At 51.0% G+C, this 143,775-nt stretch overlaps 1 protein-coding gene and 1 long non-coding RNA gene across 3 annotated transcripts in view; one reads left to right on the top strand and one right to left on the bottom strand.

The window, feature by feature from the left end:
• Nucleotides 1–13,470: 13,470 nt before the first annotated feature.
• On the bottom strand, nt 13,471–82,687 carry CHST8 (carbohydrate sulfotransferase 8). Its single transcript, XM_049621815.1, has 4 exons — nt 81,646–82,687; nt 77,407–77,622; nt 15,593–15,630; nt 13,471–15,037 (listed from the first exon to the last, which is right to left on the bottom strand). Exons 2-4 carry the CDS (start codon nt 77,534–77,536, stop codon nt 13,928–13,930), a joined length of 1,278 nt encoding a protein of 425 aa, XP_049477772.1. The 5' UTR covers nt 77,537–77,622; nt 81,646–82,687; the 3' UTR covers nt 13,471–13,927.
• A 58,889-nt stretch (nt 82,688–141,576) lies between these two features.
• The window catches only part of LOC125915318 (uncharacterized), a 14,348-nt gene continuing 12,149 nt past the window's right edge, over nt 141,577–143,775 (top strand). For both annotated transcript variants that reach the window (XR_007455633.1, XR_007455632.1), the window contains exons 1-2: nt 141,577–141,836; nt 142,618–142,716. This is a non-coding gene — a long non-coding RNA (uncharacterized LOC125915318). The remainder of the gene's footprint in view (nt 141,837–142,617; nt 142,717–143,775) is intronic.

The raw sequence follows: 143,775 nt of genomic DNA on the forward strand, positions 1-143,775 counted from the left end.
AACATGAATAGGAGAGGGGCAGAGAGAGAGAGAGAGAGAGAGAGGGAGACACAGAATCCGAAGCAGGCTCCAGGCTCTGAGCTGTCAGCACAGAGTACGACGCGGGGCTCGAACTCACAAACTGGGAGATCATGACCTGAGACGAAGACGGGCGCTTAACTGACTGAGCCACCCAGGCACCCCTCCCCCACCTCATATACTGATATCCTAACCCTCAAACATGGTACTGGGAGGTGGGGCCTTTAGGAAGTCCTTAAGTCCTCATTCAAGAGACCAGTGCTTTATAAAAGAGGCTCCAGAGAGATCCCTAGCTCCTTCCCCATGTGGGGACACAGTGAGAGGGTGTGAACTATAAACCAGAAAGAGGGCCCTCATCAACCTTGCTGGTGCCATGATCTTGAACTGGACTTCCCGGCCTCTAGAACCGTGAGAGAGATTTTTTTTGTTTCTAAACTACCCTGTTTATGCTATTTTGTTATAGCAGCTTGAATGGACCAAGACAGGTGATTACAGCTGCACAGCCACAGTGCCTCGTGGCCATTCAGGTACTCCGTCTATACCAAAGTCCACAGCATGCCAGGAAGTGGTTTTCAAAAGATGTGTAAATTTCCACATGGCACGGCCTGGGGACAGAACATTAAGTTCTGCATTAGAATTCTCTCCTTGGGGTTTGCCCACAACTCTACATGGTGTCTTTTTTCTACTACTGATACTCCATACTGATACTCCAGTACCATAGGGTCTCCTCTGTCAGAAAGCCCAAGCCAGCACCTCTTGTCACACAGCCTGCCCCTGCTGCAAAGCCCTTTCCTACTCTGGGCTAACGTAAAGCTGACAGCTTTTCATGTCTCCTGGTATGTGGTTTGGGGTATTCCTACATGTGAACTACGTTTTCAGAACCCAAAGAGACCCACCAAGCGTTGTGCTCCCTTCTTTGAGGTAAGGTACAAGATGCCGCTATTTGTGCTCTGCCCTGATTGTCCTGGAATGCCCCAGACCCCTGCAGCTCCTAAAATTGTTACTGATATGAGAGGCCCCGGAAACGCCATTGGGCTATCCTCTCACCCACCAGAGTGCATGGGTCTCACTAAGGCCACAGTGTACTAGGTGCTCCTTGCCCATTCATTCTGACTGGCGTGAGGTTATTGATATGGCAGACCGATGTGATATTCTGGACTGTCTAGCCAGTCCCGATCTTTTGGGCCTGCGCTTGGGCGGAGGGCTGGAGAGTCACATTTCTGGGGCAAGACTGTAAATGAATACTGTTACCCATTCCAACTGAAGGGATGCTGGTTTTGATCCTCTTTTCTGATAAGGATAGAAAATAATGCATTTTCCAGATCAATGGCCAAAGACCATGTACTGAGGTCATGATAATTTGCACGAGCGAAGACACCATACTTGGCATGGCAACTGTAATTTTGACCACTACTTGGCTGAGTTTGCAATAATCCCTTGTCTGTCCTCCAGGATCCCTCTTGTTTTTGCAGGGGCTAAACTGGTCAATTCCATGGAGCTATACTGAAGACCATTACCCTTGGATCCTTTAAGTTCTGAGGGGTAACTCCAATATCTGCCACCCCCTCAGATGCAATATGTTTTTTTAAATTTTTTAATGTTTATTTATTTTTGAGAGAGAGAGAGAAAGGCAGAGGGGCAGAGAGACAGGGAGTCACAGAATCTGAAGCAGGCTCCAGCTCTGAGCCCGACGTGGGGCTCGAACCCCCTGGCCGTGAGATCATGACCTGAGCCGAAGTTGGATGCTTAACCGACTGAGCCACCCAAGTGCCCCTGCAATGTGTTTTTTTTATTTACTATCTTGGGAGTGGGCAGAGGGCAGTTTCAGAGGCTTCCTCTTGGCCTGCCCCACTACGGGCCAAAGAGTCAATGAGGGAGTTGCGACAACAACTAAGTATGTCTATTCTAATTACACGTTTGGGGAGTAGGGAAATGACCACTGGGTGAATTCATGGATCTGTTGGGTCCACTGTAAGCCAGACCTGGGCCAGCATTCCATTTATGATCTGGCCCTATATGTCCCCGCTGTAAAGGAAGGTCACCATGACCTACCAGACCTCACCATATCAATATCAAGTCCTAGATTTGTTTGGGTGTCCTATTTCTCCAGTGTACGTTTTGGGGGAAGAAGTAGGACTATAATTACTAGATGTAGTGGCCCTGCTGTTATAGGCTTATCCTGGGGGCTCGACCTCTCTTTCAGTCGCCGGGTTCCTAGCCTGAAAACTGGCTTACATCCAGAACCGGGCAAAGAGTCATTGAGGTTTGTTGTTTTTTGTTTTTGTTTTTGTTTTTGTTTTTTATTGGGAAGATTACCCTCAGGCTCCTGATCATCCATTCTTGATTTCTTTGTACCGACCGAGTAGCACTGTTGTTGGCTTCCCATCTATTTTTGCCCCCAGGGAGCACCTTGTTCTACCGACTGGCTCCCTGTCTCTCCACAGGCCAGGCCACTTCAGCTGCCATGCTGACCTGACCATTCACTGCAATAACTGTAGCCACCGTGCTTGTGATGGGGAAGTACCACCACTAGCCCTCTGTGGTCGGGGTCCTCTTGTCCTCATTGCTGCTATGAGAGGCTCTCCTACCAGCAGCCCTGGCCTGCAGAGGCAAGCTGTCTCCTGCCCTTGGTGACCCTGGTGCTACTCTAGCCAGCCCATCCCCTGTTGCTTTGGCAAACGGTGTGTCCACCGGGCCCCCAAAGGGCATGGTCTTGACTGTTTTCTGGGTCTTCCATTCACTCCAGCATTAGCTGGACCCTCTGCCATCATCTAACACAGAAGTTCGGGCCTTTCTTTGTTCACGCTTCTGCCACAGTCTGCCCCATCTCCTATAGCCCTTGCTAGGAGACTGAATTCTGTATTGATAAGCTCAGCAACCCTATTTTGGTCTATGCCCCTGCCCTTCCACCCCTCCCTGCCATGTGATCTCGGCCCATGCTCCTTCAGAAACCAGTCCCCCCTGGGCTCTCTGGCTCCTGCCAGTACCCGTGGGCTACAGGCCCTGGAGCTCCTTTGGGCTGTAGTTATTTTCCTTCCTTATCAAACCCAGCACTTCTCTGGCTTAGTTATGTTGTGACTTGATCCCTGACTACAAGGCTAGCGGCCAGGAGGAGAGATGGGGCAGATCCTAGAGGAGCTGCACCCTGTCTTGCAGAGCAGAGGCCTCTGCTCTTCTTCAAAGAATAGGGGAGCATTAGTCCTTGACAGGGAAGACTGGCCCGTTTTCTGCAGGCTCAGAGGGCTCAAGGCAATCTTGAGATCTCAGATTTTGGGGTGCATCAGTTCAGATGTCCCATCTGACATGTCACCGTGTCATTCTGTCCCACCCAGAGCATGGCCTTGGCACAGCAGACCTGCTTAGGTCGCCCAATCTTCTTTGGAACTTGGCTGCTCTGCGGTCCCCCGCGTCCTCTGCCCTTTCGCTGCAGGGGGACAGAGGGCCCCCTTCTGGTCTACAGAGGTCTCCCGGCTGGCACACTTAGCTCTTAACGGTTCTCAGCCTTTTATCTCTTATCAAAGTGTTAGCCGAATTTAGCCATAGCCACTGAATTCCACTGATTTCACTTTTCCCTGATATTTCTCAAGTACCACTGCATTTCCTTCCAGGGGCAAAACAACCCCAATTCGCCAATGGTGAAAGTTTTGACAATTGCCTGGTCACCTTATGACAGCCTGCGCCCCACCTGCTCCTGTTGCTAGACAGTCAGGAGGGGCGAATCTGCTCTGAAATCCCACCCAACCTCAGCTTTCTCAGAACACTGGGTGCTCAGTGCCGTAGGGGGGGTTTCCCAGGAATCAGATCTCATTAGCATCCAAGAGACTGGTTAGGGAAGGTTCCCAGGATCAACCTGCGTGGAGTGGAGGGGAAGAAAGCGGGACTGGGCAGAGAGAAAAGTTGGAGAAGATGCTGTGTTAGTTTTCTCTAGCGGCTGTAACACTTTGTCACAGATTTAGTGGCTTGAAACAACACGTATTTAATATCTTACGCCTCTGGAGTTGAGAAGTCTGAAATGGGTCAGCGGGGCTGTCTTCCTTCTGGAGGCTCTGGAAAAATGTGTTTCCTTGCCTTTTCCAATTTCTAAACGCTTCCTGAATTCTTGGTTCACGGCTGCTTTTTGCCATCACTCTGACCTCAGCTTCGGTTGTCCCATCCCCTCCCTGACCCTGACCCTTACTGTTTCCTTTTTCTAAGGGAGTTACATTGTGCCCACCTGGGTAATCCAGGGTCATCTCTCCACGATCCTTAATCATAGGAAATGCTGTCGACACCTCCCACTGGCCAAAGTCCTCATAGGCCAAGCAGGTGCAATCAGTCACCCCAGCCCCGTGCCCACCCGGGGGGAAAGGCCTCGGTCACAAGAGAATTAATGACACGGGGACAAGGGCTCACCAGCATTTTTCAGGGGTTAGGCTCTCCTGGAATTGCAGCCAGCGTTGCTGGCCTAATGGGGTGCCCAGGGGTGAACTGAGGTGGGTGGGAACCAAGGGGCGGGGCTCAGGGTGGGGCTGAAGTCTGACAGGCTTTGAGAAGGGGAAGGGGTGGTCGCATTTGCATAGCAGGAAGGACCATTAATGAGGCCGGGAGGCCATCAGCAGGCATCCATGCATCCATCCATGTCAAAATTTCTTTTGATGTGCAAGCCAACACGTTCACCAGTTTTGGGGATTAAGACACGGACATCTTCGGGGGGCCATTGTTCTGTCTACACATGTGGAGCTTTGGAATTGGATAACTTTTCAGAATTGTTGTGAGGACACAGGGCCTTTCTATTCCCATATTGACTTGTCATTGGGCGTGATGTGACCTTAGGCAGACAGTTGTCTTTAGCCTGGGTGATCCCTTAAAAGACCTGGCAGTGGTGGACCGTCTGCCAGCAGCAATCTAGAGACTGGAAATCTTTTTTCCCTGAAGGGGACCTGGGTGGCACATCATGACATCTACCCCAGCCTCTCTGTCCCAGCCCCAGCCCCAGCCCCAGCAATCTCCTTCTGTCCCTCGCCCGGCCATAGAATCTTTCGCCGCGGGACATTTGCACATATTCTTCCCATCCTCTCCCACTTGTCCTCATCTTGGCTCCACTGCCACTTCCTCTGGGAAGCCTTCCCTGATTTCTCTGTTTGGGTTGTCTTCAGAGCTCTTTGAGGGTCCTGACGCTGCACCTTTGGGTGCTACTATTTCATTAGAGTCCGACTCCCCAGATAGACTGTGCTGGGTTTGTTCTCGCTCACTGTCGTGTCCCCTCCACTGAGCATGGTGGGTCTCTCACAACAGGTACTCAGAAGGTGTCTGCTGAATGAATGAGAAGGACTGCGGCGCTGACAGCTCAGAGCCTGGAGCCTGCTTCTGATTCTGTGTCTCCCTTGCTCTCTGCCCCTCCCCCCCCAAAGATAAATCAACATTGGGGCGCCTGGTGGCTCAGCTGGTTGAGCGTCCAACTTCCACCCAGGTCATGATCTCACGGTCATGAGTTCGAGCCCCGCGTCGGGCTCTGTGCTGACAGCTCAGAACCTGGAACCTGCTTTGGAGTCTGTGTCTCCCTCTCTTAAAAATAAATGAACATTAAAAATAAATAAACACTGAAACATTTTTTTTAATGGACACATTGTATCGGGTAGCCAGAGCCGGATCTCGCTTTGTCCATCCATTCCCCTGCTCATGGATATTTAGGCTGCTTGCAGAGCTTTGATAGTTCACATCATGCTTCAGTGAACATCGTCCACACACCTTCTTGTACCCCTGCCTGATATTTCTGCAGGACAGATTTCTGCGGGGCCGTCGGAGTCTCCTGGGGTCAGGACTGGGCATGGAGGGGCCACCCAGGCCAGCGGGGCCCACAGCGAGCTCTCCGCTGGTGTTTTTGCCGTGGGCATAGAAACAGCAGAGGAAGTGGGTCCTAATGGGACAGAGGAGCATGAAACATCCCGCAGAGGGAGGGGGGGAGGGTTGAGCCTGATATCGAAAGGCTTTGTGGCACTCAGGGTCCCAGGCTCTGAGGTCCTGCGGCTCAGCTGTGTGCCCACGCAGTATCGGAGCCTCAGAAGGGCCTCCTTCATCGGAAGCTGGAGCTACTGATTCGTTATACTTGCTACCAAAAGGGCCCGGCTGTTACAAGTTCCAGTCCTTGTCGCTGTTGTCTAAACATGTGGCTTTTTACATTCCCTCCTTGAAAACCGAGGTGTGTGTGTGTGTGTGTGTGTGTGCATATGGGTGTGATATAAGCTTTTGCATATATTCCACCCCCTGCGGGTTGCAAACTTATATTCATTCTAAATACATGCATTTTAGCACGAGCCCCTTGTTGGCCTTGGTGGGGGCCAGGCTGGGTCCCCAGGCCTGGCTCTGGGTCACAGGAGGGAGGACAGGAGGCAAAATGGATAAGCGTACGTAGCGGCTCAGTCCTGGTGCCAGACACTGCCCAGGAGTTGAGATGTCTGTGGACATAATGGGGTGGGTGCAGGGTGGGTGTCGCTGCACAAAGGAGTGAGGGACGGAGGGGGCACAACTTCAGAGTCCTGGCAGCATCTGTGGAAGGGGCTGGAGCAGGCTGGTCCAGGACGGTCCTTTGTGACCCCCTGCCTCTCCCAGTGTTCCTGGAGGGGCAATGGAGGCTCCAGTGACCTGAGTGGCCAAGGGCCATGTGGGGAAACCTCACCGGGCTCAGCCTCACCGTTATCCCCGATGCTGGGCCCTGGTTCTGGGCTGGGACAGTATGTGTGCCATCATCAGGTGGTCACAGTGCCTTGCACAGCACCTGACACGGGTGACCGCTCAGAAAATGTGGAATGGATGCCTGCTGATGGCCTCCCGGCCTCATTAATGGTCCTTCCTGCTATGCAAATGCGACCACACCTCTCCCCTTCTCAAAGCCTGTCAGACTTCAGCCCCACCCTGAGCCCCGCCCCTTGGTTCCCACCCACCTCAGTTCACCCCTGGGCACCCCATTAGGCCAGCAACACTGGCTGCAATTCTGGGAGAGCCTAACCCCTGAAAAATGCTGGTGAGCCCTTGTCCCCGTGTCATTAATTCTCTTGTGACCGAGGCCTTTCCCCCCGGGTGGGCACGGGGCTGGGGTGACTGATTGCACCTGCTTGGCCTATGAGGACTTTGGCCAGTGGGAGGTGTCGACAGCATTTCCCAAGTGAAATGCCACGTGGAGATTAATGACCCCTGAGCTTCGGGGTCTGGGTGCGCAAGGCTGAGAGCCCCCGGGAGGGGCCTGCTGGGCCTTGCGGACCCCCTGCTCCACCCAGCCCCTTGAAGGAGCGGGGCTGCGGGTTCTTCTCCTTCACCTCGGTGCCCAGGATCTCCCAGAAATGGTTGCCTCTGCCTCATGCCTGAAACCTCAAACACAAATAATTTTCAATTTGCCTGGGAGTTTCAATCGTACAATCCAATGTTAAATAATAGATTAGATGCCTCAGGGAGAGAAACAGGATTTAAGAAGAAGAAATAAATAAAAGGAAAAGTAAAATTCAGCACATGGGCTTGCAGAGTAAGAATGTAGCTTTCCCTGCTGGCCTGCGCTGGCCCTCCCTGCCTACCCTGCACCCCTGGGTTCTCTCCTTCCCCTGGGTCTGTGGGACCTGCCCTTTGTGCACTCAGGTCTCCCCGCGAACAACTTCCAGCGTCAGCAGCCCGGGTTTCCACCCCCTCATCCCCGGCTCCCAGGCTCTGTACCCCAAGGGGAGGCCTGACTTGTGGCCCTGGCATCACCACGTCCTCAGACAGATGGGCTGAGCCAGACAGTCAGGTAGATACAGACAGTCACGGAGCACAGTCGGGCAGACACAGGCTGCTCCAGGAGACAGGCGTGATCTGAGTGAGTTGGGTGGCAACACGGGTGTAGGACGATGGCATCTTCGGACCCCCGAGGAGAAGGGGGTATGTCTGTGGGACATGACTTGTCTGCCAGTTCTGGAACTGAGGTCATCTCTGTCCAGTAACCTTTCCCTCTGCCCGTCCTGGCCAGCCACCGACCCCCATCCCTGGCCACGGTCTGCCCTCGTTGCCACAGGAAGCCGCATCATCTCCAATTTCACAGACTCCCAACTCCCACCTTCCCTGTGCCCAGCAGCCCTTCCTCTTTGTCCAGTCTAGACCCCTTGGGTCACCATCTCTGTCCGCTTCCCTCCACCCACCACATAGTTCTAGGAGAGCCGAGCTCTGACCTCCACGCCGCACAAAAAGCAGGATGGCCCATTGGTGGACACCAGGGCCAAACTGCCAGGGTTCGAATCCTGGAACATCCTCTTAATAGCCGTGTGGGCTTGGGCAAGTGCCTCAACCTCTCTGTGTCTCAGTTTCCTCATCTGTAAAAATGGAGAAGGATAATGATTGCATCTACCTTACAGGGTTGTAGTAAGGATTAAATAAACTAATAGGTATATAATGCTTAGAGCAGTTTTGCTTCAGGAGCCTAGGAAGGAGATGTCAGTGGCTTGGGTTAAGATGACGGCACTGGAGGGGGAAGGCAACCCGTGGACTCAGGACTGGGGGGCAGAGAGAACGAGTGTGAAGGGGAGAGTCCAGGCTGATGGAGGGGTGGAGGCCTGAGACAGGAAGCCTGGGGATGGGGAGGCCTGCAGGGGAGAAATTCGGGGCTCGGAGGGATGTGCCCTTACACTTGCCAACAGAGGCGAGGGCCGGGCTGCTGACCATCGGGGTCTGGAGGTCAGGGATCATATGAATGTGAGACTGCTGAGCTCATCCAGGGCATGTGTAGACAGAATGTCGAATTCAGAAGGTGGGAGAATTGAAGACGCGGAAGTGGGCCGTTTCTTTCCACGGGTGGCGGGACCAGAAGGTAGACCACAGCAGGTTCAAGAGCAAAAGGCCAGTGGAGGCATGGGGCAGCCGGATACATTTTGCAGGGCAGGAGGTAACAGAAACAGGGCAAGAGCTGGAGGGGATGTAGGGCTGTGGCTTTTTCCTTTCTTTTTAAAATGTTTTTTTAAAGTTTATTTATTTATTTTGAGAGAGAGCACAAGTTGGGGAGGGGCAGAAAGAGAAGGAGAGCGAATCCCAAGCAGGCTCAGCACCATCAGCACAGAGGCTGATGTGGGGGCTTGAACTCACGAACCATGAGATCATGACATGAGCTGAAATCAAGAGTCTGATGCTTAACCCATGGAGCCACCCAGGCGCCCCTGGCTTTTTCTTTTTTAAAGATGGGTTGTTGATAGGGAAGGAGGGGTGAGTGTGTGAGCAACGTCTTTGAAGGAGAGACAAAGGGCTCGGATGCAAGAGTGAGTGGGGGCTCCGACAGGGCGGGAAGGAGAGCCGGACAGAGGGAGCAAAAATACAACAGAGGACAGTGAGGGCCTTTCTGGTCCCTCCTGTTCCTTTCAGGAACGAGAGGCACGCGAGAGGCACGCCATTAGCTGTGCACCTTTCTCTGTGTGTCTGTGTCAGTGTGTGGACGTGTGTCTGTGTCCACGTGCACCCGGGTCTGTGTGTGTGTGTAGGTGTGAGTTCACAAGCATGTGTGCATCTGCATGTGTGTGTGCATCCGTATCTCTGTGTGCATGTGTATTCACAAGGATGGGTATGTGTGTGTGCAGGGACGTGCCTGCATGAATGTGTCACATATGCGTGCTGAGGTCACCCTTGAGGAAAGGGGGAGAAAGAACACAGCAGGTTGCTAACGGGCCCGTGTCGTTTGTGCTCCTGACTGTTGTCATGTCCTCCTGCAGTGTGGTGGTCAGGCTGGAGGGGGGCGCTGGCTGGGGTGGGGTTTGCCGGGGGAGTGAGGCAGTGTTACAGGTCCTGAGGCAGGTCAGGATCCGCTCCCAGTCTAAGCCTGTCGCCAGAGACAAGAGTGGAGCCAGCAAGGGCAGTGGAAGCTCCCTCCTCACCCCTGGTGACACGTGGCCCTTCCATGCTCTGCGTCCTCCCTGTGTCTGCCTTTTCTAGAGAGTCCCGGGACCTTCCAGCCCCATTAGGCCCATGTGAGGTGGGCTGGGTGCGGGGTGGGGGGACTGGGGCTGTTTTCGGACTTGGAGTTAGGGCCGGTGGGTCCTCTGGAAGTGGCCTTTGGGGTCTGCCCAGAGATATCTGGGGAGGCAGGACCCCCATGACTCCATGGGAGGAGAAAGGGCAGAAGACGGGCCAATCGGGGCGGGGGGGTGGGGGGGTGCAGGTCGGGGACCGGGTCTCCGGCGGCGGTGAGGGATTCGCCACCGCGCCCAGAGCTGCGCGGTCGGAGCTTTGCTGCCACCTCGTGGGCGGGCTGGGGAAGCCCGGGCCGCTGCTCAAGAGCGAGGGCTTAGCGTCCCCTTGTGGCCGAGTGCTGCCTTGCCGGCGGAAACCGGCGACATCCCAGCGCCCAACCCGATACCGCACAGTCGTGGGAACTGGGGGCGCGGTGATGGCACAAGAGGGGTCCCAGCCCCACCGCGTGGGTGGGATCCCAGCTCCGGGTCCTGGCACTCTGCAGTTCTGACAACCTCTCTGTGCTTCAGCTCCTTATAAAGTAGGGCGAGGCGCGCATATTGTCAGGGGTGCTAGGAGGGGTATATCGGGCAGTTATGGGAGAGGCCAGCACAGCCTGGCCCACCATGGCGCTTGAGTCAGGCTGGCAGGCCCTAGGCGCCCCTGGGTTGGAACGACTCACTTCTGACCTGTGACCCTTGCCACTTGCCCTAGGTTTCATGTGCTTTGGAGAGCAGCCCTGCAGCCCACTGTCTCCGCCTTTGCTTCAGGAGGCAGGCCCACAGGCGAGGGCGAGGACAGAAGCATCTGTTCGCAAGCGGCCCCAGCCCAGCCAGACTCCTGGGTACCCTCTGCTGCCGCCTCACAGCGGGGACTCCGGTGCAAAAAGGCCCTTCTGGGCCCCGTGAAGTCGGCGCGCAGCAAGCAGGCCTCACTTCCAGGCCGGGCCAGGCCAACGGGATGGAGCAGAGCTCAGGACTCTCCATGCTCTCTTCCCCTCCCCCCACCTCTGCCTTCAACCGACCCCTCCCCCCCCCAAGCCTGAGCAGTGGATCCCTCCAGCCAGAGCAGCCAGACTAACACCTTTCATCCTCTCCCCACCCCTCCCCAGGCGAGGCTTCTGTGAGTCTGTCTACTCCAGGGTGTTTCATTCTTCAGCATCACTGTACCATCAACATGGGCCCCCAGAGATTACGGGGTCCATTCTGGGGCCCATGGTCTCCCTCAGCCCCTGGTGCCCAGTTCTGGGGTGGTGGGGAGACACCGGGAGGAAATCCCCGTGATTGGCCATGGGTGATCCCCAGAGAAAAAAGGCCGAGGAGGAGTTGGGGGAGTGAGGGCAGGCCACCTCCTGGCCCTGGGTTTCTCCTGGGGCTCCCAGCCCCACCAATGGGCTCAACCCAGAGGATGAAGTTGGCAAAGGCCTGGGAGGGGACGTGGGTGCTGGAAGACTCTCCATCTACGCCTGACCATGTCTGTCCCGGGCCCCTGTGTGTGTAGCCAAGCCTGTGGGGTTGTGGGCAGGGGGGAAGGTTTGGCCACATCGCAGAGGCCAGTGGTGCCCGAATCTCCCACCTGACCCCCTGGCTGGACATCACATCCCCCTTCCAGGGGACTCCAGGGTTTCTGCGGCTCACAGGCCCCAGGGGGGAAGCACTCTACCCCACTGCCCACCCACCCAAACACCCACACACACACCCACACTCATTCATGTGTTGTCCTCAAGTCCTCAGGCTACATGAGGCTTGAGTCTGGGGTTGGGGGCCGGAGGCGTTGAGGTTCAGCCCCACCTCGGTGGAGGTAGGGGAGGTCTCGGGGCTCAGGCCTCTGGCCTACAGTTGGAGGTCATGCTGGGGGCCATCAAGTGGTCATCATGATCACTGGCTGGATTCTTTGTCACCACCCAGAAGGAAAGCCCCTCTTGGATGGATATGTTGTGTGTGTACATCTGCCCAACTCAGGCCTGGTTGTCTCTGACTCTTCAGAAGTCAAGACGTCTTTTTTTGCTCCCATTTCCCACACACATTCCTCCCTCCTTCCCTCCCTCCCTCTCTTTCTCTCTCTCTCTCTCTCTCTCTCACACACACACACACACACACCATGGGGGGATGGTCCCATGACAACCCAAATTGTCTCCAAGCAACAGCCATGAGTGAAGTGTCCTTCAGGCTCCCAGAAGTTCCCTTTGCTGATCAGATGACATGGTGACACTGCCTCAGGCTTCACCAGATGCGTCCACGACCAGAGACACTAGCTTCGCGTGGTGACTTCCATCTCCCTTTTCCTTCCCTGCCTCCTCTCACACTGACCTGGCCTTGGCAGAGGTACAGGTTAGCCTCTCTGGCTCTCTGAGCCCCTAGGCATCCATCCGTCTCCCCACTTCCATACCCAAGAGCCCCTCGTGCCCTGACCACAGCCTCCTTCTCACCTCTGTGAGTTCCTCCCGCCAGATGGCCAGCCCCTCCTGCTGGAACCTGGTAGGGGGCGCTCACCCTGCTCAGGGTTCCTGGAGGCAGGTGACCCCAAGAAGGTGGGAGGCAGCCTCAGTTCCTTGTCCTACTTTTTTAAGTTTCCAGAGCCCATGGTGGAGACACAAAGGAGGGAGCAGCAGGCACCAGCATGTCCCCTCCTCCTGGGCCCCAGCAGCCTCTCCCCCAGCAAATGGGAACCGATTGAGAGCACTCTCCTGGGGAGATCCGCAAAGAGACCCACAGAGAGAGTCAGAAGGGCATGTGGCTGACAGAGAGATGGGACCTGGAAGCAGACAGACAGACCTTTACAAATAGGCAGCAGTTTCCATTACAGACGAGACCCCCAACAGGAACGGCCACAGCCGCGCTCAAAGCTCCAACACACTTTGAGACCTTTCAAGAATCACCCTGGCTTTTGACCATCTCAGAGCCACTTCTGTGTATGAAAATATATACTTTGGGAGACGTCCCCGGCTCCCCCGTGGGCTTCTCCTGCTCCTCCCCCAGAATGTGGTCCCTCAGGGGTGGGCAGTCCTGAAAGCTCTAAGGTGGCCTGGTCAGGTGAGTGGAGCCAGGGGCCAAGGCCAAGGTCATGGGGGTCTGCAGATGACAGAGATAAAGCCCTGCTTAGGGAGAGGGATAGCATCGATCCCCACCGGAAATGCCACACCCCCCGAGACCCCTGTGCAGCGCCCCGCTGACCCCAGTGGTTTGCCCAGAGAGCTCTGGCCGTCCTCAGGGGGCCCCCACAAAGTGACAAGAAGGGACCCCAGTGGGCCTCCACAGGGATAGGTCTATTTTCTCCTTTCAGGATGAATGTGCTGGTACTGATAACAGAGAACCCTGTTGATGGGGTCTTGGCCTCTGGAGCCTGAGTGGGAGGTGAGCGGGAGCTCCCCTCTCGCACAGGCCACTCCCACCCTGGGCTCCCCTGGGCGGGGCTTGCGGGTGCCCGGCTCAGGCTGTCCTGGGGAGGGAGACAGAGCCCCCACAGCTTGGGGAAGGGTCCGTGTGTTCCCCTACCAACACAAAGTGTAGACACCGCTACTCTGGAAACCATGTGCTTTATTTGGAACCTCATTCTGAGGGAACCTCCCCCCTGGGTCATAGAAAAGCTGCAAACCACGTGGTTTGGTACAAGGCAATGGCTAAGGGACTGCAGGAAATCCCTTACCGCTGGGGCCCTCGTCCTCAGGGCCTCAGAATTCCCTGGTCATCCTGACTCTTGGCCGAGCTAGGCCTATGCAGCTAGGACTCCTGGGGTCCTGCTCAGCCCCCAGCATCTTCCTCAGCGGAGGAGTGAGAAAGTGGGTATGGAACAAGGGCCAGAGTCCCCACCCGACGCCCGGGCCTCTGTCCTCCACCTCGGGCCAGCGGCACGGAGCAGCCACGGCTCCTCACGTCCGCAGAGCTCTGTTGCTCCGGGTACGTGTCAGCTCTCGGGTGAGGGACCACGGACAGTGGGATGCCCGCGCAGACAGGTGAGTGGCCGCGGGCCCCGCCCCTCAGTACAGGTCTGCAAAGGGCTTGGAGTAGTTGAACATCAGGTAGTCCATGTAGTAGAAGTCGTAGGTGCGCTGTCTCTGCAGGGCCGAGAGCTGGGTGAAGTACTGGTGGGTGATCTGTGCCGTGGTCCGGGCCTCCTGCGAGTGCCGGTCTTTGAACTGGGGGAAGGTCAGGTTCCGCGGCGCCCGGATGAGGCTCAGGAAGAAGTTGGCATCCTCCTCCATGCTCTCAAACTTGCCCACGAAGTCATAGTCGATGAGGCAGGGGCTGCAGAGCCGGCTGACGTGGTCCCAGTGGATGTCCATGCCCACGGGCCGGTGCACGTCCAGCAGGTACTGGACGAACTCGGGGAAGCGCACGCCGGAGCCCGTCCGCAGCGCCTCGCGAGAGGCGTTGGCCCGGTACCGGGCCAGGATGGCCTTGCCGAAGACAGGGTGGTAGTAGCTATTGGGATGCTCGAACTTGTCGCGGAAGGCGGAGACCAGCCTCTCGAAGGGCTCGCGGACAAAGAGCATCTTGGTGTAGGTGCTGAGGCGGTGCAGGATGCCCTGGCGGTCGAAGGTGTCCAGCCGCCGGAGGGCGCCGCCGTAGTGCACGGTGTTGTGCTGGATGTCCGCGGTGGACGAGGCCAGCCCGGCCATCACCATGAGCACCCGCTTCCAGTTGGAGCAGCCCGCCTTGGGCACCTCGCAGTACAGCACCCGGTGGCGGTCCTCCACGAAGAGGCGGGACACGTGACGGGGCGTGACCGCCCTGCGGCTGCTGCTCGCCCGGTACTTGGCGCACGCCTCGCGCATCACCCGCTTGCGCTCTTGCTGGCTCCGGTGCAGGGTGACCCAGTGGCCGTCCGCGGCCCAGGGCGCCGGCCGCACAAAGGGACCGGCCGAGCCGTTGGCCGGGACGGCTGCTGCAGCAGCGGGCGTCTTCTTGATGAGCAGCCGCCGGCGGCGCTGCCGGGGTCGCAGACGGGCCCCCATGTTTCGGGGGGCTCGAGGCCGGTCGGGTACCAGCAGGTTGAGGCCCCTTGGGGCCCGGCTGGACAAGTCTCGGGTGACCTTCTCCGTAGGGGCCTTCAAGTCACCATCCCGGGAACTGCCTGGTGGGAGATCCTGAGTCAAGAAGAGAAATGGTTATCAGGGTGGACACGGCAGCTGGGCGCTGAGGGTCTCACAGGTCAGATGCTCACAGTGGCCGGGGTCCCTGCCCCCTCTGTGGCCTGAGTTTATTCCGGGTGAAGGAAGAGACTAGCTGACCCTGTGGGATTTGACCCCTCTGGTCTGAGCCTAGGTCCGGTCCCCAAAGGCCCCCCACCCCTAGCGGGCCATGGTCTTGAGGCAGAGGTGCAGGTATCTTTTCAGCCACGAGATGGCGCAAGCCTCCCAGGAACCTGCACCCGGCGAGGCAAGCCGGCAGGAGCCGGCGGCCTGAGGAGGCTGGCGCAAATTTACTGCCTCTATTAGCACAAGTCCAAAGCTGCCATCCGACAGGAAAGGGAAATTCATGGGGCCAAAGCCGTGGGCTTTGTTCCCAAGGCCCCTGGGAAGGACTGGACGCATTTTTCTTTCCAAGAATGAATTCAACATGAGCTCCCAGTGTTCTCCCCTGCCCTCCCCAACTTTCCCCAGGCTGCCGGTGCTGAGATTTATCTGACTCTCAGAACTCACGTTGTAGGGCTGCTGTGGCCTGATGCTGAACTTTATTCCTGAAAAGCAGAGAGGACAGTATTAGCAGCAGAAGTACCATGTGGCTCCCAAGGACCCGCTCACGGGCTCTTGATGCTGGACACGCGGGCTGCAGGGCACTGGGGGCGGGCTCTGCGAAAAGGCAGTTCAGGGGGGCAGAGAGGAGCAGGCATGGCTCAATGTGAGTGTCCCTCAACTCCTCTACCCACATGGAAAATGAGGGTGCAGCAAGATGTGGTCCCACAGGCTCCCAAGCTGATGACTTCTCAGCATCTTACCTCCCAATGTGACCTGGAAGGTCTCAAAAGGTGCCCTGCCCAGGTGTGTCCACACATCTGCTCAGTGGAACAGCCAGGAATCTCATAGCACTGCCCCGCACCCCCACACAACCTCACGCTATCATTAAGCCATGGGGCAAGGACCCTTCAGAAAGCTCTGCCCATCCTCTCTATGCATTGGCCAGCCCTCGATCTAGTCCATGTGGAGCTTCTGTACTCGGAATCCCACAAACACCCACACCTTTGCACACACAGGCCTGGGAGTGGAACACATGCCTTCCCTTGGATGTGCCTCCCCACTGGCTCTGGGGAGTCCTCTAACCTAGGCATCTACTTCGAGATTTTGGCCAACTCGGCTGGCCCTGGGGCTCTGGCGTGAGCTGGCCACCTCCTGCTCACGCTGGTCTCCCCCAAAGGGCTGAGCAGAGCCCAGGCGTGGAGTGATTGTCCGGCAAGCACTTGGCACTGGAGGAAGATGAAGACAGATAGATCAGTGCATTGCTGACCACACTCCGCAATGTCCCCCCCCTTCCCTTGAGCTTCGCTGAGGCCAAAGTCACCGGGATAACAGGCTCTGGGGAAGTGAACCTTTGGTCAGAGAAGATGATTCTGCTTCACACTCTGGTTTGTTTTGAAGGAGGTCCTAGGGAAACAAGAGGATTTCCTTTGGGGGAACTTATTTTGGAGTCTCGGCCTCCTTCCCCCGTCCCTGCCTGGCCACCGAGGCATCAGGGCTTTTCCAGCTCTGGTGCCACGGAAGCGGCGGTTTCTACTCTGAGGCTTTGCCAAAGGCCACAGTCACAGTCGGAACCAGCCACCCTTTAAACAAGCGAAGACTTGAACTTCCAGTTGGCACGATGGGGCACACCTGACCGAGTTCTGGCTGCTGCTGGGCTGTGTGTGCGAGATGTCCTGGGCGCCCAGCATGGGGCCCCATGGGGGTCCTGCCGTCTCTGTATACATGGTATAGGTCCAGTGGCTGGAGCCCAGTTGCTGAGAGGACATCCAGGTCCTCTGTCCCTGACCCAGGGACTCTGCCGATTTCTCCACGAGGTCCAGTCTTACAGGTTCAGCCACTGCTATGACCCTGACCTCATACTGGTCAGTCTGAGGATGTGCCTACACATCTCCTTCATTTACCAGCTACCGAGGAGGTGGGGACGCGAGGTCACCCCTGGGCTGGAAAGCCGACATTCCTGGGGCCTACTGGGAACTTCCTCAAGTTCCAAACGTGGCACAAAGGTGGAATGTGGGCACGCTGCATGTTTCTTTTGTTGCAATACTTTTCTTTGATCCCTTTGGGCTGGGAACAGGGGTGTGCCCTTCCCTGGGCAGAGGACAGGGTGTCCGTACCTTCCTGGGCATCCCCTAGCTTATGGGCAATATGTGTGTACAGGTGGGGGAGCCCTGAAACAGGGCTTCCAGACTCTTCCACGGAGGCTGAGGGGGAGCTCCACATAGAACTGGCTGCACCCCTTGGGACATGGGATGCAAGCAGTGGGTACTTGACCCTGAGACAGGAGTCTTTTCACATTGAAAAGGGGTCCTCACCAGGGTCCCCTTCTCATCCCAGAGCCTGCCAGCCCCCCTCCCCCCGCCCCTACTCTGCTCTGCCTCATTCCAGCCTGAGCTTCTCCAGCTCCTTTCTTTCTGACACACGCGGGTTTCCTCCTGCAGCCAGTGATCACAGGTCTCTTCACCAAAAGGGACTCACTGCACGTTCAGTTTTCCTCCACACTGCTGGGTTTCCTTAATTATTTTCTTCTGGTGACGGCAGCTGGCTCTGCTAAATCACCTCTCCTCCTCAGAGTCTCAGATACGGGAATTTACTCTGCTTGTCAATCCTGTCAACTCGTCAAGGTATGGTGGTACTTATTTATATTCCTTTTCTAGAGCAAATGAGTCATGCCAGATTTGGCCAAGAGTGGGACTCAAAAGCTGCTCTCAAAAGGCACCCTGCCAGCCGGTGGAGCTGGACAAGGATGTCCTTATGGAGATGTCAGCCCTCACAGCTGTGATCTCCCGCTGGCCCTGTCCTCACAGCCTGGAGGGCGGTGGGCTGTGGGACCTGTCCCATTTTATCTGTGCAGACTGGACAGAAGGGTGCTGAGCCTCAAGGGGGTTTTCGAGGTTGGCCCACTTGAAGGCTGGAGAGAACATTCCTGCTGGACAGAGCCCCAGTCTGGGGGAGTCCCTGACCTCTTGGCCACTTTTACCCAATAAAGTCAACTCGGCTGCAACTACCCCCTTTGAAAAGAATAACTGTCTTGTGGAAAACCCAACAACAGATCTTATGTGGAGCCCGAGTTTGCCACAAGCTGTATGTTCTCAACCTTTCAACTTACCGCAGCTCACTTGGCAAAGACTGACCCTCTCCCATATGCCATTTTGGAAGAAAGACAGGAAGTTAATGAAGGAAATGTAACAGGCTCTCCCCCCTGCCAGGGGCCCACTGGCCCTACTTTTCCTGTGGAAGAAGCCACTCTTCCATGCACTGCTTGGATAAAAGCCAAAACAAAGATCACCCCTAGCTCTGAGCAAGTGAAGGCTTTGGGTGCCTTGAGGCTGGGGTCTGCATACCCCACAGTGGGCTGCATTCAGGACACTGGACAGCTCTGTGGAGTGACCAGGAAGGGGAGCTAAGGGTCCTACGTCTGCTGCACCCATGAAGAAGGTATTGCCACCAGGAGCCACCAGACTCAGTGCCATAGGGGGACTTATGCCCGGGGGGGGCGGCGGCGCTTGGCTTCAATATAACCACCACCAGCCCCTCCCAAGCCCTCGAATGGACATGCAATCAAATAAAAACAGTGGGCTTGCTGAGCAACACAAGCCACAACCCCTAGCCTCCTTTTCCATTTGATGTCACCAATGTTGCCACATACCTCCGCGGTCTCCCTCACCCCCACCCTGCGGCAGAGGAATCCCAAGGCCGGTCATGTACATGCTCCACGTTCAGCGTCTGAGTTACCTGTCTTCTCCTTTCAACATAATGTTAACAATCTGTAAGGGAGCTTCATCCCCTGCACGGTGAGAAAAAAACAACCACTTTCTCTTTCTGGACAGATGACATTTGCAGAGCGGTTGAAACACAGGCTGTACGGTAAGAGTGAGCATTGGTGAGAATAAACAAGGCGTGAGTTATTGAGACTGCCAAGTGGGCTCCACACTGTGAACTCTTCATTGGCTGAGGGTTTTCCTCTGAGTGTTTGGCTGAAAGCTTGCTGGTTACCTGCCAAGGGGAGGCAGAGGCTGATGATGGTGTATGTGCCCAGTTTCTTATAATTAGGCTGTGAAGCCTGGGTCTGGGGCAGAGCTGCGGAGGGGGCTTCATGGTCACATGGGCTGCTGCCTCCTTTTGTCCGAGTCACAGGAGAGAGACCTGCTGGGTTCAATTCTAAAGCCCTAATCTCTGATGCCCAGGACCCACAGAGGGTCAGGCTGTGTAGACCGGCGACACTGACATGAGTTAAAACAGGATCCGAGTCCCTGGAAAGGGCTGGAAGTGCCACACGAACCCTTAGTTGACCACGTCTGAGGACAGCGACTGCTATTCTGGCTGCTCAAATCTCAGTCCCAGGTCCTGATAGTGGAGAGAGGGTCCTGCTACCCTGAACGCTGCGGCCTGGGGGCAGACAGGGCTGCCCCAAAGGAGTCAGACCTGCAAAGGGAAACAGATGGGAGAACGGAAGGGGCCAGTAGGGCCCTGGGGCATGGGTGTGAGTCCACAGTCCCTGCTCTGTGCAGTCTCAGACCTGTGGTCCTTGGATCCTCAGAGCTACATCGAACTGTGTACCCTGGATCTTCCGGTGGCTGTGCCTGCGTGGCCACCATCATCCGCTTTGTCCACCCACAGGTCCACTTCTGCTGCCCAACAGGCCAGGAAACTCCCAAGGCTTTCAGGCTGGCCTGAGCCAGGGAAGACACTGGAAACGAGGCCCCCACTGCATCTTGCTTTCCCCCATGTATGAGATACAGAGTCCAAGCTTCGGTCCCACCCCAGACTCCTGGCAGGCGTGTCTGCCGGATGAACAGTGTTGCCCTGCTCTGCTGTTCACAGAAGCTCCTGCACTGAACACATGTGCCGTGAGAAAGGTCTCTGTGCCGTGGGGCAGGCGGCAGGGCCCGGCAGAGTTCGGGTCCTCACGCAGTGGTGATGAGCCACAAGGAGTGAGGCAGGGATGCTGGCAGGAGAAACTGAGCCAGGAGGGTGTGCTGCTCATTGGGATCAGGGGAGAAAGCCCTGAGGGAACTGCCAGGCCCCGCTCCGCAGGAAGTACAGAAGGGCTCTGAATGAGGGGCTCAATTCGTCCTCCGTGACCAGGCCATATATATGCGGGGGGTTTATTTTAAGGAATTGGCTCATGCAATTGTGGGGGCTGGCAAGACCAAAATCTGCAGGCTGGAGAGGCAGGGAAGATTCAATATTGTAGGGTCCCCTGGAGGCAGAATTCTCTCCTCCTTGGAGGCCCTCAGTCTTTTCTCTTAAGGCCTTCAACTGATTAGACGAGGCCCACCCACATTATGGGTAACCTGCTTTACTCTAAGTCTATCGACTTAAATATCCACTACTTCTAAAAACATAGCTTCACAGTAACATCTAGACTGGTGTTTGACCAAACATCGGGGCACGGCAGCCTGGTCAAGTTGACACAAAATTAACTGTCACAAGGGGTATAATAATTTCTTAGGGCTTGCGGTAACAAAGCACCACCAAACTGGGTGGCTTAAAATAACAAACACAATTCTCTCGCAGTTCTGGAGGCTATATGTCTGAAATGGAAGTGTCAGCAGGGCCGTGTTCCCTCCACAGCCTCTTCCAGCTCTTGGCAGCCCCAGATGCTCCCTGGCTTGTGGCCGCTGAAAACCAGCCTCTGCCCCCATCTTCCGTTGTGTGTGCCTGTCACTTTTCTTCTTCTTCAAAGGACACCAGTCATTTTGAATTAGAACCCACCCTAATGGCCTCATCTTAACTTGATCACATCTGCAAGGGCTCTATAAGGTCATATTCACTGGTCCCAGGGTTTGGGACTTCAACATAATTTGGGGGAGGCGACACAGTTCAACCCCTAGCAGGGGGTAATGTGACCTCAGGGGGCTTTAAGAGCACTCTAGAGGCAGGGCAGGAAGAGTCTGGAGGAGGTGAGAAAACATGTCCCCAGCTGATCAGTAGATTGTGTTAGTTCTCCATGTTCTTGGGCAAGGACCATGTCTTTTCTGGGTCGGACAGTCTGGCAAAATGCCTAGCACACAGCAGGAGCTCAATAAATGCTCGTGGAAAGGCTGGTGCTGCTTGGACTGAGAGCTGCCCCTGGAGGATCTTCTCCAGCTCGGTCTAGCAGCCTGTCCATGCCACCCAGGAGGGGTGGTTAGATCTACGACGCACCCAATTGGCGGCCTCCCCTTGCCATCTGTGGGGCACCAGGCCAGGCCACACCTCCTCTGGCTCTTCTCCCACCAGCTCAGGCTCTGCCCTTTTGAGGGGCCAACCCCTCATCAGCCTCTGATGCCTCATTGTGAGCCGCTCCCTTCCTCTGGGCAGGTTGTTAATTTATGCAGATGAGATGCAAAACTGAAGTTTAAACACACTCAGCAATTAGAGGGCAGCCTGGACTCAAGGCACAGAATTCAGATGGAAGAAGCCTCACAGAAGGGTCTTAAATTCTCACTTGTGATCACAGAAAAATCCGACTCATTAAATTCTCTGCTCGGGCTCCATGCACAGCCGTGCCCGCCTCTGCTGCCCCAGGCCCAGGGCAGGGAGACAGGGTTCCCGGCTGCTCTGCGGTCAGAGTGTGGACCTCAGGGAGAGCCAGGAGCCAGGCCAGGAGCGCCCCACCTCCCACCCCGGCAGGGGGGTGGGTGGTGCCGCAGGACCCTCTCCTCTTGCCTCAGCCTCTGTGGGTGGGCTTCTTCCAGTTGTTCGAAGACCACCAACCTCATGGTGAGGCGACACAGTAACCCCTGACCCTTGGCCCAGACCAGAGGAGGGGCTTCCCCTCCCTTCTCCTGGAGACTCCACTCGGAGTCATAGCTTTCAACAAGGGGTCGTGTATTTTAAAAGAGAGCAAGAGCACAGCTGTGTGACCTTGGACAGATCCCTCGACCTCACCGAACCTTAGCTTCCTCATCTGTAAGATGGGATAAAAACACCCATCTTGCAGGTCCATAAATGTGCAAATGAAACATGCACGGTGCCTGGCACAGAGAGCCCATGGGAGGGAGGCCGCCAGAGCCTGGGGTTCCTATCGCCGGGTCACCTTCACAGCAGCTGAGTTCCTCTGAGCCCAGCTCCTGCACCAGCGCGGGGACTCTGGGACCTGTCTGCAGAGGAGGGAAGCAGGAATCTTCCCGTCTCGGGCTGATGGGCACCTGACGGCTCTGACCACTACTTGTTTTGTTTAGCGATTCCATTCCCTCGCCTCCGTGATTAGGATCCACGATTCAACCGGGTGGTTCTCTGTCAGCTCAGCCTGGGCGGTGAATTCCCGTACGGCTGTCAGAGTGGGGCACTGGAGCTGCCTGTCAGTCAACCAGCCAGCCAGTTAGCCGGTCTGCAAACCCAACAGCTGTTCTGCTTTTCCACAGTCACCCATCTGCCCATCACTTGAAGGGATGTCCCTGAGCATCTCCCCCCACTCCAGTATGCCTGCCTATCCACAAGGAAGGGGTCCCCAGCTCCTGCTCCAAAGCTCTCCTCTGTCAGAGCCTGGGGGCAATTCCTACCATGTTGGGGGGGGGGTCGTGCACCCCCCCACACAGGGGCCACGCACTGCACTGTACCTCCACGTGTGCATGTCACATGGAACCAACGAGGGACAGCATGCACACTGAGGGGGTGCATCACACTGCTTTTCCGTGCATGCATCCTGCCGTGTGACGCAGCGTGCTCTGGGTGGGGAGCATGTGTGTTCACGTCCGTGTACAGCTTCAGAGAGTACGTGGCGCATGGCTTAGAACAGGTCATGCCTTTCCTGCCTTCGTGTGTTCTTTCAACACATGAGCCTGGAAGGATTAGCAGGAGCCTGTGAATGCTGCTGCAGGGGAGAGAGAATGAAGTTCCTGACACTGGCCGGCTAAGCCCCAGTGCCCCCTGGCGGCCCGTCTCTGCCTCCCCTGCAGGCGACAGAACACAGCATGCTGGCCAGCACCGTTTGTCCATTCTCTACACACGGACTGAGCACCTGCACGTGCCAGGCAGAGTCTTACACACCGGTGACTGTGTCCTGGCCATGAATGGGACAGTCATGGCCCTTGCCCTTGTGGAGTTTACGGTCTAGCCAAGAAATGAGGCACTGAGCAGTTCACGTGTGATGGTTGCAGGGGTGTGTCAGCAGGTGGCATGTGACAGGGGAGGGGTATCGGTGAGGTCTCCCTAAGGTAGTGACAAGTCATCGGCGCCTGGGGGTAACGAGGGCCTTTCTGTAGGAGATCACCTTGCACCATGAGACCAGGGCTTACGGGATGAAGGGACAGAGAGACCGAAGGGTGTCGAGAAATGATAGCACGCTGGTGGCTGGCGGGGGGGGGGGGGCAGCAAGTTGGGGGCCCTATCGTCCTGGCAAAGACCCCTCATCTTATCTCCTGAGGCCCAAGGGGAGTCTACAAAGGCTTTAAGCTGGCAGCTATTTGGAACTTAAGGACCATTCTGAGATGAAGAGCGGAAGACAGAAGCAGAAAGGGTGGTCCACGGTTGTTGCCACCGTCCAGGGAGGACACGTGTGAGGCCTGAATGCCGGCGCTCATGGCAGAAGGCGGAGGAAGACGTGGCGAGTATTTCGGGAAGAATGAGCAGGGCGGTGCACGGTGAATGTTTAACCCTGGCTCCCTGCGTGGTGGGGAGGAGCAACTCTGTAGTGATGCTGATTCCTGTGGTGTCAACACTTCTCCATGACCGATTTCAAGCTAGTGATGTGAACGGGGGGGTTGGGCCCTTGTGGGCTGCTGGTGCAAGCCAGCTCCGGGTCAGTACCACCTGGGGACTGACTGGGAGCAGAATAAGGGAGATTCTGGTTTCTGGCTTGAGCAGTGGGACGCTGATGCCATTTCCTGGGGAGGGGGTGCAGATCCACATTGAGTTTGAGAGGTCTACGGGGTCTCCCAAGTGTAGACGTCCAGAGGGCAGACGGAGGATGCCGGAGAAGGGGATGAGCTGGGCGGACGTACGTGTGCAGGAGCACGTCCCGGCCTGGGGTTGTCGGGGGCCTGGTGAGGGTGCGTGAGAGGAGGGGCAAGCCGGGCTGCGGCAGCCAATCAGAGTCTGCCTTTTGTCCAGAGCCCACAGGGAGCCACAGACTCAGGTTCTGGGCGACTGTGGCCAGGTCAAATGGCACTCCTCCTGCTTGGCTGTCAGGGGCCTAATCTGGTGTAAGTATTGGTGAATTCCCACCAGAGGTTTCCAAGAAATAAAAATGAGTGAGTCATGCTGGAGCCTGAGGCTGCCTGTTTGCAGGGGAAGTGCCCGCGACACCAACTGGCCCAGCCCCGTGACGGGCGCTTCTTCACTGGAACCCAGTTGGGCCATCAGAGGCCGCCAGCGGGGCAGCCTCATTCCTGTGGTGGCCCCGTCACAAGATAATGATCGGTCCAGCTCTGGCTGGCTTCAGGATGTGTCGTTCCGGCTGCGGCGTCAATTACTGAGCTGGCCTGTGGCTGTCAGACCCGTCACAGCCGCTGCCTGCGATATACCCTGAGAGCCGCAAAAGTAAATCCGTTCTAGCCGATGCTTCCTTGGAGCTCCCCACTCCCCAGCCACCCTGGGCCTTCTGCAAGAGCCGCTCTGTCCTGAGGGACGCACTCCAGGCCCCCCAGGGGTGGGGGTGGGGGGGTCAGGCTCCTGGAGGCGGGCCCACAAAGGGGCTACCTAGGGGGCTCAGGGACGGAGGCGCCCCAGAGGCCATGCACACGTGGTCACCCCTACTGCCCACCGATTGCACCCAGAGGGGCCCCGAGCCTGGGCAGCAAGCCCTCCCTCCCAGCCTGACTCGGCTGCTGCAGCTTTAGGCTCTCCAGTACCACAGAGACCGTGGAACGGCAGCTGCATTTCAGGGATCGTCCCGTGTGCCCCTGAGCAGAACAGAGCCTCTGGCGACTCACAGGTCACCAGGGTAAGCCTGGAGTTGTTTGGAGCACTTGCGGGCAGGAGCTGGCTGGCAGTCAGTCCAGCTGATCCCTGCCATGCGCCTGGATAGCTGCAGTCCATATCTGAGAGGAGATGTGACTCCCGAGGCGCGGCCTTGAATGTCAAGTCACATCCAACCAAGGACTGGGCCCCCAGCAGCTCAGGGAGCCTCTGGCCAGCTTCTCTGAGGGGCAAGGACTGGAGTATAGCAGTAATCTTGGCCTTGGTGGATGCTGACTGTAGGGGACACCACCGTCGCTGGACATCCAGCCAAGACCCACCTCCTTTCCCTTCTGGCGGGCCAGCCCTTGCTTCTGCCCAGCCCGGTGCCCTGGGGTCCGGCCAGCCGAGGGCCACACTGGGCTGGCTGTGGCCTGAGCGCAGCAACCCCAGGCCATCCTATCCTCTCACCACTGTGTGGTGGGCTGGGCTCCACACCCACATCACACACTCACACAAAGACTCACAGCCCCCGGCTCAGGGAAGGTGACCAGTTCTGGGGCACTGACAGCATGGCTGAGATAAGACGGAGGGCCCTGCCAGCTGCATATTCAAAGGTCTTTCTAGAGGCAACCGGGGAACGGCCCAGAGAAGAGTAAGGCCTAAAGGAAGGGCAAAACTGGTTAGGATTCTTACATCCTAACACAGGTGAGAAATGGGGTGCCTGAGCTCAGGCAGTGTGGGGAGATGGGAAGAGGAGGGAGGGCTGCAGGGCTCGGTGAGCCGGTGTGTGAGGGGGAGGGTAGGAAAATGTCTGTCCCCCCCCACACACTGTCACAGGGAGGTCCAGGGGGACAGAGGGCCGATAGGGGAGAAGACCCGACCCCGAGGTAGGCCATATCGACGCAGAGACACGAGATTGAGTAAGGCTCGCAGACAGAAGCTCTCAGCTGGCAACAGTGCAGAGTGTGGGTAAAAACTGTCCGGACACAAACCATGCAGCCCAGCCCTGCGCCTTCCAGCATCCTTGAGAGCACAGCCAACATAACGCCGCATAACAACACCCTCGTTAGCTCTGAGCACAGGAATATTAAGTAGAACCAAACCCTGCAAATGTCATCCAGAATTTTCACAACTGTGATGTGCACTGAGAACTTGCCGAAGTCTTTAAGGCAACCTCTTGGCCGAGACCCTGGGTCCCCTCCCGTCTCCAGCGTTTTGGGGGGACGCCTCCTTAACTATGAGAGGCCCCATCTGCTGGGAGCCCAATGCCCTTTGCCAGGGTGGGGCAGGGCTGCCGGGCTTCTGGAAGGCACTGTCTGAGGTCTCTGAACCTTCCCTTCAAGCTCAGCAGGTGTCTTCAGGAAATGAGAGCCGCCGGCCTTGCAGATGGAGCCTGGTCCCGTGTAATGGCTGCTCGAAGGTGGTGGGGGTCTCTGTGAAAGAAGGAGCTGGCGACGGTCCTGAGCTGTTTTCCGGCTTCCTTTGAAGTCCGACCGGCGGCAGCTCTCAGGACGACGTGAGCCATCGCAGGCACAGAGACGGCCCCACCCGGCTGCGTGTTTTTCCTGCGGAATTAAGACTCTCCCGTCTTCCAGGCGACCTGGCGTGTGTTTTGGGCACCTCTTTGCAGTTGTGAATATGCTATTCCAAGAAACAAAAGGAGCCCGGCTTGTGCCTTCGGCTTTCCACGCCTGTGTGTGGTGCGTATGAGGCGCTGCTGGTGGAGGTGTGTGTATGGGCCGTCCACTCTAGAATTAATGATTCGCGAGCTGGGCGAGAGCTGTGCAGCCCACCGAGGCGTCTTCTGCAGGATTAAACGTCATTCCTTCTAATGACTTGATTTATGTCTGGAGGTTTACAGCTCCAAACAAAATATTGTGATGATGGCAATAAATCACGCTGGGGCTGCTTACAAACGGCAACGAGCATGTTTTCTGTTTGTTCGGGAGGTGGTTACAGAGCGAGGGGGTGCTGTGTAGGAGCACAGGGAGAGCACAGGACACATGGGGTGTGGGGGCAGTGGGCAGCATGAACAGGGTGCAGCAGGCTTTGAATACCCGAGGCTTTGTGAGAATTTGCGATTGGAGACGGCGGGGATTTTGGAAGAGCGGGACGTGTACAGGAAGGGCACTACCCTGGGTGCTGGGGGCAGTCATGGGTGGCGGACCTCCTGAGAATGTCATTTCCAGCTTTCAACCTGCATCACTAGCGAAGAGCATGAGCTAGCTGAGGTCAGGGCAACGGATCCTCCCAAGGATGACACCTTTCCTCTGCGCTCAGGACAGCTTCTGGAATCCACCGGGGCCATCTTCTAGTCTGCAGCCCTGTCTTGGGTGGGGAGAGAGCAGGATGGGTCAGGCTAGAGCCGCTCTGTAGGGCTGAGCTCCTCAGGAGAGTGAGGACCAATCTGGCTGCAGACAGGCGCCCCTGGGCTGGCATCTCTCACTCAGACAATCAGTAGAGAGTGATCGCTTCCCACTGAGACCTCACCCTGCCAAGAAGAGCTCAGAGGAACACTGACGTCAGCCTCAAGGTTCAGGAAGAAACTGGCAGCTCCCATCCTTGGCTGAAGTATTCTGTCAGAGACGCTGTCACCCATGCCCCCAACATCTGGGACAGGCTGACCTTGTGAGGCAGGGCAGGGGCTGGGGAAGGCGCGGGGGGGGGGGGCAGGGGACAGGGCACAGTGCAGCAGGACCATTCCCGCCAACCAGCTACCGCTCTGTTCTGGCCAGAAGTCTGTGAGAGCAGGAGCCTCCTCCTTGGTGAAATTAATCCTGTCCCTGGCATCTAAGCCCTGGGAAAGAGGATGGGAGGAGGTAGAACTGGGATGAAGTGTCAGGGAGGGTCTATTCACCCCAGGGGAACACAGCACATCTCTTCAAGGCAGAGATGTGTCCTCAGAAGAGCCCACGGCCTAAAATGCCACATCAGAGACACTGCCTATAAGAAGTCGTGTTCCAGGGTGACTCAGGAATGCTGGGCACTGGGAGAAAGTGATCCACTACCAGGTGTGTGGCCCCAGCCCCTGCTCACGGCACATTTAACTGGCAAGTGGGGGTGGGGGGAGTCTCGTGTGTTGTCCAAGGGGTGTCTTCCACGTCAGATGTGATGGAGCACAGGTGATGGGAAGACGGCACGTGGGTGGCACACTGGCGGCAGCTGGGCTGGTGGGTGGGTGGATGGTGGGCGGTGGGTAGATGGTTCGAGGTCCAGAGGAAAGGATTTGAGACAGAGGCCAGGCAAGCGCTAGGGCTGGACAGGTGGGTAGCTGGAGAGGAGACAGGGATGGGGAAGCCACAGGGCCACAGACAGGCTCCAGTCCAGCCCCGCTGGCTAAAGGCACAGCCTCTGGTTGTGCCTTCCCTGTAGGCAAGAGGGACAGCTCCAAATAGAAGGTAAGCCAGGGTCCCCAGTGACCCCCTTGAGCCCTGAGGGTATGTGTCTCGCTGTTGCGAAAAATGACCCTTCCCTTTTCACCAAACACCAGAAGCCATCTCCAACGGCAGAAGACAAAGCTCTGTCCATCTTTGATTAAAACGAGGGCAAAAATAAAATGCTGTTTGTTTTCTGAAGTCTGGCAAATTTTGATAATGAAACCCTTAGAACATATAATACCGAAACCTTTCTAATTCCAGGCAGATAAGAAATAATGGTAACGTTATTTCAACTTCAGAAGCAAGAAATAACCTTTTATCACCTAATTTAACAATGTTACTGGGAAAATATGTTAGGAGAATGTAAAATGCTATTTAAATGATAAAATATGCTGTCTCGGATGGCAAGGGTTTTAATTGCCACGATCAGAGTTCACACACACTTCCACGCCAGCTCTGACAGACACTGCTAATGACAGTGTCCATAACGAGGCACGGTGGATGGGGTCACCACTGATTCTGCCATCTCCCCTGGGAACTGCCAAACCCGACAGCTGCCCGGGCTTCTCGGTGCTCATCAACATCACTGCCTTGTGAAGTATGAATCGGTTCCGATATTAATATTAATCGGCCAACACATTAATATTAATCAGCTCATATATACTTCCCATGACAACGAGAGATAAAGGAATCTTATTATGTGGTGGATCAGGGAACACGGAATATCTAAGCGTATTTCCTTGGGATGCACAGCATAAAGGAGCCTAAGCCTCTTAGGCATGTCGTCTCCGCAGAGAATGGACCTGGGGTGCACGCATGGGCAAAGTCACAAGCAGGGAAAGTGAATTCCTCTCCGAGGGGCAGGGAGGTGTTTCTCCCCAGTGGGTGAGCAGATTGGGGGGACGGTGGCGGGTGTGGGAGGCTCCCACAGCCCTTCCGCTTGGGGCGCGATCTGCAGGACCCTCCCCGGGGACCAGCAGGCTGCACAGAAGTGGCCCCCGGACTATCCACAACAGGACAACTCTGCCCTGACCCCCAACCCACCTGGCCCTGGTGGAGGGGAAGTGTTGCTTTTGTATTTGTTCATTTGGGGCCTGGTGGTGCTTGAGGACAGAAGGGCGGCTAAAGGAATGCTCTGTGCTCTTAGGCATTTCAGCAGGCTTGGTTTTACTATCCCTGTTCTGCATGAGGGCAATGAGTCTCAGGGAGGTTGGGTGTCCCGCCCTTGTCCACACCGCTGGTTGGCTGGGTGGGTGGCAGAGCTGGGGTCGGGGCCATACCTGACTCTGTGCCCTCGTTCTAACCATCAGGTAGCTCGGGGGACAGTGGGCTGGCCAGGGAGGAGGTCACAGAGGTCTCAACACAGCCATCACAGGTCCGAACGGGCACCGGGGGTTCCTCCAGGGGTTCCTCAGGAGGCCAGCCTGGCGGGCGGTGGCGGGTGGGGGGGAGGCGGAGGTGCAAAGGCAGCGTCCTCTCCGCAGAGCTTGCTTCCCGGCACCCTCACTTGCAGACAGCCTCCACAGGCAAAGGCACATCTGAGCACGATTAACATTTTAAGCACTAATTATTTTACTTGGGTGTCTAAGTCTGAGGATCCTTCAATTTCAGTATAATTGGAGAAAAATGGTCATCAGTTATTGAACAGCAGGGGGGCGGCTCCATGCTTCCCCAACACCAAGCCGAGCCGAGAATCATCCGAACATATGGGTCCCCGAAGCAGCCGCCGGGCGGCCGTGCCAGGCGAGGGTGCGGTGGGCGGGCCTTGGGCACCCTGCCCCACTGTCCCTGACATCTGGTGGGAAGGCTTTCGGGCCGAGTTAATGACTCGCCTTTTTATCTTTTCCATTTTGTTCCATTTTCTGCAACAGCATCTGTTGCAAGAAAACCAAATGCAAGAGGAAATGGGATTCATTATTAAAAGGAGAGCTTATAACGTCCCCTTCACTCCCCCTTGTACTTGATAATAATCTGAGCTCATAATGAAATCCTCGGGCCCTCCCTGGCATGGCTAGAAGGGTTGCAGGGGTTGGTGGGGGTGCACTTGCCTGCTGAGGGACGGGTGCTATTCTGGAAGGGAGGCTCAGTGCGAGGGGCTTCGGCCCACCGCCCACTACTGCCTCTCCTCTCCCTGGGGGGTGGGTGCCTGGTGTCCAGCGTCTCATGGGAGAACCATGAGGCTTTGGTGTCCAGACTTGTGGAAGACTACAAAGGAGGTTTTATTTTGCTTCGCCTATTTTTTTCCTTTGGTCTCCTCTGAGCAACCAATTAAGAGGATGAATAGCTCTGGACCCCTGACAGGGAGACTGAGAAGGTGGGCCTCCCGGAGCCTGGCTGCTGGTGCGGGGGGTGGAGGGGGTGCGGCTCTCTCTCTCTCTGGGTAGCCTCTGTGGACTGCCTGGGGGTGGGGGCCCAGAAGGAGGAGTGGTCTAAGACACAGGCGGCCGGTAACTCTGGCCTCTCCTCAGGAACAGGCCCTCAGGCCCAGGTAATCCCAGAGGGCAATGAGCAACAGACTCCGAGGAGGCAGCGGTCTGTCCCCCTTGGTGACTTTGCTGGGGCCAGAGCCCCCGACGAAGGCATCTAGTTTTGCATCCTCCCAGCCCTCACTGTGACCCCTATGATCCCAATTACTGACTCCTAGAGGGTCTCCTAAGTGACCCATGCTGTCACCATCCCCCTCAGCACACCCTGCTTGGGTCCCATTTCTCTCTCAGGTTCCAGACCTGTTTGCCTCTCCTTCTCGGGGAGGGTCCCCATTTCTTGGGCAGGCCTGATGCAGAGCCCCCTGACGCAGGGGCTGGGTCCTTCCAGGACTCACCCCACTGGCGTGTCTCTGAGCAATGTGGTCCCTCAGTGACATCAGGGAACCTGGGACCTGGGGTCACCATGAGCACCGGCTCCAGGCTTCACGGAGGCGCTCAGGCCCTACGGGACTCATGCGATGCAGCTCGTGAACAGATAGAGGGCAAGAACCACTCAGAGATCCAGAGTGCCTGCCACGGCGCCTTGCCTGACCTGTGCAATGACCCCGGCCCTTTCGTGACCCTGGCACTGTGTGAGCCCAGGCACAGTGCCCTCCACAAAGGCTCCTGCCTCCCTTCCCAGGAGTGTAAGCCTGGCCTAGAAGGCTGGTCTCCTGTCTCCGCAGCCCGGGGCCTCCGGGAGGTGCACCCACTCACCACACCCACGGTGCCTCAGGACACCAGCCTGCTTGTCCACGGAGGAGGGGCTGCAGCACCTGCCCGAGTGACCAGCCCCACCGCTCTCTGCTCTCACGCCCACCCAGCCGTCCTGGTCAGCGTGGAGGGCTTTGATTCCAAGCCCCAGTAGCCGAAAAGATCCTGGTAGCCCTGGGCTGTTACAGAAGCTCATGAGGTCAGTGTGATTTTGACCCAATGGGACACATGAAGAAACCGAGATGCACACATGTTAAGCCACCCAAGGGTGCACAGCTGGTAGATGGCTGAGCCCGGATTTGAACCCAGTTCTCTTTGGCCCCAGGGTCTGTGCTCGCCACCTGCTGCTTTCTCATGGCGCTGGGCTGGTGGCGGCAAGGTGGGGCCCTGTTGAGCGTGGGACGCGGGCTGCCCTGGCCTCCTCGCCTCAGTGCTCAGCACCCCTCCTCCCCACAGGGGCCTCTCGAGTGCTCCCCTCGGGGTGGGATTCTCCTTGTGGCTCTCCCTCCAGTTTCAGCCCAGGCCTTAACAGAAACAGCTTCCGGAACTTCTCTGATCAGGTGTCTGTCTGTGCGTACCTGTGGGACCTGAGCTTCCCAGCCCGACTTCTTTCTTTAGACTCTCTTTGTTCTCTGCTTTTGGTCCTGGCTGCCTTCTGACTGCGGCCCCTCCTCCCTCCCTGCACCGGCCCCCAGTTAATGAAGGTGACCTGAGCACCGAGCATCCTCATAGAGCCGGTGGCCAGCAGCAAGTTTTCTGTCTGCGGCCTCAGTCTCACCATCTCTATAATGGGGAATCAGTGGCTTTGTTCCCAAAGACAAATGTGTCTCCCAGAGGATAGGACGATGTGAACCACCTGGCCCACGCACGGGCTTGGTGAAGGAACACACAGGAACCCCCCGGTGTGTTCACACAGTAAGAGCCCCTGGGTGTCCCAATGTGGGCCAGACGCTCTATCTCCCCCCTCCTCAGCTGGGACCCCAGCCCAGGCTGCCAGCAGAAGTGGAACCTTGAGGAAGGAACGTTCTGCTGAAGGGGCACCGGGGCTGCTGGTAGGGACAGAGCCGCAAGCCGTCCTGCCCCAAGCTGTGGATCCGCTTCCCGCTGGCTGTGGGGCCACACCCAACGTGCATGTGGAAGGCAGACTGATGGCAACGAAGACCGGAGAGAGCTTCTCCTCACCCACAGCAGGTGGGAAGCAGAGTGCCTGGGGCAATTGAGACTGCGGATTTTGCAAGGTCCAAATGTATCGATGGCCTGGGTTTAACAGCCCCACCAGGTCCAAAGAAGAATTGCATGGATGTGGGGGCCAGGGGGGTGGGAGGGGAGGCCTGGGCTCAGGCCAGAGGGCAGCTCTCCCCTTTGCCGGGGTGGGAGGGGACACCAGACAATCCACAGCCCCTCGTTCACTTCTCCCTGCTGCCCACCCTGAGGAAAAATGGCGGGCTCCATCCACGGCCACACCGCTCCCCCAGCCCAGAGCTCGTCAGGAGCATGAACTTGGAAGTGCGGCCAGCCCAGCCCAGGCTTCACTGGCCTCTGCGTCTCCACCAAAGAGCCATGCCCCATAGATGTGTAGGGGAAATCAAGTTCAAGGCTTAAAGGGTTTCCTTAGAATTGTTTTTTCACGAAACATTTCATTCATGCAAAAAAGATACATAGTGTACAAAATATACACATAAAGGAATACACATATAAAGTAAAAAGAATAAGAACAGAAACACCCAGGTCTTAGTCACCCAGTTTAAGAAACAGAGCTTTATCATACCACGGAGGACCCCTCTGTGCCCCTCTCAGACATCCCATCCCTCTCCAAACGGGGGTACTCACTGAATTCTGTGTTAATCATTCTCTTGACTTATTAAACAGTATTATTTGCATGTGCTTGTACCCCTAAGCAACTTATCATTTACTTATTTATTACATTTTTTAAATGTTTATTTTTGAGAGAGCGAGAACGAGAGAGAGAGAGAGAGAGAGAGAGAGATAAAGAGAGGGAGAGAAAACGAATGGGGGAGAGGTGGAGAGGGGGAGACAGATGATCCGAAGTGGGCTTTGAGCTGACAGCAGTGAGCCCGATGTGGGGCTTGAACTCACGAACCGTCGAGATCATGACCTGAGCCGCAGTCAGATGCTTAACCAACTGAGCCGCCCAGGTGCCCCTATCATTTATTTTTGCAACATAGCTTAGAACTGGTTACAGTGGGAGTATTTACACCACAGAAATGAGCAAACGCCATCATGTGCTTGTCCCTTGCCTCCAAAGCACATTAACCACCACATGGCTGGTTGTAGACCACCTCCAGGAGGAAGGCATCGCCTTCCAGAAGTAGCTCCTGTCGGCGGAGGTCAAGTCTCTGATTAAGGGCACAGCTGTGAGCCATTAGCAGCCTGCACAGCAGCGGGGGACAGGCACACCCACCAGGAAAGCAGATCCGGGCAGGGAACCCACAGCATCTATTATGAGTGATACCAAGGTCCAAACTTGAAGTGACCCCACAAATCAGTCCACTCATTTTTTATTCTGGGGCTCAGTATTTACAGGCCACTCCCTGGAGTCAATCACATGCTTTTACCAGAGGTATTCCCAACCTGAAATTATTTATGACTCGGCATTCAGGGAGGAAAAGCAATTTTCTCAAAATGTCTGATGTCATGATATATTGTCCCTTTGATGTGCATGTGCCAAAAACGATGGCTCTGTAGGTCTGCCCCTCAATTACAAATTACCCCGAATTAAAAAGGAGAATTAATACTGCGTGGCAGGATGCTAGCTCAAGTAGCATCCAAAGAAAATGCCTAGAGCATCTTCTGGAAAAATACATGGCTTGGAAGAAATTACGAAATGCACCAGGGCTTTGGTCAGATCGCTGCTGTCTAGGGTTCCTTCGTAAAGTGATGCTTGAGTGCAGGGTAGCTGTTGGCCTCCTGGCTCTTGGGGTCCTGGCCACGCCTGGCCACATACCTGTGTGCAGGTCCCAGCACCACTTCAATAAGGACAGCGATGCCTGTGTCCAGATGTGCTGTGACAGTAAACTCTAAGAACATGCCCACCAGCAGGGGAATGGATAAAAAGTATGGCGTTTCCGTTCAATGGAATGCTCCTGTCCATAAAGAAGAAACAGACTACCAATATACACATGTGACAATGAGGACGATGCTCACAAACATGCGGAACAAAAGAAGCCACACTGTCCACACTGTAGGGTCTCACCCACAAAGTTCTACAACAAGCGAAACTGATCCCTAGAGAGAGAATAAGACAGGTGGCGCATCGGTGCCGCGGGGGACGGGGACAGAAAGGGGTGAGCAGGAGCACGAGGGAAGGTTCTGGGGTGAGGGAAATGTTGTATATCTTGAGTGGGGTGATGGTATACATTTGTCAAAGCTCACAATGAAGGTGTTTCCCTGTATATAAATTATACCTCAATTAAATTGCTAAAAAATTGTATGAGCGGATTTTAGAACTCTAAAGTGCCATGTGAAAAAAAAAAAAAAAGCTATTTCAGTTTTGCAGACGTCGTGCTTGTATCTCAGAAACCAAACGGCAATACCTGGAAGGAAAAAGCTTTTATAGAACTGAAAAAAGAACCGAATTCAATAACATCAGCTGCAGTTAACTTTCAATGATCCTTGAGTAAGCAAAGCAATGTGGAAAAAATACCCCCCCCCTCCCCCTCTGCAACCAAAGCCTTGGGCAATCCTTGCCAAAGGTGGGACAGAGCGGCCAGATGAGTGGGGGCTGGGAGCCGGAGGTGAAGGTTGCAGTCATGAAACTGGGGGGGATGATGGGGTGCACAGCCACGTTTCCCTCCAGAGGTCAGTCACCTCAACTGAGGGTGTATTTTTATCCTGGGGGCTGCCTGTAACCAACAATGGGTTGATGTGGAGTAAAAAGGCTCAGACCTCTTGTATCAATTCAGGACATCTCTCCTGCCCACCCAGCTCCAGAGCTCCCTGTAGGACTGGCTGGCTACGTCACAGTCCAGCTTCTTCTCCTGCCCGATTGCTTCCTTCTCTCCCCCCACAGGTGTCAATTCCATCGGAAACCCCCTCCTATACACTCCCTGCACCTCCTCTGAGTCTTCCTCCCCAGGAATGTGGCACTCGGTGCCAGTGGTCTGAAAACGCAGATGCTAAGATTTAAGGTTAGACTAGAATCGCCTGGCAACCAGCCACCAATGAGGACCCCAGACCTGACTGTAGGTGGAGCACAGGCAGCCCCTGGCAAGACGCAGGAATGTGACTGTCAAAATTTTTCCTGCGGGTGATCTAGAACGGCATGCCAGTGGAAGTGCACTGGTGTGTCCCAAAATGTATCAAAATGTTGAGAAATATGGGGCAAATGGTAATTGAGGGACAATGGTATTGGTTGGCTATTGCCTCTTTGGCACGCTATCGAGAGACTTGTCCTCTGCAGCAAGAGGACAGTTGCGGGGCTTAATGGTAAGAGTGGCTGAGCTGCAGAGAAGGTGAATTCTCAGAAGTGTCAGGTGCCTGATTAAGAAGGACTGGGACCCTGAGAAATGGGGTGGAGACACCTAGATTGTTGTATGTGAAGAGGAACGGGACCACACCCAGAAAGAGGTGAAGGACCTGGAAAACAGGTGCTGGCAGGAGCCAGGAGTGTTCACCAAACTTGATTCTGAGGGTGTCAGATAAGCAAGCAGAACATAAAGTTGGATAAGGAGGAATACTTCATAGGGGAGCATTCTCCTGGCATACAGGATTTAACAGCATGGCAAGGACCCCAGATGATGTTGGTAACACACTGCTAGGATGCTCTTGGAAACACAGAGAAGACCATGGCGCACACTGAATGAAGCAGAAATGACAGAGCTACAGTGGCAGACACTGGATGAGGAGATCAAAGCACTCTCAGAGGTGATCCATGAAATGCTGGTCAACCCACCACGTGATGATGTTCTGTGGGAGGTCCTGGAGGCTACCCCCTTGGCTAAAGCAATAGAGAATTCACTGGTGAGAGTGACACCAGCATCGATGAGAAGCTCAGAGGCGGCTCTCCTCTGTAGGACGGGGTTGAATGTGGGAGATGCCATCGCAGACCTGGATTCCCAGATAACAAGGGGTGACGATAGGATCTTGAAATGATAGAAGCCACGTGGCAGTACTTGGCCAACATAAATGAATCTTAGTGAGCAGCACTGTCGGTGTGGCAGCCAAGAGGAACTGACCTGCAGTGAGCTATGAAGATAGTTACTAAAACATGACCACCCTAAGGGCAGGAAAGATGCGTGGCCAACAAAGGAATTTATTATTATTATTATTATTATTATTGAGAGAGAGAGGTAGGGAGAGGGAGAGAGGAAGAGAGAATCTTAAGCAGGTTCCACACTCAGCATAGAGCCCGATGCAGGGCTCAATCCCACAACCTTGGGATCATGACCTGAGTCGAAGTCAAGAGTCAGTTGCTCAACTGACAGAGCCACCCAGATGCCCTTAAAGGTATTGATCCACACATAAAACCAAAAGAAGTCAGGGATGAAGAATCAGGAGGCTAAGGGCAGCTGTCCTAATAAAAGGGTATGTATGATCCCTTGGTCACTTTTCAGATCCAGAACCAAATGACTGAAGGAGAGGTTAGGTCCCCAAGAAGAAGTCTATAACATCATGGCAAGTGTAAAAAGTAAAGTTTCCCCAGTCCTTCCCCAAAGTGACATGTAGCCATTTATTTGGTTAAGTATATACTGTGGGGGAAGGGGTACACCCAAACATTTCTAGAATTGACATTTACACATGGGGATTTGATCCTTGGGAATCTGTAGGGTCACTGTAGCCTCCTGGTAGAGTGAGAGCATACAGAGGTCAGGTAAAAAATGGCCCAAGTTGGGTTCACAAACTTCCCTACTGAGTGATCATTTTCCCCCAGTCCCTGGATGTATAATTGGCAGAACGCCCATGTCCGTGACCCCTGGGACAAGAGTTATCATGGTCAGGAATGCCTAGTGGAAGCCTTGGAAATTTACTCATCCCCTGAACCAGGATATTGAATCAAAGGTAGTATTACTAGAGGAATGGCAGAGATTAGTACTACCTCTAAAGACCTAAAAGTTCAGGGGCACCTGCGTGGCTCAGTTGGTTAAGCACCGACTCTTGATTTTGGCTCAGGTCATGATCTCACGGTTGTGAGATTAAGCCCCGAGTTGGGCTCCACACTGGGCATGGAGCCTACTTAAGATTCTCTCTCTTTCTCTCTCTTTGCCCCTCCCCTGCTTGTGCGCTCTCTCTCTCTCTCTCTCAATAAAATAAAATAAAATAAAATAAAATAAAATAAAATAAAATAAAATTCACCAGTCTTGTCCCTACATAAGATGAATGGGTTCTGGAAGAAGACAGATGACCATGAACTCTATCAAGCTTTAGCTCTAATCGTAACCACCGTGGCAGGTGTGGTATCTTAGCTAGAGAAGATTATGTGGCCTCAGGTATGCGACCACTGCTCTAACAAATAGGTTCTTTTCCATCCCTGTCAAAAAGGAGTATCAGAAACAGTTCACACTGACTTGGAATGGACAACAGTAAGACATTTATAATTTGCTCCGAGGCTAATTTAACTCTCCTCTGCTATAATATTGTCCCAATAGACTTCCTGCACACAAATCTCTGTCTCAGAGACTGCTTTCCCAAGGAACCCAACAGGCGACAGGCTAAAAAAGAAATATAGCTTTGCGGTCTGAGGCCAACCCTAGTTCAGGGGCCGGCAGCACTGAGGTCACAGGCAGAGCTGACTTAGGCAGGACCACGTCAGACTGAGGAGCTCAAAAGACCATATTCTGGCTGGGATCTAAGCCGGACCAAGAAACAGAGCAATTAGCGATTAAGTGATCAAAACCAGACTGAGTCCTGGCACACAGAATTCTCTGAGAATGGGACCCTGTGGAGGCAGCTCGGCCAGCTGAAAGAAGCAAGGCTGCTTTCAGGACAATGGGCAGCACCTAACGTTTAGGTGGGGGTTTAACCCCACGCTCTGTTCCCCGGTTCCCAGGGGCCCTTGTAAATGGAAGATGTGAAGTCTGTCGATACCCTGGAGAGCCTATGTGAGGTTGTGGCCATCATGATTCACCGAAATGGTCACAAGCGAGTTTTAACATTACAGACAGTTCCTCAAGGTCCAAATCTAAGCTCAGAAGCCAAGATGTGCACATGCAGAAGATACCAGGTCTGGGAGCTGATACCAAAATAAATAATTTATCTCCAGAGGGGCTCACTGTGCAAGGAGGTGAACATGTAATGGCCTTTAGGGGTCCTGGACTCTCTTCAAATGGTGAACAAAGTGTGTGTGTGTGTGTGTGTGTGTGTGTGTGTGTGTAAGAGAGAGGTGTGGGGAGGAGAAAGAGGGGTCCCCCAAAATGCTAAGATCCACTGGTCTGGACCTTTGGCTGAAGCTCCACGCTGTGGCTTAACCACAGGAGTCTAAGGATATGCCTTAACCAGCCAGTCTTGATCAGTTTCAGTGTGATTTTCTGCTCCCTGGGAAGACTGTTCCACCAATTCTCTGAAGTGACTCAGTCCAGCAGCTTGTCTTTGTCCCAGACCCAACTTCCCATGGCCCATGGCCACATAGGCTGAAAGTCCACAGGGAAACCCGAGTCTTCCTACCCTGGCAGGTGCTCAGACTTTGAACTTAGTATGGCATCGGGTTTCTGTGAGACAGTTCCACAAATATACAAGAGCCTTGAGGAAGCGGGTCATTGGAGGGGTTCCCCTTGGCCTCAGGGATTGGGGATATCTACCAAGGAATCCCACCACCTATTGTGAGGCAACTCTTGGAGGGAGCTGCTCCTATGAGCCAGTTTGAGTTTCTCCACTCAGGGGTTCTCTGGCTTGCTGGATGGTTCGAGCACAGCCTCCTACTGGCATCGAATTCCAGGACAAGTTACAGGAATCGATCACAAATTGACTTAGAAAACATATTAGAACACATACTTTCTTTTCAAAAGCAGTGTGTAAGGACTTATACAGAAAATAACAGGGTCTCCATCATCACCCCTGCTTCTGAGGATTGACTTCTAACCAGACGACACCAGACCAAAGCCTTGAGTGTGAGGTGCCACTTGCCAGAATGTGGGCTTGTCTGTCAGCCAAGACCTCATCAGATCCTTTGACCGTCTCTTTCTGAGAGATGCCTAGCACCTGGATGTCAGAGAAGAGAGATCTCATTTTCAACTCTTACCTAGGCAATATTACAAGAGACAAAAACGTGCTTTTGTAAGAATCCATAAACACATGTGAACCCTTGGGAATAGGTGTTTTAGGGCTGATGGAGTGAGTCTTGAATTCCATTTAGCACACAAGCAGATGAACAGTATCACACCCATGCATTTACAAACGTAAGTGCCACTCGAGTCTCACACTGTGATTTGCAGCAAAAAGTAAATGAAGGACTTAATTTCTATTTAGGAACCAGTGCTGAGCACAGAGCCCACCACAACCGTGTTGATTTGGGACTCAGCTGTGTGGGGTGTCTGAGGATGATCTACTCCTCTGGGGAAGAAAGAGCTGGTCACCCAGCCCTGATGGGAGGGGAGGGAGGGAAGGTTTTCTGCTTGGATGACTTCTGGGGGATGGGTGAAGTCAGGTGGGGTAACCTTTCTCTGCTTGATGGTCCCTCTGCCTCGTGTGGGTGGAGACAAGCGTCAGCTCTGGCTGCTGAGTCAAGACTGGGGAAGAGATCAGGTGGTTGGAACCAAGTTGAAATGAGTCTGTCTGTCTGTCTCTCGGAGATGGAAATGGAGTGAGCGAGGAGAGTCAAGGCAAACCCTGTAACTTTAGCTGTAAATGGATTTCTGCAGGGGGGCAGGGTTGGGGTGGAGAGCTTTGCCTGGTCTCCTCAGACACAGCCCATATCAGGGAGCCCTTCTGGAAGGCAGAGGAGGTGGGATTCTTGCAGCCTTAATTAATCCTGGCAATTTCCTCTCCTCCTGCTGTCTCTCTCCAGCCAGGGACGGGTCTGTGCACTTGGTAAGGAGCTTTGCCTCCCCTCTCTCCGGATGTCAAAGAGAACCAGTATTTACATCCGAATAATAGCACAAGGGCTCCTTACTGGCTTCCTGATTCATCTGGAGTCAATTACTCTTTGCTTCTGAGACAACTCAAGCTCTGAAGAAATATGGGAATGTGTTTAATTAATCCCACCGACTGGTTGGTGGCGTTTTGCTGAAAGCCCAGGGATGGGGAGCTCGGAATGACCACGGGCTCTTTACAAAGGCTGCCGGGAGTCCTGCTCCTGCCGTTCCATTTCCCCAATTAATGGCTCAGGGAAGGGCAGGGGTCAAATGAGCCCAAATTTTTCAAACATTTCCATGGCCAAGGCTCTTCACTTGGCCGGTCCATGACCTTGGCCTCTCCCACAGGCTGATGGTGACCGGGGAGGGGGGGGAACACACAGTCCCCACATCAGTCCTGGGAAGTTTTAAGCAATCAGAGAATATGATGTATTTATCTAGCACACTGTTCTCTAGCTACATGTCATATCCTCATCAAGAATGGGAAAAGGGTAATTGGATTTAAATGTCAAGATGTTCCCAGTGTAGGGTAGAAGGCACATATCTATTTTCTCAGCTACATTTTTTTTTTTTTGGTGTTATGATAATGAAAACTGCACCTACTTGTTGCTGAGGATGACAGGAGAAAATTCTCCAGAACTTGGAGTTAAGCACCGAGTCACAGCCCAGGGCCAGGTAGATGGCTATCAAACGCAGAAGCAACATAACGAGCGGTCACGGGGACAGTGAGATGCTCGGATCAGGCAAGGGGACTCAGCTGGGCAGGGAGCAAACTGCAGAAGGCCCAGGGGACACCCAAGTGAAGGGTCCACTAAGGTGTCCATCCTGGGAGAACGGCCAGCCTTCAGAGGAGAGTGTGACAAGCCCAAGCCCTCGCTCCCCAGAGTTTTGTCCTAAGGCTATTTCCTGGGTTTTGAAAAGCTGACCATGAAGCCTGATAGCATGGGGAGGCAAACTGTCTCCTCCATTCGTCTCAGCTCTAATCGTGGCCACGACGAATCCTACCCCGGCCAATCCCCACTTCTGGGGACAGCTCTGAACGCACGTCCCACTGGCCCTGCAGTTGGGTGTGGAATGATAATGACACAGCACACGTTCTTTCTTTCACGTGTGTTGGGGACAGCGTTGTGGGTTGTATCCTGCGTGGCCACAGACCCATAACTTCCATGGTATGGGGTTGGGAGCATGGGGTGGAGGCCGATGTGTCTGCTGGCACTCGTCAATCTCTTAAAGAACAGGAAGGAAGTCTGGATAGGACGTTCCCACAGCCCCAAGGGCATGGGATGCCCTGTAGTGCATCATGTCCCCAAAGCTGCCCCCACACACTCATCTGCCAGGTAAGTGGTCACCCCAGCTGGCCTGGGAGGCGCTGGACTGTGTATGCAGTCTGAACTCAAGCAGACATCCCACAGTGCCCCAGAAGGGCCCTCAGAGGGACCTTCTTTGTAAAGGTGAGGTCTCACTCTCTGGAGATGGCAGTCCCAGACTAAAGAAGCAGCCAGGTGCAAATCACAGGCAGGGCAGGGGGAAGCAGGCCGGGGAGCACTGAGATCAGTACCAGCTAGGAATCGCCACCCAGCCCCAGCACTCCGTTCTGATCGGCAGGATCTGGGAGAGTCCCGTGTGAGTTTGGTGTGGCCCCTCCCCCACTCCATCCATGCTCACACTTGTGAATAAATACGGGGCCCTCAGGAGTTGGCGTGGGGTGGGGAAGACAGGGAGGGGGTCCCAGAGGGCACCGGGGAAGGCACGCCGGACCCCAGGTCAGTGCTGAGTTCCTGGCTAATTCTTCACTGCCGACTTCCAAAGCACACCTGGACTTTGAAGCAACTCCCTAGCCATCCTCCAGCCTTCTTTCTGGCCTCCCAGGGGCCCAGGCTCAGTTTAGTGAGCACCATTGAGAGTGACAAGAACGAATGCAAATCATACAGCCCAAGAGCAGAGCTTGGGGTGCTGCTAGACTCCCCAAACTCAGTGGAGCACAGGCTCAGGCAAGAATTTTAGAGACAGCCTCCAAGAAGGTCCCAGAGGAGGGTCCATGCAGGGGAGTGCGGCAAGAGGCTCTCCCAAGAGACAGCTGGGCCCACAATCCTAGCAGGCGTGCCCCCCTCCCCCACCTCCCCATGTCTGTCTTGGTCACAAGTTCTTGGCTTTGTTGGGCTGAGGCCTCTCAGCACGGAGCAGTCCTCCTTGTAGGAGGTGGGATGGTACTTGAGAAAACACTATCCTCAATTAGAAACAGAGAGGGGACACTCTATTCCATTTACAGGCATGAGCAATCCTTCTGGCCGCAGGGAGAGAGGATGGTTTCCTATGGCTGCTGTAGAAAGCAAAGCAAAGTGTGTGTGTGTGTGTGTGCAAGCTCGAGTGCATGGGGGGTGGGGCAGGAGAGAATGCACTAGAGCAAATCCTCAGGCTGCTCACAGGCTGGGGAGTCAGAAGGGGAAGCACTAGGCTGGAGGCAGGCATCACCCCCTCTCAGGTCCACGTCCTCCTGCTGCTGTGGGCCTTTCCCCATCAATCTGTGAGTTCTCTTCTCCGGCTCAATTGCTTGCTCTGTGTCTGAGGCACTTTAAGCCTCTCCTGGATGTGCCCCTCACTCCCCGCTGAGAGGCAAGGCGGCCATGGTGGCCACCATGGCGGGAGGCTGTGTGCCAGCGGGGGAGGGGGCCTGGAGTTCTCCCCGCCCCTCTCTTCTTCCATCTTTCCCCAGCCAGGCTGTTTCCAGGGATTGTCTGGCTTCTGCCAACAGCTGGGATTTTCTGATCCAAAGCCAGGCTTAGCACTGCTGGCTGCCAGCAAGCTCATGCCTTTAAAGGATGCCTCCTTCTCCCCTGGGCCCAGGATTTCCCTGCCTTGATGTTTGCTACAGTCTCTGGCCTTGCCTGGGACAGCATCGAGGACCCTGGGACAGAGACAGAGACCACCCACTCACCGGCTGCTCAGCTTGATGCTGGGGGCGGGGGATGTTTGGGGAACCTACCTCCGATCCTTCATGGTTGTCGTTGTGACCTCACCCCAACTCACCCTACAGGGTCTTCACCCACTCCCGTGCCCTACCAGGCAGGGAAGGTGTTCTAGGTAAGCCTGAGCTCCCAGGGTGGTGCTCTGGGCATGGCAGAAGGGGGCAGGAGAGGCCCAGCTAGGGGCAGCTCTGGGTGAGGAATGTGGGTCCCCACTCCCAGCGGACTCCACAGCTGGTGCCTTCCTGGCCTGAGCTCTGAGTAAGTGCTCTACCTCTCCCTTGTCCCCTCACAGAGCTCCTGCAGCTGGGGGGGACAAGGGAAGGGCATTCTCTTGATAGTTCGGAACCCGGGGTCTGGCCCAGCTAGCCACCACGCAGTCCCTTCATCTCTACCCCTGTGCCCAGTGGGTCCCTGCTGCTGTCTGCTCCCAGAGAGAGGAGGCTTGACTTGGAAAATGCACAAGCTCAGGGACGAAAGTGTCTGCTGCAGATGTGGAGGGGGGCCCTCGAGCACAGTGCTCCTACATGTTAAATGTGACACACAGAGGAAGTCTCTGCTCTTAGGCTACATGTCCTTTTGGAGCTGAAGCTAGAACCAGTAATAATTTACCTGTTCCACTCCATCTTGGCATACAAGAAATGATAGCATAAATTAAAAGCGGGACTGATGGGAGAGGGAAAAACAAGGGGATTATAAATGGATCCGGAAAGAAGGCTAACGTTGCATTTCACAACGACGCGTTCACTTGGGAACGGGCTGTGGTATAATAAAGAATATAACCCGTCTTTGTCTCCAGACTCCTGACGCGGAGCTTCCAAACCCTTGGAATTTCTTGAGTGACACTGTCTTTGTTATGCTAATGAGGTGACTGGGGGTGGGGGCGCCCAGACAGTTTCAGGGTGGGGGCTGGTTACCAGAAAGGTCAACCACTTGATTAGAGGCTTGGAACTTTCAGCGCCTGACTGAGGAGGGGTGAGGAGCTGGAGACTGAGTTCCATTATGCGGTCAATGATTCATCAATCATGCCTACCTACTGAAACCTCCATAGAAACTCCTGACAGCGAGGCTCCCCTGAGTTGAGCACGCTGACGTGCTGGGAGAGGGATGTGCCCCGACTCCATGGAGGCAGGGCACGGAAAGTCTGCGTTCAGGACCCTCCCAAAGACCTTGCCCTATGTGTATCCTTCATAAGAAGACTAATTTGTAAACAGAGCACTTCACAGGGTCTGTGAGCCATTGTAGGGAATTATCCAACCGGAGGAGGTCACGGAAACCCCTCCATTTGTGGCCTGTTGGTCAGCAGTGCGGGTGGCCTGGAGACCCCACTGTGGCTGGTGTCCACAGTAAGGTGTGTGGGGTGTGATGCTAACTCTGGGCGTTAGCAGCAGAACTGTATTGCAGTAACACCCCAGCTCGGGGAGAAATAGAACAAGGGTTCACACGTCGAGCGGGAGCTTCCCAAGAGCCCATGCAGAACGAGGATTCTTGGCTTGAGGACCAGAGGACGGGTGGATGTGCTTGACCTCGTCCCTAAAGGGCAATCAGGAGCCCGGGGGGGCTGGTGTTCAGAGGCGCTCAAGAAAGAGGCAGCAACACAACAGAACACATTCGGCTCTCAGCCGAACTCACACGGCCTCGGCCCTCCCTCCGTGTGGTGGAAGCCCTGCCGTCCCAGCACGTGGATAAGGGACCCCCTCCGCCTGTGTCCCAATCTCTGCTCATACAGTGGAGGTGCTGAGATGGCCCTCCTGTTTCCCTGAAGCTGTGAGTTGCTTCAGGTGGAAATGGGGTGTTAGGCAGCTCTCGAGGAGAATAGCAGGGCTTCAAACCTCTCCTCTGCCCAAGTCGGGCAAACCAGAGAACCTGGCTACCACCCCCCACCCCCCCGACCCACCCACAGGGCCTGGAGTGCTCCAGAATGAACCTGAACCCCAGGGTGCCTGGGTGACTCAGTCAGCTAAGCATCCGACTTCGGCTCAGGTCATGATCTCACGGTCCGTGAGTTTGAGCCCCGTGTCGGGCTCTGTGCTGACAGCTCGGAGCCTGGAGCCTGATTTGGATTCTGTCTCCCTCTCTCTCTGCCCCTCCCCTGCTCACACTCTGTCTCTCTCTCAAAAATAAATAAACATTAAAAAAATTAAAAAAAAAAAGAAGAAAAAGAAAGCAGTCTCCAGTCATTGTTCGCACTCCTAAAGACACGTAAAGACACCTCCAGTGGCCTGAAGGGGGCAGTGGCAAATGCCAGACCCTAGGGGAGACAACACCACGTCCAAGCGTCTGCCCAGCCCCCTGTTGGGCACGGTCCCTTATTGTCTCACTGGTTCTCACGCTGCTCTCTGAGGAAGGCGCTATTACTAGCCTTACACCCACCTTACACATGGGGAGACTCCCAGTGAAGTTTTTCCAAAATGGTCCCCTGGCTTCAGCTCTCTCCACACAGCAGCCAGAGTGGTCCTTCTGCACTGTAAACCAGAACACGCCATTTCCCCCCCCCCGAAAGCCCCTCAATCACATCCCCCCAGCTCACTGCCTGGTAACTTGCCCTTGTTACCCCCTCCCCGTGAGTGTGGGCCGGCCACAGCTAACATGACGGCATGTCGCTTCTGAGAGCGACTTACAAAGACGCCCAGCCTTCTGTTTTGTTTGCCCTCTCTTGCTAACTCACTACGAAAGAAGCCAGCTCCTGTGTTGCGAGCTGTTCTAGGGAGAGGCTCGCACGGCAAGGAACTGAGTGAGGGAGTTCTCAGGCCAATAGCCTGACAGGAATGAATCCTGCCAGCAGACGTTTGGCTGAACTTAAAAACAGATGCACCCTCAGCTGGACCTTCAGATGAGATTGCTGCCCCAGAGGCACCTTGATTGAAGCCTGTCGCCCTCTGGGCCTCCACTGGCTTTCCCTCTAAGTTCCCCTGGAGCTCTGGGGATGTCCAAATGGCAGGGCCTTCTGGTACAGCACAGAAGTGAGCCCATCTCCCCTCCCTCCCACTCCCGAGGCTCCCTGTGCCAGAAGGCTTTGTTGGCATTTGGTGAGACGCCTTCTTGTCTGTTCCCAGCCCCTCCCACAGGACTAGGATGTGGTCCACTGAGGGCAAGCCCAGAAGTTGAACTGGTGCAGCCAATAGCATGTGGTCTGTGAGCTGGCCTCTGCCCAGAGGCCCAAGGCTCCCTCAATGGGGCAAGCCTGCCTCACGGTGCATTCTCTTCCCAAATCCGCTTGCCTCCAGCTCACAGCCACTCGGGGAGCTGTCAGGGGTGGGGTCTGCCTCCCTCCCCCGCTCTGAGCTCTCCCACACCTCTCTCCCCAGTGGGCTGTGAGCCTGTTGAGGGCAGGTGCACATCTGGATGCCTACAGTCGGCCCAAGGATGGTCAGAAGGGCATCTGGGCAAGGAGCTCCCTCCTGGGACTGCATGAGGCCCGTGGGATGTCTTTATGGGAGGTTTGGCCTGAACTTGCCCCCTTCTTTGCCTGGCACCAGGCACCTGTCCCCCCAGCCATTTTGGGAGCTGGCAGCTACCCTTCAGGGATCCATTGTTGAGGGGGTGTGACATGGAGTCCTGGGAAAAGCCAAGGGGCGAAGCAGCTGCCACCCAGAAAGCATAAGGGACCCACCTCTGCCAACAGAGCCACCCCAAAAGCAGCATCTACCTATACCCAGATGGAGGACACGGACCCCCACCTACCCCCACCCAGCCCTGTGCCCAGAGCGATTTCTGAAGTGGATGGCACTTCATTATCCTGAATTTGCCCAAGAAATCGTGGGTTGGACTGAATTTACCTGACAGAATAGCCAGGAAGTCCGACACAAGCCCGGCTGGGGGTCTGGAGCTGAACGATGAAAATCTATTCTGGAAATAAAGGCAGTTCTGCCTGTCATGGTCAGGTGCAGCTGTGAACCTGCTATGGGGCATAAAGGGCTTGCCGGCCCCCCAGACCCTGCTCACGGCACCCCCACCCTGGTGGTCCGGCGGCCCACAGCCCTGCCCTTGGCCCTCTGGCGAGAGCACCCACCGTGGGGCGTCCATTGTGCCCCACCCACAGGTGGTCAGCCTGGCTGGGTTCAGGGCTCAGGTGAGGCGGTGGGGTCCGGAAGGGAAGGCAGAGGGGCCTTCGGAAGGGAAGGCGCACAGGTTTGCGGGAACAGCACACAGAGGCTGGCCTGGCGAACAGCCACCAGCCCGCTCTGGCAGGAGCCTTCCCCAGGGAGCAGATCCACTTGGCACCTGGTCACGGTAATTACTGCTGAACTTTAAAACCTAACGCAGCAAAACCGAAAATATTTAACATGTGTTCCTCCTCCCGGGGGGCACAGACGAAACGGGAGCAAATGGCCAGATTCACAACATGAACTCCTGAGTCTGCTCACAAAAGGGATTAATAAAGAAGTCGGCCGAGACAAGATGCACAAGCCCCAGCCGGCAGCAGCCCCGCCCCTCGGGTGGGAAGCAGGAGCCTGACCAGCCACAGACTCTGGGCCCTGCTGTGGCCCCCTCCGGGACTGTGTGGCACACACATGTGCACAGACACTAATGGGCGTGGATGCGCATGCCCACAGGCTTGCAGAAGCCCAGGCACACACAGTGTACACACAGATGCACGCACGCCACCCCCCACTCCTGTCCCCAGGTCCCACATGGCGGGGACCTCTTGGATGGTGCTGAGAGCTTCCATGGGAACCGGTCCAGCCTCCCGGAGGCTGTGCACCCCAAGCTCTACAGATGAACGGCTTCCTGGGGAGGGGGGCATGCCCAAGATACCCGGTGTTCCCCCTGCAGGGAACACAGCCTCGGAGTAAGGAAACACGGGGTGGTGGGGGATCATGATTTGTGAGATACATCTGGGAGCCAGACGCGCGGCCATCAATGGTCCCCAGGTGATTCTGGACAAAGTGCATCATCTCAGCATGTGCTGGAAGGGGACCTCAGGTCAGGAGCAACTGGGAATCATGGACAGGCTAGAGTGCGTAGGGTGGGAGCCGCGGCCCCGAGGCTGGGCAGGTGGGGGGGCCCGAAGGCCAGGCCTGCTGTCACATTTTCCTCCCACTGGCTTTGCTCACAGCGTTCAGTCTCCCTCGCTGCTTACCAGGCAGCTCCCTCCTTTGTGACAGTTGGGATGAAGAAGCAAACCCAGTCCTTCTGCTGCCAAGTCTGGAGCTCGTCACTGTTGTCGAGAGGCACATAGTTGGTGGCTCTCTCTGCTCCAGGGAAGGGGACCCAGATGTTTCCTGTTTAAGGGGCTCAGTGCCCCTACCCAGCACGGCCAGGTCTGTGTGACCTGCTGTGCAACTCGCCTCGTCTCCTGCCCTACCCGACACCCCATCTTCCACTCCCAGTGGGCAGCACGGTCGCCTCAAGAGATCAGTGGTCCCAGGGCCCTCTGCCCCATCCACCAAGGGGTCACGGTAGAGCTGAGCTACTCTACCCCCAGCTGATCACCCTCTCCACGTCCGAAGAGGAAGAGGGCAGAGAGTGCAGAACACCTATATTTGTGCCGATCCGGTGGCTGCTTTGTGGGCTCACAGGGACAGGATCAGGAGAGAGCCTAGGCCACTCTGGCCTGAGCCTCCCCAAAGCATCTAGCATTACTGGATGATGGCACGCAAGGGGACACCGGGGACAGGGAAGGTCGGGGCCAGAGGTGGGGGTGACCTGCAGCGGACTGCCCAGCCAGGTTCTCCTGGCTCCCCTCATACCGTGACCCCTTCCCTCTGCACGCCCTCTACTGAGACCCCGGAGTCCCAGGTAAGGACAGGGGAGAGCTGGGGGCGGGGGCGAAATCCTGTCTCCTGCTCCTGTGGCATTTGGAACAGATGAGGAAGAGTCACCCCTGTCTACTAATGAGGAAGGAGGAACAGTCAGGAGAAGGGCTGTGTGTGGCCCCCGAGACTCCACACAGGGCCCAGCAGAGAGCCGGGCAGGCCCAGTGCCCCAAGGATGTGGCAGCTGGTTTTCAATTTTCACCTTCCATAAATGTCATTACCAGGAATCCCAGGTTGGAGGGCTTAGGACTCCAGGGCTGGGAGGAGCCACTGGGAGCAGCAGGGGAGAGAGCTCAGGTGCAGGATGCCCTGGAGCTGTCGGGGGTCAGCCTGGAGCCAGAGGGAGACGCCTTTCTGGGGCCTCTTAGTCCTGATCGGACCTCGGACATGCAAAGCCACAGACGTGCAGACTCAGGTGTGTTCCTTCAACCCCACGCCCAGCCACACCATGTGACACACTTGCACACACACACACGTTCATGGCCCTCATGACATCTGCCCCCCTCAATGTGTACACACACACACACACACACACACACACACACACACACAGTTCCCTGGAGCTCAGGGCAATCACTACCTACCTGCCCCCTCTGCCCGTCACCTGCCAGGTCCCTCCTCCAGAGATAAGCCTTAGAACAGCTGCAGGCTGGCTATGCTCTAGCCAGGCCCCTGGCTGGGGTCTGCCCAGGTGTGGCACCTCCGTCTGGGGTTCCTAGAGCAGCTGCCAGAGAAGGGGCTGCCCGGGGATGGCCCCGTGGCAGTCCTCCCGGAGTCCTCCTCTCCAGTCCCACCCTCCACCCGCACCCCAGAGCAGGCCTCTAGGTGCACCCTGAGCCCCCAGGTAGGCTCCCCAGGCCTGCCTTCAGCAGCAAGCCCTCCCAGCTGACCCTTTCCTGCCCTGGGGGCGTGGAGGGGAGGGAAATAGGGAAGGAGAGAGGGCACTCCCTGTCCCGAACTCCAGCGCCATCCCAGGCAGATGGGGCCCACCCGGCAGCACTGGCTGGGCTTGCTCCTACACACAGTGGGGGAGGGGGCGTCCTCCATGCTGCAGGCGCACATTTAAGGTGTTTTTAATTATTCATGGAGACTTGGAAGAGCTGCCTGCCTGCTGTGAGCAACCCTGCAGTCGCACTTTGCAGAACGGCTGTGACCCAGAGGAGCCATGGTGTCCTCGTCTAGGATGCGGGAACCCCTCCCACACGGTACCTGGCCCCAGGGGTGGGGACCTGGCCCAGCCCCTTGCCCTTCTTCTGAGAAGCTGCTTAGGGCAGATATTGACTGCGGGTTAGGGTCAGTCGGGAAGGTAGGGCAGCAGTGGAGCAGGTGGATGGGGCCCGCCAGGGTTTGGGTTTCAGGGGCAGGAGCCAGCTCGGGGCCTGGGTGGCTGGAAACCACTGGAGCCTGGTCAAGGGCATGTGGTCAGAGGCCAGGGTCATTGAAAGCCTAAAGCCAGAATGGCTGGCCTCCCCCAGGGCCTGTGTAATAGCTGCTGTGAGCCCCCAGGTGGGGCTGGGGGCACCAAGGAGGCAGGCCCAGTGCCCTTTGGGATGCACTGTTAATGCCTGGGACATGAGATCAACGGCAGGGAGCAAAGTGCCCCTCCACAGCTTCTGCCCACCAAATCTCCCATTCCTGGCCCACCGTCCCTGCTTTCCCCTCCCTGTTCTCGGACCCTGTGGTTTAGACAGGGTGACACCACACACGCCACGAGGGGCATGTGATCCAGATGGACCAGTGGCTTAGTCCATCCCCCAGCCATAGGAATTGTCTCATGGAGCATCAGATGACAAAAGTTAGGGTGACAATGGAGGCTGGGAGATGCAAGGGCCACCTCTAGGCGCAAGGTTGTCTGGGAGTGAAGCCCATAGCGGAAAGCAGAGGGGAGGAATGGAGAAGCTGAGTTCTGATGACACCAAGACAGCACCTGAATACAGCTTGACCTGATGCCATCCCTTTCAATTGTTCCTGTCAACCCAGGACCCTCCTCCCTTCCAGCTGCCCTCCTCTCTCTGGCACCTGCTTTCTCCAGCAGGAAAGGGACAATGAGTGAGCATAGGGCTCTGGCCACCACTCCTCCCTTCCAGGCACCAGCTAGGGTGGGAGTGACATTGAGACGGTACAAGGAGGGCATCCTGCAGGAGAGGACTCAGGAGTACCCAAGGGGGCTGTAGCCTCTGGCACCCTGATGACAGCAGCACCCTGATGACAAACACAGGCACCTAGCACACCCCTTTATGTAGACAGTGACACATGCTCACATAGACATGTGTTCCTATATGCCTGTGCATGCACACACTCACACAGATACTCAGATGTGCATGGATGTGCACACAGACACGCACACACATAGGGACGGGCACATTCTCAAACAAATACAGCCATATGCACACAATGGCGGATGGGCCCTCAGGCATGTCATGTCCCAAGGGCCGGGTGTTCACCCTCCAGATATGCTCACACATGCAGATCTGTGCACACTCACAGGCACATGTGTGCTCACAGGCCCTGGGTGGGCACAGATTCCCACTAAGCCTTACACTCACGCGTGATCACATGCTGGGGCTGGAAATGCAGCCGGGAGAGTGCCCTCAGACTGCAGGGGAGTGGGGCAGAGTCTGACAGCCTCCTGGTCTCCAGCAGGTCTGGGAGCAGAGCCCTCGGATCTTTGCAAGGGTGAACACCAGGTGGAAAATGATTAGCTGTCACTCAGCACTTGATTGATGCGGCTCGCTGTTGGCAAAGGGCTGACACGCGATTGATCCACTTAGTGTACTCATACCAGAACCCCTGCTAAAGACCACAGGAAGCAGGGGAAGGAAGGGCCGTGTCCGGGTAAGGGGCAGGGTGTGCTGCCAGCAAAGGCTGGGCCGGCGGTTACACTCGGGTGGGAAACAGTAGTTTCTCCCCAGAAACCTCATCTCTGCAGTCACGCCCCTTCCGGTTTCCAGTCCTGAATGCCCCGTCCACGGTGGAGGGGGGGAAGGGTTGTACCCAGGAAACAGGGAGGACAGAGCAAGAACCTGATGACAAGAACACAGGAATATCGGGCATGAGACCTGCAAGAAAATATCACCATCTGGGTCCTTTTTCTGGAGGTATTATTAAGTGTTCTCTGTTTCCTAAGAGAGTTTCATCCATAGCTGGGGCCATGGCTTCAGTCCAGCAATAAACCTTTACTGACCTTTTGGTTCCTTCTTAGAATGCATTAACCTATACATCTGTCCACCCAGCTATCTGTCCACCCATCCACGTTCTCACTGATCCATCCACCCAGACATCCGTCCATCCTCTGTCCATCTACCCAACCACCCGGCCATCTGTCCATACTCTGTCCATCTGTCCAACCACCCCACCATCCATCTGTCCATCTACTCACCCACCCATCCGTCTGTTTATCCATCCATATATCCATTCATGCAGACATCCATCCATTTGTCCTTTCCACCCTCCCTCTTTCTTCCTTTCCTTTTCATCGACCTGTCCATCCATCCATCCTCGCAACCACTCAACAGATATTTATTAAGCACCAAGCATGTGCTAGTCCTGCATCCATTACGGTGATGGGAGGTGGGTAGGTGGCTGGAGGTGGGCAGAGACAGGAACAGACCCGAGTCCTGTCCTCGGGGTGCCCAGTCTCAGAGGACTGAGGGCAGACTAGAATGTCGTGAGCTGGCTCAGGGCACCCTCTGCTGGTGGCACACCAAGTGCACACCTCTAATGCCGACAGAACTCTAGGGACCTTTGAAGTGAGTTTCTAAGGAGTGGCCACGGGGACCCCAGGAAAGGTCTCCAGAGACCGCAGCCTTCTTGTCAGGCCCTATCACTTCCCACAGGGGTTTCATTCGTGAATGTGTGGACTCTGGGTTTCCTGTTGCCACAGAGCAGGCATATCTGGACCAAATGGCCTTGAGCCTGGAAATGGCCATAGTATAGGCCAAGGACAGGCAGAGAGCATCTCGGATCAGACCAAGCTTCGGCTGCCCTGGCTTGGGTCTGCTGGGGTCCGAGTACCATTCCTCCCTGTGTCCAGGTTAGGCCAGAGCACAGGGCCGGCTGCCTCTGCTTTCCGCGACAATGGCCATGGTCATCCTTGATGGGGGCTCTCCCACTTGTGGCCCCAGCTCCCGGGCTAGGCCGACCACTGCAGGGGGAGAGGAATGAAGGGGTAGCATTCAGGGTAAGTGAGCAGGGTCCTGCCCTTGGAAGCTCCTAGGCTGCACACCCTTGCTGCTCCCCACCTCCTGCCTCCCCATGGCTTTGGGATGGAGAAGCTACCCGGTTCTTATCAGCACGAGGTGCTTCTGTCCTGCGGGAGCCCCTGAGGGGGTAAGGTGGGGAAAGGGCTGCCCCCTCTTCAGTGAGCACACGCCAGGCTTGGAGGAGGAGAGTCAGCTGGGCATGACTTTGGCTGGGGAACAGACGCCCACGGGATGGTGGTGTGGTGGGTGGTGTGTGGTGTGCATGGCACGGGGCCCAGACAGTCCGTCCCTGCCACTCCCCAACATACCAGAAACCTCTGGGTCTTCTCCCTCCCCTGACTGGAGGGCTCTCTGGTTGGCCAGGCCTGGCTCATGGGGGTAAATTCCCAGCCTCTGCAGGAGTGAGCCACTGAGGCAGACAGCAGGATTGCCCTCCTACCAAAGTGCTGCCCATGGAGAAAATAGTGCTGAAGCTCTCAGAAAGGGAAGTGTCCCCTTTGCGGCCCTAAGCCTTCCTGCAGTCATCCAGCAGCGACACATATGAGTGTGCGTGGGGCTGCATCAGTGGCGCTGTCACAACACAGGTCAGCCAGCCTCCCTGGCACACAGTGTCACCTCCCTGGCTGGCTGGAGTGCTGCCTGCAGGAGGAGGTCACACACCATGTAAAGCCCAGGCCTGTTGTGAACCGTTTGGGTCCCACTGCACAAGTTTCTTTATCTCTTGCAACTCAAAATATATCGCTCCAGGCCCCATCCTGCTAAGGGCAGCTTAGCCCCAGGCTCAGCCATGCATGGCCCCTCCCCCTCTCTGGGGTCCCGTGAAGTAACCCCACCCCCACCCCCGCTGGGCCACTGGGCCTAGACAGTCCAGGGTGTCCAGGGAGGGCCCTCTGCTGCTTTGGTCCCCCTGATCACTATAAGCAGGTGCATGGTGTAACCCTCCGGCATTGTCAAGTCTCCCCAGGTCCACCTCCCTGGGCCTGTCACCCACTACCCAGGGAGCCCCAAACACCATTCACCTCCTAGCCTTGGGCAAATTCCATTGCTCTCAGCTTTGGTCACTGAATCTGCCTCATGTCTTTCAAAGATATCCCCTCTGTCCCTTTTCCTTAGAACAACGCCTCGATGAGCTCAGACCTTCCAAAACAGAAGCCAGAAGTGGGGGGTGTACCCTCAGATACAAACCTGCTCCCCTGCAAGGGCACAGAGAGGCCTTGGAAGGGAAAACTTCATCAGGACCAAACACAGATCACTGCCACCATGGATTACCCTGTAACTGCCGTGTGGCCCCTTCTGCCCACTCTGCAGGCCCCCTCCCTCACAGACACAGGGAGGACACCTCCCCCCTCCCCAGGCCTGGGTCTCCCCCATATCCACCCTTATGCCCCAGGGAGCACTGAGGCCCAGGGCTGCTCTGATCTGGCTTCTCCAGTCTTACGCGCCCCCTCCCGACCCGTGCCCGGCTGACAGAAGGTATTTGCTTCATACCAAGGGAAGTGTAAATGGTTTTAAAAAACATTTTAGCAGCTTCAGCAACAGTTTGGAAAACACGTATTATTTTGGAGGTGTCAGACACCCACCTTGTCTCTGGTTCGAGAGTGTCACACCTATGACATCACCGATGGTGGGGAGAGAAGGCTGGCAGGAAGGCAGGTGCCAGGCCCTGGGAACCCGAGCCTCCCAGGGAGGCTCCTTCCCTCTCTGAGTAGCAACAGGGATTCAGGATTCAAAGGGCAGCTCCATAGGCACACCAAGCTCCAGGCAACTGCAAGCCCTCCCCACTGGATCCTGCTTCAGAGCCCCCCACTGCAGGCTGCGGCTTATCCCTCTTCTTGGGGAGAAGCCAGGAGGCTTGCGGGGGGACAGAGTGGACCGAATGCGTACATCTGTCTCATCTTCCTCCTAAATCCCAGTGTAATGACAGCAAAGGAATAAAACAGATGCCCATGGGAACAAAGAGAACTGGAAGGAGGATGGCACAGATTCCAATACATTTTTGGAAGTCAGAAAGTGGTTGGAGGGTCGTAACAGAATCCACGGGCTCAAGGGGACAGATAGTTGAATGCAACTGAAGACAGGGTCTTTAAAGAGGAAATGAAGTTAAAATGAGGTCACTAGTGTGGGTCCTAATCCAAAGGAACTGATATCCTCACAAGAGGAAATTCAGACACAGACAGGGACAGACCACGTAAAGACACAGAGAGAAGACACCATCTATAAGCCAAGGAGAGAGGCCTCAGAAGAAAGCAATCTTGTCGATACTCTGAACGTGGATTCCTAGCCTCCAGGACTGATAGAATAACGTCTCCTGTTTGAGCCCTCTGGTCTATGGTGGTTTGTGGTGGTGAGAGGGAACTAACATTCTCACCCTTGGAAATCTCCAGCAAGATGGCTGACTTCTCACCACACACTACGAAGGAAGCCCTGCCGTCCACACCACATCAATCAGGTGCTTGTTGCCCCGCTCTCAACTATGAATAGATATCTACGGGCCACCAAGCATGTGAGGACAGCCTCCAACATGAGAGAGACCAAGAGAAGCAAACAGAAAAAGATGACAACAGAGGAAATAGAAATGATTCATGAACTAGCCCCAAACTGCAAACAGCCTAAGCATAAATCAATCAGTAGGGAGCTGGTTAAACAAACCAATGATATACCATCAAGCTGCTAAAAGGCGTAAAAAAAAAATCTACATGGATCTATGTGAAAAATGGGCTACCGTGTAGCGATAGGCGAGAGAAAACAGATTACAGTATGTGGACTGTGATTGTGTTTATGCAAATTACATGTACATAAGAAGGGTCTGGCAGAAGGTGGTAGGCAGGCTTGCAGTGCACATTATCTTCTAAATGGGCTCCCATATGTGCTGGTAAAAAGTCCCCATGGACTTCCTGACCTCCAAGCTTGCCCAGGTACCTCTGGACCCACGGAGACATTCCTGTTTGACCTGGAGGGCCAGGAACTCATAGGCTTGCCTGAGGAAGCCAACATGAGGCCAGGCACATAGCAGGTGTTCAACAACTACCTTCTGGATAGACAGATGAATGGATGGATAGGTAGTTGGGCAGGATCATACGATCGTGCAGGTAGCTAGGAGACAACCAAGGCCAGATAATGCAGCAGGAAGGTGAAGGTCATCCTGAGTGCCAAGTTGTCTGCCATCTGAAGATCTGTACACCTCCAGGGGTCCTGTCACCTCCTGTCTGAGCAGACACTGATGCTCAAAAAAGAAGTTGAACCTGTTGAGTTGCCAAGGCAACCAGAAGTGAGCTGGGATGCAGAGCTGACAGTCCCAGAAAGTACTATATTCTGTTTACTAAATCACAGACCTACTAGTGCTCCCTCAAGGCCTATCCCCATCAGTTCAGAAACTGGCCCTCTGGATCTACTTTCCCTTCCTGACCCCAGGTCCGGGGGAAGCTGCAACACACCAGCCAAGATCCCCATGTTATCCACCCCAGGGAATAGAGGCCTGGGTCTGGGCTCTTGTGGGACTCAGACCACATCAGGGACAAGGCAGTGGATCAGGGACAAGTGCTGGACAGTGGATCAGGAGCTTCAGGCCATTCACAGCACACCCCTGGCCTTGATCAAACAGCAGCCCTGGGTGAGTGGGGAAGGGAAGGACTGGGGTGCAAGGAGAGGGAGTGACTTTGTTCAAGAGCAAGGCTGGAGCTTTTTACTGGTTGGAGAAGGGGGTTACAGCTCAGATGGCAGCTGGGCAAACATGAAAACAGAGCAAGCATCCTGGATGAGTCATCTAGAGAGAAGTGGGTGTGTGGGAAAAGGTGACTGTGGCCTTGATGTTGGGGTCAGGTGTCTGCCAGGGTGGACTGGGGGTGGTAAGCTGTGTTGGAAAGGGTTCTATGTGCTCAGTAGGCTGCACAGTCCTTCCCATGGGCTGGGCTGATTCACAAAGCTGAGCCAAGTTCAGAGGCTTAGGGCAAGCCCAGAGTCAGGATCTCATACCAGGGTGGGATAGAGAAGGAAGAGGCTGGAGCAGGGGGCTTGGGGAGGACAAAGGGACAGCCACATTCAGCTGGGTCCTAATTCCTGAAAAGAGTTGCCAGCAGCTGAAAGGACCCGAGGCTTTGTCATCTGGTAACGAAGACATGTTTGCCTTTGATCCCTGATGAAGCTGAAAGCATTCTCACTCTCTTAGGCTTGCTGGGCCATTAAAGTCTAAACCAGCATTTCTCAGCCTTCAAGTGCATTCAGACCACTGGGAATCTTGTTCAAATGCAGATTGTAATTCAGCAGATCTAGGGTCAGGCCTTGAAAGCCTGCATTTTTAGGAAGCTCTCAGTATATATGCTTGCTGCTATATATACCAGCATTATAGGCACTTGCTGATAGAAATGCAGGATCTTGGGCCCCACCCAGATCTACAGAATCAGAATCTGCAATTTCACAGGTTATGCAAGTGATTTGTAGTTACATTAAAGTCAAGAAACGCTCTTCGGAATCCAATGGCTTTCCAACTTGCTTGCACAATGGAATTGACTGAGGGACTCTCTCAGAGATTCAGATTTTCTGGGTCTAGGGGGCGGCTGGGGCATCAGGTTTTTAACACCTCCACAGGCCTGATTGAGAACAGTTATCTACGTAGTAGCTGCCCCTCCTGGTTCTAGGTAGATGGAAGCCAAATGTTCTCATCCAGCCCTGCACTCCCCAGCCAGGCTCTGTGGGGAATCTGTGGCTCAAAATAACCGGCAGGTTCAAAACCCCCAGTCCCAGCCTGTGCAGCAGTAATAACCCAAAATGTCTGGGTTTTGCCTTGGGTAGCCTTGGGTAGTTTTGTCTGGGTAGCCACATGCCTTGAGGAATAGAGACCCCAGGAAGTTGGGAGTGGGGAGTGGGGAGTGGGGAGGAATGTGTTGCCCACACATCTGCTCCTACCTGCACGGCGCATCTGAGACAGTGCCTCAGAGATGCCTGAGGTGGGAATCTGTTTCTCCTTTCCTGTTGACCAGTATGCCAGGGCTGGTCCCAAGCAGCAGTGCCTGCCAGGGGTGACCAGTCATCACTCCTACACTGGGGGAGCAGACACTAGCTATGGACCTCCGCACAGCCCTTCACCCACCCACTGGACTATACTGGTTCTGGAAATGGCAGCAAGCACTGCCAGGCTACAGACTCCCTGTGTGGGTCAGGGATGGTGGGCTTGTGCCAGGTGCACTGGGGTTACCTAGGGCAGGTAGGGGATATCAGTGCCAGAAACATCAATGCTGGGCTCAGGGCCTCATGGCTGACACTTGGTGGCTGTCCATGGGGTGAGGTCACATGGTTGGCCAGTCTCCAGCTATGCTGGTTTTGAAGGAGGCACAAGGTAGACCCTGGGACTATGTCCCTGTAAACAAAGATAGACAGATGGTGGCAATAGGGATGGACATGCAGACAGGCAGAGTGGAGAGGCAGAGGATGACCAGGGTCCCGGCACCCTAGCTGGGGTTGGGGAAGTCCTGTGACTGGGGCAGGAGACTCCTCTCCAGCTCACTTTGACTCAAGGCAGCCCCACTCGGGATGACATGTTTCTTCTACTCGGTTCTGTGGGACACTGCCACCACGGCGTAAGGCCTACAAGTAAGGCTCAATGTCATGTGCTGCCTTGATACCTGGTAAAATATGGGAGGCATCATTGCAAGTTCCCTCTCCACTCTGCTCCTGCAGATGAGGTCCCCCAGCCAAACAACCATCCTCATCAAGGGGACCAGACACAGCTCCTGCTTACCTGAGGACAGGTATCAATGCCCTACCAGCTCATGGAATTATTCAAATAGCTAGTGGCATCTTCCTGCGAGAACCAGGGAGCACCCCGCCCTCCTGACACTACTGGTCTGCCTCCCAAAGCTGATTCCTGCTGTTCAGTCTCCCTGTGACCCTGCATGGCATGCAGTGGCCTCCTCAGGCTGTGAGCACACGTGACTCATCAACTGCTGTTGAGCTCATCTGTCCAGTACTGAGTGTTGGCCATCCTCATAACCACTGGCTGGGAATCCACCCCTTCTGGTGAGGCAAACAGGAGGTGATTAAAGTACTTATTTATTCTGAGGGATAGAGGGAGACAGAGCATGCGTGCATGCAAGCAGGGGAGGGGCAGAAAGGGAGAATCCTAAGCAGGCTCCATGCTGTCAGTTTGGAGCCCGACATGGGGCTCGATCTCAGGAACCGTAAGATCATGACCTGAGCTGAAATCAAGAATCGGATGCTTAAACCAACTGAGCTACTCAGGCGCCCCTAGCCATATTTTAAAATAAAGTCCAAAGTTTATTAGGATCCCAGTGTTCCTCCCTAACAGACTTAGACTCCCTTAGATTTTTAACTCCAATTACTGTCCCCCATCTGAACTTCCACATCATTGCAGTTCCTAACCCCTCCCCCCCAAAATGAGTGCTTATTATTATTTTTATCTACATACTGACAACTTATTTTCTTAGCATTATTTCTTGCATCCCATGCTTTCTGGCTACATTTTCGTCTTACAGAATGACATCTATGCCATGATCTGTCATCAAAATTAAGTCACCTCTAAGTGTGGGAGAGACACTGCTAATAATTACACCAGGCCACAGGTATAAACTGGGGCTGTCTTAAGCAAACTGAGCCAGTGGGCAGGGATCCCGATGCCTTCTGAGGGTGCTATTTACAGAGCAGTTGCACTCCAGTGTAGCACCTTGGTCAGGCCGTAGACCTCATCTCCTGTCTGTGTAGACATCATGATCCCAGTCCTGAAGGTACTGCTTCTGGAAAGACTGAGTGAGGAGGTTGGCAAATTCTTTTCCCCAAAAGAAATGACAGAGCAGGAAAAAAATTAAAACATAAAAAACCTAACCATTTAATACTTCTAGAAATGAACCAAAGATAAAACATAAGAAGAAGCATTTATTCAAGAAATTCTACTGAACCTCAGGAAGAAGACTGTGAGTCTATGGCATTTTAGCCTGGGTCTGTTTCCATCACCCCCACCCAGTTCCCTAGTGACTGAAGTTTTCCCAAGGTAGAGTAGGCCATGAAGTCTGAAACATCCCATGTCTGGGAATGTTGTTGAAAATAGTAATTCCAAAATCTCAGCTAGCCTGAGGTTGTGATACAAGTTGCGGGGGGGTGGGTGGGGAGCAACAGACCTACAGATCAGACAGATATTGCAAGAGAGCTCTGGCTCAGGACATCATGAGAGTGGATAAAGCAGTGCTTGAGGGAAATTTATAGCTACAATGACTATTAGAAAATAAGGATCTCAAATCAATTACTTAAGCTTCCACTTTAAGAAACTAGAAAAAGAAGAACAAACTAAACTCAAAGTAAGCAAAAAGACGAAAATAATAAATATTAGAATAGAAATCCATGAAACAGAAAACAGAAAAAAAGACAAAAGCAATGATATTAAGAGTTGGTTCTTTGAAAAGATTGACAAAATTGATAAACTTTTAGCTTGACTTGCAAACAAAAAAGAATACACAAATTACTAAACTCAAGAACAAAAGAGGGGATGTCACTAACGAATACAGGGAAATACTATCAACATCTTTATGCTAATGAATGAGACAACTTGAATGAAATGAATAAAGCCTTAGATAGACATAAATTACTAAAGCTGACATAAGAAGAAGTAGAAAGTTTGAATAGATCTATAGTAAAGAAATTGAATTAGTAATTTAAAAATCTTCTCACAAAGAAAAGTCCAGTTCTGGATGGCTTTAATGGCAAATTCTTTCCAACATTTAAAGAGTAATGTCAACCCTACACAAACTCTTGCAGAAAAATAGAAAAGGGGGAGGAAATACCTCCCAAATCATGCTGAAACCTACATTAATCTGATACCAAAGCCAGACAAAGCCATCACAAGAAAACTACAGACAACTATTCCTCAAAAATTTACGCAAACGATCCTAGTAAACTGAGTCTGGCAACATATAAAAAGGATTATACACCATTAGCATGCGGGATTTATATCAAGAATGCAAGGTTGATGTATTACTGTAATATGCCATATTTACAGAATAAAGGATGAAACCACATAAATATCTCAATAGATATAGAATAGGCATTTGACAAAACCTGACATTCATGGTAAAAAAATGTTTTTTCAACAAACTAGCAGTAGAAAAAAGCTTTCTCACATTAGTAAAGGTCATTTACAAAAAGTCTATAGCTACCATTATCCATAATGGTGAAAACTTGAAAGCTCTCCTCCTAAGATTGGAAACAAAGCAAGGAAGTCCACTCTCACCATTTTTTTTTTTTAACATTTATTCATTTTTGAGAGACACAGAGAGAGCGTGAATGCGGGAAGGGCAGAGAAAGAGGAAGACACAGAATCTGAAGCAGGATCCAAGCTCTGAGCTGTCAGCACAGAGCCTGACGCGGGGCTCAAACTCACCAACTGTGAGATCATGACCCGAGCCGATGTCGGACACTTAACCGACTGAGCCACCCAGGCGCCCCAACTCTCACCACTTCTATTTCATGTTGTACTAGAGGTTCTAGCCAGTGCAGTCAGGTAAGAGAAAAAAAAAGGCATTCAGATTGAAAATGAAGTAAAACTATTTGCAGACAACATGACCCTGTATTTAAGACTCCTGGGGAATTCACATACAATAAAACTACTAGACTTAACAGGTTGCAGGGTATAAGACTAATACAGAAAATTCTATTGTATTTCCAGCAATGAACAACGCAGAAATAAGATTAAGGTAACTATTTCATTCACTATGGCATCAAAAAGAATAAAATACTTAGGAATAAATTTAACAAAAGAAGGGTGAGACTTGTATACTGAAAGCTATAAAATATTGCTAATAGGAACTAAAGAGGACCTAAATAAATGGAGAGGCATTCCATGTTCATGGATTGGAAGACTCAATATTGTTGCTTGTTGGATTCGATGCAACACCTATCAAAATCACAGTAGGCTTTTTCTTGGCAGAAATGGGCAAATCGTAAAATTCACATAAAAATTTACATGGTCTTTACAAAGACCCAGAATAACCAAAATGACCTTGAGAAAGAAGAACAAAGCAGGAGGCCTTATATTTTCTGATTTCGAAACTTACAAAGTTACAGTAATCAAGACATTGTCCTATTGGTGTAAGGTTGGACATACAGCTCCACAGAATGGAATTGAGACTCCAGAGAGAAACTCTTATATTTGTGGGCAATTTATTTTTGACCAAAGGTAATACAATGGGAAAAAGACAGTCTTCAATAAGTTGTGCTGGCACAAGTGGATATCCACAGACAAAAATGATAGACCATTATCTCACACAAAACACAAAAATTAACTCAAAATGGATCATGGGCATAGATGTAAGAGATAAAACTATATATTATATATACTATATAGAGTTATATAAGTGGTATGTAACTATATACTATACAACTTTTAGAGGAAATCATAGGAGAAAGTCTTTATTGACCTTAGGGTTAAGCAAAGATTCTTAGATACAGCACCAAAATCATGATCCAAAAAAGAAAACAAATTGATGGAATGAACTTCTCCAAATTTAAAAACTTTTGCACTTCAAAAGACACCATTAAGAAACTGAAAAGACAAACCACAGATGGGAGAAATCACTTGCAAATTTAGTAAGTACTTGGATCTGTAAAATAAAGAATAACAACTCAGTAAAAAGACAAATAACTCAATTTAAAATATAGGCAAAGATTCAAATAGATATTTCACTGAAGAAGATATTCAAATGGCTAATAAGCACATGAAAATATGCCCAATATCATTAGTCTTTAGAGAAGGCAAATTAAAACCACAATGAGATATCCCTTCACACCCACTAGAATGACTATAATTAAAAAGACAGGTAATAACAAGTGTTGATGAAGATGTGAAGAAATCAGAGCCCTTGTGCATTGCTGGGGGGAAAGGAGATGGTGGAGACATTTTGGCAACAGTTTGGCAGTTTCTTCAACAACATAAATTTGGGGTGCCTGGGTGGCTCAGTCGGTTAAGCATCTGACTCTTGGTTTTGGCTCAGGTCATGATCTCACAGTTTGTGGGATCAGGCCCCGTGTCAGGCTCTGTGCTGACAGCACAGAACCTGTTTGCGATTCTCTTTCTCCCTCTCTCTCTACTCTCCCCTGCTCATGCTCTCTCTCTCTCTCAAAATAAGTTAAAATAAACAAAAAATTCATCATAAATTTACTACACAGACTAGCAATTCTACTCCTATGTATCCACCCAAGAGAATAAAGACATAGGTCTGCATGAAGACATGTAAATGTTCACAGCAGCATTATTCATTATAGCCAAAAACATACAAACAATTCAAATGTCCATCAACTGCTGAATAGCCAAACCACAATGCCATGCAATGGAATATTACTCACGGATAAAAAGGAACAGACTACTGATAGATGCTGCCACATGATGAATCTCACAAACATGCTAAGTGAAAGAAGTCGGACGTGAAAGACTACATATCGTATGATCACATTGACGTGAGACATTCACGTAAGGCAAGCGTATAAAGACAGAAGGCAGATTTGTGGTTGCGTGGGGCAACAGCGGGTGACTATAAATGGGCATGAGAGATTTCTGGGGGGGGGCAACGGAAATTCCGTAAAATTGAATTGTGGTGATGGTTGCACGGCTAAGTTTATTAAAAATCCCTGAAGTGTACAACTTGAATAGGTGAATGTTACAGCATGTGAATTATACCTGAACGAAGCTGGGTTTTTTTGTTTTGTTTTGTTTTGTTTTTAAAGCCCTAGCCCCGGGCACCGGTGGCAGGCATCCCCTAGAGCTCACTGCTTCTCATGAATCCCTCTCATTTTCTGGCTCCTGGGATTTCTCTTTCTTTCTTGGATTTTAAAGAGGTTTTAGGTCCTTTTTTATCTAGGATGGGTGGGCACATCGGCTCAGTCAGCCATACTGCCGAGGCTGACCACACTGTTGGTATTTGCTTTCATGGGATTCTGGCACTTTCTGCTCCCTAAGGAGGGGGCTGTGTATTCCCCTCAGTGAAGCAAATGGAAGAAATAAAAAACTGGCTGGGTGGAGGGATGTTCTGGCCTTGGGTGTGACTTCTGCCATGGGGCCCAGCTCCCATGACCCTCCTCTAGGACACAGGATGCGTTAGGTGGGGGCCAAGCCACACAAATGCCCGTCCTGCTCTTTCTCTGATTACCAGGAAGTCCTAGCTGGGTCCCAGGCTCAGAACTTAACTTGCAAGCCCTGAAGTGGAAGGAGGATCAGACATCACAGCACTCCCGGGACACTGCTGAAAGGCCAGCTGGGGAAGGAGTCAGGGTGGACACTGAGAATTCCCCACCACCTACTCCCTGTGAGTTCCATTAGAGCAGGGTACCCGTGGTCCTCCTCTCTGCAGAATCACAGTGCCCAGCCAGGCTGCAGTTCAGTAAATATTTCTGAAATAAATGGATGAAAGTGGAAAAGTGCCCCCAGCAGTGAGAACCCACCTCCTTCTGGCGTGTGGGCTTCTTGTTCTCACTGACTGTCCTTCCCACTCCCCAGGGGGATGCAAGGCCCACACAGATCTTCCAAGCTCCGTATATTGTACATGCCCGACGAGCAGACTTGGTTTAAGTCCACAAATCCTTTAATTACCACTGCTACTTCTGGCTTGGTTCTGGGAAGGAACTAATTCGAACAGCGATCGTTCGACCTGAAATATTATGAATGTAATTTCATTATTTGGTCTACCCAGGTCTCAGGCAAGGGGGTTACAAGAACTGGTTTCATCGAGTTCCTACTGGAATGGTGATTTCTCACCCACTTCTGTGACTGACAACCCACAGGCCACTCGCCCTGTGATGCCAAAGTCACCTGCCCCCGCCTGGGCCCTGACCGAGCGTCCCACACCTGCTCATGGCAGGTGTGAGCATCAGCGTGCACTCAAAGCAGCCAGCCCCAACCTTTCCCACATGAAAGTGTTTCCCATGAGAGCTGACAGCCCAAAGCACACACACCTGTACCCCATGGTTGTGTGCACACGGTTATTCACACAATTGTAGACGAGAGCCAGACACCCACACAACATTCACAGAGGTCCCATCCCTCCACCCACACACGCGTATGCACAGACCAGAACAAGTCTGCAGCACACAGGAATGGTGCACACCCCAAACATGGCAGTGTGGTGCGGGCCCCCAGCCTGGCCTCCAACACTGTGTCTCAGCTGAGTGGCTGTCAGAGTCACTAATAAGACCCTGCATCTTTGGGATCTAGTTTAAGGCACTGCCATTTCCTGGCTGTGTAACCTTGGGCCAATGACTCCACCTCTCTGTGCCTCGGTTTCCCTATCTGTTAAAATAGAGACCTGGTGCTATGAGGCTTCGGTGAAAGGGTATTGGCAAAGCACATAGAGTGCAGTGCCTGGTAGACAGCAGGCGCTCAGCACTCATATACCGTCATCACTGCTCAGACCACACTCCCTGGATGCTATCAGGATTCTCCCGAACTCTCTGGTCCCACTCACAGCCCTGGTGGCATCATCCCTGACATGGGTGGAGGCAGCAGGGAAGGGAAGTGCAAAGTGTCCCATGCTGGGCTAGCCTTGGTCCCTCCCACAGGAGACCCTTGACAGATTGTGACTACTGCAGACAGTATCCCCGGTGGGAAACAAAGAAGGCCAGTGTGGCCATCCCTGGCATCACTGTGAGAAACAGGATATCCCTTTTAACCCAAACCCACCCCAGTGGGTGCCCACAGCCCACTCCCAGCCCTTTGGTAGGCCCACCCTTGCAAGAAGATTTGTCCAGAAATGATCCTTTACTCACAGCAATTTGCTGGTGTTAGTGGTAAAAATATCTGCATATGAGTAATTGTGTGCGAATGAAGGAAGGTTTTTAGTGTGTGCCTCCCCAGGCCCCTACTCCTGGCCCTTGTCTCCCCCACACCTCTGCCGACTCATCCCCCAGTCCCTGTGCTGAAGTCATGAACAGTTATCTGGCAGGGCTCCTGGCCCCTGAACCAGACAAGGGCCCTTGGACGTACCCAGACAAACTATCCATGACTTGCTTAGGGTTTGGCTTCATGTAAGTCTCCCAGGGCAGGAAATAGTTAACCAATTCCCTCCCCACCGGGAAGACCCACCGCCTCTCTGTCCTGGGGGGCGGGGGTTGCACAGGGAGGGCAAGAGGGGGCAGTTCTCATCCCGAGGGAGGTATGGGATATGGGACAGACCCTCTCCTTCCCATCCATCCAGCCGACAGGAGGTACCAAGCATGAACTATTATCCGACCCTGAAACAGTCTTCTAAACTTCAAAACTTTGAGCTGCCACTTAAAAATCAGGAGAATTCACAGAGATATGGTACAGGCTCCTAGTTTCTTTGGAAAAAATAAAATAAGAGGGTCTGGGCACTCTGGGCTCACACTGCCCAGAACTCAGCTGGAGCTGAGTGGTGGCCCAGTTCCCTAGTCTCCCCTCCCTGGATGCATTTTCTGATGGACCTAGTGACCCCACACAGTTTTCAGTGACATCCCACCTCATCCTTTCTCTCCCCATCTCCCTCTCTCGGGAGGCAGGCCAGACCCTGAGGGCAAAGGTCGAATGCATTCACAAATGTCTGTAGGTTTCTCTTTCCCAGGATGAGCCACCCACACGTGGACATGCGACCAAAATGTGGTGAAAGGTACACTGACCACTCCCTCGGTCCAACCCAGGTTGAGAACCACCTGGGCTGAGAACCACTGTCCAGGGACTGGACGCTTGACCTGCTCTGGGTACAACCAAGCTGAGGGCAGCGGGGCTTGCATGGGGGCCCGTCTACTCTACAGATGGTCTTCAGAACGTCTGTGGAGGGCTGGAAAATGCCATGGCCAGGACCGAGGGCTTGGTGAGAAGCAGCCCTCAGTGTCCCGTCTGGACCCCAGACCATGAGAATGGGAAGACCGCCCCAGGTGCTTCTCACCCCTCCGTTAGGAGCCATTGGCTGTGCAGGGGCTCCAGGACCTCAGCTATCGGGGGCAACAGAACCCATTAAGCTAGTTTTCCCATCTAAACAAAACATTTTATTTTATTTTATTTTATTTTATTAATGATTGTATAGTATTTCATGTAATTAATTAATTATTTTAATATGAAACTTATTGTCAAATTGGTTTCCATACAACACCCAGTGCTCATCCCAAAAGGTGCCCTCCTCAATAGAATTGTCCATTGAGCTCCACCATGATTCAAGTCAAAACTTCAGAGCCACAAATCCCCGAAATAAGCTTTATCATGAAAACATCAGCAGAGAGGTAACAGTGAGCTTGTGGCTTAAATGGGGTCTGCCTGAGCTCCTGACTTCCTGCAAATACTTCAGGAGGGAAAAGACACACGTTGACCCTCAGGCCACCAGGAAGGTGTCACCATAAGCAGGAGGGGTCAGCAGGCGGGGTCCCGGTGAGAGCCCCACCGAGGCCCGACCCAAGGCATGCGGGGCCCCAGCCCACACCCACAGTGTCCCTGACGGGCTCACTTCACTGTGGACCCGCATCGGCCTTCAGAAGCAACTCCCCGGTGGTTCTGTTGTCATAACTACCACCATGACCTTTTCAGGGTTTAAAAAGCCAAGAACCACCCAGTGGCCATGGAGAAGGACAGCAACCATAGCAACAGCCCTGTCCTTGCACCCTTCTCTGGCACAGAATCACTTCTCTGCTGCCCACACTAGCAAGGCAGGACTTCAGAAAGGTGAGAGGGACTCCATAAGCACACATTAGGACCCCACTGGACCCTTCCCCACATTGGCAGGGAGTGCAATGTTCAGATTCACTGAATCTGAATCTGAGGGGGTCCTGAGCACCCCCTCTCCCACCACAGCCCCAAGCCCCCAGGCCAAATGTGGTTGAGAGGGAAGCAAGCCAGGCAGAGGGGGCCACCCCTCGGGATTGGAGTTCTGCTCTCCTGGCAGAACCCCTGAGTTGAGTGGGGGGTTTGGCTCTGATGTCAGGCGGCCCCCACTAAAGATGCCTGGTTGGTGAATGGGGTCAGGGGTGGGGGGGTGATGGGGCACACAAGGAGGGAGAGGAAGTTCAGTCCTGGGAGTAACCCCCCGCTGACACCCTGGGTTAATCTTCCTGGGGCTCAACGTTGGCCCAGGTGCAGTCACAGCGTCCCAGACCAAATGTGATGCTGGGGCATATCACATACAGATCTTGACCCCCTCCTCCCGTCCCCGCTGGGTCCCTCCAATTCATTCTGGGCCGGGCAGAGTGGGAAAAGGGTCACCCCACACCTGAGCCCCGCTCTGGGCCCGCCAAGCCATGACTCACGTCGCAGGTGAACAGAGCCTGATTCACCCCTCCAAGTAGGGGGCCTAGGGGAACAATCCGGTGCTGTGAACACGCAACCTGAAACCGGGGCTTCCGGGAGCCGGCTTGAGCATCGGAACTGGCGGCCCCGCGTGGCCCCCGCCCAGGCCCAGACACAATAGGAGACCCAGTTTCCCAGCTGGACTGTAATTTCAGAAGGTGGCTTTGTGTGGGCTTTGTTACCCAAGCCACCAGAGGAGCCCTGGGGCTGGGGCTGCCGCTGGGTGTTAGCAAGAAATGCACTTTGAAGAAATGGCAGAAAAACATCAGAAGATACAAGAAATGCAGACCACGACACCAACTAGTAGCAACGGGCAAGGAAGGCAGAGTGAGCTGGGGAGGGGCTTTGCAACCAGCTAAATCTGGGTTTGAATCCTGGCTCGGGCCACTCTGGCCACAGGACTCTGGGCAACCACCTTACCCTCTGTTGAGTCTGAGCTGAGGACAATCATGCCTGCCTCACAGGCGGAGGAACAAGCAAAGGCACTGGGGACAGTGCCAGGTGCCAATAAACGGTAACTATCACCACGTTTCATGCACACTGAAGCTTAATTACATTGTCTCATTTAAAAAATTATCATCATACACGCACGTGGAGCTCTGTAGCTTTCAAAGCCATGTTTGTCCATTACTTCATTAGATCCACACAATGATCCTGTCTTCTATTTTTAGCGTTTTCCTTTAGTTCCTATAAAACCTAAGTCTTGCTCTTATTGGATACAATTGTCCCAATTTTCCGTTGAGCTCTCCTTTTTAATTTCCCCACCCCTAGGAACCTTTAGCATAACAATTCTGGGACCACTTTCTATTAATATCAATTTTCAGATTACGGCGATAGGATGTCTGTTTCCTAATTTAATTAGGTGATTCCTGTTATTAGTTCCTACAGGCTCATTATTTTTCATTTAGCATATTTTAACGCACCAAAGGAAAGTGAGGTTCTGGCTGGAGACCCCCAGGGTGTCTTCTGCAGGGAGGGGAGGAAATGTTTGAGGCCCAGTCAGAGAAGCAGATGCTGGGGAGCTGTGGGCCGGGGGGTGCCACTGGGGATGCCCCAGCCTCAGTGTGAGAGGGTGGGGACAGAGAAGGTCTCCCTGTAGAGACTGGGCCTACATGGCCTCCCAGGGAGGGCAGGAGGGAGGGTCTGTCATGAAGCCCCACCTCCAAAAGCAGATTCCGGACTCAGCTCCAAAGCCAGCACCCCGGGGCCCACCAAATCAGTGGGCTCCAGGTGGCCACACTCGAGGGCTGTGTGTCCTAATACCATACCCCCTTTTCCAGCAGGACCTATGTCTGTCCCTCCATCAGTATTGCCCTCTGCACATCCACAAGGCACCCTTCACCCCGGAGTCTAAGTCAGCACTACCCCAGAATTAGCACAGAACAAAGTGTGAGTAGTAACCCCGAAATATGCAGACTCTGCCTCAGTGCACCCGCCCCATCAAGGTGGGCTCAGCCATCACGTCCTTGGGCTTCTTGCCACTTGGGTCTCCAATCCTGCAATTGTTGAGCCCACGGGTTTCCTTCCCCTGCCGACACAGCGATGACTGGGCTGCCCGGCTCACTGCCCACCCCACGGCACCAGAAGGAACCCCACAGAGCTGCCCTGGAGCTTACAAGGAAAAGGGGGGGCCCAAAAAGTCCAAGGGTGATGCTTGTAAGGAGCACTGTTACCAGGATCCTGACCCCCAGCCTTGACTTTGACCCCAATGCATTCTGTGCCGAGGAGAGGGAACTCCGAAGAATGGGAAACTCAGAGGGTGGTTTTACCTAGAGTAAAATTTTCTTTGCTGTGGTCACAGAAAAGCAAGGTGAGGGAGGGCGAGGCGGCCCTCATGAGCCTTCGGCGGTGTTTGGTAAGAGAGTTTGAACATGCTGCAGGTGCATTGTTCAGAAACACCGGGTTCTGAGAGTCCCAGCCCTGCTGATTTTGCAATGATATATTGCCAGCTACTTAACAGGATGGATCACTGCAATTACATGTCACTTCTGATATTCACAGTCACAACAAGGATGTGTCAGCCTCGCAAGGTTTGTGGAAAATATATATGATGTTCCGCAATGCCGTTAGAAAATGGTTTCAGGAAACAGACTCGAGAGGATTCCAATAAAACCCACCTGCCCGGGGAAAGCAGATGGTTCCAGGAAGCTGGAGGGGCTGCCGGCTCCCATGGCCCAGAAGGAGCATAGCTCAGACACCCTGGCTCCAGCAGGCTGCCCCTCCCCCGAGACCAGCCTGGCCCAGGTGCCAGGGCAGAGGCGGGGCAGCCGCCATACCTCTGCTTGCCCCATCAGCCTCACAGTGGGGAGTTTCTGAGAGCCCCTCAGCAGTTACTCCTGTGGCCTTGACCCACCCGGGGTGTTCTCAGGGCTCCGAGGGGACATACCTGGACAAAGAGTTGCTGTAGAAACAAGACAAACAAGACAAGTATCTGGCACAGGCAGGGCTGTGCGTCCCTGGTAACCATGGGACCAAGAGTGAAGGCCACACTCTCTCCAGCCAACACAGCCCCGCCTCCAGGGAACAAAAACAGGAGCCCTGGAGTCGGTCGGGCCCATGGGCGTGGGAATTCTGGCGCTGCTGATTTCTAGCGGTAAGAGACTAGGCAAGATGGCTCAGCACCGTGTGCTCTGGAGAGAGACCCCGGCTCCAGGACAGTCTCACTACTCTCTGCTTGTAGGTCAGCACGTGGTCACCTCTTAACAACCACAGTTCCCCTCCTCCAGGCAGCCCTCCTGGCTCTTCCAGCCATTACTGCCCTCAGGTGTCTGAGACCAAAGGAGCGAAGTGTGCGTTCTGAGAGCAGAGATGCAGGTGGAGGAGGGATGGGGTTGGCGGGGGGGGGGGGGAAGGGAAGGGGGATGGATTGCTGGTTCTCGTCCCCTGCGGCCTGTGTGTCTGGAATCCAGAGCAACTCCACCCAGCAACTCAGATGCCCCTGCCCAAGACAAAACGTGTGGTCTCTGGCCCCCTCCCCCAAACTGCTCCCCATCTGGCGTGTCCTGCCTCGGTAAGTGGTACCCCCGTCTCGATCTGCCAGAGCCAGAGGCATCTTGAACTGAGACAACAGCCCCCCTCACCCTCATCACCATCCCCCCTGTGTACTTGCCCCAACACCCCGAATCTACCCTCTCCAGTCCCTGCCCTCTCTCCCACACCACTCTGTGGTTCCTCGAACTCTCTTCCCCTCCCCTGCTCCTGCCCACAGCTCCAAACACGCAGCCATTAAAGTGAGCCTTCTAACAGCCGCCCCCACTTCAGGATCCCCGGGGCTCCCCGCAGCCTGCAGCAAAGGCTCGCTCCTCTGAGATGCTCCAAAAAAGGGCTTACGGGCCCCGGGACTGGCCATGTCTGCAGTACTAGTCTAGATCCCCGGGTCACACTCCTGCCCCTAATCCACCAGGAGTTCCTCCCATGCCAAATTCCCTCATGCCTCCAAATCTTCATCCAGGTTCTCTCTCCGCCCAGGCTCTGCTCTGGGCCCAGAGCAGACAATATGGAGCATCACAGCTGTTAGGATGGCAGCAGGTGCAGTGGCGACAGCCTGCTGTCTAAGGACAAATCCTGGCTCTGAACCCCAAGGCTGTGTGGCCTCAGGCATGGCTCTCAACCTCTCTTATCTCAGTAGTCTCATCTGTCAGATGGTGTAATAGTACTTAACTCCTGGGGTTTTGAAAGTATTCCGTGAGTACTAAACACACGTAAGGTGCCTGAGAGTGGCACTGAGAGTGGCAGCAGTGCCGTTGTGTGTCCACACAAGCGGCCGCTCGGCACTGCGCCTGTAAATGGGAATAATCAGTCATTATGAGAATTATACGTATTAATACCTGTAAAGTGCTTGACACAAGCTCTGGCACATGGTAAAAGCCTGGTCAATGTTTGTTATTATTACCATCCTTGGATGCCCTTGTGCTGTGGAAGGAATGCCCCGGGGGCAGGTTATTGTAGACCAGGAAGTCACCAGGGGCTGTCCAGTCCCTTTGTCTGCACTCGGGGCCCCTGAGCAGGAAGGGACCCCTGCTGTCACTGTAGCTGCCTCCCCCTTTGACACCCCAGCATCAGCCCAGTCCCCAGCTCCACCACCCACACCTCCACGGCTTCAGGAAAGCAAAGAGCTACTTCCCTGAAACATGGGGTGGCCCTGCCTTAAGAAAACTCACTCTAGAAACCAAACATCAAAAAATGAAAGAACTCGTAGTGTGTTAACAACAGAATCTGTATCAGAAGGTCAAGTTTTAAATTTTTTTTATTTACCAATGAATAAACCAATCAATCCACCGTCACCCTGGCTTCCTGGGTCACTACCAACGACTCCCCTCGTCCCATTAAAACAAAATCCATCCCACTTAAAAGAATGAAGAAGGCATGATGAACTCAGAGCACTGCATTGTGTAGCCCCGGAAGAATGGATACATCTAGGTGCATCATCAGTGGCTAGTTGACATTGCAAAAGAGAGCCAGGCAGATATGCGCCTCCTGATGAAAGCACATATGACCACGTGGACATTCTTGCCGAAAAGAAAAGAAAGAATAGAAAAGAAAAGAAAAGAAAAGAAAAGAAAAGAAGCCTCTATCTGTTCAAGCTGCTAGGTTTACTTAATTTACAGGAAATGCAAACAACAGAAGACAACGACACCAAATGAGTAAAACCAACAAAAATCCCAACGGTGGGGGGCGCCTGGGTGGCTCAGTCGGTGGAGCGGCCGACTTCGGCTCAGGTCATGATCTCGCGGTCCGTGAGTTTGAGCCCCGCGTGGGGCTCTGTGCTGACAGCTCAGAGCCTGGAGCCTGTTTCGGATTCTGTGTCTCCCTCTCTCTGACCCTCCCCCGTTCATGCTCTGTCTCTCTCTGTCTCAAAAATAAATAAGCGTTAAAAAAAAAATTAAAAAAAAAATCCCAACGGTGGGAAACTCTGTAGGACCTGTGACCCAGTTTCCTCCAATAAATAGCAAGAGAAAAATCAAGATGAGGAGAGAATATTACAGATTGAAAGAGACTTGAAAGACTCATCCTCTGAGCTGCAGCATGCGGGCTGTATCCGGATACTGGATAAAACAAAGTGGAAATAAAAGTATTTATAAGAGTTGGGATTCAACTTAGGAATTTGAATGCTGGATAGTAAAGAATTATTGAAAGTTTTAAAACAGAGTTCTTATCTCTTAAAGTGAGAAATATATCGTAACATTTCTGGCTGAATTGATACGGTACCGGCACAGGCTTCAAAAATCAGTCAGTTAAGCCTCTGACTTTGGCTCAGGTCATGATCTCGCGGTTTGTGAGTTCGAGCCCCCCATGTCGCGTCGGGCTCTGTGCTGACAGCTCAGAACCTGGAGCCTGCTTTGGATTCTGTGTCTCCCTCCCTCCCTCTCTCCCTCCCTCTTTCTCTCCCTCTCTCTCTCATTCTTTCTGTCCCTCCCCCACTTGTGCTCTGTCTCTCTCTCTCTCTCTCTCAAAAATAAATAAAGTGTAAAAAAAAAATTAAAAAAAAAATCAGGACAGATGAGGATGTGGCCGTAGGTGCGGCAGCCTGACTGCATTTGGAGCATGCTGGTCCTGGGTGCGTGGAGCCATCGTACTATTCTCACCGACTCTGGGCGGTTCTAAACCCTCTGTAAGAAAAAGCTCATAAAGAAAGGCCCCTCATAAAATTTCAGTCTGCCCAGCCACACACGTGGAGTCTGTCTTCTGCCTCTCCAGGGCCAGCAGGCTGGGATGTGTTATTCCAGGTTCTGGCCTATTCTCTGAGTCTTCCGCCTACAGAAGGGGCAATTCTAGTCTCTTGAGTCAAGAAGCGAGTTTCCTGAGGCCTTGTGGCCTGGCAATGTTGGAGACTGGAAAATCATTTGGATAGGTGAATTCTCTGATGCACACCAAAATCTAATCTTACCCAACAGGTTAACCAGCAGCGATTCACGTTTCAAGAGGTTTGATCGATTTAAAATATAGCAAACATTTTGGAAAAATGGCTTGATTTACAAAAGTTGGCAAGCCCATATGATTCCATCGAGTGCACGAGTCAGGCGAGGTTTGCTGTCTGGTCCCTGAGAGCTTCAGATGCTATTAATACCTAATAACTCTGCAGGAGAAATCTGAACAACACCCGACTCCGAGGGGCCACAAGCAACTAAAGGCTCCTTTTCCCACTCTCAAGCTTATTTCTGGATCTTCACCTGCCGCCCCAACCCCTCTGCCCTCTGCCGTGGTCAACGCCACCAACAGTGGCTCCCGGACACTGCGTTCCCAGGGAAGTTTCTGCCACTGTGACAGCCAGTGTAGCCTGTGTGGAATTTCTTCTGTAGATGGCATTCCCAATGGCCTTACCAATCTGGATGGCAGGGCAGCCTCCTGACTTTGTACCTCCCACAGGCAGAAATCCACAGGGAGAAGGCTTGTCCAGGCTCTGGGGGCCACCCACCCATGCAACTGGATACATACACTTTGTAAGCACTGGTTTCCAACAGATAAATGTAATCAAGGTTTATATGCTCAGAGAAGCCAACAGGATGGGATTGTTTCACTTGAAAGATCAGAAGAAAATTGTAACTAATGTTGTGGAAAATTACTTTGATATTGCTTTCTTGGTACCGAATCACAATTAGGCTGCTGTGAGAAGTACAGGGAAAGAATAAATGAATAGTAACAAATCAACACAAACAGCCTGTGTCAGGAACACTTTGCTCAGGGAAAGTAACATAAGCATTACTTAAAGTTTTATGACTGCGTTTGATGTGATTTACGTAGAACATCAAGGTTGCCTCTCACCCACCACGTGGCGAAAGTGGTCCAGCTCCATTTACAGCCAGAAGAACACGGCTTGAGCCCCAAGTGTGCTCTGTGCGCGGTCTGCCAGGCCCACGCTATCCCCACTGTAGGGGGACACTCCTCTGAGCTTCGTGTCATCCCACACACCCTGCCAGCCCGAGGCTCTCGGTTTCTCTACTGGCTCGTCACTCCACCCTGGATCCTAGCCGTCCTGTGGGCCCTGGCCCCACTGGTGATGGAAAAGATCCACATGCTCAGGGACAGCTGTGCAGGGCAAGGCCAGCTGGTGTGAGGGGCAAGAATCTGCCACTCACAGGACACACAAAGATCAAGCACTCCGATCTGACGGCCGGCTGCAACATGGCAGGACACACATCCCGGCCACCAGATCCCAACTCTACCCAGGAATACAGCATTTGTCCCAGCAGTGTACCATGGACGGGGGCATGGCCCTGCCCCAAAGGCACGCTCACGCCTTCCCTCCCGGGCTTGTCCCACAGAGCACAGACCCCGAACACAAAGACCCTCTGCCCATGTGTGTGCCCCAACCACACACGCACCAAGACAGGCACCAAAGATCCATGGGTCACCCCCAAGGATACACCATTTACCCCAAGCCATACTTGAGGACCCTTGTTCAGGACCTCATTTCTGCACAGATAACATACAACTGGGGATGCCAATCTCAGCTTGCTTGACCCATGGGGCCAGGTTCTGCCAACATAGGGCTTTCAGCCACTCTAAGGCTCAGGTGAGGCTGTGAGGTCCCCACAGAGGAGCCAGCTTGGTCACATGTCCTTGCTGCTTCAGAAGCCGGGGAGGAGCCAGAACCACTTCTGACAGCCACTCCCTCACCCTCTGTGAGGCCCCAGCCCAGGTGTGAGTCAGTGAGTTGCCTGCTGTCTCCTGGGGTCCCACTGCCCTGGCTGCCTCTAGTTGATGAAAGAATGAACTCATTGGCCTCCCCGACCGGGGCCTCTGGTAGCAGCTGCCAGGCCCAGGGCCCCTGCTCTAGTCTCCTTGTGCCCCTTCTGATTTTCTACCTGATGCCTATGGGCCTTCAATCTGTGCTTGGGAGGGGTGAGGCAGCCAGGGCTGAGGGTGGGGCTGGGGAAGGGCTGGGCACTGCTCTCCTATAGGGTGAGCCCTGCAGGCAAGAGTGGTGCAGGAATCTCTCTGCCTAAATCCACGGCCTCTACTCTTCCATACTGTCCTCGTCCTGGAGCACATGGGTGTCTTCACAGACCTCCCTGCTAAAGGCCCCCAGGCCCACAGCTGAGAGACGAGTAAGGGCTGTGTCTGAGCAGCAGGCACCCTCCTAAGCTCCCCTCTCCACATTCTGCCTGCCTGAGGCTCCAGAAACATCCTTCCCCTTGTCTCCTCGCTGCACCCCACCTGTCCTCAGCAGACCTCTGTAAGTCATGAAGGGTGCTCCCCTCAGTGGCTCACGAGGGACGTGTGGGATGCAGGTGGGAGGTGGGGTAATCTCAGCTTCACAAAGGCAGGAGGGGCCCAGGCCAAGGGGCTGGATTCGAGGGGTTCCAGGGCTGGCAGAGAAACAGAGTCCCATGGGGGCCACAGGCTCAAGGAGAAGCCATTCACCCTCTGATGTCCCAGACAGTGTGGGAGAGGCCCCAAGAGATGGCAGAATCCTTTTTAAGCCTCAGCTTCACCCAAAGCAACAACTGGCTGAGAGACAGGCAGCCTGGCCCTCACTTCAAGAGGAGTGACCACAGGCTAGAGGCCAGAGGCCAGAGGCTGATTCCTGCCAGTAGAAGGCCAGGACCCCTCCTTTGCCTGCCGGGGACCTTCAGCACAGACTGGGCACCAGGGCAGCCGTGGAGGCCTGCACTGTGGACAGGAAAGCTGGGGCAAGTGGGCGGCGGGGCCGAGCGCAAGGGCTCACCTGGCACCTGCCGAGGGGAGAGCTCCGTGGGGTCCTGCAGGCTGATGAAGAGGAGGAGGCCTGCGGCTCCAAACAGCAGGATGGATGAGAACATGCAGGCCAGCCGCATCGTTCCGGCTCGTGGGGTCATCCGGGGCTTGCTTCGGGCTCACCTCTCGGGTGTGGGAGGTGCGTTCTTCCCTCATCATCCACACCAAGCGTCCATCAGGCCACAGTCTACAGGGCAGATGGGGAGAAAGATGGTCCATCACTGAGGCACAGGGCATCCTACGTGGGCTGAGGCCCCAGTCACTGCCTATGACCAAGCATGATCCCTGGATCCCTCCATCCCTTAGAATGTACTCAGGTATGTCCCTTGCATCCTTCAAGCCCAAAGAGGTTGAGGGAAGTCCAGTCACTACCTGTTGCTGGGACACCAGCTTGCCAGCAGGGTCTCCTGTATCTGCACCCCCAGAAAAATCATGGAGAGAGACACTCCCCGGCCTCTGCCTGGGGAAGCCCAGGCTGGAGCCCTGAGGCCCAGAGCCTGTAATGGGCCCTGCACTGTCCAGGCTCTCTGAGCTTCCAACAGAGCAGGTGTGCTCCCTAGAAAGGGTCTACGCCCCTAGAAGAGGCAGCAATCTGGGCCTTTGTCCCTTATAACTGTCCAGGTGGACAGAGGAGCTCTTGGATCTCTCTGCCCTGGCTGCTCCCTGCAGGATGCTGGGGACAAGTGTCTCCACAGAGTGAGATACTTTGAGAAGGAGCCTCCCAGGCCCAGAGGCTACCAGGGACAGAGACTCCCCTTCCTGGTTGCTCCCCTCACCAGCCAGAGCTGTGCCGCCCTGACCCACGGATGGGCTGGTAGGATGGAGACCCCACCGGATACTCCGTCACATCAGTGGGAACTGAAGCTTTGGCCCGATCACAGTTACTCCCACTATGAGGCCCTCTGGCCTGGAGCTGAGGCAGCCTGACTTGCATTTGACAGATCCCAGGCTCAGAGACCGGTGACAACATTCCTGTGACACCTGTTGCTCTGGCCACTGCAGACCCAGAGCATGCCCGGGTGACTTGCCCCTCCCCCTGGTTCCTCCTGAAGGGCACAGAAATACCAACCAGTGACTCCAAATGGGCCAAGCTTGTGGGTCAAGAGGGGGGCACCCCAAGGCCATTTGCTCATAGGAAGGATGTAAGTTCCTGCAGCAGGGGGAGGCATGGGTGGAGCAGGATAGGGGCCGGAGAGGGATCTGCACAGGAGGCCATGCTACATGGCATTCCAGAACTTCCCCTGTTGGTGGTGGAAGGTTGCTCTGTGCCCTCGTCTTTGCCCCTTCCTAAGTTCGGGCTTAGAGATACCACCCTCTTTCTACAAAAACAGGCTTGTAGGAAGCTTCCCCAGCCCTGGCACAGGGCAGTGCTCAGGGAGGTAGAGGCCAGGGGGACAGCTTCCAGCAGCCTCTGAGATCATAGTTGGGTGGTGGGGACCCCAGGCCAGATGTGCTGCTTGGCACAGGGTCATTTCCCTCCCGGGGGTCTTCTCAGGCACAGTAATTTGGTCAGGGAGCCCATTCTTGACCAGGCACCCAGGCGTTGGGGGAGGAAGCCCCAGCTATGGTCCCTCTGTGTCCTCATGCTCCTGGGGGGCAGGAGGCAGGAAGTGGTAAGAGGAGCCCTTCCCTCCCAGGCCCAGACAAAGATTCCCAAGGACTAGACTGTCCTCAGCAAAGCTCTGGTGCTGAAGAGTGTTAAATTGCAGGTTTGGGTTTCTCCCCTCTGCAGTCACTGTAATTATGTTTTCACTCAGTTAACTTTAATTAACCTGCCCCAGGCCTCTATGCATGGGGAACGCGCCTGAACGCCGGGCTCTCTGGGCTGTGCTGAGCAGGTGGTTCCCACGACCTCCCAGCTTTGATGTTTGGGAGGCAGCGCTGAGCAGGGCTCAGTTTTGTCTCTGGAGCTGGCTCCAGGTTTGAAGTTGGCCCTGACTTCCCTTCCAATGCCCCGCCCCCCCGCCCCACCCCAAGAAAGACTGCTGCTTCCTGCCATTGCCAGGGACACCCACGGGGCTTACACAGGGTAAAAACAGGCAGCCACCTGTCCCCAAAGGTTCAGACCCTGGAGTCCCTTGTGGGGGCCTGTGGTTTCTCCCTCTACGGCTGCCCGGGATGGGTCCTGGGGACCTGGCCCATTGTCCTGCAGAGACACAGGTGCAGCCATGCAGGCCCAGGCCCCACTGAAGGGCAAGGTCACTCTCAACACTGCCCATAGGATGCCCTGTGTCCCAAGGTCTCCCAAGCCCTTCCCTTCGTAATGATAGGCACTGTGTGCCGGGACCACCCTGGCCAGCCCCAAGGTGTGGGAGAGGATGGGGGGAGACGGAGCTGCTCTCTCTGGCCCTCACTCTGGGCCCTCCTGCCCCAGAGAAGTTGGCTTAACCCCTGGGGGGGGCCCATGCAGTCACAGAAAGGAGTCAGAAGAGTGGGAACAATGTCACACACACTGGTTCATCAAGGACAAGACCCTCAGATAGGGAGCAAGGGGAGCAGCTCAAGACCTTTCTGGAGCAGAGGCACACATATTAACACACACACACACACATATGCCACGGCACACACACTCCATCAACAGGCCCCAGCAAGGCCCCGGCTGTAAAGAAACTGCTGCAAAACCCTGATTATCCTGGCCGTGGTGGTGACACACTGCCTGCAGCCACACCAGCCTCCTGAGTCAGACAGACGTGGTCAGGAGACCAATCTGACCTAGGGTGAGGGAAAGAGAGGAAGGAGGGGAAAAAGAACGGCAAGTTTACGGCTAGGGCACAGGGCTACCTGGCAAAACTGTTAATAAAATGCCACCCAATCTCAACCCAAAGGCTCTATTTGATGGAAAAAAAAAGGGGGGGGGGACTCAGAAGCACATGCGATCATCATTGCATTATTTATGGTCAATAGCACTGCACAAGTGACTACAAAAGAACTGGCCAGCCCCCTCTTCTCCCTAATTGTCACACTGTCACCATACAAGCCAGTACTGACTACCCCTGTCCCGCAGCAACGACCTGTCCTCATTTGTTCCTGAACCTACCCAAACCAAACCCACCACGTGGAACCAGGCCCCAGCAGCCCATGTGCGTGGAACCAGGATGAGGACCACATCTCTGCCCCCAAATCTGGGGAGAGGGGAAGAAAACCAGCCCCAGGACCTGCACCTTCACCATAGCCAGAGCATCAGGGACTCAAGTGTCTGATTTCAGAGACCCTCCCTTTTGTTGACCCCTCTACACCCGCCCCCCTCCAAGAGAACACAGCACCCTCTCTGTGAAGGGAGGGAAGCTGGTATCAGAGCCATGCATGGCTTTCCCTGGCCAGCCCTAAGCATCAGACCTCAGCCTTCCCCTTTGAGACCTTCCTCTCGGTGTTTGTTCTCACTGGAGACCACCTACCCAGCTAACTCCTTGCTCTGTGCAAATGGGAATCAAAAGGTTAGCATGCCTCCCTTCCTGGGTCGCTGGTTTGCAGTCTGGCTGGGTCTTCAATGCCCCAGGAGGGGGCCAACATCACAGAATCTGTAGGAACCTCCTTCCTTTACAGGTGGAGGGGAGCTAGGAGATCACCAGACACTTCAGAGAGTGTGCACATCTGATCCCCTACTGTTCCTGTGAGGGTCCTTGTCTTCAAAGTCACACGTTATTTTCAAGGCAATGGGAAGATGCTGGTCCAAAGGCTGCTCACCTCCCTCTCCTGGGAGTCCAGCTGCTGCCTGGGAAGTGGACCCTATGATCCGTCACAGGCTGGGGCCAGGCTGCCCAGGGCCCCGTAAACACATTCACAGGCCTCTGCTCGCATCTGGGACACACTGCATCGCACTCGGCTCCAATGACAAGTGGAAGACCCTCCCCTTCCTCCCTGCCTCTCTGCCAAGACCAACAGACAATAAGACAATTCAAATAACTGGGGGTGGAGTAGGGAGGAGTGAGGCAAGAAAAATAAACAGCCCACTCAGTTTCCAGAAGGTCCTGTGCTCACAATCCCTCGTTTTCCCGGTGGCTTTCTCTCCCTGAGGCCTGAATGGCATTGCCAATTTTTTACTGTAAGAAAAAAAAAAATCCAATTAATCTTGTAAACACCTCCTGGGACACAGGTCAAGGCCAAGGATTCCTCCCATTTCCTTATTTATCTGATTTAAAAATTTGTCTCTTGGGAAAATTCACTTTAGGGCACAAGCAAGGACTTGGGAATTCAGCCAAAACACACGCACCTCCAGTGGCGACAGGCCGGCAGGCGGATGGACGGATGGCTCCAAGGACACGCTTGGCTGCGGCTGCTCCAAGGCCTGGAGGCCAGTCACCCAGAGGACCCCCTCTGGCTGTGAGGACCCGCTCCCGTGCCCCACTGGAGACAGCCGGAGGCATCCGGCCATGTGCCCATGGGAGCACCCACTTGGTGTGTGGACCCCGGGCCCCAGAAAGTTCTCTGTCCAGTCAGTCTCCTCCTTGCACGGGCAGGAGCGAACAATGACGTCCCTCCCGGCTGAGGGCTCCAGGAGGAGCTGCTCATCGGGAGAGAGGCTGCTATGGCAACTTGAGGAGAATGGAGCCAGGCACTGCCGTCACCTTGAATCCGGCACCAAGCATTCCACCGGAGCGGCAGAGGGGGCTGTGCCTCCGCTCTGCCCCTGCCGAGGCTCCTGCGCTGGGGCTGACCTCCCGCCTCTCCTCCGCAGCCTCCTGGCCTCAGTAACTCATTTGCTCCTCACCGAAACGGAGCACACAGCCCAGTCCCCTGAGAACACCACCTCCATCTGTTTTGTCAGACGAGTTCTTCCGTGTGTGCGGCTCCTGCTTGCTTCTGAGATGGGGTTCTTCTTGATTTCAGCTCATTAAAATCCTGCAGCTAATTAAAACTGTTCTAACAGCAGCGGCGGCAGCGGCGGCAGCAAACTCTGGGATGAGTCCCTCCAGTTTTCATGCGTAGGCATAAAGTTGCAATGCTCTGTGAGGGTGACGAATGGCTGCAAGTGCTCAGACTCTGGGGCGGGGCTGCAGACTCCAGCCCTGCTGGACACGGGAGAGCGCTGACCTAGGTCCTGAAATGCCCTAGGCCCAGCCTCAGCACACCCCAGCGCACAGGGCTGTACCCCACTCCTCGGGGAGGTAATTCACCCGCCAGAATCCTCCTCACTACAAGGCAGGGATTCTCTCCAATCCCCCATGATTTCTTCTGGGGGTAGGGGGAGAGGAAAGGGAGCCCTAAGGCGGAGGCCAAGGCATAAGTCGGGCTCAAACAGCCCCGAAGCCTTGTCCCCACAGACCCACTAGGAATGCTACCGCATGGCTTCCCACCACTGCTTACACAAAGAGCCTGAAGGGAAGCCTGCAAACACGCAGCTGCAGCGAGGGGGTCCTGAGAGCCCAGCCAAGGTGCCATAAGCTACAATGCCCTTGATTACTTTCAGGGGTAGGACCACACCATGGATGCAGTCTCTTGCCCAGGACTTCGGGGAATTTTATGAAGCAGGGTAGGGGATAGTAATTCAGTAGGTAGAGAAACTGAGTCCTACCCTGGCAGAATCTGGGATGGGGATTCAGCACCCCCAATCCTGTGAGCATGTGTACCTCAATTACAGCCCTTCTCCTACCACGTGGAGAGTGTTCACACACCTATCTCAGACCCTCAGAGCCCTGAGAGCAGCATCGAGGTCTCTCATCTTTGTATTCCCTGCACAGTGCCTGGCACAGGGAATGGGACCAACATAACCTGTGCCTTGTGTGACATGAGCATGGATTAACAGATGGAGGTGTCTGGGCCATCTGAAGAGAGGCACTCCATGAACCTGGAATTTCTAAAATGTCATGCATGTTTTAGGGAGCTGTGGGTTTGTTTTGATCAGGTCTGGGTTAGAATTACGTCCAAAGAGTAGCCCAATCCTGTGAGAAAAGAGGCAAGGAAGTGAGCTCCGTTAGAGAGCCTGATGGAGCCTGGAAGCTCCCACATACCCAGCACACACTCAACACCAGGATGCCACTTCTGTATCCTCAGTTTGGTAGGGCAGATTTCAAATCACAGGGCTTGAAGACTAATACATTCGTGGAGGTAAATGTGGACTCTATCGCTATACACGCCCATGTATTAATGCATATTATATATGTACAAACAAATACACAAGTCATTTAGATGCCATAAAATGGATTACACTAGGAAACTCCCTACACAAAATTAAAGTTTGAATGTGTTGATCAAAAGTCAGTGAAGAGAGTGGGGGAAGATAGTGGAGAAGGAGGATCCTGAGTTCACCTCCACCTGTGGACACACCAAGGCAACACCTACATGTGTGACAGCTCACTCTGGAAACCTGAAGACTGGCCAAACAGATCTTCCTGAGCTAAAGACATAAAAAGAAGGCCAAAGAGATGAAGTTGGGAATGCAGCCCTCCATGTGGCAACCCATGAACAGGAGGGACAACACAGGCACAGAGTGAGAGGACCCAGCCCCACACCAGGCACCCCTGGCCCTGAGGACCTCCACAGGGAAGATGAGCCCCCACGATGTCTGGCTTTGAAAATCAGCAGGGCCTGCCTTCAGAAGAGCTGGAGGGTTATAGGAAACTGAGTCTCTAGTCTTAAAGGGCCAATGCACTATATCATTGGGCCCAAGACCCAGCACAGAAGTAGCAGTTTATTTTTTTTTAACGTTTATTTATTTTTGGGACAGAGAGAGACAGAGCATGAACAGGGGAGGGGCAGAGAGAGAGGGAGACACAGAATCCGAAGCAGGCTCCAGGCTCTGAGCCATCAGCCCAGAGCCCGACGCGGGGCTCGAACTCACGAACCGCGAGATCGTGACCTGAGCCAAAGTCAGACACTCAACTGACTGAGCCACCCAGGCTCCCCCAGAAGTAGCAGTTTAAAAAGTGCCTGGGGTGTTCATGAAGGGGACTTATTGACTAATTTTAGGATGTATATTGGAGGGTTCAGGATATGTAGGAGTTTCCTCCAGGAATGGAAGTGCTGGCAGGTACTCTTTCTCTTGTCCTCCTTCTGCTTTGGCAGACTCTGGTGGGAGCCAGTTCTGACATTCTCCCTCTACCTTGCTAGCATCTTGCCCTGCCCCCAAATTTCCCTGCAGACTAGCCCCACTCAACCCAACCCACCAGCAGGTGCCCCTCCAAAGCGGCTCTCACACTGGGCAGCCCCAGCCAGGATCTGTGCCCTTCCAGAGTGACTATCACCTGCCACACCCAGCAGGCAGCTCTGGTCAGAACTGGCACACCTCCAGAGCAAATCCTGACCCAGGGAGTGGGGAATGAGCCCTACCAACCAGTGTGCACAGTAGCTCAGTTGGCTCTTTCAGCCCACTGCATGTGAGGCAAGCCCAGCCCACCAGTGTGCCTGCAGACAGTCAGACTGAAAACTGGCTCCACCCACCATTGCACCCTCAGCAGTCAGCCCAGTCACAACAGGAGGGTGCTCGCAGCCCACTTAGGGGAGCACCACATATATCCATATGTAACGAACAGAGAGTCAGACAAAGTGAGGAGACAGAGGTATATGATCCAAACATGGAACAAGACAAAACCCTAGAAAACAAGCTAAACAGAACAGAGATAAGGAATCTATCTGATAAAGAATTCAAATTAATGGCTATAAGTACTCCCCAGACTTAAGAGAGGAGTGGAAGAACTCAGTAAGAGCTTTAACAAAGAGATAGAAAATATAAAAAAGAACCTGTCGGAGCTGAAGAATACAAGTGAAATGAAAAATTAACTAGAAGATTCAACAGCAGAACAGAGGATGCAGAAGAGCAGATCAGTGACCTAGAATTCAGGGTAGTAAAAAAACAACTAAACTGAACAGTACAAAGAAAAAAAATTTTTTAAAAATTAAAATAGGGTAAGGTACTTTTGTGACAACATCAAGCATAATAACATTCACATGACAGGGGTCCCAGATGAAGAAGAGAAAGAAAAAGAGGCACAAAACTTATTCAAAGAAATAATAACTGAAAACTTCCTTAAGCTGGGGAAGGAAACACACATCCAGGTCCAGGAATCACAGAAATCCCCAAACAAGATGAACCCAAGGAAGTCCACATCAAGATACATAATAATTAAAATGGCAAAAATTAAAGATAAAGAGAGAATCTTAAAAGCAGCAAAAGAAAACAAGATACCTACAAGGGAAGCCCCATAAGGCTATCAGCTGAATTTTCAGCAGAAACTTTGCAGGCCAGAAGCGAATGGCATGATACATTCCAAGTGTTGGAAGGAAGAGACCTATACCAAGGATATTCTACCCAGCAATGTTATCATTCAGAATGGAAAGAGAGATCATGTGTTTCCCAGCAAACAAAAGTTTGCTCACCTGGCCTATAAGAAATGCTAAAGGGAATTCTTCAGAAAGAAGAAAGAAAAGACCATAACTAGAAGCAAGAAAATTATGAAAGAAAAAAATTCACTGGTAAAAACAAACATATAGCAAAGGTAATAGATCAATCACTTATAAAGCTAATATAAAGGTTAAAACACAAAAGTAGTAAAATCAATTATATATCTACAAAAATTAGTCAAGGGATACATAAAAGATGCAAAATATGACATCATATACATAAAATGTGGAGGGGAGAGTAAAAAAAATAGTGCTTTTATAATGTGTTTAAACTTAAATGACCATCAATTTAATATAAACTGCTATATACATAGGATGTTATAGATGAACCTCATAGTAACCACAAATCAAAAACCTATAATAGAGAAAGGGATTCAGGTATAACACTAAAAGTCATCAAACACAAGGGAAGACAGCAAGAGAACAAGAAAGGAACGGAGAACTACAAAAACAATCACAAAAATAATTAACAAATGACAACAAGTACCTACTATTAATAATTACTTTAAATGTAACGGGATTAAATGCTGCAATCAAAAGTCACAGGGTGATTGAATGTATAGAAAAGCAAACTCATCTATATGTTGCCTACAAGAGACTCATTTCAGACCTAAGACACATAGGGGATGAAAACTGAGGGGATTGAAACAGATATTCCATGAAAATGGAAGGAAGGAAGGAAGGAAGGAAGGAAGGAAGGAAGGAAGGAAGTCAGGAAGGAAGGAAGGAAGGAAGGAAGAAAGAAAGAAAGAAACAAGGAGGACGGGAGGAAGGAAGGAGAAGGAAGGAAGGAAGGAAGGAAGGAAGGAAGAAAGGAAGGAAGGAAGGAAGGAGAGGAAAAAAAGCTAGGTTAGCAATACTTAAGCAAAATAGACTTTAAAACAAAGACTGTAGCAAGAGACAAAGAAGGGCATTATATAATGGTAAAAGAATCAATCCAACAAGAGGATAAAACAATTGAAAATATCTATGTACCTAACACAGGAGCACCTAAATACATAAAGCAAATACTAACAGACATAAAGAGAGAAATTGACAGTAATACAATAATAGTAGGGGACTTTAACATCCCACTTACATCAATGGCTAGATCATCTAGACAGAAAATCAATAAGGAAACAGCAGTTTTGAATGACACATTAGACCAGATGGGCTTAACAGATATATACAGAATATTGCATCTAAAAACAGCAGAATACACATTCCTTTCAAGTGCACATAAAACATTTTTCCAGGATAGATCATATGTTAGGTCACAAAATAATTCTCAATAAATTTAAGATTGAAATCATATCAAGCATCTTTTCCAACCACAATGGTGTAAAACCAGAAATCAATTACAAAAAAAAAATTGGGAAAAACACAAACATGTGGAGGCTAAACAATGTGCTACCAAACAACCAATGGATCAAAGAGGAGGTCAAAGAAATCAAAGAGAAGACAAAAAAAAAATGCATGGAGACAAATGAAAATGAAAACACAATGGTTAAAAAATCATTGGGACACAGCAAAACAGTTCTAAGAGGAAAGTTTATAGTGATACAGGCCTACTTCAAGAAGCAAGAGGAATCTCTAATAATCTACCCTTACACCTAAAGGAACTAGAAAAAGAACAAACAAAGCCCAAAGTCAGCAGAAGGAAGGAAATAATAAAAATCAATCAGAGCAGTAATAAATGAAATAGAGACTAGAAAAAAAATTAGAAAAGATCAATGAAACTATTAGCTGTTTCTTTGAAAAGATAAACAAAATTGATAAACCTTTAGCCAGACTCATCAAGAAAAAGAGAGTACCAACATAAATAAAATTGGAAATAAGAGAAGTTACAACTGGTAGCATAGGAATACAGAGGATTATAAGAGACTACTAAAAAAATGACAACAATTGGACAACCTAGAAGAGATGCGTAAATTGCTAGACACGTATAATCTTCTACAACTGAATCGGGGAGAAATAGCAAATTTGAACAGAATAATTACTAGTAATGAAATTAAATGAGTAACCAAAAAACTCCCAACAAGCAAAAGTCCAGAGCCAGATGGCTTCACAGGTGAATTTGGCAATACCAAATAATTAAGGAAGAGTTAACATCTATCCTTCAGAAACTATTCCCAGAAATAGAAGAGGAAAAAATGCTTCCAAATTAATTGTATTAGGTCAGCATTATCCTGATACCCAGGCCAGATAAAGATACTACAACAAACAAAAATTATAGACCAATATCCCTAATGAACACAGATTCAAAAATCCTCAGTCAATTATCAGCAAACTGAATTCAAAAATACATTAAAAGGATAATTCAACATGATCAAGTGGGATTTATTCCATGGAAGCAAGTATAGTTCAACACTCACAAATCAATCAACATGATACAAAACATTAACAAAATGAAGGATAAAGTTATATGATCAACTCAATAGATGCAGAAAAAACATTTGACAAACAAGAAAAAGGAATAAAAAGCATTCAAATTGGTGAGGAAGAAGCATGCCACTTTTGCAGATGACATGCAGATGATACTGTATATAGACTCCACCAAAAAACTATTAGATCTAATAAAGTAATTCAGTAAAGTTGTAGGATATGGAATCAATATACAGAAATCTGTTGTGTTTCTATACATCAATAACAAACTAACAGAAAGAGAAATCAAGAAAACAATCCCATCTATAATTGCATCAAAAGGAATAGAATACCTAGGAATAGATTTAACTAAGAAGGTGAAAAACCTATATTCTGAAAACTATAAGACATTGATGAAAGAAACTGAAAGTGGCACAAATAAATAGGAAGATATCCCATGATTATGGATTGGAAGAATTAATATTGTTAAAATGTCCATACTACTCAAAGCAATCTACAGATACAATGTAATCCCTATCAAAATACCAATATTATTTTTTATATATAACCAGAACAAATAATCCTAAAATTTATATGGAACCACAAAAGAGCACAAAGAGACAAAGCCATCTTGAGAAAGAACAAAGCTGGAGGTATCACAAGCCCAGATTTCAAACTAAACTACAAAGCTATAGTAATCAAAACAGTATGGGACTGGCACATAAATAGACACATAGATAAACAGAACAAAATAAAGAGCCCAAAAATAAACCTGCAATTATATAATAAATTAATCTTCAACAAAAGAGGCAAAAATAAACAACAGGGAATAGTCTTTTCAATAAATGGTGCTAGGGAAACTGGACAGCTACATGCAGAAGAATGAAACTGGACCACTTTCTTTCACTATACCAACCATAAACTCAAAATGGCTTAAAGACTTAAACATAAGACCTGAAACCCTAAAACTCCTAAAAGAAAACGCAGGCAGTAAATTCTTGGACATTGGCTTTAGCATTATTTTCCTGGATATGCTTCCCCAGGCAAATTAAAAGCAAAAACAAACAGCTGGGACTACATCAAACAAAAAAGCTTTTGCACAGTGAAGGAAACCATCAACAAAATGAAAAGGCAACCTACTGAATGGCAGAGGATATTTGTAAATGATGTATCTGATAAGGGGTTAATATCCAAAATATGTAAAGCTCTCATACAACTCAATACAAAAACCCACAAATAATCCAATTAAAAAATGGGCAAAGGACCTGCATAGACATTTTTCCAAAGAAAGACATACAGATGGCTAAAAAACACAGGAAAAGGTGCTCACCATCACTAATCAGCAGGGAAATGAATATCAAAACCACAATGAGCTATCACCTCACATAAGCCAGAAGGGCTAGCATCAAGAAGACAAAGATACAACAAGGAGAGGATATGGGGGGGATATGGACAAACAGATCCCTCTTGCACTGTTGGTAGGAATGCAGATGGTGCAGCCACTGTGGAAACCAGTACGGAGGTGCCTCAAAAAATTAAAAATAGAACTACCATATATGATCCAGCAATTCCATTTCTGGGCATTTGCCTGAAGAAAACAAAAACAGTAATTCGAAAAGGTAATATACAGTCACTACAGCATTTTTGTAATAGCCAAGACATAGAAGTAACCCAAGTGTCCATCTATAGGTGAATGGATAACAGATGTTGTGCGCATATATATATATATATATATATATATGTGTGTGTGTGTGTGTGTGTGTGTGTGTATGTATATATATATATGTATGTGTGTGTGTGTGTGTGTATACACACATACAGACAAGCACATGATGGAACGTTATTCATCTATAAAAAAGAATAAGATCTTGCCATTTGCAACAACAGGGATGGAACAAGAGGATATTATGTTAAGTGAAATAATTCAGACTGAGAAAGACAAATACCATATGATCTCATTTATATATGGATCTAAAGACAAAACAAACACATGACAAGTCAATGAACACAACATGCTACAACATGGATGAACGTTGAGGACATTATGTTGTGTGAAACTAGCCATTTGCAGTAGGACAAACACTGTATGATTCCATGCAGTCAAATTCAGAAGCAGAAAGCAGAATAGTGGTTACCAGGGGCCGTGAGGGAGAGAGGAACAGGGAGTTGTTAATTAATAGGCCGAGTTTCAGTTGGGGAAGTTGAAAGAGATTCTGGAGACGGGTGGTGGTGATGGCTGTACAACAATTTGAATGTATCTGATGCTTCTGGACTTAAAAATGATTAAAATAGTAAATTTTATATCATGTGTACCTTACCACAATAAAAAAAAATCAACAAAAGCAAACTAAAACTTGATACTGAGCCAAAATCACCTCTTCCTGTTAAGTTTCACTCATGCCACAGATGACTGCATGTGGGCCCAGGAGCTGAGGACCAGAGAATGGTCAAGTTCATGGTCATGTGAAACATGACCAGGAAGGACATGGGGGAGCTGGGGTTGTGGCTCGGGCAGCCTGAACAAAGCAGCTAGATATCATGAGATGGACAGCAGGTTCAGAGTGGGAGCCCACGCCAGGTTCTAGGTCTGGCTGCCCTTTCCCCCCCATCAGCTGTGGGACCCTCATGACTTAATTCACTAATCTCAGAGTCAGTCTGCATCCAAAATATCCATTGTAGATGAGTTCTCAAGTTCCTTGCAGCTCTGGTATGAGACAAATGTCAAAACAGAAAGGCGTTTCTGTGAATTTCATTCACACGAGGCCTCTTTCAGGCAGAGCAGGAGATCCTTTGGCTAGGACATCCCTTATCCACACTTGCCACCTGTCTCTTGCCACAAATCTGGATAGCTGCTGGGCTCCAATGGACCAAAGCTGCCAAGCTGTTTCCCTTTAAGACCACTTTGACCTTTTGGAGGGAGCAAAGGGCTCCGATGCAAGTGTTAATCTGGAAATTGTGTTCTCAGGTTCTTTCTAAGCCACAAAGTCTTGCTCCCCTGAGGCCTGCCTGGCTGAGGTGATTCCCAGCTGAGGCCACTCCCTCCCTAGATGACCACTGCTCTCCATGTTTCAACATCTACACTGAGCCCAGCTGAGACAGTGCCTCATTTAGTGATAGAATACATTTCAAGGCAGAAATCGACACAAGGCTAATGATGGGGATCCCACTGTATCCATCATCACCTTTGTCATTTAAAAATCTTTAATTTTTAAAGAATTTAAAAGGGCAACATGAGGGACCCTTGTGGTGATGGAAATGTCCTGTATCTTGACTGTATCAATGTCAATATCCTCATTGTGATATTGTACTATAATTTTATAAGATGGACTGGGGGAAACAGGAAAAACGGTACGTGAGATTTCTCTGTGTTATTTCTTACAACTGTTATGTGAATCTAAAATTATCTCAAAATGAAACGTCTAATTTTTTAAAAAACAAGAACTTAAAAGTAAAAGTAACTGGCCTTTCAACTCATGCATAATGGAAACAAATTCTAATGTTGTGCATGTAAATAATAGATAACCATTTTCATGGATCAGTGCCACCTTTTGTTGTAAAGAAACATTTTAAAGTTAAGGGACTATGCCTTTAATAGGAAAATTTGATGTGTTAGCAACTACTGGTTGATCTTTGTGCATTTTTCAATTGCAAATTGCACTTTAAAAATGCAAACAATTATTAATATTGATTTGGACTCAAACAATATTGAATTTCAATATATTTCCAGCTCTTTTATGAATTACCCTGTGGATACGTGGTGATTATGATAAAAGAGCATTTGCATGCTCAATTTCTTTTCAGTGAGGAACCTTGAAGAGGGCTGATGTGATCCATGGATAATGAACTTCACAGGGACAAGACTGGCTTCAGAGTCCTCCACCAGGCCCTCAAACTTAGCAGGCAGCACAGACTTTCAGGGCCACTTTCTCCAAGCCAATATTACAAAGCACAGGCTATGAACAACTGCTCAAGGTCTGGAATGGGATTTAGTGTCATAGTTTTTAGGGAAAGAAAAGGAGAAGGAATAGACGTGTATTATGCTTTGTTAACCTTCCAGGTACCATGCTGAATACTATATAAACATCCCATTTCACTTTTGAACAGTAACCACTTTTTTTTTTTTTAAGTAGGCTTCATGCCCAGCATGGAACCCAATGTGGGGCTTGAACTCACGATCCTGAGATCAAGATCTGAGCTGAGATCAAGAGTCGGATGCTTAGCTGACTGAGCCACCCAGGAGCCCCTTGAACAATAACCTCTTGAAGTGAAAATCATTCTCCCTACTTGACACAGGTCTGGTTCTCTGTGAGGAGATGCAGAGATGGAGTCTGGGGTGCAAGATGTTAATTAAGGATCAACATCTGTGAAGGGAAAAGGGAGGAAGCCAAGGTGAACAGGAGAAGGCAGACAGGGATGCTGGTCCAACCCAGGCTGGGCAGGGAGCTCTGAAGTAGGTGTAGCCCATGGGAGTGTCCTGTAGCAGGCAGAAATGGCTGCACCTTTATGCCTTACCTGGATGTGGCATGCCCAGAGAAAGGCATGACCGCAGATCAGACAGTTACTGCTGCAGCCAAAGAAGATCCTAAAGGAGCTGACAGCTGGGGGATGGTTGCTGACAACAAATCTCATGGGTGGTCAGTGTGTTCTGGAAGGGGGTCTGGACAGCACATCTCCCAACTTTGCCACCAATTTACGGATGATGAAATTAAGACCCAGAGAGACTAAACATGGCCAAGGTTACACTCTCCATAAGCCATCCCAGATCTGCCTGACTCAAATCTTGCCTTTCCACTCCCCATTCACCGCTTCTCCCAGACAAAAGCATAGATCAGACTGTCCTGACCTTCAGCTACTGAGACATGAAGGTCTGAAAGTCTCCAGGGGAACACGCAGAAAGTCTGACTGCGTAAGCAGATACCCTCACCTCACCTCTACTAACATCCCTGCAACATGCACGTGTGTGTGCACACACATGCTTAGTTCTTGGTGATTATCTAATTGCTAATGGAAGGTGGGGGCATGGATTATTTGGGTTAAAAGTTCCCCTGACAGTACAGCCTGGAGAGCATCCCCCCCCCCCCGCCACAACAGAGCCACTGGATTTTGCCAAGAGCAGCAGACAATGTATGATGTTGCACGGCCTTCTTTTACTTTTAGAAAGCACTGAGCTATTCACATTTTCCAGCTGCTCTGACATCCACAGCCACAGCAGGCAAAATTATAGGGAGGGAAAAAATTGCATATTTACTTCTCAAAATTGAAAGTTGGGGTATAATATGGACAGAAAAGAGTGTATGAGTAAACCTAGAATGCCCTGGCCCCTGGCAGGGTGCAGATGCCTCCAAGCTGCAAACGGCAATCCATAGACTCCAGAAGAAGAGAGAATGGCAAGGAGGTTTGGCTTCCTTCCAGGGAATCCCTCTCCTTGTGGCTGGCACAGGGAGGCCCCAGAGGACTTGCTTTTGTATTCCCAGCTGTTAATAATGCCTGGCACAGAGTAGGTGCTTGGGCAATGTGCGGTGAGCAAAGAGAGAGATAGTAAGAGGAGGGAGAAGGGGGAGGGATCCTTGCACACTAGGACCAGCTGGGTCCTTTGGGCTGAGGTCATGTGGAGTCCAGCAGGTGTACCCTGTGGGTCTGCACAGTTCACATGCACAGCCATCCCCTTTGGGAGAGGCTGGCCTCTCTAAGCTGGCTCCATGGCTAATCATCACATTCTTGATCCCCACGAGTCCAGCATGATTTACCCTGGAGCTCTCCTCAGAACAGCTGGTGTCTTCCAACCTGGGGGCTCAAAGACTAAGAATATGGCAGAGCAATCAAGTCTGTTGGCCCTGTCCTGGTTGTTCTGTGGAGAACTGGGTCTCCCTCAGGCTACTGGGAGGGGGCCAGGGCTGTGAATAACCTGGAGCTTCTAATGAGTGGCTATGCATAAGACGGGAGCCTGCCTCCTCCATGCGTCTCTGCCTCATATCTCTCTCCAGGGGACATCCTGTGCTTCGGGTCTCCTCTACCCCACTGATCCTCAATGGTTTCTCCCTCTTTCACCACAGGGTGTTGGGAAGTCAGAAATGTGGGTCCACCCTAACCCTCACTCCCCACTCTCCCCACTCCTCCTACATGTGTCCTGTCCATCTTTTTTTTTTTTTTTTTTCAGGCCCTCAGTGAGGCTGATTCAGCACCGAGGGCCTGGACAGCTCCCTACCTCCACAAGAGTGGCCATAGGACAGCAGCTGCCACTCTCTTGTTCAAAAGGGTCTAAGGGCCCCCCATTGTCCAGTGGTCCAAGTTTGAATGTCTTAGCATATCCCACAAGGCCCACTGAGTATCCACTGTCTGCTGCTCTCCTGCCTTCAGTCTCATTTCTCACCATCCCCTGTTGGTCCCCAGGTCAGCTGTGACACTCGCCCGTGGATTCCTGGAGCCCTTGGGCTTTCTTCTAACACAGGTAACAGTGAGAGACTAGTGTAAAGGAAAGAGACCTGGGCTCCAAGTATTTGCCACTCAGCACTACATTCTCTCACTAGAAGACTTTGGGTATCATCTTACATTTCTGAGCTTCAGTTTTCCCCAACAGTGAGTTGGTTTGGTGGACTGATACCACAGGGCTATTTGTGACGAATACTACTGTCCTTGGGTAGAGGGAAGAGGCTCAGGACAGGTGGGGTAGGCCACTGGGTAGTCCTCTCCCTGCAGGGCACATGCTCCCCCCAGTGGTCTTGCCCTTGTCTCCAAATGGCTTTGCAGACTTGTTTGCTTACCTTAAAACAACACACAAGGGAGTCTGGTTTTTCTCTCCCTGAGCCTTCAGCCTCTTTTCTGCTGTCACATGTCCATGCGTTCTCATTTCTTGGCCTCAAGGACACAGGCAGAAAATGTGCTAAGTCTTTAATGATCCCTAGACATGGTATTCCTCGGTATGTTTGCCAGGCTGGAGTGCTAGGGCAAGGATGTAGGCAGCAGTCAGCTGACTGGGAGCATCCCATAGCAGGATGGCACCCACAGAGATCCCACTCATGCCCTTGTGTCACCGTGTCAAATGAAGGGGCACTTAAGCCCTAACGTCTTGCATTTGCAAGGAGAAAGATACAAGTGGAAATATACACTTTCATAATGAGAACCAGAGTGGCCAATCATTGTTCTTCAGTGAACACTTGTTTGAAGAAGCCCATTTCTAATACTAACTATATGACACTTTATAAAAATGAAAGTTATTTTTAGAATGACATGGCCAATGACCCTTGGTAGCAGATCCAGGCCTTCAGATCTTCTAGTTTGGAAACCTAGATTTTTAATCAGAAATTTCTTGATTCTCAAATTGGCAAGCAAGACACATTTTTTAAACTGACTTGAGCCAATCAAAACTCATGTCCAAGCTGTATTTGACCTAGGGTCCACCCATTGCCACCGTGGCCATGAAAAACATAGTCCATATTGGGGAAAGGCATCTAACCTCTGGATAAAAATGATTCAAGGAGTTTTGTGCAAAATCAGCGGAGAGGAGAAAAAGCCTATGAGTCAGCTGGTGAGGAGAGAGGCTACAGCAGCCTGGCTGGTCAGGAGCTGTGTCTTACCGCTCTGTAAGTGGATGGCACTCATGCAGAAACACAGGCTTCCAGCACAGGGCATTGGCCTCTGCCTGGTGGACAGTCGCTGCAGTGGCACAGGATCCACCAGCAATGGCGCACGCGCGCGCGCGCACACACACACACACACACACACACACACACACACACACACTCATGTGCACCAGTTTTGGGTTGAATGGTGTTGCCCCTGCCAAATTCACATGTTGGAGTCCTAACCCCCAGTACCTCAGAATATGATCTAATTTGAAAAAAGGGTCATTGCAAAGATAATTAGCTAAGACAAGGTCACACTGCACTAGGATGAGCCCCTAGCCTAAAAGACTACTGTTCTTATAAAAAGGGGAAATCTGGACAGACATGCACACGGAGAGAATGCCATGTGAGGATAAAGACAGAGATTTATAAGCCAAGGAATGCCAAAGATTACCCGAAAATGCCCAGAATCCAGGGAAGAGGCCTGGAACACATCTCCCTGACCACCCTCAGAAGGAGCCAAATCTGCTGACACCTTGAAGTCAGACTCCCAGCCTCCAGGACTGAGAGGCAGCACATTTCGGCTCCTGAAGCCCCCTAGTCTGTAGTATTCTGTTACAGCAGCCCAAGCAAAGTAACACAGCCCTTGTAGAGAAGGCTCAGCCCTGGCATGCACAACGCAGCAGTGTCTGGGGGGCAGGGGGAGGGATGAGCATGCCTGGCAAGCTGCCAGGAGACAAGCTTTTGCCTGCTTCAGTGCTTGTCATCAACTGTGTGTAGACAATGTCAGGCCAGCGTTTGACACAGGACTTGTGACAAGCAGGATGTGCTGTGGGAATCCTGTAGCTCCACAGTGTCATCGGGACCCGGGTCCTTCCTGAGGCTCCACTCCTCTGTCCTTGGGCAGGTTTTATCCTCAGATGGCCTCTACATGGTTGCTTGATGGCTACAGCCACAGTCCAGCCTACAGGCATCCTTGCTATGTCCTGCAGGAGAGGGGGAGCCCCGTCCCTCACCATGAGATAAGACTCCTGGACCCTGAGCCGACGGCACCTTCCTGACCCAATGCCAGGGGCTGGGAATGCCCCATGCTGGTAGGTGCAGGCCTGGGACCAGTGGGATGAAGCTGCCCTTCTTGGAGCTGGTCTTGAGAGGTCAGCACCCTCAAACTCAAAGACTAGGAGACAAGGGGAAGGGGTGACATAGAATTGGCTACTGAGTCCCCTATGCATTCTTCCCTTTGCTCTGTACAAAAGCTGCATGAATAACTAACCCCATTTTACAGATGAGGCTCAGAGAGGCTGAGTGACTTGCTCAAGGCCACACTGTGAGGAAGCAGCGGAGGCGCATTTGAATTCAGGTCTAAGTCCAAAGGAAGTGCTGTCTGCCGTTCCCCGTGTTGTGTCCCAGGACTAACCCTGCCGCGTGTGGCCCAGGAAGGCACACTCTGGATCCACGTCAGCACAGACCTGGTCTGTCAGCAGGGAGGGGGTGAGGGCCACTCCATCCTTCTCAGAAGCCCTCTCTGAGCCTGCTCTGTTGGCCTGCCCTCCCCACACAGCTACCTCCTATCTGCAGCACTGGCCCGCAGGCTCCCAAGTGGTCCCCGGCCTCAGTGAGACCTTGAGGGACCGTGAGAGCAAAGAAGGACCTTGAGAGGGCCCTGGGCTCACATGTGAACCCATCTGTGAATGTGTGTGTGTGCACATGCATGGATGAGCATGCACGTGTGTCTTTGTGACGCCATCCTATGAATGGAGAGGGTGAGGGCTCATGTCTATGTGTCTGGGTGAGCATGTGTGTGAGGGGACATGTGTTTGTGTGTGTAAGCACGCATGTGGGCATTTCAGAAGCTCTCATCCTTCTGCCTTGTAGCCACCAGGACAATGACCATGAGAAGCTCAGAAGTGCTCCCCCTGCCGCCCGCTGCTGCCTGGGGTGAGCCCTCCTTCCTGGCAGAGGAGAACAAGGCCCCCCTTTCCATAGGGGTCTGGAGGGCAGGCGAGGGCGGGGGGAGGGTGGGCCGAGAGGAGCTCAGAAGTGGCAGCCCAGCAGGGCCATCTGCCATCTGTACCTCCCGCTCCACTTCCCCCTCCGTCCCCTCTCCGCCTCAGGGTGCATCACTCTGGCGACCCCTGGGAATTGGAAGCTAATTTTCCACGATCATTAGTGATGGAAAGACCTCAGGTTCTGCCTTTAATTAAAGTCAAACGTGGGGCTGAGGAGAAGCACGGCACGCAGGCGCCCTCTTCTCACTTGTAAAAGCCATATGCAAATAATTAAGCCAGGCATGGAAGCCATAATTAAAAATTTCACAAACCCCCTCATTAGCTGAGCAGTCTGCACGGAGAAGTGGGGACCGTAGCCCTCCCCCATGCTGATAGCAGCTCCTGCAGATGGTTAATTGGGGCTGGGGGGAGAGGCGGACTGCACGCAGGTGACAGTGCACCTGGCAGGGCTCCTGGTTTCCCAGGCCAAGAGTGATAACCTCTCACCTCAGTCCAGGAAGCTTCCAGCCAGGGACCAGGGCTCCCAGGGTGAAGAGGGTGAATCCGAACATCCATCCTCCCACTGCAGGGTGAAGAGACAAGACACTGGCCCCAAATCTCCCAGCCTCCCCTGGCCCCGGCCCCCACTTCTGCAGAGGTGGGATGTGCTGACAGAAGCAGGGAGAAGGGTCTCAGCTAGAGACTGGAGATCGCCTCTAGCTGGACATCTTGAAGCCCCTCCCCGCAGTGTGCCCAGGAGGGAGGAGGACCCTTGGGTTGAGGAAGGCTCAACAGGTCCCCCTCTCCCCCAGCAGCTGTGTGTCCTCAGGGCTTTCAACCCCTATCCATGCACACAGATGTCTCCAGGCCTGGTGGCCGCTGTGCGGGGAGGGACCCCTGAAGACAAGGGCCCAGACAAGATGCCCACACCCTATAAACACAGGCAGTCCTGTGGAGGGGTGGGATGGATGGGAAATGTCTGACCTCACTGTTCATGACGTTCTCGGGCCCCTTTCCGCGCCCCCCCCCCCCCACCACACTACCCAGGGTCCCTGGCCAGAAACCTCAGCCCCCATAGACAGCTGATTCACCTCAGGTCCTGAATCGATTCTGCCAGGCAAGTCACGGCACGCATAATGTCCCCTTGCGCATTGACATTTCCAAATGAATATTCACTCATCATAGTCCTGGCCACTTGTTTTCCATCCGGCCTGATCAATGCCGCTCCTCTGAAGGAGTCGTGCTCATCAGAGGGACTGAAGCTGCCCAGCATGCACAGGGACGAGATGTGTCCACCCAGCTGTGAGCCGGTAGTGGCTCGCCTCACCCGGAGACCACAGGCCCTGGTCAGGGCTAGTGTTTCCCCAAGGCCGACAGGCTCATTCTTTCAGTGTCACAGACATAAACGGAACGGGAGTAAAAACACATCCAAAAACTGGATTTCCTTTGGAGGATTTGGGGATCTGATGGGGCCACGGGATGTCACCTAGCTAAGCACTGAGTTCTGTCCTGCTCAGGTCAATCCCAACCCAGAAGGGTCCACCGTCTGACATCTCTGGCCAGATCCCCGAACCCAGGTCTTTCCAGGTCTGGCCCTGCCCTTCCTGGTGGCTCAGGAAGCATCACTCCTCTTTCCAGTTCTCCTCTGGCCAACAGAGGGGACGCAGGCCCTTTGGCCAAAAGTCATCTGACACCCGCCCCCAGGCACCCTCCCCTGAGAAGCTAGTCCCAGACAGTTGTGATCCTAGCTGACTTGTCTCATTTCTCCTCTGTCCCCAATATGCTTTGACAGTCAGTTCTGCAAATCAGCTCGGGTGCCCTTCACTGTGTTTACCTTCCAAGCGAAGCTGCCCTAATGGTCAGAGTCCCCGCCCCACCTTTTTTTCTATCCCTCTGCAGCTCCCCCGTTACAAACGCATCTGCCCGAGCACTTCCATTTTCGGCCACTGACTTAAGATAATACCCCAAAATGAGGCACTATGCTCACATGGGGAAGGGGACTCTCCCACTTACACAAACCATGTAACAATTGGCCTTTTTGACCCTGCTTGATTCTTCAAAATGAAATATTTCAGATATACAAAATATGTATGTGAAGGGGCGCCCGGGTGGCTCAGTCGGTTAAGCATCTGACATCGGCTCAGGTCACAGCTTGTGGGTTTGAACCCTGCGTCAGGCTCTGTGCTGACAGCTCAGAGCCTAGAGCCTGCTTCCAATTCTTTGTCTCCCTCTCTCTCTCTCTGCCCCTCCCCGGCTCACACTCTGTCTCTCTCTCTCTCTTTCAAAAATACATAAATATTTTTTAAAAAAATTTTATATAAAGAATGGAAGGGACAACCAGTATACTCACCATCAACTTAAAGAATAAAACAATAATCAATATCTGGAGTGTCCTTAGTACCCATGCTGTTACTTCCCCTGCTCCCTCCCCTCTAGAGGTAGCCAGACCTGTGGTAAACATTTAATGAGCAGATACTATGTGCCTGGCCCTGCTCTAAGCAATCGAGATCCATCGGGAACAGAACAGATAAAGATCCTGCCCTCACAGAATTAAATACCAACCAGGAGAGAGACAGCCAGGACGAGAAGTGCTATAAACAAAAGAAATGAGCAAATTATTTTGACAAGAGAGAGTGATAAATGTTATGGAGAAAAGAAAAACACAGAGCAGGGTGAGGAGGACGGTGGGGGGACTGGAGGCTCAAGACCTAAGTGGGTAGAAGGAGGCCTCATTGAGAGGGTGATATTTGAACCATGTGTATTCTAGAGAACAGCCTGGGCAAAGGCCCTGGAGTGGGAGCATACCTTTACACCCAGTGTATCTGGAGAGAAGTGAACATAAAGAGGGAAAGGAGACACAGTCAGGGAAGTAATGGGCGGCCAGTCCGGTGGGCCATTGACAAGAAGGTGCCTTTTATCCTGAGTAAAACGGGGACACTATCTGGCTTGGATTACAGCAGGACACCTCCGGCCACAGAGGTAGGCAGAAGCAGGAAGGCCAAGGAAGAAATTAGTCTGGGTGGGAAATTTTGGATACGATGTGAACATGTGTGTCTGCCATTTTACAAGAACTGGCACTTTTGTAAGGGGACTTTGTTTTGATGTTGAAAATTACACGTTTTTACTTTGATGCTCTGCATCAATGTGTCTTAGGTCCACTTGCTGGCCATGAGATTTTCTGATGTGAGTATTCTGGATCCTGAAAGAGCTGTAAGTCACTCTCAACATGAAGCCTGCCCTCCCTGTTTGGTTTCATGGCTGGAAGTGCAGGAAGCTCAGTGGCTTGGTATACAGGACAGTGAGACACACAGTGATGAGTGGGAAGAGGGCCCTAGAGCCACCAGGCTGTCTGGTCCAAATCCCGGCTCCATCACTCACTGACTGTGTCACTCCGGGCAAGATACTTAAGCCCTCAGTGCCTCGATTTTCCCACCTGCAGAATGGGGCTAATAATGACTACCTCACAAGTTGTTATAAGGACTAACCGAGCAATAAGGGACACAGGGAGTGCTCCATCATGTTAGTGACTACTTTGGGAAAGTGACCAGAGCTCCCCAAAGTGCTTCTCTCCCGGGCAAGTCCATCCACCTGGGGCGGGAGCAACAATGCCCTCTCGCACATCACCTAGCAAAGCATGGAGGCCGGTAAAGAGGAGCTGGGGAGGCTTCTAACGAGGGTCTCTGGGAAATATCTCAGGAGCTCAGGCTACAGGCAGACCCACAGAGAACCGAGACATTCTTGGGAAGGGCTTCCATGGAACTGGCTGTCGAGTGCTTCATCAAGAAGGGAAAGCAAGCAGCCGTTCTCAGCACTATGCCTCTGCAGCCAGTGACGGCCTTGGGCTACCTCTACTGGTATGTGTTACGATGAGCAAAAGGGCTGGTATTTATTTTGACGTTCCGCGTTTGCTAAACTACTTCAATCTTGTCTGCTGAGTGCCAAGCAAGTCAGAATGGTCCATCTTGAAAGTTGAATGCAATTGGTCTTTTCCCTGATGATTAAAAATAAGGTAAGTTCTACCTTCAGCTCATATAGTCACCAAGTACCTTTGACAATTTCAGTTTGGACCAAAAGAACCCAGTATGCACTGTGGATTCACGGACGTTCAGATCTTCACAGAATTAGGAAAACAGCATGGCATTTGATGCCTTGGGTTTGGGTGGGTGTTTTGGTCAGTTTTTTTTTTTTCTTTTATCTGTGTACGTAATTAATTACTTTGCAAGCGAGGTTGAAGTCTTCCTTAAAAATCGGCAAGATTCTAGAAGCTGAAGCTTTGGCGAGGAATGATGGGGCATGTTCTGAAAATATTTGTAAAGTTTTCCTTTTTATTTACATATACAGACACAGACACAGATACGTACACAGTCCGTGTCTTGATTTGGGCATTGCAAGAACACCTATAATGGAAGTCTAATATTACTTTCCAGTTAAGCTCATTTACTTCGAAGAAACCTGACTCCGGTTCAGAGACATCACCAAGGCTATCAGCGGTCTCCAAGGCTCAGACAAACAGCATCTCCTCAGATCACCTTTTTAACCATGTGTCACCTATACCCAGGTGGTTGTGCCTGGGGTCCTTTATCATCCACTCATCACAACTAATAGCCAAATACTAGATTTGACTCTTTGCAAGACTTTCAACACGCTCCTCTTGCTAAGTCGCTCGTTTGGCCTTCTCAATGAACTCCACCAGGCTATGTTCTCAGCTTCTCCTCCCAGGCAAGGTCTGGCTGCCCCTGTGCCGGTTTCATGGGGGTTTCCCCATGGGGGCGAGAGGGGCTGTGTCCTGAAAGATACCAAGGGGTTCGTACAGACAGGTGACAAGCATTTCAGATCCTGATGTGTTCCACTATCAGCTCCTCTCCTGTGAAGCAGAGAATGGTGTTTTGCAGAAAAAAAAAAATAAAACCCACAGGTTTTAGAATACATTACATGTGATCTTGGTCCAATACTATTTAAGGGATGAGGGTGGTTTGGCATCGCTGCCCAGAGTGTGCCAACACCTCAAGGAAGGTGTGCCTCAACTTTGCAACAGATATGCACTGCTCTTGATCTGAGCCTCCAGCATCGTCAGCTACCCCAAAAGAGACAGAGAAAAGCAAAACCAAGGGTCCTGATGCTCAGTTTTGGTTTGCAGACGGCAACGTGACCTCCACGGCCGGCAGCCAGAGGGAGGTGTAGCGGGCCAGGCATCCAGCCATGCCCAGGCTCCGAGAAGCAGGATGTGTCTGTGGGTTTGTTTAGCGCAAAAAGTCATGGGCACAGTGTACTGGCGCCTGTGGCGATGGAAATGATCCTACTTTGATTTCCAGCTTGTAGTGTTAGGAGCAACTTCGACTCTTGGAAAGGATAAAACTGGAGATGTAACAGGCTCGCAGTCCCTTTTTTGTGCTGCTCTGTAGTAAACAGAAAACTCAAACTTTTCCTCAAAGCCCATCCTCACCTTAAAACAGAAAATGCTTCTGTTTATGACACGGAATGGGAACTGTAGTACCACGTGGCAACAGAAACGCACAGTGACAGTCCACAGTGTATCAGACACAAGTATCACAGAGCGAAATCGCCAAAGTCTCTTTTATTCCATAGTCTGCAGAGCCCCACCCACCAGGATAAATTGTGAAAAGCTTTACTTTCTGTTAGTTTGAGTCTGAAAATATAACTTGATGCTTGGAATCACCCCCCACCCAAGAATATTTCTCCAATTATGAAATGTTCTTTTTCAAGCCTTACAAATCCTCCTCTCCCTCCCCAGAGACTGATACACCTGCCTGATGCTCACCTGATCTGTTCCTCTTCCTCTGTCTCCCTGGAGAAGTCCTGCCGTCGACCACCACCTCTGGGAAAGGTGGTCAGACAACGTCACTTGTTTTTCCAAATCCTAACTGCTCAGAGACTTTCCTTCCCGCCACCCAAAGCCGCGGCACCTCCTCCCATTTCAGACATCTTGGTTGGGGCCACGCCCCAACATCCAATGTAACAGAGGGTAGAGTTCCTGGAGGCTGTGTGTTCTCCCAGCCCAGTGATGAAGAAGGCCAGGGAAGGCTCTTGAAAGGAAGGCAGGGCTTTAAGCAGCATGCTAGCATGGAAAACCCAGGGTCCCTGAGCTCTAAGCCTCCACCCCCCGCAACAATCACCCAGATGCAATTCAGTTAATTCCCGTCCGCACTATCTGAGCGTTCATGGCAGCCTTCCCACACACAATAGCAGAGAAGGCAGAGTCGTGGCATGAAGGGACCTCAGAATCATCCTTTCTCAAGCAGAGGCAATCAAACGCCAAGCATCAGATTTGCTCCTTGACATGTGTGGGGTTATGGCCACTCTCATTCTTTCCCTCAGGCCCTGTTGTTTTAGGATGATATGAAGTGACTCTAAAAATGGCCAATATTTCTCCCCCGACACAAGGGCATAAATCACTACATCTTCGGCGCTTTCTTTGTGGTATCGATTCTTCTGAGAATGAAGGCAGATGGTTCCGATATGGCATCATCTAATATTCGCCCAGCTTGATTTATAGATTTCTTTGTGCATTACCTGAACATAAACCAGTCTTACATTATTTCCTGCACACTTGTCAAATTAAGGTAAGATATTCTTGTTGACCTTTAAACCTAAAAAAAAAATTAAACGTGTCTCAGACATTTTCCAGCAAGCATTAAAATGAGCTGGGCCCTCAGATGCCAATTAAGAGGATGTAATTATGAAAGGGATCGTAGTCTGTGCTTCGGGTAATGATTTAATTTTAGTTTTAATGCGTTCACTCAATAGAGGAAAAGAAAATAAGCTGGTTACGAATAATCTTGTGAAAGAGACGAGGACAATTTGGCACCATTTGTTCCTTAATTTACCAAAATGGGAAGGAGCTGGGGGAGCTTGGCACCCCAGCCTTCCAGTAGGAAGGAACACTTTTTGAAAGGTGCAGAAAGAAGCTGCAGTGGCAAGAACCAAAATAGAGACGAGGCAGCCGTTTGCTGTGATGTTACCAAACAGAGCCAGCGCCAGCCTTCAAGCTGCGCGAGGGTGTGAATTGGATCTAACTTCCAGCAGGGGAGGAAATTCCGTTTGGGTGCTGCATTAAGGCTTTCTCCAATGTCATTTCTCCCACTGCCCTTCACACAGCCAAGTCCAGACCCAGGGCTCTGGGTGACATCCACATGAGGCTGGCCATTGCCTGCCAGGACACAGAAAAAAATGAATATACTCTTCACCTTCCTCCTATGGACATCATTCTTCAAGGTGAAATGATGCTGGCTATACCCATTTGGGCTAATGTCGTGTGTCCAAACCTAGATACACACACACACACACACACACACACACACACACACATATGCGTGTGCGCCACCGTGACCACATAGAGCTCAGCCCTTGAGGCTGCCTTTGGCAACCCTGAGGTCCTTTACAGAAAAATACCCACTCAATCCACTTTAATCACTCACAAAACTAGTATGAAGGTTAAAAGGCAGAAGTAGTAAAAAATAACTATGATTACAATTAGTTAAGGGATAGATACATAAGAAAAAAAAAGTATAGGGGTGCCTGGGTGGCTCAGTCGGTTGAGCATCTGACTTCAGCTCGGGTCATGATCTCGCAGTTCGTGAGTTCCAGCCCTGTGTCTGGCTATGTGCTCTCAGCTCGGAGCCTGGAGTCGGCTTCAGATTCTGTGTCACCTTCTCTCTGCCCCTTCCCTGCTCATGTTCTGTTTCTCCCTCTCAAAAATGAATAAACGTTAAATTAAAAAAAATTAAATAAAAATTAAAAAAAAGAAAAAAGACATATAACATAAAACATTGGGGGAGGGAGAATAATAATGTTGAGCTTACAATGGGATGAAACCTAAGTTGTTATCAACTTAAAATAGGATATAAGTTGTTATATGTAAGCCTCATGGTAACCACAAAGCACAATCTATAGAAAATACACAAAAAAGAAAGAGAAAGGAATAAAAGCATACCACTAAGGAAAGTCATCAAGCCACAAAGGAAGAGAGCCAGAAGAAAGGAACAAAGAACTATAAAAATAATCAGAAAACAACAAACAAAATGGCAATAAACATATACCTGTCAATAGTTACTTTAAATGTAAATGGACTAAATTCTCCAATCAAAAGACATAGAGTGGCTGAATCGATTTTTAAAAAAAGACACATTTATATGCTGCCGACATGAGACTCACTTCAGATGTGAGGACACATATAGACTGAAGGTAAAGGGGTGGAAAAAGATATTCCATGGAAACCAAAAGAAATCTGGAGGATTATCAGATAAAACAGACTTTAAAACAAAAGCAATAATAAGAGACAAAGAATATGCCATAATGATAAAGAGGTCAATCCAACAAGAAGATATAATATTTGTTAATATTTATGCACCCAACATATACGTACCTAAACATATAAAGCAAATATTAACAGACCTAAAGGGGGAAATAGACAGCATTATGGTAGTAATAGGGGACTTTAATACCTTACTTACATCAATGGTTAGGTTTTCCAGACAGAAAATCAATAAGGAAATATCAGCCTTCAGTGACACATTAAACCAGATAGACTTAGATGTTCACAGAACATTCCACGCAAAAGCAACACAGTACACATTCTTCCCAGGTGCACATGGAACATTTTCCAGGATAGACTGTATGTTAGTCCAGAAAACAAGTCTTAACAAGTTTTAGAGGGCTGAAATCATATTGCACATCTTTTCTGACCACAATTGTATGAAACTAGAAATCACATGAATACAACTGGAAAATACACAAATATGTGGAGATTAAACAATGCTACAGAACAACAAATGTGTCAAAAAGGAAATCAAAGGAGAAATGAAAAAATACCTTGAGACAAATGAAAATGGAGCAACATACCAAAATAAATGAAATACAGCACACGCAGGTATAAGAGAGTAGTTTATAGCAATAAATGCCTACCTCAAGAAACAAGAAAAGTCTCAAATAAATAACCTACCTTTATACCTTAAGGAACTAGAAAAATAAAAGAAAACAAAAGAAACCTAGAGTTAGTAGGAGGAAGGAAATACAAAGATTAAAGCAGAAATAAATAACAGAGATAAGACAATGGAAAGGACCAATGAAAAGTTCAAAGCCAGTTCTTAGAGGAAAAAACAAAAATTGACAAACCTTTAGCTAGACTCACCAAGAAAAAAAATAGAGGACTTAAATAAATTAAATCGGGAATGAAAAAGGAGATGTTACAACTGATACCACAGAGATACAAACTACTATGAACAACTATGCACTAACAAATTTGACAACCTAGAATAAATGGATAAATTCCTAGAAACATAGAAGCTACCCAGACTGAACCATGATGAAATAGAAAATCCGAACAGACTGGTTACTAGCAAGGAGTGCAATCAGTAATCGAAAGCCTCCGAATAAACAAAAGTCCAGAACCACGGGTCTTCACTAGTGAATTCTACCAAACATTCAAAGAATTAATACTAATCCTTGTCAAACTCTTCCAAAAAAACAGAAGAGGAATGAACCCTTTCAAACTCTTTTTACAAGGCTAGCAATTCTCTGATTCTAAAACCAGACAAGAATGACACAAGAAAGGAAAATTAGAGGCCAATATCCTTGATAAAAATAAACACAAAAATCCTCAACAAAATATTAGCAAACTGAATTCAATATACATTAAAATGATCATACACCATGATCAAGGGGGATTTATTCCAAAGATGCAAGAATGATTCAATATTCATAAGTCAGTTAATGTAATATACCACAAAGGAGACAAATCATATAATCATCTCAACAGATGCAGAAAAAGCAATGGAAAAAATTCAACATTCATTTATGATAAAAACAAAAAAGACTCTCAACAAAGCAAGTTTAGGAATGTATCTACACATAACAAAGGCTACATATGATAATCCCACACCTAACCTCAAACTCAACAGTGAAAAGCTGAAAGCCTTTCCTTTAAAATTTGGAACAAGACAAGGATGTCCATTCTTGCCACTTTTATTCAACATAATATTGGAAATCCTAGCCAGAGCAATTAGGCAAGAAAAAGAAATAAAAGGCATCCAAATTAGAAAGGAAGAAGTAAAACTGTCACTATTTATAGATGGCATAATGTTTCATATACAGAAAACCCTAAGGAGTCCATCAAAAATAATGTTAGAGCTAATAAATTCAGTTAAGTTAAAGGATACAAAATCAATACACAAAAATCTGTTGTGTTTCTATACACTAATAATGAGCTATCAGAAAGAGAAATTATGACAATAATCCCATTTACAATCACATCAAAAAGAATGAAATACCTAGGAATAAATTTAACCAATAGGTTGAAGACTTGTATATTTGAAAACTGTAAGGCAATAATGAAGAGAAATTGAATAAGACACAAACCAATGGAAAGATATTCCATGCCCACGGGTTGGAAGAATTAATATTGTTAAAATGTCCATATTAGCCAAAGCAATCAATCAACAGATTCAATACAATCCCTATAAAAACTCCAATGGCATTTTTTACAGAAATAGAGAAAATAATCCTAAAATTTGTATTGAACTATAAAAAGACCCCAAGTAGCCAAAGCAATCTTGAGAAAAAAGGACAAACCTGGAGCTATCATGCTCCCTGATTTCAAGCTTTATTATAAGACTATAGGAATTAAAACATTGTGGTACTGGCATAAAAACAGAAACATAGATCAATGGGCCAGAACAGAGAGCACAGAATTAAACCCACAGATTTATGGTCAATTAATTTATGACAAAGGACCCAGAACACACAATGGGAAAAAAGACAGGCTCTTCAACAAATGATGGTGGATGGCCACATGCAAAAGAATGAAACTGGACCCCTTTCTTCCACCATACACAAAAAATAACTCAACATGAATTAAAGACTCCAATGAAAAACTTGAAACTATGCAACTCCTAGAAGAAAGCATAGGTGGTAAACTTCTTGACTTTGGACTTGGCAATGATTTTTTGAGTCTGACACCAAAAGCAAAAATGACAAAAGCAAAAATAAACCCAGTGGTACTACATCAAACTAAAAAATCTGTGCACAAGAAAAGAAACCATCAACAAAATGAAAGGGCTGAATAGGAGAAAATATTTTCAAATCATACATCTGATAAGGGGCTAATGCCCCAAATACATAAGGAACTCATACAACTCAATAGCAAAAAGCAAACGATCGGATTAAAAATGGGCAGAAGATCTGAAGAGACATTTTTCCAAAGAAGACATGCAGATGCCAACAGGTACATGAAAAGATGCTTCACATCACTCATCATCAGGGAAATGCAAATCAAATCCAGAATGAGATATCATCTCATTCCTATTAGAATGGATATCATCCAAGAGATAAAAAACAACGAGCGCTGACAAAGATGTGGGGAAAAGGGAACCCTTGTGCATTGTTGCTGGGAATGCAAACTGGTGCAGCCGCCGTGGAAGACAGTGTGAAGGTTCCTCAAAAAATTAAAAACAGAACTACCATATATGATCCAGCAATTCTGCTTCTGGGTATTTACCCAAAGAAAATGAAAAACACTAACTTGAAAAGATACACGCACCCCCATGTTCATTGCAGAATTATTTACGAAAGCCATGACATGGAAACAACCTAACTGTCCATCGATGGCTGAATGGATAAAGATGTGGTCACACACACACACACACGGAATACTATTCAGCCATAACAAAGAATGAAACCTTGCTATTTGTGACAACAGGGATGGACCTCAAGGGCATAATGCTGAATTAAATAAATCAGAGACAGGCAAACACCATGTGATCTCTCCTATATGTGGAATCTAAACATACATAAACAGTTTTTTGAAAAAACAAGCTCATAGATACAGAGAACAGATTGGTGGTTGCCAGAGGTGGGGGAACGTGGGGGGTGGAAGAGACGAACTGGTTTTGTTTTTGTTTTTATAGTTTAAACAAACTGAATTTTAAAAATACCCATTTAACCACCAACCTCTAATTAAATCTATCCCTAAAGCTCCCCAAGGTAACAAAAGGGATCCCGCTGGTAATGCCCAGCTGCCTGTTAGAGCCCTGTCTCCATCCTGCCTTGAGATCTCCCGTGTATGCACAGCAGCCGACCCCCAATCCCTTCTCCCCTCACACCCAGCTTTCGGCCTCCTTGGCCACTGCCCGCCCCCATCCTTCTACTCCCTTCTTTCCTCCACTGTGACAACTCTGCTCCTCCTTGAGTAACCCTGTCCCCTCTTGTTCCAGGACCACGGGATTTGTTTTTCTTCTCGTCACCCTGACTACACATAGAGACCTGGAAAATGCTGGGCAGGCACAATTCCCCTTGTGAAGCTGGGAGGAGAGGACGTTCAGGTCCTTGTGTGTTAGTGATTGTTTTTCCACCACACCCATCTGCACGTGTATGTGTGTGCCTGTTCACACACAAGCGCGCGTGCACACACACAAAGGTTCAGCATGGAAGGCTGCAGTGGGTGTGGACAAGAGGAAACGCACTCTCTAGGGGTCGCCTGACCTTCCAAGTCACGTGGGGTGTGAGGTGCTCAATGCCAGACACAAGTGTTCCATCCCCAGCTATGTGTCTAATTAGCATGGCCTACATAGCTGGGCGCTAATGAGTCTTTCCTGTCCAGCAGCCCGTGGTGCTTAACCTCAGCCCCGTGACCCAGGAGAAAGTTGAGTGAGGCACAACGGTTCTGACACCCCATCCAGGAGGGCAGAGGCTAGCCTGGGAGAGGCTCAGCTCCCAGCATCCAGCTGCAGGGATGCCAAGCCTCTCCCCAAACCTGGCAATGTGTCTCATCTGCCCCAAGTCGGACCCTGTCTACCGCCTCCTCCGGGCCACTCGGAGCCCTGTTCACGTTACCAAAGCTCGCTGAGGGCCAACCATGTGCAAGATAAGGCGCCTCGCAGACTTGCACAGGATCAGGGAACTGTTGGGGCACTTTCCAGGGGGCCTGCTTCTGCCACAGCCACAGAGAACGCACTCATCCAAGGGCCTTTCTCCTGGGTGCCGGCAGCCCCTCCCTCACCCTGGTCCAGCTGGAAGAGGCTGCAGGACAGTGCTTGAGAAAAGCCACACTATTTTGTTTTTAATTTTGTGGCCCCTCAAACAATGCTTTCAACATGACAGTTCTGATTAAATTCCTGAAGTATTTCCATTTGCCATTTTTCTCTATTTTCATACCCATCTGTGCCTTGAGGTTCAATTAAACCCCTAGGGATCAGCCACCATCAGTCCACAGGCCAAAACCTACCAGCCACCTATTTCTATAAATAAAGTTTTATTGGGACACAGCCACGCCCATTCATCCTCATAACATCCATGGCTGCCTCATGTGACAGTGGCAGAGCTAAGCAGATTCAGCAGAGACCTTTTGGTAAAATACTTACTATCTGGTCCTTTAGGAAAAAGTATGCTGACCTCTGACCTAAACTATACATGTGATTTATTTATCAATCATCAAATAACCATTGGGGATGTCCAATAAACTTTGGGTAAGCCATTCAACACCATCACTTGAAGAAATAAAAATGAAAATCCCAGAAACTCAGGGTAAATCACGAAGAGCCTCAATTCCAAATCCACACATCTCTTTAAATTACACACACACACACACGCACACACACACACGCATGCACACACACACGCACACACACACACACGAATACATTCTCACAGAAAAAAATCAAACAGTACAATTAAAGATTCCTTTGAAAGCCAGCCCAATCCAGGCCACTCCACAATGGGGTAATTTGCTGTAATTGCTTCCAGACTCCTTGCTAGATATGTACTTACAGATATGTAAATAGTGAATATATAGTTGTGGCGTTTTTACATCTATGTGTTTTTTAGCCATAAATGTATGTGTATGTATTGTCCACACTTGGCTTTTTCACTTAACAATACATTTTGGGGGGTGTCTGGGTGGCTCAGTCAGTTGGGCATCCAACTTTGGCTCAGGTGAGGATCTCACGGTTTATGAGTTTGAGCCCTGCGTCGGGCTCTGTGCTGACAGCTCGGAGCCCAGAGCCTGCTTCAGATTCTGTGTCTCCCTCTCTCTCTGCATCACCCCTGCTTGCTCTCTGTCTCTCTCTCAAAAATAATAAACATTAAAAAAATACACATCTTGGACATGTTTCCCAGACTGTACATACAGATCTACCTCGTTTCTTAGCTGTCCAGAATATTCCAAAGTGTGGGCGTTGCAAACTCTGATCTCAGTGAACGCAAACATCAGGAGTGGTGGCTGCCCGAGCTCTCCTTCTTCCCAGGAGAATCAATAACCATCGGTCACCTCGGAAAGTGACCTTGAGCGGACGGACTGCAGGTCCCTGGCACACACCCCATTATGTGAAGAGACCTCCCACCCTGAGGACCCCTGGGGCCTCATCTACAATAAGCACCCTTGTCAATGAGTCTTTGCACGACCCTCAGCCTCTCCTGGCAGAGCCCCTAAGATCCATGACTCCAAAAACCCCATTCAAAGAAGCTATTTGAAAGGAGAATCACTGTGAATTTAAATGACTTTCTCAGAAGCTTGACTTTTAAAAAAGGAAGATGAATCTGGCCCTTGCAAATAAAAAACAGATTGAGAAGCTGAGCTTCGTGGAGTGACTTAAACAGGCATTCAGAGCTGGCACCCTCTGGGAACAGTGCAGCAAAGGCAGCAGGCGTTCAGAACAGGCAGAACCTGGTGCTTGGCTCAAGAGCATCCTCCCCCACCTTTTCATCTCCTCCTCTTCCCCCTGCCTTCACCATCTCCCCACCTTCACCTCACCCCCTGGTTGCCAGCCCTCACTGAGCATTGCACCTACTGTGTGCCAGCCTGTACCTCCCACACCCTCACGTGGTTCCCAGTGATGCAGACAGTCCTGAAGCAAGGGACCGCGGTGTGCGGCTTGAGTCTGGCCAAAGAAAGGCCGCTGTGCCTAGAATGTGTGGCATAGGGACTGAAGGAGGGGCAGTAAGGGATGGGGGTGGGGGTTCCCCCAAGCAAAAGTCTGGTAGCAGGGGCATGAACCTCTCCCACCAGATGTATGCAATTTTCCTTTTTTTTTAAAGTTATTTATTTTGAGACAGAGAAGAAGAGAGAGAGAAAGTGGGGGAGGGGCAGAGAGCGAGAAGGGGACAGAGGATCTGAAGCAGGCTCTGTGCTGACAGCAGAGAGCCCGATGTGGGGCTCGAACTCATGAACCATGAGATCATGACCTGAGTTGAAGTTGGACGCTTTAATTGACTGAGCCACCCAGGCACCCCTGCAGTTTTCTTAAAAAAAAAAAAAAAAAAATCCACCTTGGCTGCTGGTAGAGAAGAGATCTTTCGGAGGCAGCCATCCATCTGTCCACTCTGCCCACCCACAGGCAGCCTGAGTAGCACTGGGTAAACACCTGGCCAAAGGAGCAAGGATCCCCCATGTGGCTGGGGCAGGTGCTGTGCAGGCCACAGGGCACAATGTGGCTGGGCAGTGGGCATTGCCTCTCCCCTGATGGTCCAGCCGTGGAGGCCAGACTGTCCCTCATGCAAAGCGCTCCGTCAACCCTCCCTTGGGTTAAGAAAGGGGCTCCAGGGAGTGCTAAGCTCTACCCCCAGCTGAAATTCACGAGGTGGCCAGGAATAGAGGACCTGCGTGAAAATCCCTCTGGACCCCTGACTGGCTGGAAGACCACACCCATGGGGTTGAACCTTGGGTTCCTCCTCATTAGCAGTTCTCTCGGCTTTGCCATGAGAATGTATGAGGTCACGCGGGAACGCACCCAACCCAGCGCCGGGCCCACCGGAGGTACCCAGCAGATGCCACTGCTGGCATACGCTAACATCTCAGCAGAACGAGTTCCCGGGCCTTGTTAACAAGCCGGGAAGCAGAGAAGCCTCTCTCCTGGAATCAAGCCCAGGCTGTCAGCCCCACACAGCTTCTGTGTCCCCATGTAGGTGCCAAGGGTGCTGGAAACCTTCCTTCCAACCATGAACGCATGTATAAATGGACAGCGTTCACCTGGACACATGGGTAGGCTGGAGCGAAGGAAGGAGGTCAGCCGAGTAAGGGAAAGAACTTTCATGCTTGGAAAGTTGCTACCAGAAGGAAAGGGACTTCTGTGTTAAGGGCACAGGCAACAGGCACCAACAGCCTAATTCCTTTCCCACCCAATTTCCATTGAAAGGATTCCAACAGATATAAAAATGGGGTGGGGGCGTGGAGCCTGTATTCAGGGAGGAAAGCTGCTCAGGGTATAGCAGCAAAGCAGGTGCAGCCAGGGATCCCTGAAAACCCAGAGCAGCAGGCACAGGATGGGTGACTGGGCAGGCACTGGGAGGTCAGGGCACCTGGCAGACCTGAGTGTCCATGAAGGAGGTCCAAAAAGGCTTTGGTGGACACTGGGGAGTCAATCCCATGGAGTGATCTCTACACATAGGCACCGATACATCTCACAACATAGCTTCAGAGTCTATAAAGCAAACGATTAGAGCAATAGGAGACTTGAGAGATCCCCAGTCATAAAGGTTTTAACACTTCTTAAGTGAACAAATTATGCAAGCAAAGTTAAATGAGAATATTAAAGATTTGACTAATTAAACTCTGCACTCTCTCTTATACCTTTGAACTCAACCAATAGAATATAGTTTTCTCAATCACTCATAGAATAGTTAGAAAAATAGGCTTATATTACACTATGGGAAAAAAAAAACCTCAGAGAAGTCATTATCTAACAGAATGCAATAAAAATACAATCTAAGGAAAAAAGAGAGAGATTAAAATGCTGGCTACAGCATTGTTTTTAATAGAACAAAAAAAAGGTGGAAAAATATAAATTCCCATCAGTACCAGAAGGTTTAATTAAGTTTTGGTCCATCCAAGCACTGGAATCTTACGCAATTGTTGGAAAGAATCATCCCATTCATTGAATACAGAGTTTCTGAAGAAGAGAATGGGAACTGGCAGGAAAAGCAATAAATTGATGGGATATGACTAAGAATGTTCCAGAATTGAAGAAATACATGATTTTTTTTATGTTTATTTATTTTTGAGACAGAGAGAGACAGAGCATGAGTGGGGGAGGGTCAGAGAGAGAGGGAGACACAGAATCCGAAACAGGCTCCAGGCTCTGAGCTGTCAGCACAGAGCCTGACGCGGGGCTCGAACTCACGGACCGCGAGATCATGACCTGAGCCGAAGTCGGACGCTCAACCAACTGAGCCACCCAGGCGCCCCATACATGATTTCTTATACTGAAAATGTATACCCTGCTAAGCAGGGTAAAGATTAAAAAAAAAAAATTCACTCATCTTGGTACAACCAAAACCAAAACCAAAAATCTTAAAGTCTACCTGAAAGAAAAGACAGATTATCTACCAACAGTTTGACCAATAGCAGACATCTTAGCATCAAGAGATGCCCAGGGCACCTGCGTGGCTCAGTTGGTTAGATGTCCGAGTTTGGCTTAGGTCATGATCTCACAGTTTCTGAGTTTGAGCCCCGCATCAGGCTCTGTGCTGACAGCTCAGAGCCTGGAGCCCACTTTGAATTCTCTGTCTCCCTCTCTCTCTCTGTCTCTGCCCTGTCCCCACTTGCACCCTCTCTCAAGACAAACAAACAAACAAACATACAGAGATCTATTTGAGAGAGAGAGAGAGAGAGAGAGAGAGAGAGAGAGAGAGAAGGAGAATTTATTTTGTCTAAGTGCTATAGGTAAATAGAAGTCATTCTATTTTTTTAATGAAAAACTAAAAAAATAAAAACATGGGTCTTTTAGTGAAAAAACTACACAAGGATACATTTCTGCAGGAAAAATGAACCCAGAGAGAAATGAGCAGGATTTAAAAAACACAAATATTGATAGAAATGTGTCAGCAAACTGAATTAACTATTGACTCTATCTATTGACAATACTTGTTTTGTATTAAGGTCAAAAAAATCCTCAACTATAACAAGGAGGAAGATACAGGGACAGACCATTCAGTGTGCAGTTCCCGCAGGTGAAGATCCTTGACTGTTTTGAAGGACGACAGAGATGCTAACTTCCGACATGCTAAAAAATGTATAGTTAAATATGTACATTAACATTTTAAGGGTACTCAAAGGATAGGAAAAAATCTATCATTTTCAAATCAACACAGGGAAAAAAAAGAAATAAAACATTGATTATACTGAGCACAAGAAAGGAAAGAAGTAAACAGAGGCCACAAATGAGGTGATAGAAATAAATCCCAAATATCAGTGATGACGATAAATGGTAAGGGATTAAGCCCATCTAACATTTAGTCGTGCTTCCTATATGCCAAGCCATGGCCTAAGCATTTTACGTGTACCATCTCATTTAATCCTCGAAACAAGCCCATGGCCAGGAACAGTTATTTTTTTTTTTTAAGTTTATTTTTGAGAGGGAAAGGGCAGGGGAGGGGCAGAGAGAGAGGGAGACGGAGAATCCCAAGAAGGCTCCGTGCAGAGTCCAATGCGGGGGTCGATCTCACGAATCATGAGATCATGACCTGAGCCGCAGTCAAACGCTTAACTGACTGAACCACCCAGGCACCCCTTATATACAAAGATTTTTTCAAATAATATATTAGAGATTTTTGAGAGATTTGTGACAATTTGAAAAATCTCCCAGATGAACCATGCAGCCTATAGATACCAAAAACATTAAGGAAAAGTGAGGTACGATAACATACATACAAAATATGTTCATCGACTATTTATGTTATCAGTAAGCCTTCTGCTAAACAGTAAGCTATTAGCAAAGTTTTGAGGGAGTCAAAAGTTACACTGAAATATTCGGCATGGGTGTAGGTGCCCCTAACTCCTGCGTTGTCCAAGGGTCAATTCTAAAGCAAACAGTGGCAGTCACGAAGACAGTGAACAAATCTTCCAGAGTGGAAGATTTTAACAGGTCTCATTTATAAATGGAAAAGATCAAGCCACTAACAAAAACTAGCAAGGATACAGAAATTTTGAAAAAGCACTGTTTCAAGATTGATTTTATATACACATGTGTGTGAGTGTACATATATATATACGGAACATACAGAAATATATATAGTGTGTGCAGTGTATATATGTGCGTATATATATATATGTGTGTGTGTGTGTGTGTGTGTGTGTGTGTATTCCTTTAGCCATCAAATAGAGAAGATACGTTATTTTCAAATACTAGTAAAACATGTATAAAAACAGACTGCATACCAGGTTCAAATCTATTGCAAGGAACTAATACAAGAGAGGTCACATTCTCTAACCTCGATGTACTTAAATTTAAAATGAGTGATAAGTTCCACCTTTCAGACATTCTAAGATGTACTTCTTCACATCATCTCTGAAACCAAGATACAGCTTACGATTGACAGGATGCTAGAAGTGGCAGTTTTTTTTCTTTTCTTTGTGGAACATAAAATAAGGGTATGAGTTACAATCAAGATCATTTCGATTTCAAGAAAATATTGTCATTTTTATCAAATGTATGGGATGCAATAGTATGTAACTAGAAATTAACAACAAGAGGAAAATGAAAAAGCTATGAAATACTCAAAGAGGAGATAAAAATAGCAATTTTCGGCTAGGAAAAATTATGATGGTAACAATGTGCACACACCAAAATGTATGGAATGTGGCCAGAACTGTACTCAAAGGAAGTTTTATTGCTTTAAGTGTTCCATTCTTAAAGAAAAAAATAAGAAATGGCCTAGACGTTTAACTTAAAAAATTAGAGAAAGAGCAAGATAATAAACCTCAAAAGGGGATTAAAGATGACAGGAGGAAGTACTGATTTTTAGGAATTCAATAGCAGCATGAATAAATAAACTCAACAGCTGTTGCTCTGAAAGGGTCAATAAAATATATAAATCTCTGGCAAAGTCCAATCAAGAGGAAAAAAGCATTCATGGGAAAGAGATATAACCAGAGATGCAAAAAAAATTATTAAAATATAAGAATGCCACATGGAATTTTTATGCTAATAAGTTTTAAGATCTTGATTAAACGTATGATAGTCTAGGGAAGCAGAAGTTATACAAACCGATTTAAGAAGTAGAAAAGCCAACTAGAAAGTAAGTGTGGAAAACAATCATCCCTACCCCCAGAGGCATAGTCCTCAGACAGATTTCACCAGAAAATTTCAAACCTTCAAGGAACTGAAATTTTCTATGCTATTTAAAATGTTCCAGAGGATAAAGAAAGGAGAAAAACTTCCTAATTAATTTTATGAATAACGCATAACCCTGGTACCAAAACCTGCCAAAGATGAAACAAAAATAAAATCACAGACTAATCTTGCTTGTCACTCTAGATGTAAAAACCCTAAATAAAAGATTATGGCAGACATGTAGTCCCCCTCCCCATCATCATCACCCCCAGCTCCAAATGCATGGAAATGCTGGATGGAACACAATATAAAATAATTAAATACGTAATTGACCTTGAAGGAAAGAAAAGGAAATCCTCAGGTGCAAAAAATGAAGAGATGTGAGAGCTGGAGGCATAAACTGTCAGCTGGTGCCCCAGAGGCCTTGAGCGACAGATGGCAGACCCCAGAGGCCAGGACAGGGGCACCAGTGTCCACAAGGGACAGGGATCCAGCCTGGGCTCTCATCCCTCTTGTGAAAAGGTGACAAGGAGTAGGAAGGGAGGTCCTGCACAAAACTCAGTCTCTAGAAAGCATCCCATTGAGTGAAATGGGGGTGGGAACACTCAACCCTACTCTGGGGACACACAAAGAATCTTGGGGGGTGGGCAGTTGCCAGAAAGAATGGAAGTCCCAACCTTGCCCATGGCCATGGAGTCCAGATTTACACTATCTGTGTGGTGTAGAATCCACACATATAGAAATGATGGGAAAAATGGGTCCCAACTGATGCATCCACGGGATTCTCAGCAGAAACAATTTTTGAAATGTTCTGAAGCAACACTTTTACGACTCAGGAAGCACAAGGCTACCATAAAAAAAAAAAAATCACCAATCTTAAATTAGTTTGGATAATTTTTGCTTCCCTAGAATATCATATAGAAATTATAATCTGCCCAAGGAAATGATCCAGGAAGGAAAATCAGCTGAAAACAATAAGGACTAGCAGCACTCTATGAACCTGTGAAAAGGAAAAACCCGAAAAGATAATATAATTATGTTTTCAATTATTGAGTACAAGGACTAAAAACAATGAAAGAACAGGAAACTACAAACACAAGCACAGAGGTCTTAAAAATCTCCATAGAATTTCTAGAAGTAAAAAAAAAAAAAAGAGCAATTGAAATTAAAAATACAATACAAGAGTTTAATAACAGATTAATTAGTAAGCCAGGAGATGCAGTGAACTAGACATAAATCTCACAAAACCACCCAGCACACATTCAGGGAAAATATGACACCGAGGTTCCAAAGAAGAGAATAAAATGAGAAGGTCCAAAATAATACTAATGATGATGGAGACTAGCAGAAATGCATCCCCAGGGACTGAAGCAAAGTCAGATCCATCTAGAAAACTTACAATCATGATCTGTAGGTAAACATGTTAGTGTCGGTGCAGGGTCTCTGGAGCATTTCAAGGAACACTAGTAACTAAGACTCACATAGAGCTGACCACGTGCCAGGACCTATTTTAATCACCTTACATATATTAACTCCTTTAATTATCACAACAACCTAAGAGTTTAGTAATATTACCATGCCAATCTATAGGTGAGAACACTGAGAAATGGAGAGTTTAAGTGATTTTGCTCAACTAATAAGCACTGAAGTAGAGTCAAATCCATGCAGATATCTGTAGAGTCCATGTTCTTACCTGTCATGCCACACTGTCCCTCATGCATGTGGCTGGCATCTCAAAGGCTAACACTGAGAATAAAGGAAAGGACCTATTTGAAGAGAGGATGACTGAAAACTTTTCAGAACTTGAGACAGCCATAAGATTGAATAAATAAGTGTTCAACTCCCAAGCAGGGGAAATAAAATTATATACCTAGATATATCTGAGTGAAGATGAGGAATATCAAAACAAAGAGAAAATCACAAAAGCATCTAGAAAGATATTAGCCATGAAGGACTGGTAGACCAACTTCAGGCTCCTCTGACAAATAGTAGAGACCAGAAAACAACAAATGAGGTCTTCCAAAGACTAAAGGAAAACACTTATCATCCCGGAGTTCTAGACCCAGCTCAACCAATCAGGGCAAAATCATATTGAAAAGAACAAAGTCCAAGAGAGTTTCCACAGTCTTGCCTGAAAGAACTATGAAATACTTTTCATAGTATCCATTCTGTGAAGCAGTTGGAAACAGAACCCAGAGAGAAGGGACAGGATGCAATCAGCAAGCGTGAGCGAAGACCCTGGAAAACAGCTGTCAACCTAAATAACCATTAATTGTAAATAATAACAACAGTAATAATGATAAAGATTGGGGAGTTTATTAATATAGTGCTAAAACTAGACAAAAGACATGAGATGGGAATATGATCAGAATTGACGTGTTCTGTGATCATTGTGTTGTCATGGATGAAGGTAGAAATCTTGGTTCTATTCATACTGTATTAAGTCAAGTATGCACATTAAAAATGTAAAAGTAATCACTGAAAGAATAAAAAATAGAATGTGTAGCTTCCAAATCAGTAGAGGGAGCAAAATGGCTGGGGCGGGAAAGTACAATTAATCCTTGAGAAAGCAGAAAATATTTTTTAAGTTTTTATTTAAGTTCCAGTTAACATACAGTGTAATATTAGCCTCAGGTGTACAATTTAGTGATTCAACACTTACATACATGCTCATCAAAACAAGTGCTGTCCTTAACCCCCATCACCTATTTAACCCATCCCCCCACCCACCTCCCCGCTGGTAACCATCAGTTCGTTCTCTACAGTTAAGAGTCTGTTTCTTAGCCTCTCTCTCTCTTTTCTTCCCTTTGCTCATTTGTTTTGTTTCTTAACTTCCACATACGAGTGAAATCATACAGTATTTGTCTTACTCTGACTTATTGCACTTAGCATGATACTCTCTAGCTCCATCCATGTCATTGCAAATGGCAAGATTTCATTCTTTTTTATGGCTGTGTAATAATATGTCCATTGACTGATGAATGGATAAAGAAGATGTGGTATATATGTAAAATGGAATATTACTCAGAAAATATTTTTTAAAAAAGAAGAAAAAATGAAAAATCAAGGAAAGTAGAAAACACAAAAGAAACAAAAGAATGCAAATACACCAGTAACCATGAAAAAAAGATTAACTCGCTGTGAGAGACCCTTCCAAAGCATGATGCAGAAGTGCTGAAAGTCAAGAGATACTAAAAAGATATATCATGTAAATTACAAAGCAAAGGTTGTTTTTATAAGAGTAATATAAGGCAAAATAGAATGGAAGGCAAAAAAGCATCAATAGGGATTAAAAGAGTCATTACACAAAGAAAAAAGGAATAATTCACTAACAAAATACAACAATCTTGAACCTATACACAACTAACAATATAGCTTTTAAAAAATATGGAGTAAAAGTTGATAAGATTACAAAAAAGAATTAACAAATTCATAATCACAGTGGGAAATTTTAATACCTCTCACTATGAAATTGATAAATTAAGCATCAAAAAAATAAGGATATAAAAAGATACAAACAATACAAGTAACAAGATTGAGCTAAAGATTGGATATAGGTATATATAGACAATATAGATGGGATTCTACACCCAACAATTAGAGGGTATGTATCATTTCAAATATAATAATAATAATAATAATAATAATAATAAAGACCATATACCAACCAGGACACAAAACAGTTCTCAATTAAAATTAAATAATCAAAAGAAAAAAGAAAAAAAGAAAATTAAAGAGTTAATAGCATGCAAACCACAATCTCTGAGTACAATGCAATAAAACTGAAAAGCAGAAAAGGAAAAACTGCCCCTGAAATGTTTAAGAGCCTCAATAATTCATGAGTCAAAGAGTCACAAATGAAATTATAAAACTTCTGGCTATTAAACAGCAGTATAATAAAATAATTATGTACCCCAACAAATTAAGATTAATCCAGAAATGCATACAGAATTGCTCAATATTAAAATATCTATTAGTACCACTTATTACATCGATAGGTCAAAGGGGAAAAACCACGTTTATCTCCATAGAGAGATCAAATAAATTTGGGGGGAAGGAGCCCTTGATTATTTATAAACACAAATGTACATGGGATATTTTTTTAAGTTCTAAAAATCGTATTCCATAGACAGCATCATAATTAATGTTGAAACATTAATGTCAGGAATAGAACAAGGGAAACCTGCTAGTATTTCATATTATCCTGGGAATACTTGCCAATTCAACTAGAGAGAAAAATTAAATAAAAACACGAATAAAAAAGCAGAAAGGAGTAAATCTTCATGACCTTGGGTTAGGAAAGGACTTGTCAGGCACAATAACAAAGACACAGGCAACAAAAGAAAAAAATAGGTGAGTCAGACTTCATCAGAAATTAAAAACTTTTGCGCTGCAAATGATACCATCAAGAAAGTGATAAGACAATACACAAAATGGGATAAAATATTTGCAAATCATACATCTGATAAGGAACTTGTATCCAGAATATACAAAAGAACTCTTACAATTCCATAACTTAAAAAACAAAATCAATTTACGGGCAAAGGATCTGAATAGACATTTTCCAAAGACGTACAAATGACCAATAAGCATGTGAAAAGACATTCCACATCATGTCTCATTAGGAAAATGCAAATCAAAACTATAGTGAAATCAAATACTAAACACAAATCAAATACTACGTCACACTCTCTATGATGGCTAGGAACAAAAGGACAGACAATAATAAGTATTGGTGAGGAGATGAAGAAAATTAGAGCACCAGTACAGTGCTGGTGGAAATGTAAAGTGGTGTAGCCATTTTGGAAAACAATCCTCCAAAGGTTAAGCATAGACTTACCAAGTGACCCAGAAATTCTGCTCCTCTCTACGTACCCAAGAGAAACAAAAGCATATGTTCACAAAAACCATGCACACAAACGTGTGCCTGGCAGTTTTACTAGTAGTAGCCAAAAAGTGGGAACAACCCAAATGTTCATGAATAGATGAAAGGATAAAATAATTGTGGTGAAATATTATTCAGCCATGAAAAGGAATAAAGTACCACACCCACGGATGAACCTGGGAACCATTAAGCTAAGTGAAAAAAAAAAAGCTGAAAAAAGAGAAAAAGACCACATATTACATGACTCTATTTACATGAAATGCCCAGAATAGACAAATTTATAGGGACAGAGAGCGGAAGAGGGGTTGCCTAGGACTGGGGAGGTATAAGTAAGGAGTGACTGCTAACATGGACAGAGTTTCCTTTTGTGGTGATGGTTGCACACCTCTGTGAACATGGTGAAAAGCACTGAATTATTCACTTTAAATGGGTGAATGGGGGGGGGGGCACCTGGGTAGCTCAGTCAGTTGGGGGTCCGACTTCCACTCAGTTCATAATCTCATGGTTCGTGGGTTCGAGTCCTGCATCAGACTCTGTGCCGACAGCTCAGAGCCTGGAGCCTGCTTTGGATTCTGTGTCTCCCTGTCTCTCTGCCCCTCCCCTGCTTGCGCTCTGTCTCTCTCTCAAAAACAAACATTTTAAAAAATCTTAAAAATAAGTGAATGGGTGAATGGTATGGTATGTGATTCTATCTCAAGAAAGTCGGAGTGGGTGGAGAGAGAGAGAGAGAGAGAGAGAGAGAGAGAGAGAGAACTCCCAGATTCCAGTCGCCATATTGGTACCACTAGTCCGCCTTCTTGGCTCTCTCCAGAGCTCAAGTGTCTGTGCTCCCAGAGCCAGTGCCTCTACTTCCACCAAATTCAATGCTCTCTCTTACCTTCTCGAGGACTCCACTCTGGAAAGTCTCTCCTCTCCTTCCTACAGAATTTTCCACCTTCTATTGGATCATTCCCATCATCATAAAATCATGCTGTGATTTCTCCCATCCTAAAAGCAATAACAAACCCTCTCGGCACCTCCTTCCCTCGGCAGCTACCTTTCCATTTCTTTGCTCTCCTTTGCAGCAAAGCATCTTGTTACCATATTCACAATCTCATCTCTTCCCATTCTCTCATAGCCCCACTTAGATCAGAACTCCACCAAAGCCATTTTTCCCAGGCCACACTGTTGAATCCATTGGTCAACCACTGGTCCTCATCTTACCCGACCTGCCACCAGCATTTGACACAGATGACCATGCACTCCTCCATGAAGCACTTTCCTCACCTGGCTTCTAGGACACCATACTCATACTCTCCTGCTCTCTTCCTACCTCACTGGTCACTTCTGGACCTCTGTTCCTGGTCCCTCTTCCTCAACCTTTTTCCTGTCGGAATATTCTAGGTGTCAGCTATTGGTCCTATTTTCTTCTCTTTCTGCACTCACTCCTTTATGTATCTCAATCAGTCTTGTGGCTTCAAAAACCGTGTGCTGCCGGTTCCCAAATTTATATCTCCAGCTCTAACCTCTCTCGAGAGCTCCGCCCTCGTATATCCAACCAAACATCGAACATCTGCAGTTGCATGTGTGTTAGACATCTCAAATATCGTCTATCGTAAACTGAACGTCTAACCCCCCCCAACACCAGTTTTGCCCACTGTCTTTCCCAGCTCAGCTGGGGGGTGACTTCATCCTTCCAGGTGCTCAGACCAAAAGCTTTCTTCACAACGCATCTAATCCATGAGGAAATCCTGCCTTCAAAATAGATCTGGAATCTTATCTATTTGCTCCACGATACTGCCACCATCTTGGCTCAGACCAGCATCTCTCACTGCCCCTCAGCATGGCAGTGAAAAAAGTGATCCTCTTGAAACCCAAGTCGATCATGGCACTCCTCTGTCCAAAACCCCGCAGTAGCTCCTCACCTCACTGCAAGTAAAGCCAGATTACTTACCTTGCCCTACAAGGCCCAAATCTTCGGCCTTCTCCCCATTTCCTCCCACCCCTACCTCTGTGGCCTCATTCCCAGCTGCTCTTGCCCTCCCTCTCTCCGCTTCTTTTCTCTTCCTTACTCCTGCTTAAGACTTTTCACTAAGTGCCTCCCTGCCTGGCAGATGTTCTCCTAGATTAGGATTTCTCAACCTTGGCATGATCAACATTTGGGGCCAGACAATTCTGTGTTGTGGGAACTGTCTTGTACATTGTAGGGTGTTCAGCAGCATCCCTGACCTGTGCCCACTAGATGCCAGTAGCACCCCCCAACTTCCCCTGGAGGCACAGCTGCCCCAGGTTGAGAACCGCTGGTCTGGATCATCTGCAGGGTCCATGCCAACATTCCCCTCAAATCTCATCTTTGCTCATGCCTCACCTTCACAATGGTGACCACCCCCCTGCCCCCCCCTCCACTTCCAATCCCCCTTACCCTGCTTGGCTTTTCAAAGTAACTAGCATGGTGCTTCATAGGAGCTGAGATCTTCCTCTGCTGTTTCCTGGTGTATACCCAATGCCTAGAACAGTGCCTGCCACACAGTTGGCTCTCGAGAAATATGTGCTGAACAAATGGCTCACGAGACTCCATATGGCAAAACATAACAAACAAATGTGTTAAAAGGCCAGTTTATCTACAAAAGTGTCCTAAGTTTATCTATAAATGAGGCACAATCCCAACACATATCTCTATGGGGTATTATTTGAAACTTGACCCAATACTTCTAAAGAGCACCTGAAACAATAAAAATGTAATATCACACAAGAATAAGGGGAGAACGTTTGCCCTCTAAGATATTAAAAAGGTGTTCATATGATACGTTAATCGATGTATGGGTTCTGGTCCTAGAATAGGCGGAGTAAAACAGAAGAGTCCAGAAATGGCCCCAGGAAATATAAAAATTAAGCAAACGAGGAAGCTGGCATTTGAAAATCAGTCGGCAAAGGGTGAGTGCCCCATAAACGGTACTGTGATAGTTGGCTGGCCATTTTACACCTGCAGTATACATGTTATGCAGAAATATAGAGGTAGTAATACATGGCAGGGAAGTGGCTCGAAGAGTCCTAGGTGGTTGCCTCTGGGGAGCAGGACTGGGAGACGTGGTAAAGGATGAAGCGGAGAAGTGCTGGGTTTATGACAAGCCTTTTCTTACGTATGCTTTTAAAACTATGTAGATGTATTACTTTGATGAAAATTCAATATTTTTTATTTTTTTAATTTTTTTTTCAACGTTTTTTATTTATTTTTGGGACAGAGAGAGACAGAGCATGAACGGGGGAGGGGCAGAGAGAGAGGGAGACACAGAATCGGAAACAGGCTCCAGGCTCCGAGCCATCAGCCCGGAGCCTGACGCGGGGCTCGAACTCACGGACCGCGAGATCGTGACCTGGCTGAAGTCGGACGCTTAACCGACTGCGCCACCCAGGCGCCCCTCAATATTTTTTAAAAAGCAATAAGCATGCCCCTCTTTAACCTACCAAACTGACAAAGACTTAAAAAATGAAGATTCGCTGGTGTGAAAACGGCACGCTCGTGCACCGCTCGGTCTTTCTGGAAGGTGATTTGTAGGGAAATATTAAGAGTCTTAAAACCAAGCATACCCTTTGAGCCAACAATTCTACCTCGAGAAATTTATCCTGAAGTGACACAAAGGAATACAGCAAGAATGTTCGCTTCAACATTCTTTAAAATCGAAAAACAAAAATGAAAACCACTAAAATGTCCAAAGGGGGACTGTTTATGTAAATTATGATAAATTCCTACGAAGCAATGTTGTGCAGGTGTCACAAGCAGGATGGAAATAGATCCATTACCCCGGAAAGGCGTTTGTGATATATAAAGTGATTAAGCAGGTTATGCGCATAGGCATAAAAATTATTGCATTTTTATAAAATGAATAGGACTTATGGGTTTATGCACAGAAAGAGATATAAACATAAGATATTCCCTCTCTGTAACAATGTATGGGAACCCCGGTTCCAGAAAATGCACTGAGTGGGTGGTGAGACTTTTATTTTCTTATTTTTACTTTTTTTTTTTTAATCTTATTTTTACTCTTGTTAAAGGATTGCTGCAGGGGTTTTCTAGGACTAGTGAAGGTGGAGACAGGAACGCTGAGGTGAGGTCCTCAGAGGTAGGGTAAGGGTCCACATGGACTTCTCTGCTACCCACGCATCCAGAGAGCCCCAAGCTGAGTGGCCTGACTGGGCAAGGCTAAGCTTGCCAGAATCCAACCATACTTAGGGCCCAGCCAGCAGCCCAGATGCCCAAACCCCAACGGCGAGGACCTCCTTCCCAGCAGATGGTGGGGGAAGGACAGAGGCCACATCTGGGCAGGCCACCGCTGCCTGCAGGCCCCCATCTCTGCAGCCATGGCCTGTGGTCTTGACAGTTCCTGTAACTTCCCAGGGCTCTGGCCCTCACCCTCCAGAGGGAAGACTGGCCACCTTGCCAATAAAGTTCTGGAGTGCAAATCCCTCCAGCCCAGAAGCCAGATGCCATTCACAGATAACATTGTTTGGTCAGTGTGAGACTTTGATTTTAAATTCTGAATTAGTCTCCATACTCTAAAGGAATAGATTTTACACAAAAATCTGCCTGTTCCAGGTTGCCTGGGAGGCTCAGTCAGTTGAGCCTCTGACTTCAGCTCAGGACATGATCTCACGGTTTGTGAGTTTGAGCACCGCGTGGGGCTCGGCACTGACAGCGTGGAGCCTGCTTGGGATTCTCTCTGTCCCTCTCTCTCTCTCTCTGCCCCTCCCCTGCTTGTGTGTGCACACGTGTGCTTTCCCTCTCTCAAAATAAATAAATAAGCTTAAAAAAATTTTTTTTAAATCTGCCTGTTCTTGAATATTCAAAGATCTGGCCACCCTGGGCCCCCACCCCTTCCTGCTAGGACAGCTGGAACTGAGGTGTGATGCCCCCTTCCAAGGGGTAAGGTTCCTGGAGTCCCAGACGGCACCTGTCTGTTGCCGTGAGTCCTGGCAGCAGTGGGGGACGAATCTCCCACATGTGCTGCTCCATGTCTGGGCTGCCTCCCGCTCTCTGCTCACCTTACCAGGTCCTTCCTCCCTCCCACCATCAGCTGTGGGAACCAGTCCCCACAACCCAGTGTCCTCAACCCGTTATGCCATGCCCCTTTGGGACATCAGAGTTTTTTCACAGAAAATCCCTCCAAATCTGCCCCCAACTGAGAGCTGCTATTCAAACCCTACTCAGGGGGACCAGGACGGAGGCCAAGACCTGGTCAGCAACTCACCCAGCCTTGGGTTCAAGAAGGCGACAAGGGGCAGAAAGAACAATGCTGGTCCTTGGGGACTCTGATTCCAGCAGAAGAGACCCACCTGGCAGAGGCTTGGTGTAGGAAATCCAAAATCCCTAAGAGCCAGTGCTGTGGGCTGAGTTCCCTGGGGAGGGTTCTGGGGAGACCCCTGTGGGAAGTGAGGAGGGCAGGAGTGAGCAGAGGGAAACACAATGAGACCTCAGCTGGTCCACAGGGTGCTCTGGGGCTGGAGGACACAGGATGGGGTGTAATCTTGGACAAGGAGTCCCCCACCCCATGCCAAGGGCCAGGCTTATTGGGGGTGGGTACTGCGGGGGGAGCGGGAGCATTAGATTTTCCCAGCAGCCCCGCGGTTATCAGGCAGTGCGAGAAGTCTGCCCCATGGGAAAGGCCGGGAGGTCTCCCAGAGACTCACTCTCTCCCGAAAGGCCTCGCAGAAAAGGGCTAGAGACTCAAGACAGGAGAGTGCACTGAAAATTCAGTCACATCCCCGGCATTTATTTGAAACAGAACATTAATTCTGACTGTCATTAGAGTCCATTTCAATTCTGTAATAACATAAAAAGTTAAGAGTCTAATTTATTCATACAAATCTTGTTAGCATCCAATTTCCACATAATGTAACATATTCCTTAAAAAGCTGACAAAGCAGGAGAAATTAAAAACGTAAAAGAAGACATCCATGGCGCTCATTGCCACAGAGCCAAAGGTGAGGAGGAGGAGGAGAGGAGGGTGGCCCCAGAAAGGGCTGGGAGCTTGAAACAAGACTCAGCTGAGGAGGCAGGCTGTGGCTCCCATCACACCCTGGGCGGCTCCCCCAATGGCTGTGGGGCCCCCACCACCACCTCCCCAGCCACCAGGCTGTCCCGACGGCCTGGCCCTGTCCTGCAGCCTCCGACAGACAGCTCCCTCACACTTTCCTCAGCAAATCCATCCTCGAGAGCCCGTAACTCCTCTTAATTACACGTCTGCGGTGTTTGCATTAGATAGCTGTCACCCTGTAATTTACCCGTACATGGGTTTTAATTGTACATTAATCTTTCTTACATGCCACTCCTCTGCTAGAATCTGTAAGAGCAGCACTTTGGGCCATTTTGTTTATTCCCCAACCAAAAATAGCTGATGAAATGTAATTGTGGAGTGTCCCTTCCCTTCTTTTCCAGGATTACCTGCTGTGTGCTGGGGCTGGAGAGAGGCTCCTGTCACCTGCAGGCTGCCTTTAAACACAATATTGGACTGTTTCGTGGCTGACATCAATTTCAGAGGAAAGGTCACAAGCAACAAGCAATCTTCCAATCACCTGCCATGTGCTCCCTGGGCGCCCCTGCTCACATCCTTTCTCTCAAGCTCCAGGCTGCTGGGTGCTGGAAGCGTGCCTGGGGACCGTGCTCACAAGAGAGGATGGAGGGCAACGTGTGAACCTAAGGAATCCACCAGCATGGAGGTTCCAAGGTCACTTGGAGAACCACGAAGGAGAACTATAAATTACAAAGCCCTGGATGGCTGCCAGGGCCCCAGGAAGCTACATTTAGCATACCATTCTCTCAGCAGCAGGAGGAAGGCTCAGCTCCCTTTCGGAAGGAATTTGAATGGAATTTGTTACAAGAACATTGTGATTGAAATATCACCAATTGGCTTTTCATGACAACTCAGCAATAGATTGCAATTTTGATGGTGTGTGTGTGTGTGTGTGTGTGTGTGCGCGCGCGCGCGCGTTGGGGGCGGGGGTAGCTGTTGTGTTCTCCAGCTGGCCGAGGTCCATACAATATTTATGAAATCCAGATGAAGCCCTACGCTGGCAATGAGCTGATATCATAACACAGATTTCAAAAACGTCTTGACATTTGCCCAAGATCAAATTTCCCCTTGCGAAAACCCACGAGGCTCTGTGCTGCCGGCGGTCTGCACGCTAAGCACCCCCCTCGTTCCAGCAACCTGCTTCATTTGAGTCCAGGTGATTACCACTGTGCTGGGCGGCACTGGGGGGCTGGAGTGGTGCAGAGTAGCAAGCCCAGCACCACCCAAGTCCACTTTTCCTTTGTGGCCACTATGAGCTGCGTTTTTCAGTGATGACAGACAGGAGTTTCGGTAATTTTCATCGTTAAGCACTTTCTGACGTGCAAAATAAAGCTCAGGGATCTCCTTATGGACGAGGTTCTGATGCGTATTTGAACCAAGAGAGACATGCGGCGATCATCCATCACACATCAGCCCAAGAAACAAAAACGAAAGCAGGAGATGTATTTCCTTGGGGCCACAGATGCCATTTGATTCCTTTTAGGAGACCCCCATTAGAAAGAATGTCACCAGCTTTCTCATGGCCTGGGTTACAAGTTATTTCCAAAGCGGTCCCTAAGGGCATCCTCCACCCCAAAGGGCTCCTTCTCCTACCACTACCCGGGGCTTTTGGAGACGAAGATTCCTAATGTATCAGTACCCGGAGTGGTGAAATATTGCACGGGAAATATTGCATGAAATATCGCCTGCGATCCAGGCCTGAAGTCCCCGGAGATTGTTTACGAGTAAAAGGCAAGGACGATTTAGTTGGTTTTTGATAAACACTTCATACTGCACATCCTAAGAGAAGCAGAATACTTGTCAAGCATGCATCTTTATGAGCTGTCCGCCTATAAACCTTGCACGAAAGGTCCGTGCTTAATGTTGGTTTGGCAGTAAATTGGCGCGATGCACGGGTCTGCTGATTCAAATTAGCATCGACCCATAAAACGCTACTGAATGATTCTTCAAATCTGCCAAGTCTTCAAATCAATTTTGGAGAAAGTGTCAAGGGTTTTTTTTGTTTTTTTTTTAAACTTTGATAAACCTTTCATATTAGTTATCACAGAAGAGCATCAACCTTTCTCATCTGTCTTTCCACCAAAAAAAAAAAAAAAAAAGGTGTCGTTTTTCCCTAACTGCTTTTAGCTCTTCGTCTTTGCACACCTGCCTCCACATCACACAAACAATGTGTGTGTTATGGTTTCTTTGTTGCCCTATTTTCAAGTGAATGGCGTTTGGCTCACGCTGTCCGTGCCCCCATGATCCCGCAGTTTGGAGAGAACTTCTACTGGCACCAGGATCAAGTTCTCACTCTTGGCATTTGATATGCAGTCCCAAGCTCACCTCCTCCAGGAAGACTTCCACAACTCACCAATGAACTCTGATCATGGCTCTACACCCTTGTGTGTTGGGTAAACTAGACTATGTTCTCGTGGGGGCTCAGTGCACTTCCTTCCCTGCAGGCCCCCAGGAGTGGGGCTCACACTGAGAGGTGCCACCTCTCCCCTCCCCATCTTTGAGGACCAGCCGAGGCCTCCCTCCTTCATGAAGCCCCCTTACAGACGCCCCAGCCAGCATCCCTTGTCCTCACTCCACAACCTCAGAGATCTCAGTGACCCTAGCCACCCCTTTGCTGGTGGCCTGACCTGTGTGTGAATCTGCCTCTGTCTCCTGGGGGCAAGGTCTAGGTCACAAAACCCAACAAGAACAGAACCTTGGCTTGAACCCAAGGGGTCTGACCCAGAACTCTCATCCCCCAGGCCATGCTGCTGTCTACAGTAACACATATCAGACTTGAGGAGGATGGGAACAAGCCACACCCAGAGAAAGGGGGCTTTATCAGGGTTCCCATCAAAATTCGATAAGCCTGAATGCATGACGGTAATTGACCTGACCCTCTCGCCTTCACTTGGCTCAGGGGCAGGTCGTTTGTGAAAACGTGGTGCTGAGAAAGCAGAGGAAGCTGCACGGTGCAGGGGTGGAGTGCTGCATTCAAGGGCGGCTTTCAGGCTCCTCCAGAGAGACCCAAAGATAGACAAGCCCATCAGAAATAAGGTCACCCAGGGAGACGTTCCTAAATAGCCAGTGCCTGGAGCTCTGGGGGTGAACATCGCTCTGGAGGCGCCAGCAGAGAGCCTGGAACCTAGGACCCAAAGGCATCGGTCGGAAGCTGGCTCTGGGGATAAAGAGGTCATTTAAAGGGACTGAGCACCAGGACAGGACACCCTCCAAAGTCCAAGAGCCCAACTTCCAGAGCCCTCCTCACGGCAGCCTAGGCTACCAACAAATCCCGGTCAAGTCAGCTGGGGTGGGAGAGGGCAAAGGTCAACGGGAGGCTTTATCTTCTGCTCCTTCATTCGGTGCGTATTCACCCCCCCCCCCCGCCCCGCCCGCTCAGTGCCAGGACTGTTCTAGGTACTGAGTCACAGCAGGGAACAGGACGGACAGGGTGGTATATGTTCATGGAATTTGTGAAGGGCAACATGAGCCACAGAGAGAATGACAGATCACCAGGATTCATTTGGTGATTGGGGGCTGGGGCAGAGGCCCAGCACCTGCATCTCTCACGGCCCCTGGGGTGATTCTGAGGCCAGTGGCCGGGTCCCCAGCCTCATCCAGAGAAACGCCTGTCTACTCCACGCTCCATTCCAACGTGGCAGATTCAAACCCACCCCGCAGAGGGAACCGCGAGCACCCCCAGACGTTCCAGATAACCACAATTTGGAGATGGAAGTGAATGTTCAAATTTGCTTCATAACGTTTTCAAGTTCAACATATCCTTAGCATACAAATAAAAAATAAACTGTATTAGCCATCTGGGAAATATAAAATTAAAACCACAGTGAGATATCTCTACATACCCATGGAGTGGCTAAAATGAAAAAGACTGACCACATGAGGTAGCGACAAGGACAAAAAGCAACTGGAACTCTCATATTTAACTGGTGTCAGCATGGAGGGGATTAGCCAGCCACTTTAGAAAATTGGCAGCCTCTACATGGGACGAACAAACGCACATCCTGAGACCCAGCAAGTCTCTTCTAGGTATATGCTCATTAAAATGTGTACCGACGCCCAAGAGACACGTGCAGGAGTGTCCACAGCAGCCCGGCTCCCAATGTCATCCACTGGAGAATGGATAAACACATTGGGGTATATTCACACCATGGAGTCCCAAGAGTGAACAAACCACTCACAGCAACATGGGTGAGTCTCACAAACATGATGGTAAGCCAGACCCCAAAGCATACAGTCTTTTGATTCCACCTACATCGGGTTTTAAAACAAGGATACCAATCAGTGCCCTTCCGAGGAAGGATAGAGGTTACCTGGGGCAGAGGGGAAGCGTCTGGAAGAGGACCCAGGGACCCCTGGGACGCTGGTCATGATTTTTTTTTTTATTTTTTTTTAACATTTGTTCTTTTTCGAGAGAGACAGAGTGTGAGTGGGGGGGAGGCGCAGAGAGAGAGGGAGACAGAATCCGAAGCAGGCTCCAGGCTCTGAGCTGTCAGCACAGAGCCTGACGCAGGGCTCGAACTCACAGACCACAAGATCATGACCTGAGCCAAAGTTGAACGCTTAACCAACTGAGCCACCCAGGTGCCCCCATGATCCTTTTTTTTTTTTAAGTTTATGTATTTATTTTTGAGAGAGAGAGAAAGAGAGTATGCTCACACGTGTGAGCAAGTGGGGGAGGGGCAGAGAGAGAGAGAGAGAGAGAGAGAGAGAGAGATTGAGAGAGAGAATCCCAAGCAGGCTCCATGCTGAAAGCACAAAGCCTGATGTAGAGCTCAATCTCACGAACTGTGTGATCATGACCTGAGCCGAAATCAAGAGTTGGGTGCTTAACTGACTGAGCCACCCAGGCGCCCCAATGGTCCTGCTCTGGTGCTGGCATATAGGCATGTTTGGCTTGCAGATTTTCACTGCACTGCACAATCCTGGTAGGCACACTATACTTCAAAAGTTTTAAAAGGTCCTGAATACAGGACAGGGAAAGATATGGGTGGGAACCTGCCTAGAAAGGGCGAGACTCTAGAGGGCACAAGCCAGTGGGGCCACATGCTCCCTAAGCATGTGTCATGTTACCAGGCAGGGTCCCGATCGACATGCTTCCTCGCACTAGAGATAGAAAGGGACTAAATAAGCTTCAGCCAAGAGAACAAACATAGGAGATAATAATTTCGGTAATAATACTGCCACTATTTGGGGCTGGCCGTATGTGAAGCACGATGGCCCATGAGGTGGATTCTACTCATCCCCATTTTATAGATGAGGAAACTGAGCCTCTAGCTCACATGGTGACCAAGTGGTGAAGCTGGGATTTGAACCCAGGCAGTCTGGCCCCAGATGCTGGCTTCCTTCATAACACCGAGCTGGCTGCACTGACATGGCAGCTGTCGTGGCTGTCCATTGACACTTGAATTCATGGCACAGGGAACTAAAGAGATAAATGAGAGGCACAGATAGTGCTTTCACAGGGATGAATGGACATTAAATGTGCACATGAGACCAACCCTCAGGAGGTGAGACGACATCAGTGGACAAAGAGGCCCCAAATCTAAGCAGGAGACGGCAAGACAGACCCAACCAGAGAAAGGCCGTTTACCATGCACACTGAGGCAGTCATCCCCGCCCGTGGGACTCCTGTGAGAAAAGGCCTGTGTGTGGCTGCTGTGACGACGGTGAGGTGGCAAGGACCGTTGATCGCAGGCAGCCTCAGCACCCAGAGGCAGCAACAGGCTCAGCCCGCAGCACAAAAACCGGGGAGCGGACATCCGGGTGAGATGATGAGGCATCACCAGGCCCCACATCCACACTGCTCCCAGTGTGGCGCCAGCCTCTGCGAAGGGGGTTGGAATAAGATGTGGGAAAGCTGAGGGAGCTGTCAAGAAAACCTTCTTGGAAGGAGGATTCGAATCGGACCCAGAAGTGTACATGGGAAGGGGCTGAAAAGAATATTCCTAGTGAAGGAGCAAAAGAAGCCAAAACAGGCTGGTTGCATCACCCTCTGGCTCAGCCAGTATAGACAGAGTACCTGCTTGGAGCACCGGCTCAAACATTTTAGACAGATGGTTTGCATGATGCAATGACTTGACCAGTGTAGACAGACTGCCTGAGTCGTGTGCTGAGCTCAACCAGTACAAACAAACCGCCTACACCATGAACTGGGCTCAACCAGTGCAGACTGACTGCACTGCGCCTGGGGCTCAACCACCTCGGCTCTGGGACACAGAGTCTCACGGACAGGGCCAGTGTCTGAAGGGAAGTGTCACAGAGCCCGGGTGCAGGGAAAGCACCTGAAGCCACAGAGACTTTGAGAGCTCTGAACCTCGTACGAAGTCCTGCAAGGAGCGGGGCTGGCACAGGCTAAATGGAAGGTCCCAGCGCTCACACCCTAGACTCAACCAGTATAGACAGACTACCTGCACCATGCACTGGCTCAGCTAGCGTAGACAGAGTGCCTGCATCACACAGTGGCTCCAGCAGTGTAGCCAGACTGCACGGTTGTGCTCACTCTGCCTGCCAGCGGCAATCACCGAGTCCCTTCTCTGGAGCTCATCATGGCCAAGACAGCTAGAGATATGCGTACCGGCAGTGACACTGCTGTACCTTCACTCAGCCTCCCCGGGGCGTGGCAGGCGGCTCTGCCCATAGAAGGACTGTAGTCAGTATCCGCTGGGTGTCTGGGATGCTCCCCTCAGGAGCACGGGAAGCAAAGCCCTCGTATCTCAGGGCTGGAGGAGGGTCTCACTGCTCAGAGGCTTGGGCAGATGGGTCTTGTCCAGGGAGATGAGTCAGCCCCCAAGAAGAGGCAGCCTCGAAGGGGGGGGATGACTAGTCTGCCAAGTGTGAGTCAACCTGGGCTAGGGGCTGCTGGCAGAAGGGCTCTCCTGTGCCACATTCCCACAGATGAGCACCTGGGCACGTCTGGTGGTCTATGGTGGTGAGGCAGCAGCCAGAATACGAAGGAGGGCCAGTCCGGGGAGGCCACCCTCCAAGCAAAGGGTCCCAGTGTTGGAGAGATCAGCTCCCGAAAGGCCTGGGGCCCGAGGAGTAATCTGTACCTCCTAGCATCCTCTCCTTGGCTCTCATCCCTCCTGTCCCTGAGTCTGGCCCAGACGGGGAGGAGATGGCTCAGGCCCAGGCAGAGTGAGGACAAGGTGACAGCGACCTGGGCTGTTGCTTGCAGCTCAGCGGCCGCTCGGCTCAGGGCCCACAGCCAGCAGCGTGGGCACAACGGGAAGCGGGGTGACTCACAGACCCGCTCCCCCCATCCCAGCTCTGTCTTGCAGAGCTGGGTGGACGGAGTCGATGTCTGTGGGGATGCTGAGCTGAGCTGCAGACAGCCACAGGGAATCCGCTGACATGGGAGGGAGTGGGCGAGCTCTGAGCCTGGGGCAGAGCCCCCAGCAGAGGGCAGGAGCAGGTCCAGACTGGCTCCCACAGGGAGGAAGGGAGGAGAGAAGGCTGGAGTGAGGGAAGGGCACAGGAGAGGAGATCCTTCTGGTGCCGGCCAGCTGCCAGGTCAGGCACAAGTGGGTGGCAGATAAAGTACCTACCAGGGTCCCAGGATGCTCAGGGGATGACACACAGGCCAAGGCCACCTCTGGTCGGCAGCCCTGCAGACAATCAGCTCCGGAGGAGAGTGGGCATCAAAGTAGCCTGTCCTCATTAGAGAGCACGGGGCACTGGACTGTCACTACTGACTCTCACTGCCTGCTGGCAGGAAGGTAGCAGAAGGCCCAAGAGCTTACAGAAAAGCTAGAAGTTGGGCCATGTGGGCAGGGGCACGGAGGCAGGGCTACACAAGCAGCTGCCTGAGCCCCAGGCCGAGAGGACAAAACCCGACCAGAGGGGACAGGAGCTTGGGACTCCTGGTCTGGCGGGGCAGGGCTGGGGGCGGGGGGGAGTTGTTGCTTCAGGGAATTGACAGCTCCCACTGGTGACCCAGAAGTCAGGGTCCCAATGGCCTTTACCACCTTCCATCCCACACCAAGCCCTGGCAGATTCCCCTCGGTCTGCTCCTCTTTAAGACCTCCGTCCCCTTCCTGCCATAGCTCCCTCCTCACTGGGCTCCCTCCTCTGCAGCAGCTGGTAGGGTCAAGTCCTAAGTTTCTCCCTAGCCTTCAAGGCCCTGTATGGGCAGGGCTCTGGCTGTGCCTCCGACTGCATCCACCCCTCCACTGTGCTGGCCACATGGGCCTTCCCACGGCTCCTGGCTGGCCCTCCACGCTCCCTGTCACTCATTCGCACGCTATGCCTGCCAAGCTCTCTCCCTCCCTCTGTCCGTCCCCTTCTTGCTTAGTTCTGGCTCCTCCTTCAGGCCTCAGCTGAAGTGTCACCCCCTCGGGGAGGTCCTTGACCCCCAGTCCAGCTCAGATCACTCTATTTGCATCTCAGAAACACCCAGATGTTTCCTTTATATGCTTCTCACAGCCTAGAACCACACGTGTTGGTTATTTGTTCAGTAATGGCGTTGCCCGGCAGACCATGAATCAGGGAGTGATGAATCAGTCATGAGGGAATGGCTGTCCGCAAGGGTAGGGGCTGCTCTTTAGTTTGGTTCACTTTCTGTCCCCGGAGCCTGGCGCAGAGACAGACACCTAACACCTGCTCCTCAAACATTCACTGATGGCAGAAGGAAGGACAGCCACAATGGGTCCGACCATGGGAATGTGGGATGGGGTCATCTGGCTCCAGACTTCAACGTCGACAACTCTAATTCAGTTCAAATAACTGTTGCTCGCCAGGGCCACCTCTGGCCCTCAGTCACCAGCAGCAAAAAGCACTCATTTCCCAGAAACGCACGGCCCACCTTCAAGGTAAGGAGCCGGGGTGGGGAGACCCAGCTCCTTGCCTGCATGTGGACACTCCAGGACTTCCTGGAAGGTGGCTTCTGAGAGGGAATCAGGGCTGCTTTCAGGGTCAGCCCCCCGGATGCAGGCTTCCCCGTCCTGCCGGTGGTGACCGAGGCTGTATTTGGGCCAGCAGGTGCACGCTACAGCCCCAGATCACAAATGACAGGTAGCTTTGTACAGGGGAAAAGTCACAACTTTTTCCCACAACCAGTTTGTAAGTTTCATCCTCTGCCACGGTGATTTGCAGACCGCAGGGTCACACGCCTTCGAGCCGGGAAGAAATGAGATGGCATCTCCTGTGTCCTCTGCCACCTGAGTTAATGCAGCCCTGTCCCCTGGTTGTTTGCATGCAGGGCTTCCCTCTGCCTTTGGGCAGACTTTTCCAAGGAGGGAGGGAACACAACTGCTCTGGGGTCAGACTAGTCCTGGCTGTGACCTCAAAGACAGTGCGAGGGAGCCTACTGTCCCCGTGCTGTCACCACACAGGCTGCCTGCTCCCAGCACACCTCCTGAGGCTCGAGGACACCATCTCCCGCATTCACATCGAGACAACCATGTTCAGTTTGTTTTTTTTAATTTCTCACTGTCCCACAGCAGGGCCACATTGATCTCCCTGGGCCAGGACTACATAGATCTCCTGTTTCTAACTCATTACCTTCTGATTAGCTGAAAGGCCGGGCCCTTGTTTTACACAGTGTTTACTGGATCTAATTGCCACAGTTGTTCATTTAGGCACTGCCATGCCCTGGGTCCACATTCCTGCCTATAGGCTCCCTCCCTGTGCCACAGCTCTCCAATGTAGCTACCACACATGGGAGGCACTGCAAGTACAGCTAAGGCAGACGTGTCACACTTGAGGCCAGGCAGCAGGAGAGGGGGCATCACACCTCCCCTCACCGGCCCCCATAAGACTCCGGCGCCCACCACAGGTGCCTCCAACCAAAATGCATCAGCAAAATCACTATAAAAGCTTTAAGCGCCCATCTCTTCGATCAGCAAAACCACAAAAAGCCTATCAGGTCGCCGCTGGCACAAACTCTCAGTGAAGAGCAGTGAGGCAGTCTGCAGGGCGTTTCCAACCAGGAGACTCTGACTTCCCACCTTCTCAATGAATCCAGCGCAAATTCTGCAGTGAGCCCACGAGGCATACTTTCCCAACAACCATCCGGCAAAAAAGTAGCTGCCCAACTTTCCCAGACTTATTAGCTTACATAAACAGACATTTGAATAAATGTTTCAAAAATGAAATTCCCTTGATACTCTGTAATCAGTAAATGTTCATTATGGAAACACAGCAAATATGCATGAAATTTCCCAAGTGGTATTCTGGCTACAAGATTAAAAAGGCTTCTCAAACAGCAGGCTGAGTTACAAAGGATCCTCCTCCGGTCACAATCCAGGAAAGCTTTGCCAAGGCCAGGAGCTCAGAAAAGCCTGCTCCTCTCCCAGCCGGAGCCAGAGAAAATCAGCCCATGCTCCTTTTTGCCCGCTCAGGCATTTTATAAATGAGCCCCCACATCAGCTGATTGATGTCTCTCTATAAATAATTAATCCTTGACCTTGTTTTAAGAAAGCCTTGACTTTTTAATTTGGGGTCTTTTTAAAAATCAATACCAGGGGAACATAATTCACTCTGTGGAGTCTTATTCCAAGTAAATAAATAAATAAATAAGTAAGTAAATAAATAAATAAATAAGCTGTGCCATCGATGTGTCTCAGGGTGAATGGGCTAGGCTCTGGGATGGGGCCTGATTTTGAGGTTTTTCTGTGTTCAAACTCTTTTAAATTATTGATCTCCCTAAGAGACTCAATCTCGTTCAGGGTCTGCATTTTATCCCTTCTGTGGGTCACCTCACCGAGGTAGGTCTGATGAAGGCCCTGAACTGTGTTTCCAACTCCCCCCCAAGGGGGCTCCTCAGCCCCTGTCCTGCCCTCTGTGATGGACTATCTGGATTTAAAAAGGGTCTCCCACAGGGAGCAGAATGTCACCTCTTCCTGCAGCCTGTCTGCCTTGCCTGTGGGACAGGGACAGAGGGTGGGCAAGAGAGGCCATGAGAGTTGGGAAATCTTAAAAAGGGTTCTCCCACTCCGTTGGAGAGGCTACGCTGCTCTAGGGCAGGACTTCAGAGAAGTTGCCCACCCATAGGCAAGGGTCAAGGTGAACTCGGATGTGAGAGGTTACCCAAAGAAAGTGGGTTTAGTAGTGCAGCTTGTAAGCATCCCAGAAATGGGGAAGGGACTAGTCTGCCCCTTATCCCTCTGCCACCGCCTCTCCCACCACGCACTCCGCGGGGGCTACCGTCCCTTCCCTCAAACGGCCTCCCGCTCCAGCTCTGCTACAGGGCCAGCCCAGGACCGCTCTGCCGCCCAGTCTCCCCAGCATAGCCAATCACTGCACAGGGTCCAACTGGGAGGCGCTTCAAGGACCCGGTGTCCCCCCCCCCCCCATACCCTAAACTGCTTAAGACTCTGAGCTCCAGGATCGGCCCCTACTTCTCAGTGAGAGCAACCCGGGAGCCAGGGTTCACAGCCGAGGGCGTTGTGAGGCTGCCGCGCTAGCCCCGGGTCGGGGTTGCGGGGCCTGAGGCCCAGATGTATGGCGAAAGTTAGGGCGGCGGGAGTCCTGCGCCTGGGAGAGGCCAGGGGTCCCCTCCGACCCGAGCGTCAACACTGGCACTACCAAAACCCGCCAACGCACCTTCGCCTGGTGGGGCCGGCCTCCCGCGAGGTCAGAGCTGGCGTGCAAACCTGGAAGCTAGTAATTGGGAGCTGCAGCCGCTGCCGGGCTCGGCTGGGTCCGGCGGCCAAGCAGATCCTTCCCCCGCCCACCAGAGCCTCTTGAGGCTCGGACTCCCTCCCTCCCCGACACTCGCACGCACACACCTTCACACGATCACTGACGCACACACACTCGCCTCGAGTACAAAACAGGCCGGTGCCCAGGAGAGTCGCGGGGTGGGGACGCGCGCTACGGAGCGCGGGGGCACCTTCCGCCACTCCGTAGGAAGCCCAGGCAGCTCCTAACTCCTCCCCCGCCCCAGCCCGCGGCAACCCGCCTCCGAGTCCCAGACCCGAACGCGCGGGAAAGCCCTGGGCGCCCCTGGCGCTCCAGCCCGGCCCTCTCCGCTGCCGACGCTGCCTCCACACGCCCGGCACCCAGGGCTGGGAACATCAGCAGAGCATCCGCAGGGACCGAGGGAGCCCGAGGGGCGGCAGTTCACAGACGCGCGGCGGCAAGTGAAAGCCACGGAGCAAAAGTCTAATTAAAGTTCCCGCTACTGGAGCCGGTCCCCAAAGCGCGGCCGGACCGGAACCCCGCGCGCCCTGTCTCCGCCCGCGGATTTGGACACCTAACCCTGTAGGTTCTCGGCGCCGGGACGCAGTGCAGTCCCGGGTCCTCCAGGGACCCTTCGGGGCGCCCTTCCCAGCCGGGAGCCTGCACAGGGCGGGGACAGGGCTGGGGCAGGGGGTGCGCAGCGCACTTACCTGGCGCAGCCGGCGCTCGCGGGGCCGCGGGCGCCGCCAGCCCGGGATCGGTACTCCACGGCGAATCCTCCGCTCCCGGACGCCCGGGCGGCAGGGAGGACCTCCGCCCCAGCTCGGGCCCGGGGCCTCCTCCCGCTCCAGGCGGAGCCCGGTGCGGTGGGTGAGGCGAGCGGCGCGGGCCGGCGGCCGGAGCGCGCAGGAGAGGGAGGGGGAGAGGGCGCGGTGGCGTGTTCTTCCTCGGCCCGGGGTCGGGTCCGTCCCCCGCCTCCCACCTCCAGCCGCCGCCCTTTCCTCTCTCCCCACAGCACCGCCAGATCCGGCTAGCGCGCCGGGAAGGCTCCCAGCGAAGTGCGAGCGGAGCCTCCGGCAAAAGGCTGGAAATAACGCCGCGCCCGCCCGGCGCCCCGCCCCCGGCCTGGGCCCCGCCCCGCCGTGGCGGTGGCGGCGGGGGCCGGGCGGAGAGGGGATCACTCCTGCGATCTGCGGGTCCCTCCCGGGAGCTCGCGGGCGCCGCGCCCACGCGCGCTCTGCGGCTCCCGCGGCCCCACGGGCCGCGCGCTTCGAAGGAGCCGCTGCTGGGCGCGGTCCAACGGCCGCGGGGGTGGGGGCGGTCGTGTTGGGGGCCTCGCCCGTCTCCCGGGTTCCCTGAGAGCCGGACTCGAGGCTGCCACTTGGCTCCAGAGCGCGGCCAGAGTGCCGCCGCTGCCTCGGTGGGTCGCACGCCGGCGCCGACCTGGGAAAATGACAAGGCGTCACCGGAGCGGGCCGTGACCGCCGCTGGGCAGGGGCGCACGCTCAGGACCCGACGCTGCGGGGGCGTGGGGCTGGTGAAACGCAGAGGACCGATCCCTAGGTACATTCTGGGGGATCCCTGGGCCTCAGCCTCTGGAATTTGGTCAAGGTCCAGGGCGGTCCCGAGTGTCTTCACCGTTCCCTGAATTCCTGGGCTCTGGATTCTGCTGACCCAGGCTCTCCCTCGAGGGCTACCTCTTGAAGTCCTGGTTGGGTCACGTCCTGAGATCTGGTGGGGGAGGGGAGTCGTGAACGAGGTCAACGTGAACGAGGTGGGTCAGCCGACTGCTCCCTGTACATGCCATCAACAACACAGTGGGGAAGCGACGGATCCACAGCCACACAGAGCACCAGGACAGAGCAGGGATGTGAAGGGGAGAGCAGGGGTCCTGACTCCAGTCCTGTTTTTTTCCTGAGAAGAGGCAGCCCCCACCTGCAGGGGGCAAGCAGGTTCTGGGAAGGAAGGCAGGCTGGCTTCTCACAGGAACTTGATGAAACTGTAAAATCAGTCACCCCTTAATCTTTAGGGGAACCCCAGTATTTTGAAGAAGCTGCAGAGAAAGCTTTAGTAAAATACAGGATGTTCACCCTCCTCTCATTGTATCTGCTGTTTGGTTGGCCTCATGGCTCCACCCTGCTGACTCAGAGCGTAGGATGGAATTGGGGAGCGGGGTGGGCTCATGGCCTTTGACTGGCCAGGGAGGGGACAGCTGGGGACAGACCTGGCAGGGAGCAGAGCCACTCCTGAGCAAGGCCAGGGAGCCCCCAGCAGTAGGGCTCTGGAAGGCTTGGGTGGCACTCAGGCTGCCCAGGGCAGCCCTGAGCCCTCCTTAATGCCCCAGGTGAGTTCAGCACATTCAAAGAGAGAACAGGAAAGGTGAGAAGACAAACTTCAGCGGACCAACGCTATGACGATCTTCCTTAATTCTTGCAACAACAAAGTAAGCACTATTACTTCCGTTTCATGGTTGAGGGAACCAAGATACAAGGATGCCACCAGGTTGCTGGAGTCTACACCTCTGGAGGGTGCTGGAGCCAGGGTGGGGCTACTGATTCCAAAGTGGAAGGGGTTCGGTGGGATGCCCTCTCCAAGATCCTGGGCTCAGAGACTGTTCCACACCCGGGGTGCTAGGCCTAGCCGTGCACCACTGGATGTGTGTTGTGTTTGCATATAGAAGGGGTGGGGTATGTGTGTGGCTGAAAGTGCCCTACTCCTCCTCAGTCAGGTATAGATTGGATGAACAGAATATCAGGGACAAGGACTCAAGTGTCAGGAAAGACAGGGCACTGGCATCCTTATCCAAAAGCTATCAGAGCAGATTGGGAGGAAAGAAGATGGTGAACAAAGGCGAGGGTGGGGGTGAAGTGAGCAGAAAGCTACTTGCCTAATGAGCCCAGAGAACACTGGCCCTGTACCTGCCCCTGGGCCCCCTGTGCCCCTGGGCACACCTCCAGTCCCTGTCCCTTCTCACCACCCAGGGTCCCAGCCACTAGTTGGCTGGGCACCTGCCAAAGAAGCCTGGTGGTCCAGGGAACGTCTTCAGTACCGTGCATACTCCTGCAGGCGAATACACACACACAGTCACGAGGCAGTGGGGAGGGAATGGGGAGAGGGGTTCCCATCCCCTGAGCCCAGCCTTATAGCCACGAGGAGGCTCTGAACCACAAGTGCCTCCCCTGGATGAGTCCACACAAGCTCCACTTGCACGGGACATGTCTACACAGGCTTTACCAGGACCAAGCTAGCAGCAAGTGGGGCCTGCCAGGCCCTCTCAGCTCCCCCTACATCTGTGTGCAGTGATCCTCCTGGGAAGGACGGTTTTTCCATTAGCGCTTCCAACTGTACTTATTAGCACTTATTTGCATCTAATATTCAGGCAGACATTGCTAGGACTCAACAGGGCTGCATTCCTTTGACATACGCTACATTTTCAATTCGTCACTCAGACTTGCTTCTTATTTTGAGAGGCCCTCGGGGAAGTCCCCAAAGTGGGCCCGAG

This window comes from Panthera uncia, assembly GCF_023721935.1.
Source record: "Panthera uncia isolate 11264 chromosome E2 unlocalized genomic scaffold, Puncia_PCG_1.0 HiC_scaffold_19, whole genome shotgun sequence".
NCBI lineage: Eukaryota > Metazoa > Chordata > Mammalia > Carnivora > Felidae > Panthera > Panthera uncia.

Coding starts and splice junctions, on each gene's coding strand:
- CHST8 (XM_049621815.1), bottom strand. CDS start 77,536: ATGACCCCACGAGCCGGAACGATGCGGCTGGCCTGCATGTTCTCATCC. Junction 15,631..77,406: donor CTCCCCTCGGCAGGTGCCAG/GTGAGCCCTTGC, acceptor TCTGCTTTTCAG/GAATAAAGTTCAGCATCAGG. Junction 15,038..15,592: donor GGCCACAGCAGCCCTACAAC/GTGAGTTCTGAG, acceptor TTCTTGACTCAG/GATCTCCCACCAGGCAGTTC.